General features: G+C 38.7%; 1 protein-coding gene and 1 non-coding gene across 2 annotated transcripts; one reads left to right on the top strand and one right to left on the bottom strand.

The window, feature by feature from the left end:
- The first annotated feature begins 45555 nt into the window (after positions 1-45555).
- LOC127131114 (uncharacterized) lies at positions 45556-120072 on the top strand. The gene is made up of 13 exons (XM_051060048.1): positions 45556-45858; positions 45953-46270; positions 46354-46470; positions 46572-46889; positions 46983-47240; positions 47333-47404; positions 47485-47780; positions 47873-48055; positions 48144-48254; positions 48329-48410; positions 48500-48595; positions 119652-119891; positions 120049-120072. The coding sequence occupies exons 1-13, from the start codon at positions 45571-45573 to the stop codon at positions 120070-120072; spliced, it is 2403 nt and encodes an 800-aa protein (XP_050916005.1). The 5' UTR covers positions 45556-45570.
- Positions 105480-105586, bottom strand: LOC127133365 (small nucleolar RNA R71). Its single transcript, XR_007807345.1, has one exon. It is a non-coding gene; the product is annotated as a small nucleolar RNA R71 (small nucleolar RNA).
- Positions 120073-144179: the final 24107 nt, after the last annotated feature.

Raw genomic sequence — 144179 nt, 5'->3', positions numbered from 1 at the left:
TGTTTCAATTTTTCAATTGGCATTTTCGAAGAGGTGAAGCTTTATGACCAATTATGCATAACATGTTAAATTTCCATGCACAAGCTAATGTATTGCCATCTGTACGTCCAAATCCATTTGTTTGATGCTCATCACTCAAATGCAATTGCTTTTGGGCCTCACATGCGCCTGTACAGGCCCATGCATGGAGGACCCAACTTCACATGCACACAAGTTTTCTACTTCCTTGCATCAGCTGTGGCTATAAATAGAATGCCTTGCCTTGCTCATTTCTCAACCTAAAGGCGCCTGAAGCTCTACTAAAATGAATCCCTAACCTGTCACTCAAAAGGAATTCTGAAATTTCACTTCACTTTTCAAGCTTGAATTTCAACTTCTCTGGTTGATCTTCAGCTTCTAATTCCTTAGCCTTGCTTCATTGTTACTTCAAGATCAAGCTGCACTCGAGGATTGGATTGGATCAAGCTCTTAAAAGCTGCACTTCAAAGGTTTTCACCATAACTGTTTTGATTCGAATCTCTCTTATTATTGTGCATTGCTTGGTTTGGTTGACATCTCTGAAATCCTCATGTGAGAGGCAATTGATTTGTGGTTTTAGACTTTAAGAATTGGTTAAGTTCAGATTGAACACCTCATTTTTCAAGCTCAGATTTCTTCCTCTATAGGGATCTTGAGAGAAAACTAAGGTCACAGGGGTGATGTACATCACCCCAACTTTCGAATGGTATATGGATCGCGTGCTATGGTTGAGGTTTGAAAACCTGCAACTGGTGGCCGGATTATGGATTCTCACCGGAGAAGACAGTGGTTTCCACCACCGTCCCCACACGTCCAAACCTTGGCCCTTGGATCTTGTCTTACAGATCTAGTCCTAGCCCCACGTTGTTATGACTTTATTTAAATCATTGTACCACGCTGTTGACTAGTGTTTACCATGCGCGCGCCTTTCCTGGCCATGTGATCAGCCACGTCAATTAATGAAGTGAGATCTGACGCCTGTGGTTTTTTCCTATTTTATGAATTTTTGTTTTAATTTGTGTTATTCCATTTTATTTTAAAAATTCATAACTTCTTTATTTTGAATCACAAAAATATGGGACCAATTGCAAAAAAAAAATTCTTAAATTCTAGTTTCTAAAAATGATTTTTAATTATTTTTGTGATTCCATTTAATATTTTTTGTGAATTATTTCTTTTCTGGTTGTTTTTAATTCATTTAAAATACTTTTTGATATTCAAAAATGCCAAAAATATTTTCTTAACATCTTTGGATGATGACGAATCTATGAAAAATATTCTCATCAATTTCTTGATTGATTTGAGATTTATTTGAGATTTTAGTCCAATTATGTTATTTTTCTTCATTTTTAATTATTTAAAATTAGTTTCTGTTTTCAAAAAATGTTGAGAAATTTTGTCAAACCTTGTTTGACCATGTTAGACTTATGATGATCCAATTGGACTTATCCAAGTAGATTTGAATTGGATTTGAAGTTTGACCTTTTTTTGTTCATTTTATTTCATGTATTATTTTAATTCCAAAAAATACCAAAAATATGTTTGACCTTTCTTGAATTCTCATCTTCATTTCACTTCTGTTTACCATTGATTGATGTTGATTCTATTCATGTTTGATCAATGTGTGTTGGTTATGTTATTTGACTTTTCATTTTGTACATTCCATTTCCATCTTCATCTTCTTCTTTTTCTTTTGACCAATGAGTTAATGATTTGTGGTTAGCCTAGACATATGAGAGGCTTAACCTTCTTTGATCCAAATCAAATTCATCTTGATCAAAGATCAAGTGAATTGCTTTGTGTCAAAGATAGGTTGCTTCTTGGTCAAGAAAAGAACCTCAAATCTATACAAGGTCATTCTTCTTTTCTTTTGGCATGGCAAGTTGTAGGAGCTTGGCTTACTAGTCATGATCTCTAACTTGTAATTATTTGCCTATAGTTTTATTGACCGGCCTCAGATAGGTGTGACTACTACATTAGTCCACTTACGATTGTTTAACCTAGCGCTAAATTGCCTTATGGCATACTAACACTAACTACTAATTACTAACTTTTAATTCAAGCATTTAATTCTTGCAATTTACTTTAATGCAATTTAATTTCTTGCTCATTTATTCATATTGTCTTTTTCCCCTTTGCTCATTTGAGCTCATGTTTATGTTTATACCATTTGCCTTTTGCTCACTTGAGCACATTATTGTGTAAATATACAATTGCCTTGTGCTTGTTTTGTTTTGTTTGTGTGAACCCAATGCAAAATGGAGAAAGGACTTAGATTTAAGACCTTACCTATGCTTATTGGAGTTTCAAGAGCAACTAGGCCTCATGCCTTTAGAATGCTAAATATGTTGAAGAGCAACTAGGCCTCATGCCTTTAGAATGCTTAATCTTGAAAGATGAATTGAAAGGACCCCTATTCAAAACTCACTCTTGTCCATTCTTTCTATTGCATTGTGGAACATTTTGATTTGTGTGTTCTTGTGTGATAGGGATACCAAAACTTGAGCTATTAGAAGGACCATTGTCATGAGCATACAAGATTTAGAAGAGACAAATCCAAATTGGAGGATCCTAGGAGCTTGATTGAACATTTGCTTGATTGTTTGAGTTAATTGCTTATTGCTTGCTAAGTCCAAAGGAAAGGAGCAACTTGGATCATCTTTATGATCTCAAGAAAGGAACTCCAAGGGTTTTATTTCTCTTCCATCCTCTTTGCATGTTTAGGACCTAGCCCTTATCTTCTTCTCTCCACTCTAACCCAAACCAAACTTACTTTGTACAAACATTAACATTGTTTTCAAAATTAGAAACCTAGGCACCATGCCTTTGATTTTTCAAACTCTTTTCATAATACTTATTTTGAATTGAACTTTAAGTCAACTTTGACTTTATTTTTTGAATACTTTTCATTTGTAAATACAACTCACTCAAATTGTTTTTTTGTGGTTCCAATGGCCACTTTTGCCAAAGATTTTCATAAACATCAGCTATTAGGTTTGAGTTATCATAGTGGTTGATATAAACCTCACCTGTATCCTTAGTGATTGGACTATAAGTCTTCCATACTAATTATAGGGTGGATCCCTGACTAGTATGTTGAAGCTCTCCTCACATGGTAGATTTGTGGTTTAGGTTGAGTTTTCTCTCTTTGATAACAAAAGACCTTAAGGCTTTTGACCAATCAACTCACCAACTTATTTTGAGATTTTTACCCCGAACTACGAGGTTTTGATCCTACCTTTGTGATGGTACGTAGGCAACGGGTTTATCCATTCAAACAACAAAATTGTAAATAATTTGTATATTCTTTTCTCATCTCCCCAATCATGTTTGCACAAATATTTTTACAAATACCAACCTACCATACAACATTTGCAAAAAGGGCTCCCTTAGAGTACTAAGGATGTTTTGGGTGCTTAAAACCTTCCCATTGCATAACCAACCCCCTTACCCAGATCTCTGACATTTTTATTAGTTTTTGATTTGATAAAACTTCTCGGTTTTTGTTCGCTTTCTAACCTTTCCTTTGGATAAATAGAAGTGCGGTGGCAACTCGAATTGTATGATTTAGTTTTGATTTAGTCAATAAATCTAAAGGTATCGAATACCCCGCTACAGTATTTTTTAGGAGTTTGGTTCTTTGTACCAAATCTCTAATATGCACTAACACCTATATTTTTATTTCCCGGCCTCAGATAGTTTTAACTTCTACATAAGTCCAATTACGATTGCTTAACATAGAGCTAAATTTGACCCTCAAGGCATAACATTCTAGTAAGTGAGATTGTAAGTCTCCCATTCTTCATGCCATTGTGTGGAGACTTAACCTTTTTTCCTTTTATGAGAGCTAGTGACATACTTGTTGAATTATCCAAGTTGGACCCTTTCTCATGGAAGATGCCTTGGTTCAAGGATTCATACATGTGAATGAATGGTTGAGTGTTCTCCAAAGAATGACTTAACAAAGATAAAACTCATCACTAACATTTGACTAACCATTTACTAACTCTTATTCATTATGCTTTTACTTCCAAGTCATTTACTTTATGCAATTTAAATTTCAGTCATTTATCATTCATTGCCCTTTACATTCCATATAACTTTTTTATGTTTCAGTCCTTTTCACTTTGCTTATTTGGGCCATATCTTGTGATCGTATATATTTGTTTGTGTGTTTTAATTTTGTTTGTGGTCTTAGAACCTTAAAACACCTAATAACAACAAAAAGCCTAAAAAACATTTGGTGGACTGTTGGGACTTGATATGATCTTTTGGACTAAGAACTAGGAAACATTCCTTGTGCTAAAGGACTTAGCCAATTCCAACATCTGAGACTGAGTCATCCTAGATTGTGCCTTTCATCTGATGCAAACCTTTTGTGCTTTTGGCTCAGTTGTCACCTTGACTTTGTGCTTACTTATTATACCATTATTATTGTTGATGCCTGATGTTTTGTTCTGAGTTGATCAAGAAATATTTCATTTGCTACATTGGAAGATACTAAAGACTGCTAGCTATTGGAATGCTCGCTTGGATATGGCTATCTTTATTTTATGCCTTGTATTTATGATGTCTAGATATTGCTCATTGCTCATTGCTTATTGCTTGATCAAAGTCCAAAGGAAAATAGGTTTCTATATTACACTCTTGTCTGTTGGATTGCATCCCATTGGACAGATCTTTTCAACTCTTAACTTTTAAATTTTTGCTTAGGGTAGCCTCTTCATCTCCTCCCACCTCTTTAATTTCAAAATCTCTCCGTATTTTCAAAAACTTTATTTCTTTGTGTTATTTAACTTAGACATGTTTTAATGATTAGAAGCTTTAGCGTTATGCCAATGAATTATCAAACTTTTTCTTAATCAAACTTGTGAATGAATTTAACCATATTGACTTAAATTTCAAAAGATAAAAAAGAAATAACAACCCCATTCAAATCTTTGTCCTTTTTGTGCCTTTTCATTTAAACCATTGTTAAAATCAATTCACCAACTTTTTTGAAATTTTTACCACGAACTACAAGGTTTTGATCCCTCATTTTTTATGTTGGTACGTAGGCACAAGATCGAAGGTCTTGTCAAACACAAAAATATAATCAATGAATTATTTTCTCATCCCCACACTCTATATTTTTACCAAATATCATTTATATCCAAAAAGATATGAACATAAAAAAGGACTCCCTAGGAGTACCTAGGATACTTTGGATGCTAATGAAGAAGAAGAGCGATCCAAAATGCAGCGGAATTTAAAACTTCTCCTTTAGTGATCCTTACGAATGGGCATGATCAGTGATAGAATCATTACCTCTTGTGGCAATTGTAATCTTTGATGCAGATCTACGGAGTGATCACGAACGTTGAACGATGACAATGCCTCTACTCAGTCCACACGAACAGATTCCTTCAATCTCAATGCTAGCTGCTACGAATGAAGGCTTTGAGTGAGAGAGAGAGAGAGAGAGAGAGAGAGAAACAAAATTGCAACTGTGCAAATGCTTCTACACAAGGGTTCTATTTTTATAGAACCACTTATGTGGGCTGCAAGCTAAAAAGCCCACTCAAACCTATGCGGCCCATATCTTATAATATGCCAAAATCACTTAAGCGCATGGTACCTTATCATATTTCGTATTCTACTTAAGTACATTGTACCTTATGATGTTCTACAATTCACTTAAGGGCACCGTACATTACGGTATTCCTTAGTTACTCTATCTCTCATCAATCCGTCCTTTTTGTGTGTGACCTTGTAGGTTTTCGTAGCATTGGCAATTATATTAAATCACATACTTAACATAATAAATAGTGAGCGGTATATAGAAACACATCACTGCTACCCAAGACACGAAAATTTCATGTGATATGACAAATCCTTTTGTGATAATACTTATGTGTACAATTACCTTTTTGCCCTTATGTCCATATTGAACACAAGGCATAGACCGTGTCATCCTTGTCCAGTTCAATATTAGGCCCATAAACATTTATCCTGTTACGCAAGATGATCAAATTCCATCTAGGTCACTCATGTCCCTTAGCATGCTTCGTGGAGTACCCATCAACTGTCTTTATGGTCATCCAGTTACGGACAATGTTTGATCAACACTAAGGCACCCGACTCTACATCTAGGGTTCATAGTGGTTTCAGGTCGAAGGGTGGTATACACCATTATCACCATGAGAATAACTTATGACACTTTGCATAACATTCTATATAGTATTCTCACAGCGGGTCAATCCAGTATAAATATTACTCTTAATATTCATACCTATGTTTAAGACTTGATAACTCCTTATCCATGATCCATGAGATGTGATCATCAGTCTATATACATAATAGTCTTAATGCTTTAATGTTATCCCACTTCACAATAAAGCTCGACTACGGATACTTTAAGAATAGTGTCCTTATGTTTAATGTGATCTCATGATTAAGTCACACTTGATACATTAAACGGACAATCTATTCTAGGGACTTTATTAGACAAACATAATAAAGAAAAATCCTTTTATTATTAATAAATAATTCGATACAAGTACCAAAAGTATTGGCCTCTAGGGCTTACACCAACAATCTTCCACTAGCACTAGAGCCAATCAGGCATACCCCTAATGCCCATAGATCTAGTATGGCCATCACGCTTCTATTGCGCAAGAGGCTTTGTCAGTGGGTCAACAATATTATCAAGTGTAGGTACTCTGCATATTTTCACATCTTCTCTATCTATTATGTCTCAAATGAGGTGATAATGCCTAAGTCTGTGTTTGGGTCGTTGGTGAGATCTAGGCTCCTTATCTTGTGCGATAGCACCATTGTTATCACAATAGAGACCAATGGGATCCACAATGCTAGGAACTATTCCAAGTTCACTAATGAACTTTTTGATCCAAACAACTTCCTTTGCTGCACTTGAGGCAGCAACATACTCGGCCTCGATTGTAGAATCAGCAACTGTATCTTGCTTTGAACTTTTCCAGCTCACAACGCCACCATTTAAGCAAAACACATAACCAGATTGCAATCTAAAGTCATCCTTATCTGTCTGGAAGCTAGCATCGGTGTATCCAATTACAGCCAGCTCTTCCTGACCTCCATATATCAAGAATGAGTCCTTAGTCCTTCTCAAATACTTAAGGATATTCTTGACAGCTACCCAATGAGCATCACCAGGATCAGATTGGTACCTACTCGTTGCACTTAAAGCATACAAGACATCTGGTCGAGTACATAACATGGCATACATGATAGATCCTATTGCAGATGCATATGGAATCTTATTCATGTGATCCCTTTCTTCCTTAGTTGAAGGGGATTGTGTTTTTAATAGACACATGCCATTTTGCATAGGTATGAATCCTTTCTTAGAATCATGCATATTAAAGCGTCTCAGCACTTTGTCTATGTACGTACTCTGACTTAGGCCAAGCAGTTTTTATGATCTATCTCTATAGATTCTGATTCCTAATATATAGGCTGCTTCACCTAAGTCCTTCATAGAAAAGCATTTCCCCAACCAAGACTTTACTTGTTGCAGGGTAGGGACATCGTTTCCAATGGGTAATATGTCATCTACATATAATACCAGGAAAACGATCATGCTCCCACTAACCTTCTTGTAGACACAAGGCCCATCTTCGTTCTTGATGAATCCATATTGTTTTACTGTTTAATCAATACGAAGATTCCAGCTTCTGGAAGCTTGCTTCAATCCATATATTGATCTTTATAACTTACATATCTTTTGGGATTCTTCTGGTATGTCAAATCCTTTAGGTTGTGTCATGTACACATCCTCAAGAAGATTCCCATTAAGGAAAGTAGTTTTGATATCCATCTGCCATATTTCATAATCAGGATATGCAGCGATAGCAAGTAAAATCTGAACAGATTTAAGCATTGCAATTGGCGAAGAGGTTTCATCATAGTCAACCCCATGAATTTGTTTATATCCTTTTGCAACCAGTCTTGCCTTATAGGTATGTACCTTACCATCCATGTCAGTCTTATTTTTGAAGATCCACTTGCATCCTATAGGGTTAACTCCTACAAGAGGCTCTACCAAGGTCCAAACTTGGTTTGTGTACATGGAATCCATTTCAGATTTCATGGCTTCTAGCCACTTCTCAGACTCGGGACCAGTTATGGCCTCTTGGTAGGTCACAGGCTCATCTTGATCCATGAGTAATACATCACCTTGATCAGTTATGAGATATCCATATCTCTCAGGTAGGTGACGTATCCTGCTTGACCTACGCTGGTCTTGTTCTATTGAGCAGGTTGCTCTTCCACAACTACTTGTGTTTCCTGCTCTAATTCTTCCATAGGTGTATCAATGCTTTGTGATTCTTGAATTTCTTCAAGCTCTACTTTCCTCTCACTGATTCCTTTGGAAATAAAATCCTTTTCTAAGAAAACTCTAGTTCGAGCGACAAACACTTTGCCCTCAGAAGGATTGTAGAAGTAATACCCTATTATTTCTTTAGGATACCCCACAAATAAGCATTTGTTAGATGTGGGCTCAAGCTTAGTTCAAATTTGTCGTTTCACATATTCTTCGCAACCCCAAATCTTCATATAAGACATATGTGGTTTCTTACCAATTCATATCTCATATGTTGTCTTCTCAACCTTTTTGGATGGAACACGATTAAGTGTGTAAGCTGCTGTCAATAGTGCATGTCCCCAAAAGGAGTTTGAAAGATTAGCGTGACTCATCATGGATCGGACCATGTCTAACATGTTCGATTTCTTCTCTCAGATACACCATTCCATTGGGATGTTCCAGGAGGAGTAAGTTGAGATAGGATCCCACACTCTTTCAGATAGTCATCAAACTCTAGGCTTAAATACTCACCACCTCGATCTGATCGAAGAGTTTTAATATTCTTACCTAGTTGGTTTTGTACTTCATTCTTGAATTCCTTGAACTTTTCAAAGGACTCTGATTTGTGTTTCATTAAATACACATAACCATATCTACTGAAATCTTCAGTAAATATGATGAAGTACTGAAAACCTCCTTTGGACTTTGTCATATAAATCAGTATGTATGAGGGCCAAAAGATCATTAGCTCTTTCACCTTTTCCTGTGAATGGAGACTTTGTCATCTTTCCAATTAAACAAGACCTGCATGTCTCATATGATTCAGAATCAAAAGAGTCCAAGAGTCCATCTTTATGGAGTTCGGAAATACATTTCTCATTTATGTGGCCTAATCGACAATTCCAAAGGTAAGTTGGATTTAACTCATTAGGTTTCATCCTTTTAGTATTAATGTTATAAATAGGCATTTCAAGATCAAGGACATATAGTCCATTGTTCATTTGTGCAGTAGCATATAATATATCATTCAAATAAATTGAGCAACAATTGTTCTTTATTATAAATGAAAAACCAAACTTGTCCAAACAAGAAACGAAAATAATATTCCTGCTAATTGCAGGTACATAATAACAGTTCTCTAACTGAATTATTAAACCACTAGGTAAAGTCAATACATAAGTTCCTACGACTAAAGCAACAACCTTTGTTCCATTGCCAACTCGTAGGTCAACTTCACCTTTTGCCAAATCTCTACTCCTTTTTAGCCCCTGCACATTGGTAAAAATGTGAGAACCGCATCCAGTATCTAATACCCATGATGCAGAAGTAGATAAATTAATTTCAATAACAAAAATACCTGAAGTTGAAGTCTCTACTCCATTCTTCTTATCTTCCAGGTACTTTGGGCAGTTTCTCTTCCAGTGTCCGGTCTTACCGCAATGGAAGCAGGTGCCTTCCTTTGCTATGCCTCCACTAGGCTTCAAAGCAGCAAATGTGGGTTTAGGTTTGGCAACTTCCTTGCCTTTCCCTTTGTCACCCTGCTTGGTGGGTCTTTTGTTCTGTCTCTTTCCATTTCCGATCATCAAAATGGACTTCCCTTATGACTTTAGATTCTGCTTAGCAGTTCTTAACATGGCTAGCAGTTCAGGAAGAGATTTTTCCATATCATTCATATTGAAATTTAGGACAAATTGACTGAATCTATCTGACAACGATTGCATGATCAAATCAGTCGCAAGTGTCTTTTCGATGGGAAAATCCAACCTCTCAAGGTTTTCCACATACCCAATCATCTTGAGCACATGGGGACTTACAGGGGCTCCCTCAGCTAACTTTCCTTAAAAAAGGGCTTTTGAAACTTCAAACCTTTCATGCCTTGCTTGCTCTTGATAGAGCATCTTCAGGTGTTCGATCATATCGAATGCTGCCATATTCTCATGTTTCTTTTGCAACTCTGAGTTCATGGTATCTAGCATGAGGCAAGCAGTTTCATTGGCATCATCGACATGCTTCTTATAAGCATCTCTTTCTGCCTTAGGTGCAGAACTAGGAGGTTCCTCTTCAGGAACAGGTTTCTCCAAGACATACAGCTTTCTATCATGTTTGAGGACAATCCTCAGATTTCGGTGCCAATCCAGAAAATTTGTCCTAGACAATTTTTCCTTGTCAAGGATTGATCGCAAAATGTTGTTAGAGGTGTTTGTTGTCATGGTAATCTACATGAAAATGATGAAAATATAAGTATCAATAACATATTTAATTAGGCCTTTAATTAAATATGCTCCCACTATTTTACTCAAAACAAATGACCCTCACCATTTGATTCGAAAAATCCCGTTGGAAGATTTTCTAGTGGGTCGAGATCCACATTTCACTTTGTTTTAAGTCCGCGTAGGCAGATTACACAAAACTAGGTTATTTAGGTAGGAACTCCTTCCAATTGTACCTAATACAACTCTCGAATATTTTAGTTGGGTGAATAACTCCTTATTCCAATCCATCACATGGATCATTTCCAACTCTTGTTTCTAAACATATATAATCTTATTATAATTTGTTTAGTTAAGTTTGACCCATTGTTTTAGCAATTAGATATTATAATTATCCCATCGCACCTTACTAATATAGAACATGCACCTCGAGTAGGCGAAACCTACATTATCCGATACTAGTCTTGATGAGTGCTAAAACTTGGAAAGCATAAACTTAATATTTAATTTGAGGGAATTTGCAATTATTCTGATCTCACCGGCTTATTTATCATATAAATCGTCTCTCACATGCATCAACATACATTCACATGCATCAACATACATAATGAAACAGTTATGGCCCCTAGCGCAATTGTTCTCCCAAGCCAATAAGAGAACCTAAGTTAACCTAATAACGATCTAAGCTTCTCCAAGAAAGATCTTCAAGGTTGTCCTCCTTTGATATTGAATTCTTCTCTTTCTTCGTAACATTACATTACATAAAATAAACTCATTTTACATACGAGGGAGTGAGATGAGAAAAGAAGTTACATTAAGAGATTAAAAGAGAGGCATAACACACATGTCATAATTTAAAAACCCAAAACAAAATAAAGGAAAACTTAGGCCATAACAGATCACCACAAGACAATAATAATAAACACATTATTATTAATTTTAATTCTTTTAATTAATTAAAACCAAATTAAATTTCGGCGACCGATCACACTACGCAGAGTTAGCCGGGGGTCCGCTGCCCGGTCAGCGGGACGGAGGTCAAGGGGGAAGCGCCCCCTTGCGGGTTTGAAGGGGCAGCGCCCCTAGCCGAAAATTTTAATGAACAATTCGTTTGAAATCGAATACATTTTTCGCATCAACACTTGATACTTTAAAGCACAACTCTTGCGCAGTCACAACCCTAATCGCATAACTCTTTGACAACACAACCCTTGTGCCGTCATTAACCCTAATGCACCAATTTTAGACCGTCAAACACACCTCGATTGTTGATTCAGTATGATTGATCAACACATCATTGCCTCACCATACTAAAGTCGGATTAAGAAGCAAACGACCATTTATCGCTCAAAGGAAAACAACCATTAAGTGTTTGAATGAACGAAACAGAAATAATATATCATATATACCGTATTTTGCATCAGGATTACTTATATCATATATATAACTTGATTGATCTCAATTGCATAACCTATGGACGATCGATGTATCGCTGCTTCACCATACTAATGTCGGATTCCGAAGCATAGTCAACGTCAATCATCCAAATCATACACACATGATGCCAAATTTAATTACTCGTTTATTCTTTGATTCATTATGTCTTTTAATCGTATTAATACAGAAAATACAGAAAATAAACAGCTATCAGATGCATGGTTTTGTAAGTGGCTTTGATACCACTGAAGGAGAAGAGCGATCCAAAACGCAGCGGAATTTGAAATTTCTCCTTTAGTGATCCTTACGAATGGGCATGATCAGTGATAGAATCGTTACCTCTTGTGGCGATTGTAACCTTTGATGCAGATCTATGGAGCGATCACGAACGTTGGACGATGAAGACGCCTCTACTCAGTCCACACGAACAGATTCCTTCAATCTCAGTGCTAGCTGCTACGAATGAAGGCTTTAAGTGAGAGAGAGAGAGAGAGAGAGAGAGAGAGAGAGAGAAACGAAATTGCAACTGCACAAATGCTTATACACAAGGGTTCTATTTTTATAGAATCATTTGTGTGGGCTGCAAGCTAAAAAGCCCACTCAAGTGTATGTGGCCCATATCTTATAATATGCCAAAATCACTTAAGCGCGTGGTACCTTACCATATTTCGTATTCTACTTAAGTACAATGTACCTTACGATGTTCTACAATTCACTTAAGGGCACCGTACATTACGGTATTCCTTAGTTACTCTATCTCTCATCAACCCGTCCTTTTTGTGTGTGACCCTGTAGGTTTTCGCGGCATTGGCAATTATATTAAATCACATATTTAACATAATAAATAATAAGCGGTATCTAGCAACACATCACTGCTACCCAAGACATGAAAATGTCATGTGATCTGAAAAATCCTTTTGTGATAATACTTATGTGTACAATTACCCTTTTGCCCTTATGTCCATATTGAAAACAAGGCATATACCGTGTCATCCTTGTCCAGTTCAATATTGAGCCCATAGACATTTATCTTGTTATGCAGGATGGGAAAATTCCATCTAGGTCACTCATGTCCCTTAGCATGCTTCGTGGAGTACCCACCAATTGTCTTTATGGTCATCCATTTATGGACAATGTTTGATCAACAATAAGGTACTCGACTCTACATCTAGGGTCCATAGTGGTTTCAGGTCGAAGGGTGGTATACACCATTATCACCATGAGAATAACTTATGACACTTTGCATAACATTCTATATAGTATTCTCATAGCGGGTCAATCCAGTATAAATATTACTCTTAATATTCATACCTATGTTTAAGACTTGATAACTCCTTATCCATGATCCATGAGATGTGATCATCAGTCTATATACATAATAGTCTTAATGCTTTAATGTTATCCCACTTCACAATAAAGCTCGACTATAGATACTTTAAGAATAGTGTCCTTATGTTTAATGTGATCTCATGATTAAGTCACACTTGATACATTAAACGGACTATCTATTCTAGGGACTTTATCAGACAAACATAATAAAGAAAAGGCCTTTTATTATAAATAAATAATTCGATACAAGTATCAAAATTATTGGCCTCTAGGGCTTACACCAACAGCTAACACCTTCCCTCTGTGTAACCAACCCCCTTACCTGTAATCTATGGCATTTTATTAGTTTTGATTTGAAAACTTCTTATCCTTGGGTTTTGTTCATACTTTTCCCTTTTCATTTGGAAACAATAAAAGCATGGTGGCGACTCTAGTTTTATTGACGTCAAATTTATCCATAGCTTGATGGTCATGAATTTACCGCTACACCTGCCTTCATACTCTGGATTTTCTCATAGGCTCTTTCCAACGGAAACTCCTCATGAAGGTAGGCTTGATGTATCTTCTCTTTTTCCAATTTTTCATGGGAGGCGTGATATTGATACTCCTTGATGGTCTTCCTTAATTCACTGATCTGAGCTTCATAGTCCTCTCTTGCACTCTTTTTGTCCAAGTTGGACAACTTTAGTATCTTCTCCAAGTCTCAGACTACACGCCAGGCCCGATCCAGTTCATTATTACGACCATTGAGTTCTAAATTTGCTCCTAGGAGAGCACCACCGACCCACTCTTTCTTCCCTTTCTCTTCTATGGCTCTCTTTTTGCTGCTTTCATACATGGTTTTTACTTCTTTGCCCTCATCTTCCAAAGCCTCACTCTTTTGCTTCTCCTTGATGAGCTGGAGTCGTAGTATAGTGTTCTCTAATTCGAGCTCACTAATCTTATTGGTAAGTTTATCAACATCCTCTTATAAGATTGGCTCAGGCTCCGGTACTCGAGGGAAAGATGAGGACTCAAAGTAGAAATGGATCTTAGCTATTCAGGATCTTCCTTTCGCCCACTACACATATGGCTCTTTGGCAATGACCTCCTTCTTCTTAAGTTCTGCACCACTTCTGACAATCTTCATCCAAGCTTTTCTCACTTTCTTTACAACAGGGTTAAGTGGATCAACACTATTGATGACAAACGGCACCAGGTCTTTATCTTCAGGAGGGTCATTCATTTCATGTCCAAATTGCCTCATGCCCAACACATGATTATAATTAATACAACAATTGAATGACATCGACAGAGAGTGAAGCAAACTTCTGAGGCCATGAGAGATCTTTGGAGATAAAAGGACCCTTTAAAGGCATATGGGTTTTCATCCACATATGCAACAATGGAGAATAACACAGGAAAGTCCCACCTTTCTTATCGTGGCGAGTGTGGAAAGTGTGGTAGAAGTTTGCCAAGATGAATGACATTAGTTTTCCAGATAAGAAAACCTCTACTGTTGAGCGATCTACGAAATTGTCAATGTTTAGGAATAAAACAATACCATAAATCAACAACGCCAGTAATGCAATACAAGATTCCCATTTTTCTTCGTTAGCAAATTTCCAAGTGTGGCTCTCCAAATACTTCCTTGTTAACCTAACTTGGCCTATTTAGGACGTAGTGTGGAGATTGTTCAAGTGTAGACTTGATAACAGTTGTTACGTGATACTACATTCAGACGAGTTTCTCTTGAGAATATTATGGGTTGATGAGTCAATCATCGTTACCTATAATATCTGATAGATGAGATTAAGACTCTGGGCACTTTTATAGAACATGATCTACATGTTTTTACCATTAGTACACTCCTTTGGGATAGTTCTTAACCCAACTCCATGCTCGTGACTCACAACAAACCCTTTGATTATCGGTTGATCCGAGCAAGTCTTGTTAATATCAATGGAACTTGGTTGTCGATAAGGTGAAAACCATAATCCACCAAAATGGATGATTGATATTGATGATGACTTGATCCATCTCTTGACCTTTGTTTGTGTTTGCCTTGTGTGTAGTCCTTTGTTTGTGATTGTTGCATTCATGGATACATGCGCATCATGACATTCATCATAGAAGGAACACTAAGAAGTAAAATTTTAGATGTCCTGATTCGAAAGAGCTAAGGAAGTTGTCATACTTTGTACTAGATCCTTTGGAATTCAAGCAACATCATGGGAAGCTTTTGTCTGTGTTATCTACTGAGGTGGTTGAAGGACTTCTGAGTGTTTTGGTTCAGTTCTATGACCCTCTTTAGCGCTGCTTCACTTTTCCCGACTACCATCTTGTGCCCACGTTGGAGGAGTATGCCCATCTCTTGGGTATACCCGTATCTGACAAGGTACCTTTCAGTGGATTGAAGTTTATCCCGAGATCTCATGTTATAGCTGAAGCCCTTCATCTGAAGAAATCCGAGATTGATTGTCATTTGGTGATGAAGGAAGGAATTCTTGGGTTGACTTCTGAGTTTCTCATTGGTAGAGCTACTATTTTTGCTCAAGCCGATATCATCGATGCTTTTGAAGCTCTCTTGGTATTTCTCATCTATGGTTTAGCCTTTCTCCCTAACATTGATAGTTTTGTTGATGTTAACGCTTGTAAGACCCCAATTTTGACCCAAAGATCCCTCATGCTATCTCATCATATGCATTGGCTTTGGGATCACACCTTGGAATCCTCGTTACCCCTCATTCATTGGGTTAGCATTGGGAGAGATCACCAAGAACATTTGATTGTATCATACTTTTGTTTTCCTTTGTCTACTAACCGAAATACCAAAAATATGTCTATGTATAGCTTTGTTTCTTTTGTAGGTAGTGTGTGCATCCACCAATGCCTCATCAAGCTCGCAACTAGGTCTTGAGACCCTCTGTGCAAGGAGATCAATAAAGAGATGGTTCATAATGGTTATAGATATAATATATGGATCCCCATGTTCTTCATTTATCATTTGGATCAAGAAATCATCAAGAGTTTGAAGCTTGTTTTCCTGGGAAACCCTAATTCATCTAGGTATCTTGTGTAACTTCCTCAGCAAGTTTCTTCAACAATTGGTACAATATATCAAGGGATAATTAATTTCACATCATCTTATGCATATATGATCCTCCGTTATCCCAAGAAATCAAGATAACTTTAAGTTTGCAAGTTGGTTCAACGAGGTTGACCAGAGAAAGTTAACTAGTCAAAACTGTGGTTCCCTAGACCCTATCTCCTACAGTTTTTGTTATGTGAAAATTATTCCAAGATAAACATTACTACTTATTACATTCCAAACAACTTTCATGTTGACATCAAGAGCTAGTTTTGCTTGGAAAGGCATTTTCTACGGTGAAAGATTATAGGTCATTTTGTTTGTGCCCTAGTTAAGAGGTTAACTTCCAAGGACCATAACTTGCTCAATTTTTATGAGATGAAGGCCATAAAAGTTCCATGATCGATTTAAATATTTCCTATCAAACTTTTATTCTTTTAGAAATTTCAAATTCAACTTACAAGGACATGTTCCAAGAGGAAACATTATAGGTCATTTTGGGACATTACCATTGAACAAACAATTTTCCTCAACTTCTAAAATGCACAACTCCCTCATTCCAAATCCAAATGAGGTCAAATGTGTGACCAAATCTAATACGGATGAAAGATTTACAACTTTTATGAAGGAACCATTTCCATTTGAAGTTCATAGCAAAAGTTATTCAAGGTGGATAAAATGGTCATTTGACTTGGTACTTAGAAAAATTTCAATTATGTTTGGTTTCTTCAACTTCCACCTCAAAATTCATCATGATCCAAGTTTCAAATGGAAACGTGTTCAACATAAAAGTTGTTCCCCTTGATGCAACCTTTCCAAAAAGTCCAAGATCACCTTATTTGGACAGGATTTGGAGGACTTGCACATGGGTTCTTTACAAGGCTTCATTTGGTAAGATCTATGTTCAAAATTCATTTCCATAATGCATGGCCATGTGATATCATTTTAGGTTGATTAACACAGAATGTTGGATCATTTGGCATCATGAATTGGGCCTTGTACATGCTCATGCATCCATGCAAGCAAACTTACTAATTTTAGCAAAAATTTCAAATGGTGTAGAAAGTATTTCCCTTGCCTATTTAAACAATTGCATTGCATCAGAACTTCACAGACACCTTGCTCAAGCTTTGCCAAGTGATCTCAGAACCTCACACCATAGAATACCTTGAGGATTTCTTAGAAATCGAGTTTGAATTTCACCTTCTGTTAGGATTCATTGCCTTTTTCATCTCAATTGGTAACTGCAAGCAAGAGGAGGAAGAATCAAGCAAATTCAGATCAAGATCAAGCCAGATTTAAGCTACCTGAAGGTGATTTTTTAGGAACTTTGAGCTTTTGATTCTCTCTTATTTCTTTACTATTCTCTTAGATTTTTGGTTAGCTGAAGTCCTACCAATGTAGGCAACAAGATTGAGTTGCTTTGAGGTCAAATCGAAGCAACTCAGATCATGAACCTCGATTTTCAAATCCATGTATTTTTCAATATACTTGGAACTGGATAAAATGGAGGTCAGATTCGAGCTCCTGGGCATTTTTACTTTAAAACCATGTCCTTACTTTCAGTTTTTGAGGTAGTTTGTGGTGGACCAGTCTGGTGAGGTCCACCGGAGAAGATGACTGGAGCTAGGGCTCCGGTGGTTTGTTGGCATTGCCCAGACCATCTGATCATGTATCCACGTCCTAATCCTGACCCTTGCTTTTGAATACCACGTGTGTGATGCTTTGACTGAGGTGTATCGTGGATAGGGCACGCTTGGTCATCAGATCTGCCACCTCAATTAATGAGGGATATCTGATGGCCCTTGATTTTTCATATTTTCCGATTTTTCATTTAATTATCTTATTTTGTTTAATTCATAATAAATCCATTTTTAATCCAAAAAATATGGGACTTTCACCAAAAATCTTTAAATATTTGTCTCTTCCATATTCTGAATTAAAATCATTTTTGGATTGATTTTGGTCTTTTTCATGAATTAAATGTTTTTATGCATATTTTTAATTGTTTAAAAATACTTCTGACTTTTTAAAAATCATGAAACTTTTTGTCTAAGGTCCTTTGACCTTGTTTGACCTAGGATAAATCCCTTGGCCATTTATTTGGTGTTTTTAAGGGATTTGAGGTTTTGTCCAAATTAAAATGTATTTTAATTCATTTTTAAATTAATTTTTAATTGATTAAATGTTTAAAAATTATGTTGAGCCATTTTTATGGTCTTGTGATGTTTGACTTTCTGTTTGGGCCTTGGTCATGGTTGATTTGACTTTTGTTGAATTAAAACCATTGGATTTAGGGGATTGATAAAATATCCAATTCATCTCCCAAAATGAATCGATAGTTTTGTTTAGATGAAACTTCTCTCATGCTTATTTTATGTTTCTATTTCCCCCTCCCTCTTCATATTCATCCCTATTCTTCCTTATTCCCTCATTTGACCAATGAAATCTCTAATGTCTAAATGCTAATTGGTTCATCAATGACCTTGTGTCAGATGAATCAATACAAGTCTGACTGAGATAAATCCTTCACATTTTTCTTTTAGTGTCTGGTATGTTTTAGTAGTTTGGTTCTTTGTACCAAATCTCTAATATGCATTAATACCTATATTTTTATTGCCCGGCCTTAGATAGTTGTGTCTTCTACATAAGTCCAATTACAATTGCTTAACATAGAGCTAAATTTGACCCTCAAGGCATAACATTCTAGTAAGTAAGATTGTAAGTCTCCCATTCTTCATGGCATTGTATGGAGACTTAACCTTTTTTCCTTTCATGGAAGCTAGTGGCATACTTGTTAAATTATCCAAGTTGGAGCCTTTCTCATGGAAGATGTCTTAGTTTAAGGATTCACACTTGTGAATGAATGGTTGAGTATTCTCCAAAGAATGACTTAATCAATTAAAACTCAACACTAACATTTGACTAACCATTGACTAACTCTTATTCATTTTTGCTTTTACTTTCAAGTCATTTACTTTATGCAATTTAAATTTCAGTCATTTATCATTCATTTCCATTTACATTTCATATAACTTGTTTATGTTTAAGTTCTTTTTCACTTTGATCACTTGAGCCATATCTTGTGATTGTATATATTTGTTTGTGTATTTTGATTTTATTTATGGTCTTAGGACCTTAAAAGACCTAATAACAACAAAAACTCTAAAAAACATTTGGTGGACTGTTGGGACTTGATCTGAATGTTGGACTTAGAATTAGGTAACATTCCCTGTGCTAAAGGACCTGGCCAATGCCAACATTTTGAGCCTGAGCTATCTTTGATAGTGACTTTCATCTGATGCAAGACTTGAGGATTTCTTTGATACATCTGCTACTTTGTCTTTGTGGTTAATTGTTATTTTGTATTTGCCTATGTCTGATGTTTTGTTCTGAGTTGATCAAGGAATATTTCATCTGATACATTAGAAGGGAATGAAGACTTCTAGCTATTGGAATGCTTGCTTGGATGTATTTATCTTTATTTGATACCTTGATCTTCATGATGTATGGATATTGATCATTGCTTATTGCTTATTTCTTGATCAAAGTCCAAAGGAAAATGGGTTTCTATATGACATTCTTGTCAGTTGGATAGCATCCCATTGGTCAGATCTTTTCAAGTCTTAACTTTTAAATTTATGCTTAGGATAACCTCTTCATCTCCTCCCAATTCTTAAATTTTAAAACTTGTCCCTCTTTTCAAAAACTTTCTTTGCTTGAGATTTTAAACTTAGACATGTTTTAATGATTAGAAACTTTGGCCTTATGCCATTGAGTTTTTAAACTTCTTTTCTTAAATCAAATTTGTAAATAAACTTAACCATGTTGACTTAAATTTCAAAAGACAAAAAGAGTTAACAACCCCATTCAAAACTTTGGCCTTTTTTGCCCTCTTCTTAAACTTTTGTTAAAATCAATTCACCAACTTCTTTGAAATGTTTACCGCGAACTACGAGGTTTTGATCCCTCATTTTATGTTGGTACGTAGGCACAACACCGAAGGTCTCGTTAAACAAAAAAATATAATCAATGAATTCTTTTCTCATCCCCAAACTCTTTATCAAACATCATTTATACCTAAAAACATATTACCATAAAAAAGGGCTCTCTAGGAGTATCTAGGACACTTTGAGTGCTAACATATTCCCTCTGTGTAACCAACCCCCTTACCTGTAATCTTTGTCATTTTATTAGTTTTGATTTGAAAACTTCTTATTCTTGGGTTTTGTTCGTACTTTTCCCTTTTCCTTTGGAAACAATAAAAGCGCGGTGGCGACTCTGGTTATATTGACGTCAAGTTTATCCATAGCTTGATGGTCATGAATATACCACTACATAAATTAAGTGGCAACTCTGTTGGGGAGTAGTCCTCAGTGGGTTTAGCTTACTTTTTTATGTGTATATATTTGTATATTTGATGTTTGTATATTGTTTGTGTGATATAATCTGTTTGTTGTGCTTGGTGGTTTCTGAGTGGTGAGATAAGTTCTAACCAGAACTTAAGTGCAATTAAGATAGGAGGATGGTATAGTCATGTTCAACTTGTGTGGAGTAGTCCTTAACAAGTTGGCTTGAGACCCATCTACTTAGTGGATACCTTTTTGAAGTTACTGATTACACACAAGTTAGTTGTGGATAGGCATTACTTTCTCTAAATCTGGGGTCCGAGAAGCTGAGGACCGTAGAACATTTAACCCAACTTGGCCCATTTAGGACGTAGTGCGGAGACTGTTCAAGTGTAGAGTTGATAACAGTTGTTACGCGATATTACACTCAAACGATTTTCTCTTGAGAATATTATGGGTTGATGAGTCAGTCATCCTAACCTATAATATCCGATAGATGAGATTAAGACTTTGGGAACTTTTTATAACAGGATCTACAGGTTTTTATCCTTAATACACTCCTTTGGGATGGCATTTAACCTGACTCCAGGCTCGTGACTCACAACAAACCCTTTGATTCTTGGTTGATCTGATCAAGTCTTGTCAATATCAACGGAACTTGGTGTCGCATCACGAAAAACAACCTGCGGGTAAACACACAGAGCCGCCACCGTGCGTTATTTATCCCAAAGGAGGGAAAGGAAACTCTCGAAGTAAACCTAAGAAAAGGGAAAGGAACGGTCTTACGACCAGAGGTTGCAAGGTACGGGAGTCGGTTACACAAGGGGAAGGTATTAGCACCCCTCACGTCCGCCGTACTCGACGGGATCCACGCTCAAAAGAATAGAAAAAGGTTACTAATAAACTACTCAAAGAATGCACACACACTAGAATGAACAAGTGAAAGAAGACGGAGGAAGGGGACTCGGCAGGATGTCGCATCCTGGGCCTACGTAGTTTGTCAGAAACAAACATCAGAGTCGACGTAGTTCGGGGAAATGGGGAACGGGCTCGCTAGGATATCGCATCCTATGCCTACGTATCTCATCTGGAATGAGAATCAGAGTTGTCGTAGTTCGGCTAACGCACGCCGAAACAAAACATAACACAGAGACGCTGAGACGTCAAAAGAAAAACTCAACAAGGAAACGGAATGCCAATAGCTGGACTTATATCTAACTCCTCAAAGAAAACACAAACCAGGAAACGGAATGCCAATAGATGGACTTACATCCGACTCCAAACACCCACACAAGGAACCAGAATGCCAAACCTGGACTTACATCCGACTCCAAACAAGCACACGCTAACCAGCGAACACCAAAGCAAAAGGGTATCAGATCAACAAGCTAATAAGGAGTCTGGAACTCGAGCTTAATAGTTGTCACCAAAACACCAAGAAGACGCTGAGACGTCAAAGGAAACAAAAGGTTGAACACCCAAACTAATAGGGAGTCTGGAACTCGGACCTAATAGTTGTCAAGCAAAACACACACAAAAAGAAAAAGGGTGCCCGGAGAGATCTCGCTCGATCTCCTGCCTACGTACCTCATCTGGTATGAGGATCAGGGCGATGTAGTTCCCCTTAACAGGGGAGAAACTCTCCTAACCAGAGACCAAGGGAATAATGAACTAAAAGGGAGACTGACTCGAGCCTAATAGTCGTCATGCAAATTATAACCCTAGGTTGAGGTATCTAATCAAGAGTTTGACTCACACAGGAAGCGAGTCAACTCAAGTCCTAACTCTACATACGTTCAACTTCCTTGAAAGTTAAACATACGACTCCTACAGAAAAGGAGATGAGAAGTGGAAAGCAGATAAACATCAAAAGAAATCATCACACTCTATATGCAAACAAGAGGCTCAAATAAAATGGTTGGGCTTTAGTCAAGGGGTCATATCAACCTCGACAAACAAGCCAAAACTGTAGGGGTGTCCTGAAGCTCTTAACCACTGACATTGACCGTCAGGGTGATCAGATGAAAGGTAATGAGGGTTAGACCTCATGGCTCTTAACCCTGGCCTGGGTGAGCTCAAATTAATGAAAACATGGGGGTCCAGAATGAGGTACCTGTAGCGGTGTATTCGTCACCATTGGAAATATTAACTAGATCCAAGGTAAATCATACAAAGATAGAGTCGCCACCGCACTTCTATTTATCCAAAGGAATGGCTAGAAAGCGAACAAAAGCCTATAAAGTTTTACAAACAAAACTAGAAAAAGAAGGTCAGAGATCTGGGTAAGGGGGTTGGTTATGTCATGGGAAGGTGTTAGGCACCCACAACATCCTAGGTACTCCTAGGGAGCCCTTTTCACAACTTGTTGTAAAATATTATTATTTATGACATTTTTATTGTGCAAACATGATTGAAGAGATGAGAAAAGAATGTACAAGTTATTTACATTTTTGTGTTTGGATGGATGAAACCCATTTCCTACGTACCTTTCATGAAAGATAAGGATCAAAACGCCGTAGTTCGGCTAAAAGATTTCCAAAAAGGATGAGTGGGTTAATTTTAAACAAAAGCCTTAAGGTCTTTCATTATCAAAGGGAGAAAACTCGACCTATACCAACAATCCACCATGTGAGAATAGCTTCGACATACTAGAGGGGTTAACCCTGTTATCAGTATGGAAGACTTACAATTCGATCACTAAGGATTCGGTGAGATTTACATCAACCACTAAGATAATTCAGATCTATGGCTAATGCATGAAAACTTGATTAAGAAGTGGACAAGGGCCACAAAAGAAATTGAGTGAGTGGAATTAACCAATTAGAAGTATTCACAAAGATAGTCAAAGTTGACATTAAAGTTCAATTCAGAAAAAGTATTATGAAAATGAAGTTTGAAAATCAAAGGCCTAAAGCCTAGGTTTCTAGTTTTGAAAACAGGTGAGAATGTTTGCACAAAAGTTTTCTGGTTTGGGTTAAAAGATGAAAATAAGGGTCAAGGTTAAGCATGCAAGAGAGGGTGAAGGTTAAGGGACAAAGCCACACACAGGAGTTGCTTTCTCAAAATCATAAAAATGATTCAAGGAAGTTCCTTTGGAATCAGGCAACACAAGGCAAAAGCAAATAAGCAAGCTCAAAGGAGCAACAAAATTGGAAATGGAAGGCCAATAAATGGTCTTACGTCCAACTCCGAAAACAAATGGGAAACGGAGTGCCAATAAATGGTCTTACGTCCAACTCCACAAGGCAACATGGGAAACAGATAGCCAATTAATGGTCTTACATCTAACTCCACAAAAGAAACAAAATAGGAAACAGATAGCCAATCAATAGTCTTACATCTAGCTCCACAAAACAACATACGAAAGGAAATGGAGTGCTAATCAATGGTCTTATATCCAGCTCCCCAAAAGGAACAGGAAACAGATAGCCAATCAATGGTCTTACATCTGACTCCTCAAAAGAAAACACATAACAAATGCAAAACAAACATATGAATGATGCACAAATAAGCCAACAAGCAATCAATTATCACGCGTTATATACAACCAAGAGGCTCATACAAGGTTGGGCTTTAGTCAAGGGGTCATATCGACCTTGACAAACAAGCCAAATACTGGAAGGGGTGTCTAAGGCTCTTAACCACTGACATTGACCGTCAGGGTGAGCAGATGAAATGGGAGATGAAGGTTAGACCTCATAGCTCTTAACCCGGCCTGGGTGAGCTTTAATCAAAGAAGGTGTGGGGGTCCAGAATGAGGAACCCTATTCCACAATGACTGACTCTATATACAAGATTTTGGGTGTTTATTCAAAATGCGTCAGCACTTAGTGCAAGCAAAGTGAAAGACTCAACTGAATAGCAGGGGATGGATTGCACATCCCTTCTATTTGCCAATTGCCTCTTCACTTAGGAGGACTTGAAGTACATGGCACAAATATAAACAATCACAGACATTGCCTCTTAAGGAGGACTTCAGCCAAATGTCTGCCAAACATAAACAACAGGGCTTCCAGACTACATGGAGTTAAAGAGATTACCTAAGTGGTATGCCAACCACAAGCAAAGCAAAGCTCAAATAATGAGCTAAAGTGGCTAAGGTACCTGTATGAAAAGCTAAAGAAGTCAATATGGTATTCAGACAAACAACCAAACAGTCAACAACAGTGTTACAACCAATGTGCACAAAGCAAGTCCTAAAAGGCAATCAATCAAGTGAGTTCACCACCAAAGGACCTATAACACAACAAAGGTTAGTTAAACAAAGTGAATTGCATCTCAAGCAAGGAGATCACATCATCCTTTAGAACTAATTGCTTGAACCTGAAAGGCAAAGCTTAAAAGGTGAGTATAAACCACTAGTGCAAAGACTAGGGTCAAAGGCAAAGCAAAAAGTCAAGACAGCAACCAATATTCAACATGAAGCTCATTTAATCAAGCAAGAACATGTCCTAAAAAGGACCAAGTCTAAAGCATCAAGCAAAGCTATGTAATGAGCAAGAGAAGGCAAAGGCAATTACAAAGCACACAATTGGTCATCAAGAATGGAAATTCCATATTAAAACAGAAATGAATCAAACAATTATGAAAATTTTAATGTGCACACAACATTTCAAATACAATCATCATTCCAAAAATTAGAATCAACAGAGTTCAATTGACCTAGAAATGAAAATGAACAAGTAGGACATCAAATTGTGTGACACACATTGTCACACCCTACATTCATGTGTCTAAAACAGAGATGAAAAATGCTAAAAATGCACAACCAATCCTCAAAAATCATGCAACATGTTGGGAATCAGCATACCAAATTTCAAGTCAATTGGCCAATGTATGAGCATTTCACAATAGAATGAATGAAGCATGTCACATTTTGCATACATGTCCAAAGAATCAATCACATTTAAATTTCCAGAAATGATAAAATCATGAAATCAGCATCACAAAATAATAGACATCCATATGAACATGTAGCAAAAAATTGGAAGTGACTTGGATTAAATTTCGATTTATTATGATTTTTTAAAGTTGGAGAAAATATTGAAATAAAATGGAGAAAGCATATGATAATATGGAGGGAAATGATAAATGGATTGATTAATTTGAAAAATGCTGGAGGCTGGAATCGAATGGTGGATGAGTGCATAACATCAAAACGATTGCGTTTTGGATTACTGAAGTGAATAATTGAAAAATCCAAATGCCAAGGCACGGTATCGAACTGGCGAAGCGAAAGCTAATAGCGCGCAAATAGTGAATTCAAAGGACTGAACCAGAAAACCCTAGCCACAGTACATGCACGGCGGTCAGTGGTGGTTTCCACCGTCTTCTCCGCAAAGATGGTGGTGCTACAGTAGCAAGCTCCAATTTTTTTTCCAGAAAACAGGCAAATTTATATCAAACGAAAGCTCATGACATGAGGAACACAAATCCAGCATCAATTCACAATAATTCTTCCTAATCAATGCAAATCGAAGAGAAAACAAAATGATCATACAAACTTTAATTTGCCATAACTCAACCAATACTTCACCATTTTTCATGAAATTTATATCAACGCGATCAACATGCAAAGATCTACCTAAACATGTGCATAAAAAGGAGAATTAAGAGGTTCGAAATCCCTACCTCATGAAGAGCAGAATGAGGAAACAAGCGATTCAAGCTCCTAAAGTGTCCAGATCCAACCCTGAGATGATGTCTTGAAGTTTGATGTATGAATTGAAGCTTGGCACGACCTAGATCTAGCTCAAATGGCAGTTTCCATCTTCATGTTCTTGAGCTTGCACAACTTGATTTCTGCTCGAATTCTTCAAATCAAAGCTTGATCTGCACTCAATTACACTCCATAATCCAAAATATGCAAGAAAAATGCTATGTTATGTGGAGAATTTTCAAGTTTGAGATGAGAGAAATTTTGGATCTAGAATGTTCAAAAAACCCCAGAATTTTGTTATGATTTGTCATTTATACTTTGTCCTAATCACATTGCTAATCCAGATTTGCATTGGTTAATTGAGATTAAGAAAACTAAGGTGTATAACAAAAATTGGAAAATGTGAGGTGTCATGCAAATTTGGACGTGAACAGTGTTGTATGGATGCTCAAAATCATTCAAAATCATCTCATGCACATGTTGGAAGTGGAATTTTGTTCATATGATGCACCAATTTTGAATTTCCGAATGGTCATGTGATGAAATTTCATGCAATGTAGTGATAGATTTGGAAAATATATGTCATGAGAAGCAATATGCAAAAAGAGGGACTCATTTTGGAGCTTTGGTTCAAAAGTTATGGCTTGTTGAAGTTCCATGCACACTTGGCAATCATTTGACCATATCTTCTCAACCATTCATCCGATGCCCATGATCTTGGACTTTTTGGAAATGGGAGAGAGAGATCTTCAACTTTCATGTTGGACAAAAATTCATTTGAAGCTTCTTTGATGCAATAAAGTTGACTTGAATTTGATCCAAAAACTTGCCATTTTTGGAAACTTGAAATTACAGGTCACTTTCCATTTTGGGAAACTTTTGCACTGGCTTCAAATTCTTCAATAGAGATGTTTGACATGATGAATAGGACTTGTACGAACATGAATGGGATGTCTCAGATCATTTCCCACACTTCAGAGCCTTCAATTGATTGTATAGTTGATTGTATTGAGCCTCAGATGACCTGAAAATGTTCTGATGAATTTGAACCTCAACCACTTATGGAATTTGTTCCAAAATGAACCATTGCTGATGTAAGCTCAATATAATGATGACATGATCCATATCTCAATGGAAACCTCATCTCTTGCACAAAGGATTCACTTGAATTGCCTTGACCTGTTGACTGCTTAAGCTGCAAGACAAATGTTAGATGACATATTTTTTGGTACTTTTGGTTAGTGATTAAACAAGAAAAGCAATGATATACAATGCAAGCAATGTCTGGTGATCCAAAACCACTCACAAGGATATCCCACCCACAGGGAAGGAAGCAAGGTGTCCAATGATCCTTGAGGCTATGCAATGCTATGATATGATGCCATGAGGGATCTTAGGGTCAAAATTTGGGGTCTTACAGAACCCTATTCCACTTGACCGACTCTATACAACGATCTTGGGTTATGTTCAAGAGCATCAGCACGTAGTGCGAGCATAATGAACGACTCAACGACTAACAGGGGACTATTTGCTAGTCCCTTCTATCTGTCAATTGCCTCTTCACTTAGGAGGACTTAACAAGTAACATGCCTCGACAAGGAGGTCTTTGGCACAAATATAAACAATCACAAACATTGCCTCTTAAGGAGGACTTCAGCCAAACGCCTGCCAAAAAAAACGACAGGGCTTCCAGACTACATGGAGTTAGAAGGCTAAACTACCTCAGTGGTGTACCAACCACACTCCAAAGCAAAAGCAAAGCAAGCTAGAAGCGACTAATGTACCTGTACAAAAGCCAAACAGTCAATATCTCAGACAGAAAAAACCAACAGACAACACACAGTGGAACCAATGCAACTGTTCACAATTCAAGTTACAAATACAAGCACTCAAGTGAGTTCATCACATCCATTGACCTACAACACAAAAAGAGTTAGTGATCAAAGCAAATGGCATCTCATGTAATGAGATCACATCAACCATTAGTGTTAAGTGCTCAATACCTGAAATACAAAACACAATCGGTGAGTACAAACCACTAGTACAAAGACTAGGGTCAAAGGCAAATCAAAAGACCAAAACAGAAGTCAATATTCCACATGAAACACATTTAATCAAACAAGAAGAAGGCCTCAAAAGGACCAAAGCCAAATCATAAGGCAAAGCCCTCACATGAACAAGATAAGGCAAAGGCAAACAATGTGATCATATTTGGACATCAAACATAGAAAATCCACATTAAAACAGAAATGAATCCAATGATCATGAAAATTTTCATACAAGCTTGTCATGTTTAGAATGAACATCATACAAAAATTCAAATCCAGAAGAGATCAAATGGCATGTGAATGAAAATGTACAAATGCACCATACAAATTGTGACAAAAATTGTCACACCAAATGTCCATGTATCCAAAACAGTGGTAGAACAAGATAAAAATGCCAAACCAAAGCCAAAAAATCAAGTCACATGTTAGGAACAAGCATGTAAAATTTCAAGTCAATTGGATCAAGAATGAGCATTTTATAAGCAAATGAATGCAACATGTCAATATAACATAATGTACAATCAAAAATCAACAAATAAAAATCCGGAACTCAAAAAATCATAAAAATCATATGAAACAAAACTAGACATTTAAACAAATGTGTGAAAAAAAACTAGAATCAATTTGCATTATTTTGCTATTTTTTGTGATTTTTCAAATTGAAGAAATAAAATGGAATAAAGTGAAAATAATATGGAAAATGAAATTGAATTGAAAATGGTAATTGCAAACGCCAGGTATTGAACTCAGGTTCACAAGGTAACAAAAGGCGCTCAGAAATAAATTAACCAAAACAACACCAGGAGGATTCGAACAGAGGAATAACAGGTTGTCAAAAGCTAAAAAATAAAATTAACAAAAGTGTAAAATCCTGGAATCGAACCTACGCGCGCTCGGACCAAATGAAAATCAAATAAAATGCACAAAACGCACCAGCCAGGATTCGAACCCGCTCGACCAAGGTTCATACACAACACAAAATGCCGCGTTTAAATGAAACCCTAAGCCACTACACCAGATGCCGGAACAGTAGTTCTGGTCGTCTTCTCCGACCGTGTACACGGCGAAGCTGCAACTTTTTTTTCCCAGAATTTTACAAACTATATACCGTTGCAAAGGTCTTTCGACGAGGATCATGAATATCCTAAAATCTAAGCCTAATTCTCCATATATTTTCTGGATCGATCAAAAACATTTCTAACACTCAAACTTTAATTCATCATAACTTGATCAATACTTAACCAAAATTAAATCTAAGCATATCAGAATCATCACCACAATAAGATCTTCCTAATCATGTACATGAAACAGCAAATAACGAAGGTCGAATTTCAAGCTTACTTGGAATGGTAGTGTTCAAAGTCACGTATTCAAGGCTCCAAAAGCTCCAATTCTTCTCCTATGATCTCCTTGTGAAGCTTTGTGCACAAATGAATAGCTGAAACCTTCTGAATTCGCCTTAATTCCAAACTTCCATTAACATGTGAGTGCTTGAATCTACACGAAATCTTGCTCAAATGCCATGAATTATAGATGATTCCTGCTTAGAATTCCATGAGGATGAAGGATCTACGAAGAAATCTTGTGGTTGTGTGAAGAAAATTTGAAATCCAAGGAGAGAGAGTTTTGGAGGGAAAGATGAATTCTAGATCTAGAATTGTGATTATGAGCAAATTCTGTTATGATTATCTATTTATACCATGTACTAATCACTTTGTTAATCCAAATTAGGCTTGGTTAAATGAGATTAAGGAAATGAGGTGAAATGCAAAATTGGCAAATACACCTATGCATGGCAAAAGTGCACGTGAACAGTGCCATGTGAGGGTTCAATTCCACTTAAAATCCGCTCATGAACATGATTGGATTGGTATTTGGCTCATATGATCAACCAATTTTGAATTATGCATTCTCCCTCCAAAATGTACTTGAATGAGAAAATGGTCATGTAAACTATTTTCATGCAATGCAATGGTTGATTTGGAATCTCTTGGTCATAACAAGCATTTTGCAAAAAGAGTGGTTCAATTTGGAGTTTTGGATCAAAAGTTATGGCATGTTGAACTTCCATGTACACTTGGCAATCATTGGACCATAATTTCTCAACCATTCATCAGATGATCATGATCTTGGACTCTTTGGAAAGAGGATAGAAAGATCTTCAACTTTCATGTTCACCAAAAATCCATTTGAAGCTTCTTTGATGTTGGAAAGTCAAGTTGAATGTGAACCAAAAACTTGCCATTTTTGGAAACTTGAAATTATAGGTCGCTTTCCATTTTTGGAAACTTTTGATTTGACTTCAAAATCTTCAAGATAGATGTTTGACATGATGAATAGGCCTTGTTTGAACATGATTGAGGATGTTAAGATCAATTCTCCCACCTCAAAGCCTTCAATTGACTGCACAGTTGATTCTATGGGCCTCAGATGACCTGAAAATGCCTGATGAACTCGGGCCTTTGCCACTTGGTAAGTTTGCTTCAAAATGAAATCATAGCTCATATAAGCTCAAAATAATAACCACATGGTCTCATCTCAAAAGAATACCTCATCTCCTTGAGAAACCCTAGCTGGAAGAATGCCATTAATTAGGGTTGACCAGAGGTCAAAACCCTAATCCACAGGAACCTGAGCATGAACAATGAAGCCCTTGAGGATGACATAACCATGATGATGGTGATATATTCTTGCAAACAATATAATTCTCAAGACCTTTGAAGGATTAGGAAACCCTAATTGACGTGCACACCCTCAGATGGTTGATCATCAATTCATGGAAACCCTCAGGCTTGAACCATATAACTTCTCCATCTCTGAAAAGACTTTGGAGGATAACTCTCTTATTTTTGTTTCCATGTGATATGCAAAATGCAATGTCTAATGTCCTAAAAAATGAAATGCAATGCTAAACTAGTCCCAAGAAGAGGAGGGCAAATTTTGAGGTGTTACACTTGGGTGTTGATAAGGTGAAAGCTATAATCCACCAACATGGATGATTGATCTTGATGATGACTTGACCCATCCCTTGAACTTTGCTTGTGTTTGCCTTGTGTGTGATCCCTTGTGTATGATTGTTGCATTCATGCATACATGCGCATCATGACATTCATCACAAAAAGTAAATTTCAAGGAAACTAAGGTCTTATTTGCAAATATTTTCAGACCATGGATTATGGACAAAGGAACACTAAGAAGTACAGTTTCAGATGTCCTGATTTGAAAAAGCTAAGGAAGTTGTCATCCTTTGTACTAGATCCCTCGGACTTCACGCAACATCATGGGAAGCTCTTATCTGTGTTATCTGCTGACGTGGTTGAAGAACTTCTGAGTGTTTTGGTTTAGTTCTATGATCCTCTCTATCGGTGCTTCACTTTTCCAGATTATCAGCTTGTACCCATGTTGGAAGAGTATGCCCATCTCTTGGGTATACCCGTATATGACAAGGTACCTTTTAGTGGATTAGAGGAGATCCTGAGATCTCATGTTATAGTCGAAGCTCTTCATCTGAAGAAATATGAGATTGATGCTCATTTAGTGAAGAAGGGAGGAATTATTGGGTTGACTTATGAGTTTCTCATTGGTAGGGCTAATGTTTTTTCTCAAGCCGATAACATGGATGCTTTTGAAGCTATCTTGGCGTTGCTCATCTATGACTTGGCTTTGTTCCCTAATATTAACGGTTTTGTTGATGTTAACACCATTAGAATTTTCTTGATTGGAAATCCTGTTCCTACTCTGTTGGGTGACATGTATTTCTCTTTGAATTTGAGGAATTCTAAAGGTGGTGGGACTATTGTGTGATGTGTTCCTCTTCTATACAAGTGATTTATTTTGCACTTGCCTCAGATGCCTGCTTTTGTGGAGAACTGAGAATGTTTACGGTGGTCCCGGAGACTTATGTCTCTCACTAATGATGATATTGTTTGGTATGATTCTGCATTTGGTAGTTTGGATATTATTGGCAGTTGTGGAGAGTTCTCTAATGTGCCTCTCATTGGTACATAATGAGGAATCAACTACAGCTCAACATTGGCCCTTTGTCAACTTGGGTTCCCCTTGAGAGATAAACCTAATAACACTCAATTAGAAGGTCTATTTTATCAAGAGGGTAAAGATCCCCAACTTTTGAAAAGAAGGATGATACATGCTTGGCATAATGTGCATAGGAAAGGAAGATTCGAGCTTGGTCCATGCAACTGTGTAGCTTTGGAAGCTTACACCATTTGGGTGAAGAAGAGAGCTTTGGAGCTTAAGATTCCATACGCTTGTGAAAGACCTATGTCTATGGTTGTGGATGAGCCATCAACTCTCCCTAACCAAGATGTAGAGGAGTTGGAAGACGCACTTGCCAATATGAAGCAAGAGAAAGAGATGTGGGAAGAGCGGTTCCATGCTTTGAGCCGAAAGCATGAAGAGTTGCAGCTTGAGTCTAAGGACAATGATGCACTTATTGAGATTCTTGAGGACCATGCAGTGAAGAGATAGAGAGAGCCAGAAGGTTTATCTTCCTCTAGCATGCCTTAACCTTTCGGTGCTTGGAAGAAGATTGTTGATCAGTTAGTTCTTGAGAAGGCTCGGATGAAGACATCCTTTAAGTCCGAGATTCGACGCATTCGAAGGAAGTATGCACCCATAGCCAGATCATCTAATGCAGTTGCTAGGGATCCTTAGGATGATAGTTTCCTTTTCTCTTGTATTTGTATTTTGGTTTCTAAAATTGTACTTAGTGTAATCCTTCCAATTTTTATGAATAAAAATAGATTTTATGGTCAATCGAATTGTTATTATTAATTGTTATTATTTAAATATATATATATATATTTGAAAATAAGACTTCATATATTCCTTGAAATTAAAAACAATAAAAAGGCATTGCATTTCATGTATCATTTGCATAGCAGGTTTTCTTCCACCAGATGTCTTATCAGTTCTTCTTTTGTGCATCAACCAAGCTGACTCACCGCTATAACACTCGTGCTAATCAACCAAAGAGAATGGATCATTCAAAGCAATAGAACAGAGAGATGAAATATGAAATCACCAAACTTACGGTGCTAATGGAATTCGTGATTGTTGCTCAAAATCAGCCGTCACCATCTCCTACAACTCCTCCTCCTTAGAGGACTGTCATTTCTGAGATTGTTTCATCAATTGTTCCTGATGCTGCTGCCAGCCAACCCATTCCTGCTATGCCTGCTGGATTCCCTTGGGCAATTCCACCAAACTTCGTGCCAGAGGGGTATGCACCCACATTTATTTCTCTGTCGGCATCTAGCCCGATCATGTCAGTGCCTCCTCCCATCGTTCATACTCTGCCTCGTGTTGAGGAAACTATTTACCACTCTAAGCCGTCTGAAGGCCCAGATGTTTACGAGAAGATGGATGAGATGAAAGATCAATTCCTCGAGTTACGTAAAGAATTGAAAACTTTGAGAGGGAAAGATTTATTTGGAAAGAGTACTGTTGAACTCTGTTTGGTTCCCAACGTTAAGATTCCGGTGAAATTCAAGGTCCTAGACTTTGAAAAGTACAAAGGGAATACTTGCCCGCTGAGCTATCTTGTTATGTATGCCAAGAAAATGTCTACTCAACCTGATAATGATCAGCTGTTGATTCACTATTTCCAAGACAGTTTAACTAGAGTCGCCCTGAGATGGTATATGGGCTTGGACAGTGCAAGCGTACATACTTTCAATGACTTAGGCAGGCCTTTGTCAAGCAGTATAAGTATAATATTGATATCGCGCCTGATAGAGATTAGTTGAGGTTGATGTCTCAGAAGGACAAAGAGACATTCAAAGAATATGCTCAAAGATGGAGAGAATTAGCTGCTCAGATAAGTCCGCCTCTTGAAGAGAATGAGATGACTAAGATTTTCCTGAAGACGATGAGTTCATTTTACTACGAACGCATGATTGCAAGTGCCCCCAATGATTTTACCGAAATGGTAAACATGGGGATGAGACTAGAGGAAGGAGTCCGTGAAGGACGTTTGGCTAAGGAAGAGGTGTCAGCTAGCAATGAGTATGGTGGAAGTTTCTCTAAGAGGAAGGAGGGAGAAACTAATTCAGTGTCAGTGGGGAGGCAGAGGAGGCCTCATGTCAGGAAAAGTTCTCAACCCTGTCAACATCAACACCAAGTTTCTTCAGTAATTCTAGTTTTTTCCAACAATTCCAACAATCAATCAATTCTAATTCAGCAACAACAACATCAATAACAACTGCAACAAAGAACCAACTACAACAACAACAATCATCACCAACAAAATTTTGAGAGGAAGAAGGTCTCCTTTGACCCTATTCCTATGACGTATGCAGAGTTGTACCCGTCTTTGGTACTCAAGAATCTAATTCATACGAGAAACCCTCCGTAAATTCCTGAGCCACTACCATGGTGGTTCAAGCCTGATCTTCGTTGTGCTTTTCACCAGGGAGCCCCTGGTCATGATATAGAGAATTGTTACCCTTTGAAGTATGAAAATCAGAAGCTTGTGAAGACTGGTATGGTATCCTTTGAGGACATAGCGGCTAATGTGAAAGCCAATCTGTTTCCTGCTCATGGTAGCGCTTCTGTCAACATGGTGGACGGTTGTCCATGAAATTTCAGATTTTTTGATGTGAGACGTATTCGGAGGTCTCTTGTGGAAATGCATAGAACTCTGTGTTTAATCAGTGACTGTGAACATTACCATGATGGTTGTGTCATTTGCAGTGTGAACCCCCGTGGGTGTATGGTTTTCAAGAGAGATATCCAGAAGTTGATGGATGAGAATGTAATCCAAATTCAACAGTCGAGGGATATGGGAGATGATGTGAACGTCATTGTACCAGTGTTCAAAACCCCTGAGCGGGTAGTCATTCAATTTGATAGCAGTAACAACAATAATGTTTATAGATCGGTATCGTCGTTGGTTATACGGTTAGAAGGCCTTGTCCCTTATGCATCCGATAAAGCTATGTCATACCAGTATAATGCCACTATGATAGAAAATGGTCAAGAGGTTCCTCCACCAGTTGTAGACTCAGTGGTAAATATTGCAGATATAGCAAAGGTGACCCGTAGTGGTCGTGTGTTCAGTCTGATGTTTCCGAAGGTTGTAGAAGATGTTTATGTAGGGAAGAAGGCAAAGACTCCTGTAGTGAATCCAGTTAGTGCTCCAATGTGTAAGTCTGGTGAATCCAGCAAATTGAAGACTAACGATGATGATGAGGTGTTAAGATTAATCAAAAGAAGTCAATTTAATATTGTAGAGCAGTTGCTCTAAACGCCGTCAAAAATCTCTATGCTATCATTGCTAATGAATTCTGAAGTGAATATATAAGCATTGTAGAGAGTGTTGGAACAGGCCTATGTTGAGCATGATGTAACTGTGGATCAGTTCGACCATATAGTTGCCAACATCACTTCTTGTAATAATCTGAGTTTTTATGACGAAGAGCTTCCCGAGGAAGGAAGAAATCACAATTTAGCGCTGCACATTTCGATGAATTTCAAGGAGGACGCTTTGTCCAATGTGTTGGTTGATACAGGGTCATCGCTGAACGTGTTTACGAAGTCAACTTTTTCAAGACTCTCCTATCAAGGCGCCCCGATGAGGTACAACGATGTGGTTGTTAAAGCGTTTGACAGTTCTCGTAAAACTGTCATTGGAGAAGTGGACCTTTCAGTAAAGATAGGTATGAGTGTTTTCCAAATTACTTTCCAGGTAATGGATATCCACCCGACCTCTAGCTGCTTGTTGGGAAGGCCAAGGATTCATGAAGCTGGAGTTGTGACGTCTACTCTAAACCAAAAGCTGAAATTTGTGAAGAACGACATGCTTGTCGTTGTTGGTGGAGAGAAGGCACTATTGGTGAGCCATTTGTCATCTTTCACTTACGTTGATGCTGAGGAGGAAGTTGGAACATTGTTCCAAGCTTTGTCCATTGCTGATGAATTGAAGAAAACTAGGGCACCCATGTCTTCCTTAAAAGATGCGCAAGAGGCTATTCAAGCTGGAAATATTGATAAGTGGGGCCGTGTTGTGGAGGTCGTTGTAAATAAGAATAGGACAGGGCTAGGATTTCAACCAGGGCCATTCAACGCCAAGACTATGCAACCAGTATTCCGTAGTGGAGGGTTCATTCATGAGAATGATCAATACTTAACTGTCGGTATAGAAGACAATGGTGATGAAGACAAAGTGTGCGCCAACTTTGTGATGCATGGTCAAACTTGCAAGAATTTGGTTGATGTTGATGTTCCTACTATTATTCATCGTTCTAAGTAATTTTTTCCATTTATTTTAAGAAAAATCCTTCTCCTATTCCTAAGGGAGAAGTGAACATTATTGGGTATTTTCCTTATTATCATCATTGAAATACAATTTTATTCATCTACATCTATGATGTTTTATTTTTACTTTTTGCTTTTTCTGAAAATGGTAATCACAAAAAACATAAATAAATAATAATCTTCCATCTGCATAATATTTGTTCGTACTCCACTTCTTTAAAATCAAAATATCAAATCATTATGCAGGTTAGTTCTCAAACCCATTGAATATAATGATCCTGCTCCCTCTCCAAACTTTGATTTCCCTGTGTTTGAAGCTGAGGAAGAGAATGATGACGAAGAAGTATCTGATGAGTTATCATGTTTGCTTGAGCATGAGGAAAAAGCCATTTATCCGTTCGAAGAGAAAATTGAATTAGTCAACTTAGGTTCTGAGGATGATGTGAAGGAATTCAAGATTGGGTCTCAACTATGTCCAGAGGCCAAGAAGGGGTTGGTTGATCTTCTTAGAGAATATTTAGATATGTTTGCTTGGTCTTATCAAGACATGCCTGGGTTGAATTATGAGATTGTGGAGCACAAATTACCGTTGAAGCCAGAATGCCCGCTGGTCATGCAGAAGTCGAGAATAACTCATCCTGATATGGCAGTGAAAATCAAGGAGGAAGTGCAGAAGCAGGTTGATGTTGGTTTCCTTATTAGCTCTGAGTATCCACAATGGGTGGCCAATATCGTGCCAGTTCTGAAGAAGGATGTAAAAGTCCGTATGTGTGTTGATTACAGAGATTTGAATAAAGCTAGTCCAAAAGATGATTTTCCTCTACCACACATTGATATGTTGGTAGACAATACAACTAAATTCAAAGTCTTTTCATTTATGGATGGATTTTTCGGCTATAATCAAATCAAGATGAAACCTGAAGATATGGAGAAGGCCAAATTCATTACACCCTGGGGAATATTCTGTTATAGAGTGATACCTTTCGGTTTAAAGAATGTTGGTGCAACGTACCAGAGAGCTATGACTACGCTTTTTCATAATATGATGCATAAAGAGATTGAGGTCTATGTTGATGATATGATTGCTAAATCAAGTGATGCAGAAGAGCATGTTGAGCATTTGTTGAAGTTGTTCCAGCGTTTGAGGAAATATAAACTCCGCTTGAATCCCAATAAATATACTTCTGGTGTTCGTTCAGGTAAGTTGTTGGGCTTTATTATCAGTGAGAAGGGTATTGAAGTTTATCCTGCTAAGGTCAAAGCAATACAAGAGATGTCTGCGCCTAAAATCGAGAAGCAAGTCAGAGGTTTTCTCGGCCGCTTGAATTATATCTCAAGATTTATATCACATATGACTGCCACATGTGCACCTATATTCAAGCTTCTTCGGAAAGATTAGTCTTGTGATTGGACCGGGGATTTCCAGAAAGCTTTTGATAATATCAAGGAATATCTACTTTAGCCTTCGATTCTGTCTTCGCCTATTAAAGGAATACCGTTGATCATATATTTGATTGTTCTTGAAGAGAGTATGGGTTGTGTTCTCAGTCAGCAAGATGAATCTGGAAAGAAAGAATATGCAATTTACTACCTCAGTAAGAAGTTCACCGACTGTGAGACTCGGTATTCTATGCTTGAGAAGACACGATGCGCATTGGCTTGGGCTGTTAAGCGTCTGTGCCTGTATTTGTTAAATCATACTACTTGGTTGATATCTTAAATGGATCCAATCAATTACATCTTTGAGAAACCTTCTTTAACTGGGAGGATTGCCCGTTGGCAGATGTTGTTATCTGAGTATGATATTGAATACCGGTCTCAGAAAGCTATTAAAGGTAGTGTCTTGGCTGACCATTTGGCTCACCAACCTATTGAATATTATCAGTCAGTGCAATATGATTTTCTAGACGAAGAGATTTTGTACTTGAAAATGAAAGATTGTGATGAACCATTACTTGAAGAAGGGCCAGAACCTGGTTCTCGTTGGGGCATGGTATTTGATGGAGCTGTTAATTCGTATGGTAATGGAATTTGGGCAGTAATTATTACTCCTCATGACACTCATTTTCCTTTTACAGCTAGATTGACCTTCAAGTGTACAAACAATATGGATGAGTATGAAGCTTGCATTATTGGGCTTGAAGAGGCCATTGATCTCAGAATTAAATATCTTGACATCTATGCGAGGAGGATTTCAAATTTATTTACAAAGGTTGGGTTTCATCATATCCCTCGAGATGAAAACCGAATGGCAGATGCTCTTGCAGCGTTGACTTCTATGATTGTGGTGAATTTTTTGAATGAAATTCCTAATTTAACTGTGATGCATCTTGATAGGCCAGCTCATGTATTTTCTATTGAAGAGGTCAAAGATGGAAAGCCATGGTATTATGATATCCAATGTTTCCTCCTGTAAGACCCTAATATTTACCCTAAGATCCCTCATGCTATCTCACCATATGCATTAGCTTTGGGATCACACATTGACATCCTCCTTACCCCTCAGTCATTGGGAGATATCACCAAGCATATTTGATTGTATCATACTTTGTTTTTCATTATTTACTAACCAAAATACCAAAAATATGTCAATATATAGTTTGTTGTTTTTGAAGGTAGTGTCACTACGCCAAAAAGTGCTTTTGGCAGCACCAAAAAGAAAGCGCTTTTTAAAAAAAGCGCTGTAATAGCTTGAAAAAAAATTCGCCTATGCGTGTAAAGCGCTTTTAAGGTAAAAGCGCTCTTATAGGTCTCCACTTATGAAAGCGCTTTTAAGGTAAAAGCGCTCTTATAGGTCTCAGTCTCACATCTATGAGTTTCACACTTATGAAAGCGCTTTTAAGGTAAAAGCGCTCTTATAGGTCTCATGGGTTTCACACTTATGAAAGCGCTTTTAAGGTAAAAGCGCTCTTATAGGTCTCAGTCTCACATCTATGAGTTTCACACTTATGAAAGCGCTTTTAAGGTAAAAGCGCTCTTATAGGTCTCATGGGTTTCACACTTATGAAAGCGCTTTTAAGGTAAAAGCGCTCTTATAGGTCTCAGTCTCACACACTTATGAAAGTGCTTTTAAGGTAAAAGCGCTCTTATAGGTCTCATGGGTTTCACACTTATGAAAGCGCTTTTGAGGTAAAAGCGCTCTTATAGGTCTCATGGGTTTCAGACTTATGAAAACGCTTTTAAGGTAAAAGCGCTCTTATAGGTCTCAGTCTCACATCTATGAAAGCGCTTTCATGGTAAAAGCGCTCTCATAGGTCATTTATAAAAATTATAATAAATCTAATATTACAAAATCCCTGACTTTCAGAAATCCCTCTTTCACTCTCTCTCGTTCGAAGCTCTCGCTGCCCTGGAAAAAATTCCACAGAGTACCTGGAAATCTCAATGATAAACACTGCAAATTTGAAAGAGACTGCATTCGAAAGAGAAGGATTCAATACCTGGAAATCTCATTGCGTTTTAAGGTTAGGTTTTCGTGTCTTTCTGTTTTGCCCTAGAAGTCAAAGAATAGGTGGTCGATTTTGGTTTGAATGGACTTGCATTGCTACATTATGGGTTATTTATTTGTCAGTATCGATTATTAGAGTTTGTGACTATGTTTGCTTAATATTCTGTAACTTACCGAAAGTTTCATCTTGTTCTGATATAAATGATATTCTGTAACTTGCATCGCCATTGACTTAGAAATAATGTTGGGAGTTCTAATAGAATCAGTGCCTTTTCAACATTTGTTTAAATTTGCTGAGAAAGTAGGAAGGAATGAACTGATATGTTTGCACCATTGTATCCTCATATTCTAACTATTACTGAAATTTCAGAAAGTGATTTTGATGTTAAATGTTGGATACTCAAATGGAATAACTTTGTCTGCTACAGTGATATATGTGATATGGTTTCAAGAACTTAGAGCAGTGTCTCATATTTTGGCAATCCTATTACATGTTGGTTTGAATGAACAGTTAAACTTCAAAATGTACATTCATATTTTGGCATAACTTTGTCTGCTACAGTCATATTTTGGCAATCCTATTTAATGTTGTAAAATGATGTTTTAATATTATGTGAATTTTTAAGATGGTCACTGTAGTGTAAAATGAACCCTGATGGACTATATGTACATTTTTCATGTGCTTGTCTGCAGGCTGTTGAGTATCGTGGTGAGCAAATAGGAGGTCTTGAGGATCTGAGGGAACCATATATGTTGTTTTCTTCCTTTATAGATAAATTCTTGCTTAGCTTTTATTACATGGTTTGCGTCTAATTGAAAACTTCACGTCTTTGCCCATTTCAGGTTCTTACAAAATCGGTACTGCGTCTGAATCTGTTAATGCAGCTTACATATTTTCTAGAAAAGATCTTTCTCGGTATGTCTTTTAGCTTAGATATTATACAAACCCAAAGCATGTGTTTAATCATTTAGTATCTAGAATGAATCATTATGTTCAATTATTCATGTTAAGCTAATGAATCAAGTTACCAAAATATGTTAGTTATGTATGTTGCTTTATTATTTGACCTTGATATGCAGGCCTGCTATACAGATTCCCTGCGCAAGCAAAGCTGTTGTAGCTGTCCGGTTCTGTCCTATATTTTTTAATCTCAAAGCGACAAACTCAGGTACTTGTGCACTTAGTATAGTTCTGTTTACAACCAGTAACTATGTACAACCAGTTATATGTGGTACTGTTCCAATTAAACTGCCTGTGTGGGATGTATTCCGTCTTAAATCTATATGACCTCTTACTAGTAAAGATCATGAGTGGTGGCCTAGAGGTTCAAAGTGATTGGTCTGAGCTAATTAGACAGTTTTATATTATTTAGCTCTAGTTATGCATTAGGAAGCAGTTATGATATTTGGAACTGTGTTTTGGTCGCAACAAGCTCTTGAGTTCTTGGAAAGGAGACAGACAAAAGACTCAAAATAGTGGGACTTAGACGAGTTTCACCCAATAAAAGAGTGTTAGAGTTGGTATTGTTAGCACTCCTTTTATTAATATTAGTCCACGTAGTTTAACTATTGATATACCGGTTCGTCCATTGACACACTAACCTTATATCCCCATCGAGTTGATAATTTAATAAAATTGATAATGTGAATTGAATTTCTTGGTTCTTGAATTTCTTGGTTCTTACTTGTGAATTGAATTTCTTGAATGATCGATTACTTGGTTCTTGAATTGTTCATGTGCATCATATAAGTTTCTTGAATTGTTTTATACGTTATGACTTATCCTTGATGTTGTTTTATATGTACAGCGCTCATTCCCTGTGTTTCCGTGAGTTTGACCTTCTCGACGTTGCTGTTCGGTAAATCCGAGGTAAATTTCTTCCTCAAATTACTGGTACACTGTGATGAATTTGTCTGAAATTGCGTGAATATGTTGTGTTTTCTTGCTCCGTATTCATTCCGTGTATACTTTGGGTTTTGACAGAAACGCGTTATACCGTTTTGTACCCTAATTACTTTGCGTTAAAACCATGGATAAGACATGGATGTATTCCAATCGATTGTCGAAAGAATACGAGAATGGGGTATCGAAATTTGTTAAGTTTGCTATTGCGCACGCCAAAGACCCCAATCGAATGACATGTCCTTGCTTGAGTTGCTGTTATGGGAGTCAGGTTGACGCGGTTCAGTTGGCATCGCATTTACTACGGTATGGAATTGATAGAAGTTATACATGTTGGAATTTGCATGGTGAGAAAAGTAACGAGAATGTTGAATCGGGGTATAATACGACCTATGCTTCAAACGACGATTGCACAAATACATATGATTATGATCGAGTCGAAGAGATTGCAGAAGCGCTTGAAGAAGATCTTAAGGACTGTCCCAAAATGTTCGAGAGGTTGGTAAGCGATTCAGAGAAACCGTTGTATAATGGTTGTACAAAATTCACAAGATTGTCTGCGTTATTAAAGTTGTACAACTTAAAGGCGGGCAATGGATGGTCGGATAAAAGTTTCACAGAGTTATTAGCTCTTATGAAAGATATACTACCAGAGGATAATGTTCTTCCCAATCGAACGTATGAGGCCAAAAAGATGTTGTGCTCTATTGGCATGAGCTATGATAAGATACATGCCTGTTCAAACGATTGCGTTTTGTTTCGAAACGAGTATGCATCGTTAAATGAGTGTCCTAAATGTGGTGCCCCTCGATATAAGAAAAAGTTGTCTCCAGCAAAAGTCTTATGGTATTTTCCTATAATTCCGAGATTTAGACGCATGTATCGTAGTGAAACCGATTCAAGACACTTGACTTGGCATGCAGATGAAAGAATTATTGATGGAAAGTTTCGACATCCGGCAGATTCACCCCAGTGGATGAAAATTGATAATGATTATCCTGAATTTGGAAAAGAAGCAAGAAACCTTCGCTTGGCATTGTCTACTGATGGAATGAACCCACATGGTATTCAAAGTATCTCGCATAGCACATGGCCTGTGATTCTTATGATTTATAACCTACCTCCATGGCTATGTATGAAGCGTAAGTACATGATGTTATCTATGTTAATTTCTGGGCCTAAACAACCAGGGAATGACATAGACGTATACTTGACACCCTTAATCGAAGATTTAAAGTTTTTGTGGGAGAACGGTGTGGAGGTTTATGATGGGTATAGGAAAGAAAGTTTCAACTTGAGGGCGATGTTGTTTGGAACAATTAATGATTTTCCAGCATACGGAAATCTATCAGGGTACAACATTAAAGGTGAAAAAGCGTGTCCTGTTTGTGAAGACGGAACCGATACGATGCGATTGGACCTTTGTCATAAGAATGTCTTTCTCGGTCATCGTAGATTCTTAAATTCTAATCATCACTACCGTGGGTGGAGAAAAGCATTCAATGGAAATACAGAAGAAGGTAGAGCTCCAACAATGTTGACAGGTGATCAAATTTTTGAAAAGGTGAAGGACGTAAGTACTAAGTTTGGCAAGCCTTTTGCACATACACTTGTCAAGAGTGGGTGGAAGAAAAGGTCAATTTTTTTTGAACTACCATATTGGAAGTCTTTGTATGTAAGACATTTCCTCGATGTTATGCATATTGAAAAAAATGTATTTGACAGTGTTATTGGTACGTTACTCAATATACAAGGAAAGTCTAAGGATGGCCTTAATGTAAGGAAGGACATGGTAAACATGGGAATGAGAACTGAATTGGGACCCGTGAAGAAAGGAAAACGAACATATCTACCACCTGCTGTTTACACTCTATCTAGAAAGGAGAAAAAAATATTGTGTAAGTTCCTAAGTGAAGTTAAAGTTCCAGAAGGCTACTCATCAGATATTAGAAGACTTGTGTCTATGAAAGACCTCAAGTTAAAGAGTTTAAAGACGCATGATTGCCATGTTATAATGGAACATTTTCTACCGATAAGTATACGTTCTATTCTGCCAGAAAAAGTAAGAAGCGCAATAACTAAATTGTGTTTTTTCTTCAAGTCAATTTGCAGTAAGATGATCGATCCTGCGATCTTACCAACATTGCAAAAAGAAATAGTTGTTACTTTGTGTGATCTTGAAATGTATTTTCCTCCCTCGTTTTTTGACATAATGGTCCATCTAGTCGTTCATCTTGTGAAAGAGACACAATTGTGCGGACCAGCTTATATGAGATGGATGTACCCTGCTGAACGTTATATGAAAATATTAAAAGGGTATGTGAAAAACCGAAGTCGACCAGAGGGTTGTATTGCCGAACGATACATTGTTGAAGAAGCGGTTGAGTTTTGTACAGAATATTTGTCAAATGTTCAATCAATTGGACTCCCCAAATCTCATATTGTTGAAAAAAAAGAAGGTAAACAGCTAATTGGAAATAAAGTTGTGACAGTATCAAGGGTCGAACGAGATCAAGTGCATTTGTATGTTCTGCACAATGAGATTGAGGTTGAGCCGTATGTTGAAATGCACAAGGGTGTTCTTCGAGGTTTAAATCCGAATAGAAATGAGAATTGGATAGTACGAGAGCACAATCGAAGTTTCATACCATGGTTTAAGGAACATATTTATTCAAAGTATCGTTCAGATCCCGCTTCAATAACAGAAAGGTTGAGATGTTTAGCATATGGTCCAAGTTTGGTTGTGTTTTCTTATAGCGCATACGCAATTAATGGATACACATTTTATACCAAAGAACAAGATGATAAAAGTACTATGCAAAATAGTGGTGTCACCTTGGTAGCTGAAGCAATGCACATATCAAGTGTGAAGGACTTAAACCCAAAATTTGCAAATCTGTCATATTTTGGGGTTATCGAGCGCATTTTGGTGTTTGATTATGAGAAGTTTCAGATTCGTATATTTGGTTGCAAGTGGGTTGAAAATAATAATGGCATACGAGTGGATAAGTCAGGATTTTTGCAAGTTGATCTTAATAGGGTGGGTTACACAGATGAGCCTTTCATTCTAGCCTCTCAAGCTAAACAAGTATTCTATGTCACTGATCCGACAAGTACGAAATGGTCTATAGTGCTTTTATCTAACAAAGTAATTGATGAAAGAATTGGAGATCAAGGTGATATTGATGTTGAGATTGAATCTTTTACCATAAATGATCAAAATGAGAATGAATCATGTATTAGAAATGATCATAATGAGGGTATTTGGATCAATCCAACCGTCCGCGTTGTTAAAAGAAAAGTAGAACATATTCCTACCAAGAAAAGAAAGAGACGTTACTGAAAAAGGTAATAGTATAATTATAGCCTATGTCATTCAAGAAAATTTAATTATAGCCTATGTCATTTTATATTATTCAATATATATATGGATTATTGATTATGGATTTTTATATTTTTCATTTCATTTTTATATTTTTTCTTTATTACAGGTTAAATGGCTAGTGATCAAGAAAACTCACAAGATGCAAATGCTCCTGATGATACTTCAGAAAAAGAAATTACACGAGGCATCACTATTATGAAGAGTATCATTCGTGATAGAGATAAAGCAGTAACATATAATGTAAATTGGAATGCTGATAACCAACTAATTGGGTCTAATGCTGCAAAGTTGGCAAGCTACATTGGTACACTTGTTCGTATGCACATTCCAATCACTGCTACAAGATGGAGTAATAAAGAGTTGGGTAGCGCTAAAGATAAGATTTGGACTGAGATACTGGTACAATATATGATTGTTTATATTTTCTTTATATTGACGATAATGTGTTTAAATTACTTATACTAACACACTCTATTCCAATATTTTTTCGTAGAGGTCTTTTAACATTGAAGATACAACTATCCGAAAAAAGTATATACTTCAATTGGCCGGAAAAAGACACAGAGGGTGGAGAACGTTTTTAACAAACAAGTATCTTAAGGACAAAGAAAAAAAATTTGTTGAATATGATCCGGAATATCCAGTGAAGTATGCGATCTTCATTACAGAAGAAGAATGGGTTGCTTTTGTAGACCAAAGAAGAGACGAAAATTTCAAGAAAGTGAGTGCCACAAATCGCGAGAGAGCGTCAAATCCCACGTATGCATACAAAAAAGGGCGTTTGGGATATGCACGCTTAGAGGAAAAAATTGTAAGTATACAAAAATGCTACGATCTTATTAATTGTCTCAATGTGTTATAATTGATTATCTTATTATTTGTGTCAATGCGTAGTTAGACGAGACGAAAAGTGACGCAACATCACTTCCGCCACATGTTTTGTGGAAAGAAGCTCGTGTGGGAAAGGATGGAACTGTTAGGGATGACGTTCAACATATTTATGATGAATGTGTAAGTAGAACATTGTGTCTTTAATTAAATCAAAAGTTTAATAATACATAATTAATTTTTTTATCTCCACTAATAATTTCCGATATGTAAATGAATTTCAGGAGACCCTATCTCAATCGATAAGCACAGCTGAGGACCAGGAGAACAGGAGCGTACTTAGTAGAGCACTAAATGTTCCTGAGTATCCCGGTCGGGTGAGGGGTAAAGGGCATGGTTGTACTCCAACTTCCTTGTATAAGAATCCAAGGAGAAGAAATCCTAGCAATCAAGAAGTGATGGAGACGTTGCAGGCATTACAAGCGCAAGTTCTTCAATTGCAAAAGGATAATGAGAGATATAGGTGTATGGAAAAGTGCAGTTCACAGTTGAAAGAAACTAGTGAGAAAGCCAGTATCAATTGTCAAAATAAATTTCCCGAGGTAATTATATATGTTATTTTGAAATTAAAATAGCACATTTATGTTAATTGAAATATATACACATTAAAAGTAACATATTTATTATTGGTTTAGGGCATTTCATCTTGTCAGCTATACTTATCGTCACCGACTTATCGCCTAGTTGGCAAGGGAAAAGTGCACAACACTTCGGGAGATTTACTTCACCATAGACCGCTCCCGGATGGACACCTTAAAGTATCGGTTGATGTTGTATTAGATAAGGATGCGTTGCTACCGATACCTGACATTGTTTCAGAGACAACATTGCTGCGAGATGCAATAGGATCATTTGTTGCATGGCCCTTGGATCTCATTTTCATTGATGATGAGGTATGTTGAATTCAAAAACCACTATGAATCTTTTAGTATTCAAATGTCAATTCTGAACCGTTAAGTTAATTTTTTTTACATGGTAATTTTAGACGCCTACAAAACCCGCATCTAAGGATAATGGGATTTTGCGGCACAACGAGTCTGTTGCATCACAAAAAGAGGTATATTGAAAGTGTTAATTATATGATCCGAATCAAAAAATGCATGATTTTATAATTTACCTATGTTATATGATTTATAGGTATTTGCTCAAGGGTCACAACAACTGAGCCAGAAAATTGGTAGTCGACAGAAAAACAAAAGGGATCTTCCAGTGACTTCTTTGCCAAAAAAAGGTGCTTTTGTGCCTCGATACCAGATATCTCTTGAAACACTTGTTGACTCATCAGATATGGCAACAGCTGGTGCTATTCGCTTACTGGATATGGAGGAAGATATCTTTGGTTATTCATGCACTGAAACAATCGGAAAAGAAGATCTGGAACATATTTTTCGGCATCAAGAATTAGGCGTCGGTGTTATACACACATACATCCGGTAATCCGATCTATATATTATTTAATTACTTGAACAATTTATTTACACATTTCAATAAAAATAGTCTAATGTTTATTATGTTTTTATTGAAGGTTCTTGTATGACAATTTCATGCGCGGGAATGATCAATTGTCAAACAGATTCCGTTTCGTGTCTTCCTCCCTGGTCAACAAAGCATTAATTTGTAGGGAACCGGATTCATGTAGAGAGTACTTAGTCAAGAGATTCATGGCCAGCAGTACAAACAACTTGTATCTTTGGCCGTATAATTCAGGGTTAGATTTTAATTCCAAGTTTATTCTAATCTTTAATTGTTTCTTTTACGTAAAAAATTTCCATATAAACTTTTGTTTTAATTTATAGGTGTCACTGGTTGTTGCTTGCTATTGATCCTTTAAAAGAAGTGGTATATTTTCTGAATTCGATAGATGGTGAATGGACAAATTATCCGGATATGAAGCAATTAGTTGATACGTAAGTGAGACTGTTCTAAATATTCGTGTATATTTATGTGAGATTGTTCTAAATATATGTTTTTATTTTGTTAGATCAATAAAAGTGTTCCGATCTCAAAGACAAGCTCGAGTACCACGTACTAAATCCAGCAACATTACGTGGATAAAAGTGCAGGTACTTTAATTTTCACAATTTTGCTTATAATAGTGATGCTACTTGATAAGAAAAGATAACTATACATTCTTATTTATTTTTCTATGTAGTGTCCTCTACAGCGCAACGGTATCGATTGCGGATACTTTGTAATGAGGTTTATGAGGGAAATCATTAATATGAATCAAATAGAGATTCCAATCACGGTATGGATTTATAACTTAGGATTTGTTTTAATATTTATCGAATATTTCATATTATTTATTACTTTTAACTAAATCATGCATATTATGTTTTGTTATGTAGTACTTTGATGAATACAAGTGTGCTCATTACACGAGACTGCAGTTGGAACAAATCAAGGAGGAATTGTGTCAATATTTTATTGAGAAAAGATTAATTAGTATATAATGGTTTCAAAATAACATGAATACTTTGATGAAGAATGGTTTCTGGTTGGCAAGTGTATAGTTCTTTATATTTTTAACAGATTAGTTATGACTCCAAATAGGCCGTATAACATATTAGTTTTGACTTGTGTATAGTTCTTTATAATTTTAGTGATATCTTTAATTTCATGGATAGATTAATGTGTTCGTTCTTGTGTTGGTTTGCTTTAAAAAATTACAAATGCTTGAATTATGACTCCAAATGTGTTCAGTGCCTACCTATCCTTGTGTTGGTTTGCTTGAATTATGACTCCAAATGTGTTCATTCTTGTGTTGGTTTAAAAAATTACAAATGCTTGAATTATGACTCCAAATGCTTGAATTAGAGAGGCTTGATTTACAGGTTTATGGGATTATTCCCAAAAAATATTACAGGTTGAAATGGTAGGCTTAAACTGAAGGCAGCGTTTTGTTATTTTACTAGAGGAAAAGACAGCGCTTTTTAGTAAAAAGCGCTGCTAAAGGTTGTCAATAGAGAGCGCTTTTTACTAAAAAGCGCTGCTAAAGGTTGTCAATAGAGAGCGCTTTTTAGTAAAAAGCGCTGCTATAGGTTGTCAATAGAGAGCGCTTTTTACTAAAAAGCGCTGCTATAGGTTGTCAATAGAGAGCGCTTTTTAGTAAAAAGCGCTGCTATAGGTGGTATATAGACAACCTTTAAGAGCGCTTTTTACTCAAAAGCGCTGCTAAAGGTTGTCAATAGAGAGCGCTTTTTAGTAAAAAGCGCTCTTAAAGGTTGTCTATATACCACCTTTAGCAGCGCTTTTTACTAAAAAGCGCTCTCTATTGACAACCTTTAGCAGCGCTTTTTAGTAAACAAAAAGCGCTGCTAAAACCTATAGCAGCGCCACCTACGGCAGCGCTTTTAAGCGCTTTTAAAGGCCAAAAAAAGCGCTCTCATAGGTCTTTTTTGGCATAGTGTGTGTACATCCACCAATGCCTCATCAAGCTCATATCTAGGGTTTGAGACCCTCAATGGAAGGAGATTAATCAAGAGATGGTTCACATTGACTCTAGACATCATATATATATATATATATATATATATATATATATATATATATATATATATATATATACACACACATGGTCTGCACATATCATTTTGATCAAGAATTCATCAAGAGTTTGAAGCTTGTTTGCCTTGGAAACCTTAATTCATCTGGGTACCTTGTATGACTTCCTCAGCAAGTTTCTTCAACATTTGATCAAATATTTCAAGGGGTACTTCATATTACATCATATTACACATATATTATCCTCCATGAGTCCCAAAGATCAAGAGAATGTCAAGTTTACAAGTTGGTTCATGGTGGTTGACCAGAGAAAGTCAACTGGTCAAAACTGGGGTTCCCTAGACCCTATATCCTACAATTTTTGTCATATAAAAATGATTCCAAGAGAAACATTACTCCTCATTTTTTATGGTGAAAGATTATAGGTCATTTTGTCTAAACCCTAGTTAGGAGGTCAACTTCCAAGAACCATAACTTGCTCATTCTTTATGAGATGAAAGTCATTCAACTTCCATGATCAAATTCATGATGTCCCTTTCAACTTTTATGTTTGAAAGAATTTCAAGTTCAACTTGCAAATGCATGTGCCAAGAAGAAACATTATTGGTCATTTTGGGCCATTACCATTGAACAAGTGATTTTCCTCAACTTTTAAAATGCATAACTCCTTCATGCCAAATCCAAATGAGGTCAAATTTATAACCAAGTTGAAGAGGTTTGAAAGAGGTATAACGTTTATCAAGGAACCGTTTCCATTTTAAGACCATAGCAAAAGTTATTCAAGGTGGAAGAAGTGAACATTTGACTTAGTATTTAGAAAATTTTCAAATATGTTTGATTTTCCAAACTTCCACATCAAAATTCATCATGATCCAAGTTTCAAATGGAAAAGTGTCCAACATGAAAGTTGTTCCCCTTGATTGCACCTTTCAAAAAAGTCCAAGATCATCTCATTTGGATAGGAATTAAGGACTTGCGCATGGTTTCTTTTCAAAGGACCATTTGGATGGATTTCACCTTCACATTTCAAATTCAAATGCATGGCCACCTGACATGATTTTATCATTGTACACAAGCAATTTTGGACCTGAATAGATCACTTGATGGGCCTATCACACGTCCACGCAGACATGCAATGCAAATTGCTAAATTTGGCAAAATTTGGAAGTGTGTGGAAATGAATCACATTGGCTATAAATACAACCCTCACCCCCAAGCTTTGAACCTGCAATCCAAACCCTCACCATTAAAGGATAATCTTAAAGATTTTCATTTGAAAATCGAGCTTCAAATTTCAATCTGTTTTGAGATTAAAACTCCAAGAGTCCAAGCCTTTCTTTGATCCTAATCACCTCCTACAAGCTTCTGAAACCAAGCCAAGGACAATTGGAATCAAGATCAAGCAAGGTTGAAGCTCCTTCGAAGGTAATTTTTCAGAATTTTCATCTCTTCAATTCTTTCTCAATTCTTCACTATTCTTTGTGATTTTTGGTTGGATGAAGTCCTACCAATGTAGGCAACAAAATTGAGTTGCTTTGAGGTCAAATCGAAGCAACTCATTTCATGATCCTCAAAATTCAAATCCCTTTATCTCTTGATATACTTGGAATTGGAGAAAAATGAGGTCAAATTCGAGCTCCTGAGCATTTTTTCTTTAAATCCATGTCCTTGTTTTTTGTTTTTATGGTGATTGGTGGTGGACCAATCCGGTGAGGTCCACTAGAGAAGACAACCGGAGCCCTAGCTCCTGTGGTGTGGTGGCTTGCTCCTATCCATCAGATCTTCCCTCCACGTTCTAATCCCGATCATCGAATGTGATTACCAACCATGTCACGCATTTGACTCAAGTGTTGGTGGAATGCGCGCTTCTGGCCATCAAATTTGCCACCTCAATTAATAAGCGAGATCTGATGGCCCTTGTTTTTTTTATTTCCTTTTTAATTTCTGATTTTATGTTTAATTGCTTTATTTTGTTTATTCATAATAATTTTATTTTTAATCCAAAAAATATGGGACTTTCACCAAAAATCTTTAAATATTTTTCTTTTTCATTTTTTGGATTAATTTTGATATTTTTTAAGAATTAAATGTTTTTGTGCATATTTTTAATTGTTTAAAAATACTCCTGACTTTTCAAAAATGATGAAGTTTTATGTCTAAGGTCCTTTGACCTTGTTTGACCTAGGATAAATCTCTTGGCTATTTATTTGGTGTTTTGAAGAGATTTTAGATTTTGACCAAATTAAATTGAATTTTAATGCATTTTTAATTTGATTTTTAATTGATTAAGTGTGTAAAAATTATGTTGAGCCATTTATATGGTCTTGTGATGTTTGATTATTTGTTTGGGCCTTGGTCAAGGTTGAGTTGACTTTTGTTGGATTAAAATCATTGGATTTAGGGGATTGATGAAATATACATTTCATCTCCCAAAATGAATGAATGATTTTAATTTGAAAAAATTCCTCCCACGACCAATTTGTGTTTCTCTCACTTCCCCTCCCTCTTCATCTTCATTCCTATTCTTTCCCATTCCTTTCATTGACCAATAAAATCTCAAATGTCTTAAGGCTAATTGGTTCATCAATGACCTTGTGTCAGATGAACCGATACAAGTATGGATGAGATAGGTCCATCCCTCTTGATCTTTTCTTTTAGTTTGGTTCATCATACCAAATCTCTAACATGCATTAACACCTAAATATCTATTACCCGACCTCAGATAGTTGTGAGTTCTACATAAGTCCAATTATGATTGCTTAACATAGAGCTAAATTTGACCCTAAAGGCATAACATTCTAGTAAGTGAGATTGTAAGTCTCCCATCCTTCATGGTATTGTATGGAAACTTGGTTTTTTTTCCTTCATATGGAAGATGTATTGGTTCAAGGATTTATGCTTGTTAATGGATGGTTGAGTGTTTTCCAAAGAATGACTTAATCAATAAAAAAACAAAACATCACTAACACTTGACTAACATTTGACTAACTCTTATTAATATTTCTTTACTTTCAAATCATTTACTTTATGCAATTTAATTTTTAGTCATTTATCATTCATTGTCATTTACATTTCATTTAATTTGTTTATGTTTATGCCATTTTCACTTTGGTCATTTGAGCTATATCTTGTGATTGTATGTATGTTGTTTGTGTTTTGATTTTGATTGTGGTCTTAGGACCCTAAAATACTCAATAAACAACAAAAACCCTAAAAAATGTTTGGCGGACTGTTGATCTTGATCTAAACTTTTGGACTTAGGATTAGGCAACATTCCCTATGCAAAAAGGACTTGGTCAATGCCAACATTTTGAGACCAAGTTATTGTGAACTGAGCCTTCATATTATGCAAGTCTTGGGATTTATTTGAATTCATCTGCTACTTTGTCTTGGTGATAATTGTTATTTTAATCTTGTGTCTGATGCTTTGTTCTTAGGTGATCAAGAAATATGTCATCTGGTACATGAGAAGACAAATAAGACTACTAGCTATGGGATTTGATTGCTTGGATGTGGCTATCTTTATTTGATGCCTTGATATTCATGATGTCTGGATACTGCTAATTGCTTGTTGATTGTTGGTTGATTCAAAGTCTAAATGAAAAGTGGGTTTTCTATATGACATTCTTATCTATTGGATTGCATCCCATTGGTCGTATCTTTTCAACTCTTAACTTTTAATTTTATGCTTAGGATAGCCTCTTCATCTCCTCCCACTTCTTAAATTTCAAAATCTCCCCCCCCCCTTTTCAAAAGCTTTTCTTTGCCTGTGATTTCAAACTTAGACTTTGTTTAAATGCTTAGAAACTTTGGCCTTATGCCAATGAATTTTCAAAATCTTTCTTAAATCAATTTTGTAAATAAACTTAATCATATTAACTTAAATTTCAAAAGACAAAAAGAATTAACAACTTCATTCAAACCTTTGGCCCTTAGTGCCCTTCTCAATTAAATTTTTGTTAAAAGCAATTCACCAAGTTTGAAATTGTTACCATGAACTACGAGGTTTTGATCCCTCATTTTTATGTTTTAACGTAGGCACAATTCTGAAGGTCTTGTCAAACACAAAAATAATCAATGAATTCTTTTCTCATCCTGACACTCTATTTTTCTAAAACATCTTTTATACCAAAAACACATACACACATAAAAAAGGGTTCCCTAAGAGTACCTAGGACACTTTGGATGGTAATACCTTTCATCTGTGTAACCAACCCCCTTACCTATAATCTCTGCCATTTTATTAGTTTTAATTTGAAAACTTCTTATCTTTGGGTTTTGTTCGTACTTTTCCCTTTTCCTTTGGAAGCAATAAAAGCGTGGTGGACACTCTGGTTTTATAGACGTTAAGCTTATCCATAGCTTGATGGTAATGAATTTACCGCTACAGAAATTAAGTGGCAACTCTGTTGGGGGTTTAGCCTACTTTTTTATGTGTATATAATTGTATATTTGATTTTTGTATATTTGTTTATGTGATATAATCTATCTGTTGTACTTGGTGATCTCTGAGTGGTGAGATAAGTTCTAACTCGAACTTGAGTGCAATTAAGATAGGAGGATGGTATAGTCATGTTCAACTTGTGTGGAGTAGTCCTTAACAAGTTGGCCTGAGACCCATATACTCAGTGGAGACCCTTTTGGAGTTACTAATGTCACACAAGTCATTTGTGGTTAGACATTACTTTCTTTGATTTAGGGTCCGAGAAGCTGAGGACCGTAGAACATTTAAACCAAACATGGCCTATTTAGGACGTAGTGCGAAGACTGTTCAGGTGTAGACCTGATAACAGTTGTTACGCGATACTACACTCAAACGAGTTTCATTTGAGAATATTATGGGTTGATGAGTCAGTCATCCTAATCTGTAATATCCGATAGATGGGATTAAGATTCCGGGAACTTTCATTGAACATGATCTACAGGTTTTTATCCTTAGTACACTCCTTTGGGATGGTTCTTAACCTATCTCCATGCTCGTGACTCATAACAAACCCTTTGATTCTCGGTTGATCCTATCAAGTCTCATCAATACCAATGGAACTTGGGTGTTGAGAAGGTGAAAACCATAATCCACCAAAATGGATGATTGATCTTGATGATGACTTGACCCATCCCTTGACCTTAGTTTGTGTTTGCCTTGTGTGTGATCCCTTGTTTGTGATTGTTGCATTCATGCTTACATAAGCATCATGACATTCATCACAAAAAAATAAATTTCAAGGAACTGAGGTCTTATTTGCAAATATTTTCAGACCATGGATTGTGGACGAAGGAACACTAAGAAGTACAGTTTTAGATGTCCTGATTTGAAAGAGCTAAGGAATTTGTCATCCTTTATACTAGATCCCTTGGACTTCAAGCAACACCATGGGAAGCTTTAGTCTGTATTATCTTCTGATATAGTTGAAGACCTTTTGAGTGTTTTGGTTCAGTTCTATGATCCTCTTTACCGGTGCTTCACTTTTCCTGATTATCAGCTTCTCCCTACACTAGAGGAGTATGCCCATATCTTGGGAATACCCGTATCTGACAAAGTACCTTTTAGTGGATTGGAGGAGACTCCCAGATCTCATATCATAGTTGAAGCTCTTCATCTGAAGAAATATGAGGTTGATGCTCATTTGGTGAAGAAAGGAGGTATTCTTGGGTTGACTTCTGAGTTCCTAATTGGATGCTTTTAAAGCCATCTTTGTATTACTCATCTATGGTCTAGCTTTGTTCCCTAACATTGATGATTTTGTTGATGTTAACTCCATTAGAATCTTCTTGATTGGGAATCATCTTCCTACTCTGTTTGGTGACATGTATTTCTTTTTGAATTTAAGGAATTCTAAATGCGGTGGGACTATTGTGTGATGTGTTCCTCTTCTGTACAAATGGTTTATTTTGCACTTGCCTCAGACACCTACTTTCTTGGAGAACAAACAATGTCTACGGTGGTCTCAGAGACTTATGTCTCTCACTAATGATGATATTGTTTGGTATGATTCTGCATTGGGTAGCTTGGATATTATTGATAGTTGTGGTGAATTCTCTAATGTGCCTCTCATTGGTACATAAGAAGGAATCAACTACAACCCTTCTTTGGCTCGTCGTCAACTTGGGTTCCCCTTGAGAGATAAACCCAATAATACTTAGTTAGAAGGTTTGTTTTATCAAAAGGGTAAAAATCCCCAACATTTGAAGCAGAGGATGATACATGCTTGGAATAAGGTGCGTAGGAAAGGAAGATCCGAGCTTGGTCCGTGCAACTGTGTAGCTTTGGATGCTTACACTATTTGGGTGAAGAAGAGAGCTTCGGAGCTGAAGATGTCGTATGCTTGTGAAAGACCTATGTCTTTGGTTGTGGCTGAGCCATCAACTCTCCCTAACCAAGATGTAGAGGAGTTGTAAGATGCACTCACCAAGATGAAGCAAGAGAAAAATATGTGGGAAGAGCGATTCCATGTTTTGAGTCGAAAGCATGAAGAGGTGCAACTTGAGTTGAAAGACAAGGATGCACTTATTGAGATTCTGGAAGACCGAGCAGTGAAGAGACAAAGTGAACCAGAGAGTCTATCTTCCTATAGTATGCCTCATCATTCCGGTGCTTGGAAGAAGATTGTTGATCAGCTTGTCCTTGAGAAGGCTCGGATGAAGACATATTTTGAGTCCGAGATTAGACGCATCCGAAGGAAGTACACGCCCACATCTAGATCATCTGATACCGTTGCTAAGGGATCCTTAAGATTATTAGTTTCTTTTTCTCTTGTATTTGTACTTTGGTTTCTGAAATTGTACTCAGTATAATCTTTCCAAACTTATGAATAAAAATAGATTTTATGGTTAATTAAATTGTATTATTGTTATTATTTGAATATATTTGCAAACGAGACTTCATATATTCCTTGAAATTAAAAACAATCAAACACATTGCATTTCATGCATCATTTGCATAGCAGGTTTTCTTCTGCCAGATGTATTATTGTTTATTCTTATGTGCTTCAGCCAAGCTGACTCACCGATACAACACTCGCGCTAATCAACCAAAGATAATGGATCATCTAGAGAAAGAGAACAAAGAGCTGAAGGATGAGATTTCCAGGTTAACAGTATTGATGGAATCTGTCATTGCTGCGCAGAACCAGTCTCCACTAACACCTGCAACTCCTCCCCAAAGGAATCTCATTTTTGAGGTTTCTGCCTCAACCATTCTTGTTGCTTCCAGCCAATCCGTTCCTTCCATGCCTGCTGGATTCCTTTGGGGGATGCCATCCAACTTTATGCCAGAAGGGTATGCCTCATCATTCCGGTGCTTGGAAGAAGATTGTTGATCAGCTTGTCCTTGAGAAGGCTCGGATGAAGACATATTTTGAGTCCGAGATTAGACGCATCCGAAGGAAGTACACGCCCACATCTAGATCATCTGATACCGTTGCTAAGGGATCCTTAAGATTATTAGTTTCTTTTTCTCTTGTATTTGTACTTTGGTTTCTGAAATTGTACTCAGTATAATCTTTCCAAACTTATGAATAAAAATAGATTTTATGGTTAATTAAATTGTATTATTGTTATTATTTGAATATATTTGCAAACGAGACTTCATATATTCCTTGAAATTAAAAAAAATCAAACACATTGCATTTCATGCATCATTTGCATAGCAGGTTTTCTTCTGCCAGATGTCTTATTGTTTATTCTTATGTGCTTCAGCCAAGCTGACTCACCGATACAACACTCGCGCTAATCAACCAAAGATAATGGATCATCTAGAGAAAGAGAACAAAGAGCTGAAGGATGAGATTTCCAGGTTAACAGTATTGATGGAATCTGTCATTACTGCGCAGAACCAGTCTCCACTAACACCTGCAACTCCTCCCCAAAGGAATCTCATTTTTGAGGTTTCTGCCTAAACCATTCTTGTTGCTTCCAGCCAATCCGTTCCTTCCATGCCTGCTGGATTCCTTTGGGGGATGCCATCCAACTTTATGCCAGAAGGGTATGCACCCACTTTTGTTTCTCTGCCGATATCTAGCCCGATCATGTCAGTGCCTTCTCCAGTTATTCACACTCTGCCTCGTGTTAAGGACATTATCTACCATTCCGAGCCATCTGAGGGCCCATACGTATATGAGAAAATAGACGAGATGAAGGATCAGTTCCTCGAGCTGCGTAAAGAGTTGAAGACTTTAAGAGGAAAAGACTTATTTGGGAAGAGTGTTGTTGAGCTCTGCCTAGTGCCTAATGTGAAAATCCCGATGAAATTTAAGGTGCCTGACTTTGAAAAGTATAAGGGAAACACTTCTCCGCTAAGCCACATTGTGATGTACGCCAGAAAGATGTCTACTCAAACTGTAATGATCAGTTACTGATTCACTACTTCCAAGACAGTTTAATTGGTGCCGCTTTGAGATGGTATATGGGTTTAGACAATTCAAACGTTCGTACTTTCAATGACTTAGGTGAGGCCTTTGTCAAGCAGTACAAGTACAACATTTATATGGCGCCTGATAGAGACCAGCTGAGGTCTATGTCTCAGAAAGATAAGGAGACATTCAAAGAGTATGCCCCGAGATGGAGGGAGTTGGCTGCCCAGATTAGTCCACCATTAGAAGAGAAGGAGATGACGAAGATCTTCCTGAAGACGTTGAGTTCATTTTACTATAATCATATGATTTCCAGTGCCCCCAATGACTTTATCGAAATGGTAAATATGGGGATGAGGTTAGAAGAAGGAGTCCGTGAAGGACGTCTCTCTAAAGAAGAAGCATCGTCTAGCAAGAAATATGGAGGTAGTTTCTCTAAGAGGAAGGAGGGAGAAACTAATTCAGTATCAGTGGGGAGGCAGGGGAGGCGTCATGTTAGAAAGAGTTATCAACCTCGTCAACATCAACATCAAGTTTCATCAGTGATTCCTGTATTTTCCAACAATTCCAACAATCAATCAGTTCTGATTCAACAACAACAACGTCAACAACAACCACAACAAAGAACCAACAACAACAACAACAATAATAACCAACAAAGCTTTGAGAAGAATAAGGTCTCCTTTGACCCTATTCCTATGCCATATGCAGAATTATACCCATCCTTGGTTCTCAAGAACCTCATTCAACACAGAAATCCTCCATAGATTCCTTAGCCACTTCCATGGTGGTTCAAACTTGACCTTTGTTGTAATTTTCACCAGGGAGCCCCTGGACATGACATAGAGAATTGCTATCCGTTAAAGTATGAAGTACAAAAGCTTGTGAAAAGTGGGATGGTGTCTTTGAGGACCGAGCGCCTAATGCGAAAGCTAATTCATTGCCCGCTCATGGTAATGCTTCAGTCAACATGGTGGACGACTGTCCAGGGAATTTCTGAGTATTTGATGTACAACATATTCGTAGGTCGTTGGTGGAAATGCATAGAACCTTGTGTCTAATCAGTGATTGTGAACATGACCATGACGGTTATGCAATCTGCAGTGTGAACTCCCGTGGGTGTATGATTGTCAAGATAGATATCCAGAAGTTGATGGATGAGAATGTAATCCAGATTCAACTATCAAGGGATATAGATAATGTGAATGTGATCGTGCCAGTATTCAAAACCCCTGAATGGGTAGTTATCCAGTTTGATAGCAGCAGCAACAACAATGTCAATAGATCGGTATCACCATTGGTAATACGGTTAGCGGGCCTTGTTCCGTATGCATCCGATAAAGTTGTGCCTTATCAGTACAACGCCACAATGATAGAAAATGGTCAAGAAGTTCCTCTACCAGTCGCAGATTCTATGGTAAATAGTGTTGATATCGTAAAGGTGACCCGTAGTGGTCGTGTGTTCAGTCCGGTTTTTCCGAGAGAGGTAGAAAATGATGCCGCCAGTAAGAAGGCAGATATTCCAGTAATGAATCCGGTTAGTACTTCAGTGTGTTAGTCTGGTGAATCCAGCAAGTTCAATATGGTGGAAAAGCTGCTCCAAACCCCGTCAAAGATCTCTGTGATGTCTGTAAGACCCCAATTTTGACCCTAAGATCCCTCATGTTATCTCATCATTTGCATTGGCTTTGGGATCACGCCTTGGCATCCTCCTTACCCCTAATTCAATGGGTTTGCATTGGGAGAGATCACCAAGCACTTTTGATTGTATCATACTTTGTTTTTCATTATTTACTAACGAAAATACCAAAAATATGTCAATGTATAGTTTAACTCCTTTATAGGTAGTAGGTGTGCTCATCTATGCTTCATCAAGCTCATATCTAGGGTTTAAGGCCCTCAATGCAAGGATACTAATCAAGGGATGGTTCTCATTGACTCTATATATCATATATGGATCCCCATTATCTTGACATATCATTTTGATCAAGAATTCATCAAGAGTTTGAAGCTTGGTTGCCTTGGAAGCCCTATTTCATCTAGGTATATTGTGTGACTTCTTCAACAAGTTTATTCAACATTTGATCAAATATTTCAAGGGATACTTCATATTACACATATATGATCCTCCATGAGTCTCAAATATCAAGAGAATGTCAAGTTAACAAGATGGTTCATGGTGGTTGACCAGACAAAGTCAACTGGTCAAAACTGGGGTTCCCTAGACCCTATCTCTTACAACTGTTGTCATATGAAAATTATTACAAGAGAAATGTTACTCATAATGACATTCCAAACAAATTTCATGTTGAAGTAAAGAGCTCGTTTTTCTTGGAAAGTCATTTTGTATGGTGAAAGATTATAGATCATTTTGTCTAAACCCTAGTTAGGAGGTCAACTTCCAAGGACCATAACTTGCTCAATTTTTATAATATGAAAGCCATTAAAGTTTCATGATCAAATTAAAGATGTCCTCTTTAACTTTTACATTTCTAGGAAGTTCAAATTTAACTTTCAAATACATGTTCCAAGAGGAAACATTATAGATCATTTTGGGCCATTACCATTGAACAAGTGATTTTCCTCAACTTCTAAAATGCATAACTCCTTCATGAAAAATAAAAATGAGGTCAAATTGGTGACCAAATTAAATAGGTTTGAAAGAGCTACAACTTTTATGAAGAAACGTTTTCCATTTGGAGTCCATAGCAAACGTTATTCAAGGTGGAAGAAGTGAACATTTGACTTGGTACTTAGAAAAGTTTCAAACATGTTTGATTTTCCAAACTTCCACCTAAAATTTTATCATGATCCAAGCTTCAAATGGAAAAGGGTTCAACATGAAAGTTGTTCCCCTTGATCTCAAATTTCCAAAAGGTCCAATATCATCTCATTTGGATCAAAATTGGGGGACTTGCACATGGGTGTAATGCATGGCCCCATTTGGAAAGATTTGTGACCAATTTTCATTTCAACATTGCATGGTCCCTTGATTTCATTTCAGCATCATTTGGAATTAAGTTTGGACCTTTTGACATCATTGATTGGGCTCTGTACACGGCCATGCAAGCATGCATGAGATCATTGCTATTTTTGGATTTTTGAATTGAAAAGTGCAAAAAGGATTGAGTAAGCCTATAAATACAAGTGCCCTGAGCTCAGAAATGCATTAACACCTTGCCCAAGCTTTGCTAAGAGAACTCAGACCCCTTACTCCATAGAATTTCTTGAGGATTTCATTGAAATCGAGTTTGAATTTCACCTTCTATTTTGAAGTTCAAACTCCAAGAATCCATTTCCCTTTTCATCTCAATTGATCACTGTAAGCAAGAGGAGGAAGAATTAAGCAAATCCATATCAAGATCAAACTGAATTGAAGTTACTCGAAGGTTAAATTCTAGAAACTTCATCTCTTCGATTCTCTCTTAATTCTTCACTATTCTTTGTGATTTTTGGTTGGCTAAAGTCCTACCAATGTAGGCAACAAGATTGAGTTACTTTGAGATCAAATCGAAGCAACTTAGTTCATGATCCTCAAAATTCAAATCCCTGTATCTTTTCATATACTTGGAATTGGAGAAATTTGAGGCCATATTCGCGATCCTGAGCATTTTCTCTTCAAAATAGTGTCCTTGTTTTTCATTTTTCATGAAGTTTAGGTTGGACCAGTCCGGTTATCATCATCGGAGAAGATGACTGGAGCTAGGGCTCCGGTGGTGTGTTGGCAAGGTTCCAACCATCTGATCTTGGTCCAACGTTCTAATCTTGGCCCTTGGTTTTGATTACCACGCGTGTCGCGCATTATCTCAAGTCCACCATGGATAGCGCGCGCGTGACCATAAGATCTGTCACCTTAATTAATGAGGGAGATCTGATGGCCCTTGTTTTTTTGTATTTTCTAATTTTTTATTTAATTGCTTTATTTTGTTTAATTCATATTAATTTCATTTTTAATCCAAAAAATATGGGACTTTAACTAAAAATCTTTAAATATTTTTCTCTTTCATTTTCTTAATTAAAATTATTTTTTGGAATTATTTTGATATTTTTCATGAATTAAATGTTTTTGTGCATATTTTTAATTGTTTAAAAATACTTCTCACTTTTCAAAAATGATGCAATTTTTTGTCTAAGGTCATTTGACCTTGTTTGACCTAGGATAAATCTCTTGGCCATTTATTTGGTGTTTTGAAGAGATTTTAGGTTTTGACCAAATTAAATTAAATTTTATTTCATTTTTAAATTGATTTTTAACTGATTAATTGTGTAAAAATAATGTTGAGCCATTTTTATGGTCTTGTGATCTTTAACTATTTGTTTGGGCCTTGGTCACGGTTGATTTGACTTTTGTTGATTAAAATCACTGGATTTAGGGGATTGATGAAATGTACATTTCATCTCCCAAAATGAATGAATGATTTTAATTTGATAAAATTCCTCCCATGACCAATTTGTGTTTCTCTCACTCCTCTCCCCACTTCATCTTCATCCCTATTATTTCCCATTCCTTTCATTGACCAATGAAGTCTCAATATTCTAAGGGTAATAGGTTCATCAATGACTTTGTGTCAGATGAACCAATACAAGTATGGATGAGATATGTCCATCTCTTTTGATATTTTCTTTTAGTGTGTGGTATGTTTTAGGAGTTTGGTTCATTATACAAAATCTATAACATGCATTAACACCTAAATTTTTATTGCCTGACCTCAGATAGTTGTGACTTCTACATAAGTCCAATTACGATTGCTTAACATAGAGCTAAATTTGACCGTAAAGGCATATCATTATAGTAAGTGAGATTGTAAGTCTCCCATATTTCATGGTATTGTGTGGAAACTTTGTCTTTTTTCCTTCCTATGGAAGATGTCTTGGTTCAAGGATCCATGCTAGTGAACAGATGGTTGAACGTTCTCCAAAGAATGACTTAATCAATTAAAAAAGCAAAACATCACTAACATTCAATTAACTTTGACTAACATTTGACTAAATCTTATTAATATTGCTTTACTTTCAAGTCATTTACTTTATGCAATTTAATTTCTAGTCATTTATCATTTATCGCCATTTACATTTCATTTAACTTGTTTATGTTTATGCCATTTTCACTTTGCTCATTTGAGCCATATATTGTGATTGTGTATATTTTGTTTGTGTATTTTGATTGTGTTTGTGGTCTTAGGACCTTAAAATACTTAATAAACAACAAGAAAACCCTAAAAAATGTTTGATGGACTGTTGATCTTGATCTGAACTCTTGGACTTAGAACTAGGCAACATCCTTTGTGCAAAAAGGACTTGGCCAATGCCAACATTCTGAGACCAAGTTGTCATGTACTGAGCCTTTATCTGATGCAAGTTTTGGGATTCATTTGAGCTTATCTGCTACATGGTCTTGATGTAAACTGTTTTTTTATCTTGCGTCTGATGTTTATTTTGAATAGATCAAAGAGTATTCCATCTGATACATAAGAAGACAAAGAAGACTGCTAGCTGTGGGATTTGCTTGCTTGGATGTGGTCATCTTTATTTGATGCCTTGATCTTCATATTGCTAATTTCTTTCTGATTATTGCTTAGTTCAAAGTCCAAAGGGAAAGTGGGTTTTCTATATGACATTCTTGTCTGTTGGATTGCATCCCATTGGTCAGATCTTTTCAACTCTTAACTTTTAATTTTATGCTTAGGATAACCTCTTCATCTTCTCCCACTTCTTAAATTTCAAAGTCTCTCCCCCTTTCCAAAAACTTTCTTTGCTTGTGTTTTCAAACTTAGACTCTGTTTAAATGATTAGAAACTTTGGCCTTATGCTAAGGAATTTTCAAACTTCTTTTCGTAAATCAAATTTGCAAATGAACTTAAACATATTGACTTAAAATTTCAAAAGACAAAAAGAACTAACACTCATTCAAACTTTTGGGCCATTTGTGCCTCTTTCCACTTAACTTTTGATTAAAAGCAATCCACTTATTTTTTACCACGAACTACGAGGTTTTGATTCCTCATTTTTATGTTGGTACGTAGGCACAATTTCGAAGGTCTTGTCAAACACAAAATTAATCAATGAATTCTTTTCTCATCTCGACACTCTATTTTTCTAAAACATCTTTTATACCAAAAACACATACACACATAAAAAAGGGCTCCCTAGGAGTACCCAGGACACTTTGGGTGCTAACATCTTCCCTCTGTGTAACCAACCCCCTTACCTGTAATCTCTGGCATTTTATTAGTTTTGATTTGAAAAATTCTTATCTTTGGGTTTTGTTCGTACTTTTCCCTTTTCCTTTGGAAATAATAAAAGAAAGGTGGCGACTCTGGTTTTATTAACGTTAAGCTTATTCATAGCTTAATGGTCATGAATTAACCGCTACAGAAATTAAGTGGCGACTTTGTTGGGGAGTAGTCCTCAGTGGGTTTATCCTACTTTTTTATGTGTATATAATTGTATATTTTATGTTTGTATATTTGTATGTGTCATATAATCTTCTTGTTGTGCTTGGTGATCTCTGAGTGGTGAGATAAGTTCTAACCCGAACTTGAGTGCAATTAAGATAGGAGGATGGTATAGTCATGTTCGACTTGTGTGAAGTAGTCCTTAACAAGTTGGCTTGAGACCCATCTACTCAGTGGAGACCCTTTTGGAGTTATTAATGTCACACAAGTTATTTGTGGTTAGGCATTACTTTCTCTGATTTGGGGTCCGAGAAGCTGAGGACCGTAGAACATTTAACCCATCTTGGCCTATTTAGGACGTAGTGCGGAGAGTGTTCAGGAGTAGACTTGATAACAGTTGTTACGCGATACTACATGCATACGAGTTTTTCTTGAGAATATTATGGGTTGATGAGTCATTCATCCTAACCTGTAATATCCTATAGATGGGATTAAGACTCTGGGAACTTTTTAGAACATGGTCTACAGGTTTTTATCCTTAGTACACTCCTTTGGGATGGTTCTTAACCTGACTCCATGCTCGTGACTCACAACAAACCCTTTGATTCTTGGTTGATCCGATCAAGTCTCCTCAATATAAATGGAACTTGGGTGTTGAGAAGGTGAAAAACCATAATCCACCATAATGGATGATTGATCTTGATGATGACTTGATCCATCCCTTGACCTTTGTTGTGTTTGCCTTGTGTGTGATCCATTGTTTGTGATTGTTGCATTCATGCATACATGCGCATCATAACATTAATCACAGAAAAATAAATTTCAAGGAACAAAGGTCTTATTTGCAAATATTTTCAGACCATGGATTGCGGACGAAGGAACACTAAAAAGTACAGTTTCAGATGTCCTGATTTGAAAGAGCTAAGGAAGTTGTCTTCCTTTGTATTAGATCCCTTGGACTTCAAGCAACGTCATGGGAAGCTTTTGTCCATGCTATCTGCTGATGTGGTTGATGGATTCTTGAGTGTTTTGGTCCAGTTCTATGACCCCCTCTACCGTTGCTTCACTTTTCCTGATTATCAGCTTGTGCCTACGTTAGAGGAGTATGCACATCTATTGGGAATACCCATTTCTGACAAGGTACCTTTTAGTGGATTAGAGGAGATTCCCAGATCTCATATCATAGGTGAAGCTCCTCATCTGAAGAAATTTGAGATTGAGACTCGTTGGGTGAAGAAAGGAGGTGTTTTTGGGTTGAACTCTGAGTTCCTCATTGGAAAAGCTACTGTCTTTGCTCAAGCCGGTAGTGTGGATGCTTTCGAAGCCATCTTTTTATTACTCATTGTAAGACCCCAATTTTGACCCTAAGATCCCTCATGCTATCTCATCATATGCGTTGGCTTTGGGATCACACCTTCACATCGTCCTTACCCCTCACTCATTGGGTTTGCATTGGGAGAGATCACCAAACACATTTGATTGTATCATACTTTATTTTTCATTTTTTATTAACAAAAATACCAAAAATATGTCAATATATAGTTTGTTACTCTTGTAGGTAGTGTGTGCATCCACCAATGCCTCATAAAGCTCATATCTAGGGTGTAAGACCCTCAATGTAAGGAGACTAGTCAAGATATGGTTCACATTGACTCTAGACATAATATATGCATCCCAATGGTCTTCACATGTCATTTTGATAAATAATTCATCAAAAGTTTGAAGCTTATTTTCCTTGGAAGCCCTAATACATCTGGGTATCTTGTGTGACTTCCTCAGCAAGTTTCTTCATTATTTGATCAAATATTTTAAGGGATACTTCATATTACATCATCTTATACATATATGATCTTCCATGAGTCCTAAAGATCAATATAACTTCAAGTTTGCAAGTTAGTTCAAGGTGGTTTACCAGACAAAGTCAACAGGTCAAAACTGGGGTTCCCTATACCCTATCTCCTACAATATTTGTCATATGAAAATGATTACAAGAGAAAGGTTACTCATAATGACATTCCAAACAACTTTCATGTTTAAGTCAAGAGCTAGTTTTTCTTGGAAAGTCATTTTTTATGGTGAAAGATTATAGGTCATTTTGTTTGAACCCTAGTTAGGAGGTCAACTTCCCAAGACCATAACTCTTCAACATATTTGGAGGAAGTTCAAATTCAACTTGAAAATGCATGTGCCAAGAGGAAACATTATAAGTCATTTTGGGCCATTACCATTGAACAAGTGATTTCCTCAACTTCTAAAATGCATAACTCCTTCATGCCAAATCCAAATAAGGTCAAATTAGTGGCCAAATTTAAGAGGTTTGAAATAGCTACAACTTTGATGAAGGAAGTTATTCAAGGTGGAAGAAGTTTACATTTGACTTGGTACTTAGAAAATTTTCATTTATGTTTGATTTTTCAAACTTCCACCTCAAAATTCATCATGATCCAAACTTCAAATGGAAACGTGTTCAACATGAAAGTTGTTCCCCTTGATCTCAACTTTACAAAAAGTCCAAAATCATCTAATTTGGATCAATATTGAAGGACTTGCACATGGGTGTAATGCATGGTACCATTTGGAAGATTCTCATGACCAATTTCCATTCCACATTGCATGGCTTAATGAATTGCTTTCAGCATCACATGTGCATGATTTTGGACCTATTCCAATCATTCTTTGGGCTTTACACACGCCCATACAAGTTTGCATGATGCAATTTCTATTTTTGGATTTCAAAAGAAAGTGTGTGGAAAGCATTTGAATTGGCTATAAATACAAGTGCTATGTGCTCAGAACTTCATCAATACCTTGCCCAAGCTTTGTCAAGACAACTCAAACCCCTCACTCCATAGAATTGCTTGAAGATTTCTTTGAAATCGAGTTTGAATTTCACCTTCTGTTTTGAAATTAAAACTCCAAGAATTCATTGCCATTTCCATCTCAATTGATCACTACAAGCAAGAGGAAAAGGAATCAAGCAATTCCAGATCAAGATCAAGCAAATTTGAAGAAACTCGAAGGTGAAAATTCAGAAACGTCATCTCTCCGATTCTCTCTCAATTCTTCACCATTCTTTGTGATTTTTGGTTGGCTAAAGTCCTATCAATATAGGCAACAAGATTGAGTTGCTTTGAGGTCAAATCGAAACAACTCAGATCATGAACCTCAAATTTCAAATCCATGTATCTTTCAATAAACTTGGAATTGGAAGAAATGGAGATCAGATTCGTGCTTTGAGCATTTTCTCTTTAAATTAGTGTACTCACTTTTAATTTTTCATGAAGTTTTGGTTGGACCAGTCCGGTGGTCCTCACCAGAGAAGATGACCGGAGCTAGGGCTCCGGTGGTGTATTGACATTGCCCAGACCATCTGATCTTGGTTTCACATTTTAATCAGGACCCTTGCTTTTGCATATCACGCGTGTACACGCGTTGATTGAGGTGTTGGATGGAAGCGTGAGCTTGGCTATCAGATCTGCCACCTCAAATAATGAGGGAGATCTGATGTCCCTTGTTTTTCTGAATTTCTTTTTATTTTCTGATTTTTCATTTAATCCCTTTATTTTGTTTAATTCATATTAATTTCATTTTTAATCCAAAAATTATGGGACTTTCACCAAAAATCTTTGAATATTTTTCTCTTTCATTTTCTGAATTAAATTTTTTTTTTGGATTAACTTTGATATTTTTTATGAATTAAATGTTTTTGTGCATATTTTTAATTGTTTAAAAATACTTTTGACTTTTCAAAAATCATGAAATTTTTTGTCTAAGGTCCTTTGACATTGTTTGACCTAGGATAAATCTCTTGGCCATTTATTTGGTGTTTTGAAGAGGTTTTAGGTTTTGACCAAACTAATTTGTATTTTAATGCATTTTTAATTTGATTTTTAATTGATTAATTTTGTGTAAAAATCATGTTGAGCCATTTTTATGGACTTGTGATGTTTGACTATTTGCTTGGGCCTTGGTTAAGGTTGATTTGACTTTTTTGGAGTAAAATCATTGGACTTAAGGGATTGATGAAATGTACATTTCATCTCCCAAAATGAATGAATGATTTTAATTTGATAAAATTCCTCTCATGACCAATTTGTGTTTCTCTATCTCCCCTCCTTTTTCATCTTCATCCTCATTATTTCCCATCCTTTTCATTGACCAATGAAGTCTCAATACCCTAAGGCTAATTGGTTCATCAATGACCTTGTGTCAGATGAACCAATACAAGTATGGATGAGATAGGTTCATCTCTTGTGATATTTTCTTTTAGTGTGTGGTATGTTTTAGGAGTTTGGTTCATTATACAAAATCTCTAACATGCATTATCACCTAAATTTTTATTGTCCGACCTCAAATAGTTGTGACTTCTACATAAGTCCAATTATGATTGCTTAACATAGAGCTAAATTTGACCCTAAAGGCATAAGATCCTAGTAAGTGAAATTATAAGTCTCCCATCTTTCATGGTATTGTGTGGAAACTTGGCCTTTTTTCCTTCCTATGGAAGATATCTTGGTTCAAGGATCTATGCTTGTGAATAGATGGTTGAGTGTTCTCCAAAGAATGACTTAATCAACTGAAAAGCAAAACACTACTAGCATCCAATTAACTTTGGCTAATATTTGACTAACTCTTATTAATATTGCTTTACTTTCAAGCCATTTACTTTATGCAATTTAATTTCTAGTCATTTACCATTCATTGCCATTTACATATCATTTAACTTGTTTATGTTTATGCAATTTTCACTTTTCTCATTTGAGCCATATATTGTGATTGTATATATTTGTTTGTGTTTGTGGTTTTAGGACCTTAAAATACCTAATAAACAACAAAAACCCTAAAAATGTTTGGTGGACTGTTGCGCTTGATATGAACTTTTGGACTTAGGATTAGGCAACATTCCATATGCAAAAGGACTTGGCCAATGCCAACATTTTAAGACCAAGTTATTGTAATTTGTGCCTTCATCTGATGCAAGTATTGGGATCTATTTGAACTTATCTGCTACATGGCCTTGATGCAACTGTTATTTTGATTATATATTTGATGCATTATTCTGAGTTAATCAAGGAGTATTTCATCTGATACATGAGAAGACAAAGAATATTATTAGCTGGGGGATTTGATTGCTTAGATGTGGCTATCTTTATTTGATGCCTTGATCTTCATGATGCTTAATATTGCGAATTGCTTGTGGATAATTTCTTGATTCAAAGTCCAAAGGGAAAGTGGGTTTTCTGTATGACATTCTTGTCTGTTGGATTGCATCCCATTGGTAAGATCTTTTCAAATCTTAACTTTTAATTTTATGCTTAGGATTAGTCTCTTCATCTCCTCCCACTTCTTAAATTTCAAAATCTCTACATCTTTTCAAATATCCTCTTTGCTTGTGATTTCAAACTTAGAATCTGTTTAAATGATTAGAAACTTTGGCCTTATGTCGATGAATTTTCACACCTTTTTCTTAAAACAAACTTCTAAATAAATCTAATCATATTGACTTAAAATTTCAAGAGACAAAAAGAATTAACACCCATTCAAACTTTTGGGTCCTTTGTGCCTCTTTTAACTTAAATTTTGACTAAAAGTAATCCACTCATTTTGAAATTGATACCACGAACTACGAGGTTTTGATCCCTCATTTTTATGGTGGTACGCAGGCACAAGTCCGAAGGTCTTGTTAAACACAAAAACATAATCAATGAATTCTTTTCTCATCCACACACTGTAAGACCCCAAATTTTACCCTAAGATCCCTCATGCAAATTCATCATAAGCATTAGCATTGGGATCATACCTTGGCATCCTCCTTACCCCTCTTTCATTGGGTTTGTTTTTGGAGAGATCACCAAGCACTTTGTGATTGTATCATACTTGTATTTTATCATTTCACTAACCAAAATACCAAAAATATGTCTTTGCATTTGCCTAACTCTTTTGCAGGTAGGGCATGATCTCCATTGATCTATCAAGCTCATATTTAGGGTTTGAGACCCTCATGACAAAGAGCACAACCATGAATTGATACAAGAATGGTTATGAGCGTCATATATGAATCCCAAGGATCTCTACATGTTATATTGATCAAGTTTTCTTCAAGAGTTTGAGGGTGATTTGCATTGGAAACCCTAGTTTGACTGGGTATCTTGAGTAACTTCTCCAACAAGCTATCTCACAAATTAATCAAATTTCTCAAGGAACACTTCAAATTTCATCATCTTATGCATATATGATCTACCATGAGCCTAGAAAGTCAAGAGAATTTAAGGTTAGCAAGTTGGTTGATGGTGGTTGGCCAGATGAATTCATCTGATCAAAACTGGGTCTCCCTAGACCCTATCTCCTAGAACTTTCACCATATGAAAATGATTCCAAGAGAAAACTTACTATAAATGACATTACAAACAACTTTCATGTTGATACCTAGATCTAGTTTTTCTTGGAAAATCATTTTCTATGTTGAAACATTATAGGTCATTTTGTCTAAACCCTAATTTGAAAGTAAACTTCCCAAGGCCATAACTTGCTTAATTTTTATGAGATGAAATATTTCCTAGTTGCACAATCAAATTAAATATGTCTACTTCAACTTTGATGTTTGGAGTTAGAGCTAAATCAACTTTTATGAGGATGTGATATGGGGATACATTATAGGTCACTTTTGACCTATACCTTTGAACAAGTGATTTTTCCAAACTTCAAAAATGCATAACTCTATCAGTTCAAATCCAAATGACATGAAATTGGTGACCATTTTGAAGGTATTTGAAAGATATACAACTTTGAGGAAGACACTTTTCTCATTTGAAGCTCACATAAAAAGTTAAGCAATGTGGAATATTGAGACATATGGCTTGACACTTAGAAAAATTTTCAACATGTTGAAATTTCCAAACTTCCACCTCAAAATTCATCATGCTCCAAGATCCAAATGGAAAAGTGTTGAACATGAAAGTTGTTCCTCTTGACCTCACCTTTCCAAAGAGCCCAAATTCATTCATTTTGGACAAGGAATGCATAGGCTGCATATGGCATGAACATGGTATCATTACTTGGCAAAGATCAAACTTCAAATCTTCACACACACTTGCCTTGCAATCCAAGTCGCTTTCAGACCTTCTCACACTCATTTGTGGACTTAAGGCAATGATTTCATGGGCCTGTATGCGCCCATGCACCCATGCATCATCAATGACCAAATTTGGAAAGTGATTTCAAGTGTGCAAATATCAATGGTTTCAGCTATAAATAGAGCCTTATATGCTCAACATTGAGAACACATTCGCGCCAGCTTTGATCCCCAACCTCTAACCCTCATTTTCCAAAGGATAATCCTGATAAATTCACATGAATTTGAGTTTGAATTTGCACTATTTTGAAATTCAAAACTCCAAGGATCCAAGATCTCTTGTGTGTTTAATTCTTCTTTTGCAAGCATTTGGAGTGAGATCAAGCACGAGCCAAGGCAAGAACAGTTGGATCCAGACCTACATTGAAGGTATTTTCCAGAAATTTTGATCTCTTCGATCATCTCTCAATCTTGTTCAATTCTATTGATTCTTTGGTTGTCTGAAGTCCTACCAATGTAGGCAAGAAGATTGAGTTGCTTTGAGGCCAAATCGAAGCAACTCAGTTCATGTACCTCAAATTTCAACTCCATGTATCTCTCAATATACTTGGAGTTAGGATAAATTGAGGTCAAATTTATGATTAGTGCCATTTTTACTTTGGAACCATGTCCTTCTTTTTAATTCTGGTGATGGTTATGACTGAACCAATTCGGCCAGGGTCGCCAGAGAAGACGACTGGCCCATGGACGCCGGTGGTGAGCTTGATGGTTCTGAGCCACAGGATCCTTTTGAAATGAAATAATCTTGTGCGTTGGTTTGAATTACCAAGGTTATGGCGCGCTGACTAGAGTTCATCGTGGATAACGCGTTTGTGACCACTTGATCTGCCACCTCAATTAATGAGGGAGATCAAGTGGTCCACGTTTTTTCTGATATTTTAATTGCATTATTTTCACTAATTCATATTAAATTTAATATTGATCCAAAAAATATGAGAGTTTCACCAAAAAATTCAAATATTTTACTCTTTCATATTCTAAATTAAAATTATTTTTTGGATCATTATTAATATTTTTCATGATTTAATTAATTTTGCATTTGTTTTTAATGGTTTAAAAATATTTTTAAATGTCCAAAAATTATGGAATTTTTTCTCCAAGGTCCTTTGACCCTGTTTGACCTATGATAAATCTCATGGCCATTTCTTTGGTGTTTTGATGAGGTTTTAGGAATTGGACAAAAATATAATTAATGGATTCTTTTCTCATCCCCCCATTCTATTTGTTTGTAAACATCATTTTATACCAAGTACATATGCACACAAAAAGGGCTCCCTAGGAGTACCTTGGACACTTTGGGTGCTAACACCTTCCCTCTGTATAACCAACCCCCTTACCTGTAATCTCTGACATTTTATTAGTTTTGATTTGAAAACTTCTTACTTTTGGGTTTTGTTCGTACTTTTTCCCTTTTCCCTTGGAAACAATAAAAGCGCGGCGGCGACTCTTGTTATTTGATGTCTAGCTTATCCATAGCTTGATGATCATGAATTTACCGCTACAGAAATTAAGTGGCGAGTCTGCTGGGGAGTAGTCTCCAGTGGGTTTAGCCTACTTTTTATGTGAATATATTTGTATATATGTGATGTTTGTATATATATGTATGTGTGATATAATTTGCTTGTTGTGCTTGGTGATCTCTGAGTGGTGAGATAAGTTCTAACCCGAACTTGAGTGCAATTAAGATAGGAGGATGGTATAGTCATGTTCGACTTGAATGAAGTAGTGTAACACCCCAAAATTTGCCCTTCTTATTCATGCATTCATTTTTAGGTCATTTAACATTTCATATTGCATTTCATCATGTCAATCAGAATCAGATCCAAGAAACTTTATTTTAAAAAAAAAAAAACAGAAAAAAACGAAAACGAAAAAAATAAAAATAAATAAAATAAAATATAACAGAATTTTTTTTGGACTTGGGTCTCTCTCATTTGAGCCCACAAAGCCATGAAATTCAGTCTATAAATACTAGAGTTTCATTGAAACAAAACAGACAGAAAAAGGAAGAGAAGCAAAATACTTTGAGGTTTCCTTGAAACAAAACGCTAGACAAAACCTGGAGAGAAACCTGACAGAGAACTCAGAGCAACCTCCAGACCCTGAAGGGAACTCAACTGCACAGAATCACCTTTGCCTCACATAAACCCTAAAGATTGTTTTGTAAACCTCACGGGTGCAACTCAATTTCAATCAAGCTCTCCAATCAGGTTTGCCCTTATTCCCATTACCTTTGTGCTTTGAAGTTGAATACTCTGAATGTTTGAGGTATGATGGATGAATTTCATTAGGTTTTTGCCCACGGGTTCATAATTATGTATGAATGTATAAATAATGCCTTGAATGCCTAATCGTTTAATTTCTGAAGTGTATGCCACAAGGTTTGAGGTTTCTGAAACCATACTGTTATCCATGAAAAAAATGCTTATCGTGTTTCACTAACCCTTTTGTTGAGTTTTTGTGAAGACTCACATGACTTTTGCAGGGATAGCTTGCCTGGTGTTCCACTTTATTTGTGGGATACCGCCTGGAGGTTTCATTCTGATTACCTGTACTGACTCACTTTCTTTGATGGTGTTAGCTTGGGAGGATCTCAGGGTTTCCTTGTTCCGTTAATTACTGTTACTACGGATTTTTATCCGCGTGGTACTTTTACACTTTTCCCGCATTTTACTGCTTTCCGAGCTAGAAGACCTCGATAGGAGGCAATGTTTTTGTGTGTTTATTTTTGTTTTACAGGTTCCTTCGTCCAGGACCCTTTTTGCATGAGCATCCCAAACCCTGACCCTTCATTGATTTTTCTTCTCCTAAACACACATTTACTCCTTCTACTACAGGCGAGTAAGTCTCCAAAGGTCGAGCATCCGGTAGATTGCGTAGTAACGTTGTTCGTCCAAAACCCAATCCATAACCCCGTAGTTAGCCGAACTACAGCATGCTCTGATTCTCATTCCAGATGAGATACGTAGGCATAAGACGCAATGTCTTAGTGAGCACAATTACCCTTAACCCCTAGGTAGCCGAGCTACGAAGACTCTGATTCTCATATTCAGATGAGATACGTATGCAGTGGATGCGACATCCGTGCAAGTCATTTTCTTTTGACCCCATTTTTAGTAAATAACACATTAAGATAAACCCACACCCTTTAGACAAGAACTACAAAAGTGGATCCCGTAGAGTACTACGGATGCGTAGGGGTGCTAATACCTTCCCTTCGCATAATCGACTCCCGAACCCAAGATTTGGTTGCGAGACCCTGTCTTGTCCTTTCCTTTTTCCAGGTTTACTTCGAGCGTTTCCTTTCCCTCCTTTGGGATAAATAACGCACGGTGGCGACTCTCCTGTCTTTCTTCGCCGGTTGTTTTTTTTCGCATTCCATTTTTCAGGTTGCGACAGCTGGCGACACTACTGGGGACCCGGTTTCCCTAAGCGAGTCCCTCCTAGCTTTTGTAGGTTGTTTGTTTATTGGGTGTTTATTCTTTTGTAATGTTATTTATCTTTCAGCATTTACCCGCTTTATTGCATTGTGTACATATGACTGTCGTATCTACTGGTTCTGTTTGTGAGATGAGTTCTATACACGAACTCGAGTGCACTTAGGATAGGAGAATGGCATAGTCTTGTTGACTTGTGTGGAGTTATTCCTTAGCAAGTTGACTTGCAAGCCCATTCACTTGGTGGAGGTCTTGTTGGATCAATAATGTCACACAAGTAAGTTGTGGTTAGACATTACTTTTTCCAATATAGACCTTAGAAGCCGAGGACCTTAGTTTACCAAATCCATCTTGGCCTACTCGTATGACGTAGTGCGAAATTCGTTCAAGTGTAAGATTTGATACGATTGTTACGCGATACTACACTCATAAGAGTCTCTCTTGAGATGATTTTTGGAATACGAGTAGTCGTTCCTCCGATAATATCCGAAAGATGGGATTATGACTATGGGAACCTTTTGTAGAACATGTTTGCCATGTTTAAAGCTTAGTACACTCCCTTTGGGTGGTTCTTAACCTAAACTCCATGCTCGTGACTTGTAACAAACCCTTGATTCATGGTTGATCCGTTTAGGTATCCTTAATATCAATGAAACTTGGGTGTTGATAAGGTGTAAACCATAATCCACCAAAAATGAATGGTTGATATTAAGGATAACATGATCCATCCCATGACCTTTGTTTGGTGTGCTTTGCTTGATCCTCTTAATTTCTCTCCAGGCAGTGCAACCTGACAGATGTTCAAGCGGATCCAGCAATTCTGATTGACATGCCATTGCATTTCATAACATCATCTGCATATTTGCATCCAACATCTCATGCTTATTCATTTTTAGGGTATTCCCTTTTTAAGGGGGGGCCTTAAAATCGAATAAGCAGTGCATCGCATACCATACATACTAACCCTTGTTTGTTTTGCAGGTGTCACCGCAGTGTCTAATGTTTGTTCCCTGTATCAGGCAGTTATTGGTCCCAAGCGAGTTCACAGGTACCCGACAAAGGAAAACCATCCACTACTAGCAATGGACCAGATACAAAAAGAACTGGCTGATATGCGTGAAAGGATGGATCCGTTCATGACATTGATGACCGGTATGGCAGAAGGCCAGGCGAAGCTGAAGGAATTGGTTGAGCAACTGAGGCCCGATCCAGAGGTGGAAATACCAAGTACTGAGGGGAACCCTGGTAACCCTGGGAACCCTGGTGACCCTGGGAACGCTGATAACCCTGTGAACACTAGAAATGCGGGTAACGCAAATGTTGATGGAAACTCGGGTAATGTTGGCAACACGGGAAATGTTGGGAATGGTATTGGCGGAAGGTACAATGTGAATCAAGGGATTCGGATTAACGGGCGCCCCGTTAGTGAAGATTGTCAGTATGATCAATTTTCTTTGCACGACGAGGCCCTCGAGACCACTCGCCGTATGGATGAGGTTGCTGAGAAGCTCAAATATGTAGAGTCTCAAAACTCCTTAGGTTTTTATGTCACCAATCTTGGTCTGGTTCAGGGAGTAAGGATCCCTCACAAGTTCAAACCCCCTACTTTTGAGAAATACAACGGGGCTTCTTGCCTACGCACTCATCTCCAATCTTATCTGGGAAGGTTGGGAGCTCACGCTGAAGATGAAAAGCTGTGGATGTACTATTTTGAAGACAGTTTAACTGGAGCTTCTCGTGAATGGTATTCCCATTTGTCTCGTACTACCATCAAGAGCTGGAAAGACTTGGCAGAGGATTTTGTCAAGCAATATCAATACAACTTCGACATGGCTCCGAATCGGACCTTGTTGCAAGGAATGTCTCAGACTGCCAAGGAAACCTTTAGAGAATATGCTCAGCGTTGGAGACAGATTGTTGCATCCATCCAACCCCCTATGTCTGAAAGGGAGATGGCGGACATGTTCATGAACATTCTTCAAGGCAATTATATCGAGAGATTGGCTGCTTTCCCGTCAATCAGCTTTGTAAAGATAGTGATTGCTGGAGAAAGGATCGAAAGTCTGTTGAAGATAGGCCGAATTCAAGACAACAGTGCTTCCAACTCATCAGTTCCCAAGAAACTGTTTGCTAGTAACGGTCAGCGAAGAAGAGAAGGTGAGACGAGCGTTGTATATGCCGGCAGAGGCAGGGGCAGAGGACGCCCTAATTATTATCAAGATCAAGTGACCGCAATCACTATTCCAAAACCTGTTCCTCAACCGCAGTATCATCCGCAACAGCAACCCAGGTACAACAATCAACAACAAGGAGGTAATCCGGGTCAGCAGAGACCCTATCAACAACGTCCAAGGCAGGCGGACCGGGTCATTGAGCCAATCCCAATGCCTTATTCTGTATTACTTCCCAAGCTGATTGACATGAATCTGGTTACGTTGAGAACTCTGGCCCCACCGGTCGATCCCAACAATCTGCCTAGAGGTTATGATGTCAACGCCAGATGTGCTTTTCACTCCAACGCACCTGGCCATACTACAGATAATTGCAAGGCTCTCCAGCTAAAGGTACAAGATTTGAGAGATGCCCAGGCCATCCCTTTTTCTCAGGTGCCTAATGTTATCCAAAACCCGATGCCAGCTCACGGCGGGCAGAGGATTAATGCTGTTGATAGTGGGGAAACTTTGAATTTGGTTTCTGATGTGACTAAAGTGAAGACTATCGGTGGTCAAAGACCGACTCTTGAAAGGACGGATTTTCCCGGGCTGTGGGGAAGAGTGCAGAAATTGTCAAGACGCCGAGAACGGACGTGATAGTTTGAGAAGGGGTATTCAGCAACTGATAGATGAAGGTTGTCTTCAGTTCGATCAGACTCGTCCAGTGAAGAATGATGTGTCGACAGTAACGTTTTATTTCACTCCTGAAGAAATATATGTTCCCGAGAGACCCGCTCCGACAATAATATATTTCCCAGAAAGTCCAGCACCAATTTACTCTAACAACCCTCAACCGACTTTGATTGGTCTGGTCACCATCACGGTACCAGGACCTGTTCCGTATGAGAAAGACAGTGCTATCCCGTGGCACTATGGGGCTGATATCTACTGTCAGGGGCAGAAAGTTAACGAAGAAGACATTGACATTGGTAGCTCCGCTGTAGACAATGTTGGAGGAATTGGTGGCTTCACTCGCAGTGGACGCCTATTTGCACCATCAACATTACGCATAAATGTTGAAGCTGAGGCAGCTGCCAAGGCTAAAGGAAAACAGGTATCCACCGAAGAGGTTACTACCGAGGAAGCTCCTCCTAAGACCGCATTCGAGAAGGAAGTGGATGAGTTTATGAGGATTATCAACAAAAGTGACTACAAGGTAGTCGACCAGCTAAATCAGACACCCTCAAAGATCTCCATTCTCTCATTGTTGATGTGCTCTGAGGCGCATAGAGCAGCCTTGTTGAAAGTACTGAATATGGCTTATGTTCCCCCAGAGATAACTGTTAACCAGCTGGAGTCGGTAGTTTCGAATGTACACACTAGCCATGCGCTAGGTTTCACCGATTATGACCTGACGTCTGAGGGCAGGAATCACAACAAAGCCTTGCATATCACAATGGAATGCAAAGGGACGGTGCTTTCCCATGTTTTGGTTGATACAGGCTATTCTCTGAATGTTCTTCCAAAGAAAGCCTTGATGAAGTTGGATTGCGACGACGCCACCCTGAGGCCGAGTAATTTGGTTGTGAGGGCTTTTGATGGCTCTAAGCGAGCTGTTTGTGGCGAAGTTGAGTTGCCAGTTAAGATTGGACCGCAGGTATTCAAGAGTACCTTTTATGTGATGGATATCCAGCCTGCCTATAGCTGTCTGCTAGGTCGACCCTGGATTCATGCTGCCGGTGCTGTTACTTCTACTCTCCACCAGAAGCTCAAATATGGACTAGAAGGTCAGATCGTCACCGTCTGTGGTGAAGAGGATATTTTTGTTAGCCAACTGTCTACATTTAAGTATGTGGAGATGGATGGCGAGATGCATGAGATGCTGTGTCAGGGCTTCAAAGCCATAAACATCAGTGAGGTCGCGCCCGAAACTGTCTTTTCACCTGAGTCTGAGAAGGTCGGGACTTCTATCTCTTCATACAAGTAAGTTGTTGAAGTGGTTAAGGCTGGTAATGCCCAAGGCTGGGGCAAATTTGTGGAGCCAATCATAAAAGAAGACAAGTTTGGATTGGGGTATACTCCGGGGTCTCAGAAGAATGAAGTCGGTACTTTCTCCAGCGGGGGTTTGGTTTCTCCCCACACCGTCAATGCTGCAGATGAAGACAATGCTGACAGCGACTGTGACTTAGATAGTTGGATTTGCCCGTGTGTCCCAGGAGAAAAGCTCGACAATTGGTCGTCTGGAAAAGTCGTCCAGTTTACTCTACTGAAGGAGTAATTTTTATTGTTTTCCTTTTATCACATGCATAACAAAGTCTTACACTTTGACCAAGGTGTAATGACTCACCTGTAGGGCCATCCATTTAGTTACATTTCGCAATTATTTTCATCATCAATAAAGGACAGCTTTTGCAAACAATTTTGTGTTCTCTTTCTTTCAATTATTTTTACTTTTGCAAAAACGGCAATGTTTCTTTTTCATGTTTCTTTTTCATGTTTCTTTTTCATTTTTCTTTCCAAAAAACACCTCGTAAAACTGATCGCCCGAATCTCACTGCTAACGACACTGCTATGGCCAAGTATGACTTCGACAATCCTATCTATTAAGCTGAAGAAGGGGTTGAGGAAGATTGTGAATTGCCTAAGGAGTTAGCCAGGTTGTTGAAACAGGAGGACCGAGCTATCACACCTTATCAGGAGGTGGTTGAGACCATCAACATTGGTACCGAAGACGACAAGAAAGAGATCAAGATCGGGGCCAGTCTACAGGCCGAGAGGAAAAGACCGTTGATCATGTACTTGACTGTGTTAGAAAGGTCAATGGGTTGTGTGCTCGGTCAGCATGACGAGTCAGGTCGAAAAGAGCATGCAATATACTACCTTAGCAAAAAGTTTACCGACTGTGAACAAAGATACTCACTGCTCGAGAAAACTTGTCGCGCTTTGGCATGGGCTGCTCGCCGACTAAGACAGTATATGTTGACTCACACGACTCTATTGATATCAAAGATGGATCAAGTCAAGTATATTTTTGAAAAGCCAGCAGGGTTGCTAGGTGGCAAATGATGCTGACAGAGTATGACATCTAATACACTTCACAAAAAGCCATCAAAGGAAGTGTCTTGTCAAACTATCTTGCCGCGCAACCGATTGATGATTACCAACGTATGAGGTTCGACTTTCCTGATGAGGACATCATGTTTCTCAAATCGAAAGATTGCGAGGAACCACTTCCGGAGGAGGGGCCTGACCCTGAATCCAAATGGATTATGATGTTTGATGGGACGGTCAACGTCAATGGTCGCGGAGTTGGTGCAGTGTTGATCACACCGAAGGGGGTTCATATGCCATTTTGTGCCATAATAACTTTTCCCTGCACCAACAATGAAGTCGGACGAAGCAGAATGGGTCCGTTCTCGATACAATCAGCTAAGCCTAGTTGAGGAAAAGAGACTAGCAGCTATATGCCATGGCCAGCTATATCAGAGACGGACGAAGAAAGCGTTTGATCAGAAAGTGCGCCCTCGGGAGTATCGAGTCGGTGAATTGGTACTCAAAAGAATTCTTCCTCCCAACACAGATCACAGGGGCAAATGGACACCGAACAACGAGGGTCCATACGTGGTTAAAAGAGTTTTCTCTGGCGGAGCTCTGATGCTAACAACCATGGATGGCGAAGACTTCCCGTCCCCTATCAACTCAGACGCAGTTAAAAAATACTTCGCATAAAATAGACCCGCTGGACAGTAAAAAGAATAGTCCAGGCAAAAAAGGGGCATCCCGACGAACCAAAAAAAAGAATGAAGAGGTTCGGGCAAAAATTAGGGATATAAAAATAAAAATAAATGTACACCCGGTGAGTCGAAAACCCGAAAGGGCGGCTCAGGCAAAAAAGGGTATCCCGATGGATTGAAAACCCAAAAGGGCGGTCCACGCAAAAGTTAGGGAATAAGCGAATAACTGCGATCTGAGTTCATCCGTGTTATATCACCGTTTCATTCAATCCGGCAATCTTCGAAGGTAAAAGATCGACTAATCATCCACTTCGGAAAGCAAGATGAGCAGAGCGTCTTGAGGACATACGAGCCATAGCAGAGTCGAAACTCGGTGGGACCCCGTTTCCACATTGCCATTAGGATAGTTTCTCTTGTTCAATTTATAGCGATCGCCTCTTTCCAGGGATCAGTTTCCTGATGTACTCGCCTATTCCTGGCACAAATTTTTCAACCAACAAAAGTCGAATAATTCAGTTAAAAAGCCTCTTTACTTTTCATTTATCAGTTTGTTTGCAAAAGATGTCTGAATTCTTGAGGAAACATATTGCATCTGAATGTAATGGTGGCTTTTGCAGATGACATGCGCAGGAAAACAGTCAAAATTGCTTTGAATGTGCTTAATCCCGGACGGTGAATTCAAACCGAGTAATTCCCCGGGGCATATGTGTATTTTTTGGTTACAGGTCACAGGAACCGGATGCCGGATGCCAAGTCATGAATCCTCACCCCCAAGCGGTTGACAAAGCCTCTCCTCTGTAAAGCAGGTTCCCTAGTAGAGTTGACAGTATCCAGACTGTATATCCCCAGTAGACTTGACAGTATCCAGACTGTATATCCCCAGCGGAGTCGACAGTGCCAGACTGTATCTTCCCAGCAACAACGGAGTAGTCGCATACCCAACAGACAAGAGGGTGGTGTTCCCAGTGTTCACCTAGTCCCCAGCAGATTATTTTTTTTAACAGATTTGTTTTAATCCCCAGCCTGAGGATGATTAGCAAGTTCATATCCCCAGCAAAGGTCAATTCCTACGACATTTCCCCAGGAAGTGCTTTCCTCACAGACTCTCCTCGCAGAGCCCCGCCAAGCAAAGTTTCCATAGTTGATACTTCCCCAGCAAGGTCAACTTTTCAAAAAAAGGTCGATTTATTTTCGATGGCTCCCCGGTCCCCGGCAGACGGATCGTTCCCCACATAGCATTCAAGGATTGATACAACGATCCGCTCCCTGCCAGAGTTGCTTCCCCAAGCAGATTTCTTTTTTCTTTTGCACCATGCATAACATTTGCATTTGCATTTGCACGCATATCAAACATACACATAAGCTGATAAACAGGTTCTTCAAAGCAGACTGAAAAATTACTTTACAACCAAAGTCTTGATATTCGGCCAGAGGATCAAGTGTGTGTGTGACCCAGCATGACGGTCATTTCAAAGATTCAGCCTGAGAATCGTTTTCCAGAGATCCAGCCTGAGGGTCATTTCGAAGATTCAGCCAGAGAGTCGACTACGAGCGTTATTTCCCCAGCAAGCCAGCTGGAGGAATAGATTGACAGCTCAACAAAAAATCAACCTACAAGAGGATCCAGCCCGCGGATCACATTTAAAAAACAAAGTCTAATCGAAGAGTCGTTATAATATGTTCTAGCCTGAAGAATATGTACGAAGCCCAAAAGTGGGATATTCTCGAAGCTGCATATCTAACATGAAGACTGTAGATTTCGAAAGAGGGTCTACCAGTGCATGCCCCGGATGCGAGATCCTGATGATGGGAATTTATCATCAAAATAATCCAGATCTAGCCAGAAGATCAAAGTCAGGTCTAGCCCGAAGACCGAAAAATAGATAGATTCAGCTAGAGAATCAAAGAAAATAGATTCAACCAGAGAATCGAAACAATTCAGATCTAGCTAGAAGATCGAAATAGATTCAGCCAGAGAATTAAAACAATTCAGATCTAGCCAGAAGATCGAAGAAGATCTAGCTAGAAGATCGAAGTCAGGTCTAGCCCGAAGATCGGAAATAGATTCAGCCAGAGAATCGAAACAATTCAGATCTAGCCAGAAGATCGAAGTAGATTCAGCCAGAGAATCAAAGAAAATAGATTCAGCCAGAGAATCGAAACAATTCAGATCTAGCCAGAAGATCGAAGTAGATCTAGCCAGAAGATCGAAGTCAGGTCTAGCCCGAAGACCGGAAATAGATTCAGCCAGAGAATCGAAACAATTCAGATCTAGCCAGAAGATCGGAGTAGATTCAGCCAGAGAATCAAAGAAAATAGATTCAGCCAGAGAATCAAAACAAAGGAGATCTAGCCAGAAGATCGAAGAAGATCTAGCCAGAAGATCGAAGAAGATCTAGCCAGAAGATCAAAGAAGATCTAGCCAGAAGATTGAAACCGTATCCAGCCCGAGGATCAAAATTAACATCCAACCAGAGGGCTAAATTGAGTATAGATTCAGCCAGAGGATCGAAACTCCAGATTAAGTCAGAAGACTGATTCAGATTCAGCCAGAGGATCGGAAGAAAAATAAACAGCGCGGTGTATTTCAGCATTTTTGTGGTGTTCTCGGAGCGTAAATTTTCGGTCTGTCTTTGGTATTCAATCACAGCTCACCCTGTTTGTCTGATAAGCTGTTCGCTTTCATCCTGCTTGGGTTAGCTGATGACTGAATAGGGGCAGCTGTAACACCCCAAAATTTGCCCTTCTCATTCATGCATTCATTTTTAGGTCATTTAACATTTCATATTGCATTTCATCATGTCAATCAGAATCAGATCCAAGAAACTTTATTTAAAAAAAATATAAAAAAAAAACGGAAAGAAACGAAAAAGGAAAAAAAAAACGAAAACGAAAAAAAAAATTTAAATTAAATAAATAAATAAATAAAATAAAATATAACAGAAAAAAATTTGGACTTGGGTCTCTCTCATTTGAGCCCACAAAGCCATGAAATTCAGTCTATAAATACTAGAGTTTCATTGAAACAAAACAGACAGAAAAAGGAAGAGAAGCAAAATACTCTGAGGCTTCCTTGAAACAAAATCCTAGACAAAACCTGGAGAGAAACCTGACAGAGAACTCAGAGCAACCTCCAGACCCTGAAGGGAACTTAACTGCACAGAATCACCTCTGCCTCACATAAACCCTAAAGATTGTTTTGTAAACCTCACGGGTGCAACTCAATTTCAATCAAGCTCTCCAATCAGGTTTGCCCTTATTCCCATTACCTTTGTGCTTTGAAGTTGAATACTCTGAATGTTTGAGGTATGATGGATGAATTTCATTAGGTTTTTGCCCACAGGTTCATAATTATGTATGAATGTATAAATAATTCCTTGAATGCCTAATCGTTTAATTTCTGAAGTGTATGCCACAGGGTTTGAGGTTTCTGAAACCATACTGTTATCCATGAAAAAAATGCTTATCTTGTTTCACTAACCCTTTTGTTGAGTTTTTGTGAAGGCTCACATGACTTTTGCAGGGATAGCTTGCCTGGTGTTCCACTTTATTTGTGGGATACCGCCTGGAGGTTTCATTCTGATTACCTGTCCTGACTCACTTTCTTTGATGGTGTTAGCTTGGGAGGATCTCAAGGTTTCCTTGTTCCGTTAATTACTGTTACTTCGGATTTTTATCCGCGTTGTACTTTTACATTTTTCCCGCATTTTACTGCATTCCTAGCTGGAAGACCTCGATAGGAGGCAATGTTTTTGTGTGTTTATTTTTGTTTTACAGGTTCCTTCGTCCATGACCCTTTATTCATGAGCATCCCAAACCCTAACCCTTCATTGATTTTTCTTCTCCTAAACACACGTTTACTCCTTCTACTACAGGCGAGTAAGTCTCTAAAGGTCGATCATCCGGTAGATTGCGTAGTAACGTTGTTAGTCCAAAACCCAATCAATAACCCCGTAGTTAGCCGAACTACGACATGCTCTGATTCTCATTCCATATGAGATACGTAGGCATAAGACACGATGTCTTAGCGAACACAATTACCCTTAACCCCTAGGTAGCCGAGCTACGAAGACTCTGATTCTCATATTCAGATGAGATACGTATGCAGTGGATGCGACATCCGTGCGAGTCATTTTCTTTTGACCCCTTTTTTAGTAAATAACACATTAAGATAAACCCACACCCTTTAGACAAGAACTACAAAAGTGGATCCCGTAGAGTACTACGGATGCGTAGGGGTGCTAATACCTTCCCTTCGCATAATCGACTCCCGAACCCAAGATTTGGTTGCGAGACCCTATCTTGTCCTTTCCTTTTTCCAGGTTTACTTCGAGCGTTTCCTTTCCCTCCTTTGGGATAAATAACGCACGGTGGCGACTCTCCTATCTTTCTTCGCCGGTTGTTTTTTTTCGCATTCCATTTTTTAGGTTGCGACAAGTAGTCCTTAACAAGTTGGCTTGAGATCCATCCTCTTAGTGGAGATTCTTTTGGATTTGGAAATGTCACACAAGTATTTATGGTTAGGCATTGCTATCTCTAATTGGGTCCGAGAAGTTGAAGACCTTAGAACATTTAACCCATCTTGGCTTGTTTAGGACGTAGTGCGGAAACTGTTCAAGTGTAGACTTGATAACAGTTGTTACGCAATACTACACTCAGACGAGTTTCTCTTGAGAATGTTATGGGTTGATGAGTCAGTCATCTTAACCTGTAATATCCGATAGATGGAATTAAGACTCTGGGAACTTTTTAGAACATGACCTACAAGTTTTTATCCTTAGTCCACTCCTTTGGGATGGTTCTTACCCGGACTCCATGCTCGTGACTTGCAACAAACCCTTGATTCTTGGTTGATCCAATCAAGTCTTGTCAATATCAATGACCTTTATTTGTCTTGTGTGTGATCCCTTATTTGTGATTGTTGCATTCATGCATTCATGCGCATCATGACATTCATCACACGAAAATTTCAAGGAACTAAGGTATCATTTGAAAATATTTTCAGACCATGGATTGTGGATGAAGGAACACTAAGCAGTACAGTTTCAGATGTCCCGACTTGAAAGAGTTAAGGAAGCTAGCATATTTTGTATTAGATCCCTTGGACTTCAAACAACGTCATGGGAAGCTTTTGTCCATCTTGTCTGCTGATGTGGTCGAAAGACTTTTGAGTGTATTGGTGCAGTTCTATGATCCTCTCTACCGTTATTTCACTTTCCCAGATTTTCAGCTTGTGCCTACCTTGGAGGAGTATTCTCATCTTTTGGGGATACGTGTTTCTAGTAGAGTGCCTTTTAGTGGATTGGAGGAGATTCCCCGATCTAATCTTATTGCTGAAGCTCTTCACTTGAAGAAGTCTGAGATAGAGAATCATTGGGTGAAGAAAGGAGGGTTATTTGGGTTGTCATTTGATTTCCTCATCAAGGAAGCTACTGCTTTTTCTCAAGCCAATAGTGTGGACGCTTTTGAAGCTATCTTTGTGTTGCTCATTTATGGATTAGCTTTGTTCCCTAGCATTGACGGTTTTGTTGATGTTAACACCATTAGACTTTTCTTGATTGGGAATCCTGTGCCTACTTTGTTGGGTGATATGTATTTTTCTTTGCATCTAAGGAATTCTAAAGGTGGTGGAACTATTGTCTGTTGTATTCCTCTTCTGTACAAGTGGTTTATTTCGCACTTGCCTCAGACGCCTACTTTTGTGGAGAACAAACAATGTCTAAGGTGGTCTCAGAGACTTATGTCTCTCACTAATGATGATATAGTTTGGTATGACCCATCTTTAAGCAGTTTGGAGATTATTTATAATTATGGTGAATTCTCTAATGTGCCTCTCATTGGTACACAAGGAGGAATTAACTACAACCCTGCTTTGGCTCATCATCAACTTGGGTTCCCCTTGAGAGACAACCCTAATAACACTTCGTTAGAAGGTCTTTTCTATCAAGAGGGTAAATATCCCCAACATTTGAAGCAGAAGATTGTGCATGCTTGGCATAATGTGCATAGAAAAGGAAGATCTAAGCTTGGCCCGCGCAATTGTGTAGCTTTGGAAGCTTACACTCTTTGGGTGAAGAAGAGAGGTTTGGAGTTGAAGATTCCTTATCCTTGTGAAAGACCTATGTCTATGGTTGTGGTTGAGCCATTAACTCTCCCTAACCAAGATGTAGAGGAGTTGGAAGACGTGCTTGTCAAGATGAAGCAAGAGAAAGATATGTGGGAAGAGTGTTTCCATGCTTTGAGAAAGAAGCATGAAGAGTTGCAGTTGGAGTCTAAGGACAAAGATGCACTTATTGAGCTACTTGAAGACCGGGTGACGAAGAGACAGAGGGAGCCAAAGGTTCCATCTTCTAGCATGCCTCAGCCTTCCGTTGCTTGGAAGAAGATTGTTGATCAGTTTGTCCTCGAGAAGACTCAGATGAAGGCTTTTTTTGAAACCGAGATCTGTCGCATTCAAAGAAAGTATGCGCCTTCAACTAGGTCTTCTAACATTGTTGTTAGGGATCCTTAGGATGACTAGTCTCCTTTTCTCTTGTATTTTTCATTTGGTTTCTGAAATTGTACTCAGTGTAATCCTTCCAATTTATATAAATAAAAAGAGATTTTTGGTCATATCAAATTATTGCATATGCCATTCAAATATGTATATTTGCAAATAATATAGTAAGTTCCTTGAAAACAAAAATAAAAACAATTAAGCATTGCATTTCATGCATCATTTGCATAAACAGGTTTTTGCCAGGTGTCTGATTAGTGTTTCTTCTGTGCTTTAGCCAAGCTGACTCACCAGTACAATACCCGAGCCAATCGTCTGAAAATCATGGAGCACTTAGAGCAAGAGAACAAAGAGTTGAAGGACGAAATCGCCCGCCTGACTGCCATGATGGAGTCAGTTCTTGCTGCCCAAAGTCAAGCTTCTCCAACGCCTGCAACTCCTCCCGCGAGGACTATTATTTCAGAAGTGACTACCTCCATCGTTCCTGTTGCTGCCGCCCACTTTACACCAACTATGCATGCCGGATTCCCGTGGGGAATGCCGTCCAATTTTGTGCCAGAAGGCTTTGCGCCTACTTTTGCTTCCATGTCGGCATCTAGCTCGGTCATGTCTGTGCCACCTCCCGTTGTGCACACTTTGTCTCGCATAGAGGACACCATCTATCATTCCGAGCCGTTTGAGGGTCCGGATGTTTATGAGAAAATGGATGAAATGAAAGATCAGTTTCTTGAGCTACGCAAGGAATTGAAGACGCTGAGAGGTAAAGACCTGTTTGGAAAGAGTGTTTCTGAGTTGTGCTTAGTGCCCAACGTCAAGATCTCGGTGAAGTTCAAAGTGCCTGACTTTGAAAAGTATAAGGGGAACTCTTGTTCGCTCAGTCATCTTGTGATGTATGCCCGCAAGATGTCTACTCAGACTAACAATGATCAATTGCTTATTCATTATTTCCAAGATAGTCTGACATGTGTTGCGCTTTGTTGGTACATGGGATTGGACAGTGTCAGCATTCGCACTTTCAATGACTTGGGAGAGGCTTTTGTCAAGTAATATAAGTATAACATGTATATGGCACCTGATAGAGACCAGTTGAGGTCTATGTCTCAGAAAGATAAGGAGACATTTAAAGAGTATGTGCAGCGATTGAGGGAGTTGGCTGCCCAGATCACTCCTCCTTTGGAGGAAAAAGAGATGACAAAGATCTTCTTGAAAACTCTGAGTTCATTTTACTATGAACAAATGATTGCTAGTGCCCCCAGTGACTTTACCGGAATGGTAAACATGGGGATGAGGCTTGATGAAGGAGTCTGAGAGGGACGTTTGTCAAAAGATGAGGCATCAACAAGCAAGAGGTATGGTAGTAGTTTCAGCAAGAAGAAAGACAGTGAGGCGAATGCAGTAATCAATGGGAGGCAGAGGAGGCCTCAGATTAGAAGGAATCCAACATCCCGTCATCATCATCATCAAGTATCCTCAGTAATTCTGGTATTTCTAATCAACAAACAACACCAATTCAACAACAACAACGTCAACAACAACAACCGCAACAACGAACAAACACCTACAACAAAAATAATACCAACAACAATCATCATCAACAAAACTTTGAAAAGAAGAAGGTCTCTTTTGACCCGATTCCTATGTCCTACACAGAGTTGTATCCATCGTTAGTTATCAAGAAATTAATTCAACCAAGGAACCTACCGCAGATCCCAGAACCACTTCCTTGGTGGTATAAACCTGAGCTCCGCTGTGCTTTTCACCAAGGAGCACCCGGAGACGACATTGAAAACTGTTATCCATTGAAGTATGAGGTTCAGAAGCTTATGAAGAGTGGTATGGTGTCCTTTGAGGACCGTGCGCCAAATGTGAAAGCAAACTCTTTGCCCGCTCATGGGAACTCTTCTGTGAATATGGTGGACGATTGTCCTGGAGAATTCAAAGTTTTTGATGTGCGTTTTATCAGGCGGTCCTTAGTGCAGATGCATAAGGATATCTGTTTGGTAAGTAAATGCGAGCACGACCATGATGGTTGTGTTGTTTGTAGTGTTAACCCGAGGGGTTGTGAAATTGTGAAAAGGGAAATCCAACGTCTGATGGATGACGGCATGATCCAAATCGTTCAATCCCGTCATATAGATAACGATGTTAATGTCATTGTGCTTGTTTTCAAGCAGCCTGAAAAGTTGGTGATTCAGTATGACTCCAGTAATAACAACAGTCAAAGATCAGTATCGTCGTTGGTAATACGGTTAGCGGGCTCAGTCCCGTATTCATCTGATAAAGTTATGCCGTATCAGTATAATGCTATAATGATGAAGGATGGTCAAAAGGTCTCGTTACCTACGACTAGTTCAGTGGTGAGCATTGTTGATGTTACAAAGGTGACCCACAGTGGTCGAGTGTTTGGGTCGGTTTTCCCAATGGATAAAGAGGAAGAAGTTGTTGGTAAGAAAGTGGAGGTGCCTAATGTAGATCCGATTGGTGTTTCAAAAGATAAGTCTGGTGAATCCAGCAACTTGAAACCCAATGATGATGATGAGGTACTCTGACTAATCAAAAGGAGTGAGTTTAATGTGGTAGAGCAGCTGCTCCAAACCCCCTCAAAAATTTCAGTGTTGTCTCTACTGATGAATTCTGAAGCGCACAGAGAAGCACTGCAAAGAGTTCTTGAACAAGCGTTCATAGAACATGATGTTACTGTGGATCAGTTTGATCACACTGTGGCTAACATCACTTCTTGCAACAATCTCAGCTTTCGCGATGAAGAACTCCCTGAGGAGGGAAGAAATCATAATTTTGCTTTGCACATCTCGGTGAATTGCAAAGAAGATGCTTTGTCAAACGTGCTTGTTGACACCGGTTCATCACTAAATATGCTTCCAAAGTAAACTTTGTCAAAGCTATCTTATCAAGGAGCACCCATGAGGTATAGTGGGGTAATTGTCAAGGCTTTTAATGGTTCGCGAAAGACAGTAATTGGTGAAGTGGACCTTCCAGTCAAGATAGGTCCGAGTGATTTTCAGATTACTTTTAAAGTAATGGATATCTACCCGGCCTACAGTTGCTTATTGGGAAGGCCATGGATTCATGAGGCGGGAGTTGTTACTTCCACTTTGCACCAGAAGCTCAAATTTGTCAAGAATGGCAAGCTAGTGATTGTTGGAGGAGAGAAGGCGTTGTTGGTTAGCCATTTGTCATCATTCTCTTATGTTGAAGTTGAGGATGAGGTTGGAAATTCGTTCCAAGCCTTATCTATTGTTGCTGAGAAGAGAGTTGGGGCACCCATGTCCTCATTAAAAGATGCTCAGAAGATTGTGGAAGAAGGTATTGTTGATCAATGGGGGCGCATGGTAGAGGTCTCCGACAACAAAGGCAGAACCGATTTGGGGTTCCAGAAAGGCTCATCAACCATTAGATCTGAAGATATGCAACTTAGCTTCCGTAGCGGAGGGTTCATTCATGACAATGAACAACACTTAATTGTTGTGCTAGAGGATGACGAAGAGGAAGACTGCACCATTTTTGTGACGCATGGAAAGACGTGCAACAATTGGACTGTTGTTGATATTCCTGTTATTTTGCATCGATCTAAGTAATTGCTTTTATATGTTTTAAAATCCTTCTCCTATGCCTAAGGGAGAAGTGAACATTGTTTGGGCATTTTCAAATTGATCATTAATAAAATTAATTCTATTCATCCAGATCTATGATGTTTGTTTTTACTTTTCGCTTTATTCTGAAAATGGTAATCATAAAAAATACAAATAAATAATATAATTGTCCATCTGCATAATATTTGGTCACAAATTCACTTCTCTAAAGTCAAAATATCAAATCATTATGCAGGTTGGTTCCTAACCCCATTAAATACAATGATCCTTCTCCTTCTCCAAAATTTGAATTCCTTGTGTTTGAGGCCGAGGAGGAATGTGATGTAGAAGTGAGTGATGAATTATCTCGTCTTCTTGAGCAAGATGAAAAGACCATTCAGCCGTTCGAAGAGCAGATTGAGCTAGTCAACTTGGGTTCCGAGGATGATGTGAAGGAAGTCAAGATTGGGTCTCGACTGTGTCCAGATGTTAAGAAGGGGTTGATTGATCTTCTTCGAGAGTATTCAAATGTGTTTGCTAGGTCCTATCAAGACATGCCTGGGTTGGATTCTGAGATTGTGGAGCATAGATTGTCGTTGAATCCAGAATGCCCGCCAGTCAAGCAGAAGTTGAGAAGAACTCATCCTGATATGGCTATGAAGATCAAAGAGGAAGTGCAGAAGCAGATTGATGTCGGTTTCCTTGTGACTGCTGAGTATCCGCAATGGGTGGCCAATATTATGCATGTGCCGAAGAAGGGTGGAAAAGTCTGCATGTGCGTCGACTATAGAGATTTGAATAAAGCCAGTCCGAAAGATGATTTCCCTCTGCCACACATTGATATGTTGGTAGACAATATTGCTAAACTCAAAATCTTTTCGTTTATGGATGGATTTTCCGGATATAATCAAATCAAAATGGCACCCGAAGATATGGAGAAAACCACATTCGTTACACCTTGGGGAACATTCTGTTATAGAATGATGCCTTTCGGTCTAAAGAATGCTGGTGCAACTTACCAGAGAGCAATGACTACTCTTTTTCATGATATGATGAATAAAGAGATTGAAGTTTATGTCGACGACATGATTGCTAAATCGATTGATGAAGAGGAACATGTTGAGCATTTGTTGAAGCTATTCCAGCGTTTAAGGAAGTATAAACTCCCCTTGAATCCCAATAAGTGTACTTATGGTGTTCGTTCTGGTAAGTTGTTGGGCTTTATTGTCAGCGAGAAGGGTATTGAAGTTGATCCTGCCAAGGTCAAAGCAATACAAGAGTTGCTTGCGCCCAAAACTGAGAAGCAAGTCAGAGGTTTTCTCGGCCGCTTGAATTATATTTCCAGATTTATTTGACACATGGTTGCCACATGTGCGCCTATATTCAAGCTTCTTCGGAAAGATCAGTCTTGTGATTGGACCGAAGACTGCCAAAAAGCTTTTGACAGTATCAAAGAATATTTGCTTGAACCTCCTATTTTGTCTCCGCCTGTTGAAGGAAGACCGTTGATCATGTATTTGACTGTGCTCGAAGATAGTATGGGATGTGTTCTTGGTCAACAAGATGAGACTGAAAAGAAAGAGTTTGCAATTTACCACCTCAGTAAGAAGTTCACCGACTGTGAGACTCGGTATTCTATGCTTTAGAAGACTTGTTGTGCATTGGCTTGGGCTGCTAAGTGTCTGTGTCAGTATATGTTGAATCATACCACTTGGTTGATATCCAAAATGGATCCAATCAAGTATATATTTGAGAAACCTGCTTTAACTGGGAGGATTGCCCGTTGGAAGATGTTGTTATCAGAGTATGATATTGAATACCGATCTCAGAAAACGATCAAAGGTAGTATCTTGGCTGACCATTTGGCTCACCAACCAATTGAAGATTATCAATCAGTGCAATATGATTTTCCTGATGAAGAGATTTTGTACTTGAAAATGAAAGATTATGATGAACCATTGCTTGAAGAAGGGCCAGAACCTGGTTCCCGTTGGGGCATGGCATTTAATGGAGCTATTAATCAATATGGAAATGGCATTGGGGCAGTGATTATTACTCCTCAAGGTACGCATCTACCATTTACAGCTAGATTGACTTTCAAGTGTACAAACAATATGGCAGAATATGAAGCTTGCATTATGGGGCTTGAAGAGGCCATGAATCTCAGAATCAAGTATTTAGATGTCTTCGGTGATTCGACTTTGGTTGTGAATCAAACCAAAGGAGAATGGGAGACAAATCAACCCAGTTTAATACCATATAGAGATTATGCGAGGAGAATTTCAACATTCTTTACAAAGGTGGAGTTTCATCATATCCCTCGAGATGAGAACCGGATGGAAGATGCTCTTGCAACATTGGTGTCAATGATTGTAGTGAAGTATTGGAATGAAGTTCCCAATTTATATGTGATGCGTCTTGATAGGCCAGCTCATGTGTTTGGTGTTGAAGAGATTAAAGACGAGAAGCCATGGTATTATGACATCAAATGTTTCCTCCAAAGTCAGATTTACCCACCTGGGGAATCTTTAAAAGCAAAGAAGACTTTGAGAAGATTAGCTGGCAATTTCTACTTGAATGGTGATATACTGTACAAAAGAAACTTCGACATGGTGTTGCTCAGATGCCTGGATAAACAAGAAGCAGACTTGTTGATGACCGAAGTGCACGAAGGTTCCTTTGGTACTCATTCCAATGGACATGCAATGGAGAAGAAGATGTTGCGAGCAGGTTACTATTGGCTGACAATGGAATCTGACTGTTGCAAATATATGAAGAAGTGCCACAAGTGTCAAATATATACTGATAAGATTCATGTTCCTCCGACACTATTGAACATTATTTCTTCCCCATGGCCCTTCTCCATGTGGGGAATTGATATGATTGAGATGATTGAACCCAAAGCTTCGAATGGACATTGTTTCATTTTGGTGGCAATTGACTACTTCATAAAATGGGTTGAAGCAGCATCTTATGCAAACGTAACCAAGCAAGTTGTTGTAAGGTTTATCAAGAATTAGATCATATGTCGTTATGATGTGCCAAGCAAGATCATTATTGACAATGGATCGAACTTGAATAATAATATGGTGGAAGCTCTTTGTAAAGACTTCAAGATTGTGCATCATAATTCTTCTCCCTACAGACCCAAGATGAATGGGGTTGTTGAAGTTGCGAACAAGAACATCAAGGATTGGCATGAGATGCTCCCATTTGCTTTGCATGGGTATCGTACATATGTCTGCACTTCAACAGGGGCAACCCCTTTCTCTCTTGTTTATGGTATAGAAGCAGTACTACCCGTAGAGGTTGAGATTCCTTCATTTTGTGTGCTTATGGAAGCCAAGTTGACTGAGGTTGAATGGTGTCAGACCAGGTTTGATCAGCTGAATTTGATAGAAGAGAAAAGATTGACTGCCATGTGTCATGGTCGGTTATATCAGCAGAGGATGAAGAAAGCTTTTGATAAGAAGGTCAGACCTCGTGTGTTCAGAGAAGGTGATCTTGTGCTCAAGAAGATTTTGACGTTTAAACCAGATTCTAGAGGAAAATGGACTCCTAATTATCAAGGCCCATATGTTGTTAAGAGAGCCTTTTCAGGCGGCGCATTGATTCTTACAACTATGGATGGTGAAGAGTTCACTCGTCCTGTGAACGCAGGTGCAGTCAAGAAATACTTCGCCTAAAAAAAAGGAAAAGAACAACTCACTAAGTTGAAAACCCGAAAGGGCGACTTAGGCAAAAATAGGCGCCTCGGTGGATTGAAAACCCGAAAGGGCGATCCAGGAAAAAATTAGAGACATAAAAACAGAAAAAAAAAATCCCGATAAGTTGAGCACCCCACCTTGGGGCAACTTATGCAAAAATTAGGGATCATGGCAAGTAACTGCATTCTGTTGATCTTCAAGGTTTTTTTTTTTTAGATTTGATTGAGCACAAGGGTTGACATCAATTCATCACCCCAGTAGCGGTCAAGAGCATAATGGATATTAAGAGTTGGTAGAAGGATTAAGGATCATTTGTATTCAATGTAACCCTTTTCCATTGTAAATTACCATTTTCAGCTTTGTAAAAGTCTATGAAGTCTTGCCATTTATAGACTACCATTCTATCAAATAAAGTTGAGCTTTTATCCAATTGTTTCTACTCTTATTTACTTCAGCCAATAGTTTTAAATTTTACTATGATCATTTTGAAAATTAAATTTTTAATCAAAATCAGTTTTTCTTAAATATATAAAAGCAAGAATTTTTCAAAGCAATTAAAAGAAATATCAACAGCATTCTGATGGATAACAAGTCCTTAAGTGCGAAACATCGAAGGTTCCCCAAGCAGTTAACCCTTCGGGTATCCCTGGACATTGGTGTTGATTTAGTTCCTCGACGGAGTATTTGATTCCTAGTGGAGCTTTGTTTCTTGTCCTCAGCCGAGTTGGTTGATTCAAATACCCTGCGGCGTGTTGTTGTCCCCGACAGAGTTTCTGCCTTCCCCAGCGGAGTGTGTGTTTCCTCAGCAGTGGTTGATTTTCAGCAGATACGGTTGATTTTCCCCAATAGATTGCATTGGTTTCCCCGCCGATCGCCAGTCGACTTGCTCCCAGTCAGAGTTTCCTCCTGGTTTTTGAGCAATTTGTTGTTTCCTGTAGGGTTGTCTCCCATTTTTATGGTGTTGACCTAAAATTCCCCACAGGCTTGGTGATATTTTCTCTTTCCTCAGCAGATCTCCTCCTTCCCCAGTTAGAGTTGAGCCTTTTTGAATTGTTGATCTCTCTGTTCTCCCGCAGTTGTCTCCATATTTTATGGATTGACCGAGGATTGTACCGATGATTCAATTTCTTCGCGACACCTTCGTATCCTTTGTGATCGTGTTTTTCAGCATAATTATCATATATACATATATTCATACAATTTCATATGTGCATATTCGCATATCTAATTAAATTGTTGGTTTGAAATTCTCATTCCATGTATGGCGGTACTTTATCCCCGTACAAATCTCGGTGTCTATCCTCCCTCAATTGTAGAGTGTCAGCCCCTTAGGCCGAAAGACTTTAACCTTTCTCCTCTTCCCCACTGAGTTTGTTTCCTCGTGGATGATTATTACTTCAGTTGCCTCCCCAGTTAATTATCTCGATGGAATCACTCCCCTTAGCTTATGTCTTCAATGGGTTGAGTCTTGATTGATCGTTTCTTTCTAGTTCTTACCTAGATAGATACTTTGAGTTCCCTAAGAGTTTATTGCATAGTAACTGGTAATATTCTTCTTAGATTGCAGTTTGTTACTTCTTGCCCAATACCCGGCAAAAGTACCCCTGTTTTTCCTAGCAGTAGAGTCCCTAGTGGATCTGATTCCCCAGGAAGTATATCCTTGATATGTTCACCCTAACCGGTGACGTATATCTTTCTCTCCCCTGCTTGAGTCTACCCTTGATATATTCATCCTAACCGATGACAAATATTCTCTTTTTGGTATTCTACCCAGTAAAAAGGTAGTTGTAATCCCTATTCTTGTTTCCAGAGAGTTAATCCTTGATATGTTCATCCTAACAGATGACAGGTTTCCTTCTCTTTGCGGTCTTCTACCCAGTAACTGGTAGTTGTAAATCCTGCTTTTTGTTCCCTCTACAGAGTTGATCCTTAATATGTTCACTTTAATTAATGACGGATTCTATCTCTTGGTATTCTATCCAGTAACTGATAGATGTAATTCCTATTTTTATCTCCTCATAAAGTATATCCTTGATATGTCCATCTTAACCGGTGACGGATTTTCTCTTTGACGGTATTCTATCCAGCATTCGACAGATGTAATTCCTACTTTTTGTTCAGTTGGTTTATCCTTGATATGCTCATCTTAACCAATGACAGATATCCTCCTTGACAATCCCAGGCAAGTCAAACCTTGATATGTTCATCCTAACCGATGATGGATTTTCTTCCCTGTTGAGTTTATCCTTGATATGTTCATCCTAACCGACAACGGATACTCTCACCCTTGGTCTTCTGCCCAGTAACTGGTAGTTGTAAATCCTATTTTTCTGCAGTTTTCCCCAGTAAGGCTATTCTTACCCAGTAACTGGTAATGAATATTCCCTTCTATTGGTTCCCAGCGAGTCATCCTTGATATGTTCGTCCTAACCGATGGCGAGTGTTCTCTCTGTCAGATTTTTATTACCTTCTTACCCAGTAGCAGGTAGTGGATAATATATTTCTGCTCCTCCTGTGTTGAAGTCTTTCTCCCTAGTTGAGTTGAGTGTGCATTTCCTTAGTGAAATCGCTTTTCCCTGCATGATTCAAGTATTTTAGTTTTATCCTGACTTACTCGTATCCCTTGCGGATGTTGTTAGTTCCCCGACTGAGTCTTTCCATTTCACATGGAATTCCCCTAGTCTCCCAGCAAATTTTAAGTCGTGGCCTGGCTTACGCATAACCTCTTTTACCCCCCAAAGTCTCGGTCTCCCCAGTGAGTTTTCCTTACGGAATGCATTTTACTCCTGCGGACTTTTGGTCTCTCTCTGATTTCTTTTCCTTTGTGGCAATATTTCCCCACAAAGAATATACTTTTGCAATCATACCATATGCATCATGAGGTCTCTTAGGGACCAAAATTTGCTTATGTGTTGTTATTTAAGCCCATTCTACTAAGTCGACATGAAGATTTTAACCTTCGCCTCCTCAGTTAGAATGTCCTTAAGTAGGGGCAGCTGTAAGACCTCAATTTTGACCCTAAGATCCCTCATGCAAATTCATCATAAGCATTAGCATTGGGATCATACCTTGGCATCCTCCTTACCCCTATTTCATTGGGTTTGTTTTTGGAGAGATCACCAAGCACTTTGTGATTGTATCATACTTGTATTTTATCATTTCACTAACCAAAATACCAAAAAATATGTCTTTGCATTTGCCTAACTCTTTTGCAGGTAGGGCATGATCTCCATTGATCTATCAAGCTCATATCTAGGGTTTGAGACCCTCATGACAAAGAGCACAACCATGAATTGATACAAGAATGGTTATGAGCATCATATATGAATCCCAAGGATCTCTACATGTTATATTGATCGATTTTTCTTCAAGAGTTTGAGGGTGATTTGCATTGGAAACCCTAGTTTGACTAGGTATCTTGAGTAACTTCTCCAACAAGCTATCTCACCAATTGATCAAATTTCTCAAGGGACACTTCAAATTTAATCATCTTATGCATATATGATCTACCATGAGCCTAAAAAGTCAAGATAATTGAAGGTTAGCAAGTTGGTTGATGGTGGTTGGCCATATGAATTCATCTAATCAAGACTGGGTCTCCCTAGACCCTATCTCCTACAATTTTCACCATATGAAAATAATTCCAAGAGAAACCTTAATCTAAATGACATTCCAAACAACTTTCATGTTGAGACCTAGATCTACTTTTGCTTGTAAAATCATTTTCTATGTTGAAACATTATAGGTCATTTTGTCTAAACCCTAATTTGAAAGTCAACTTCCCAAGGCCATAACTTGCTCAATTTTTATGAGATGAAAGATTTACTAGTTGCACAATCAAATTCAATATGTCTAATTCAACTTTTATGTTTGTAGTGAGAGCTAAATCAACTTTTATGAGCATGTGATATGGGGATACATTATAGGTCACTTTTGACCTATACCTTTGAACAAGTGATTTTTCCAAACTTCAAAAATGCATAACTCTATCAGTTCAAATCCAAATTACATGAAATTGGTGACAATTTTAGAGGTATTTGAAAGAGATACAACTTTTATGAAGACAACTTTCTCATTTGAAGCTCACATAAAAAGTTAAGCAAGGTGGAATATTGAGACATATGGCTTGACACTTAGAAAAAATTTCAAGATGTTGAAATTTCCAAACTTCCACCTCAAAATTCATCATGTTCCAAGCTCCAAATGGAAAAGTGTTGAACATGAAAGTTGTTCCTCTTGATCTCACCTTTCCAAAGAGCCCAAATTCATTCATTTTGGACAAGGAATGCATAGGCTCCACATGGCATGAACATAGTATCATCACTTGGCAAAGCTCAAACTTCAAATCATCACACACACTTGCCTTGCAATCCAAGTTGCTTTCAGACCTTCTCACACTCATTTATGGACCTAAGGCAATGATTTCATGGGCCTGTATGCGCCCATGCACCCATGCATATTCAATGACCAAATTTGGAAAGTGATTTCAAGTGTGCAAATATCAATGGTTTCAGCTATAAATAGAGCCTCATATGCTCATCATTGAGAACACATTCGTGCCATCTTTGACCCCTAACCTCTAACCCTCACATTCCAAAGGATAATCCTGATAAATTCACTTGAATTTGAGTTTGAATTTTCACTGTTTTGAAATTCAAAACTCCAGGGATCCAAGTCCTCTTGTGTGTTCAATTATTCTTCTGCAAGCATTTGGAGTGAGATCAAGCACGAGCCAAGGCAAGAACAGTTGGATCTAGACCTACATTGAAGGTATTTTCCATAAATTTTGATCTCTTCGATTCTCTCTCAATCTTGCACAATTCTATTAATTCTTTGGTTGTCTGAAGTCCTACCAATATAGGCAAGAAGATTGAGTTGCTTTGAGGCCAAATCGAAGTAACTCAGTTCATGTACCTCAAATTTCAACTCCATGTATCTCTCAATATACTTGGAGTTAGAATAAATTGAGGTCAGATTCGTGATCAGTGCCATTTTTACTTTGGAACCATGTCCTTCTTTTTAATTTTAGTGACGGTTATGACTGAACCAGTCTGGCCAGGGTCGCCGGAGAAGACGACCGGCCCTTGGACGCCGGTGGTGAGCTTGATGGTTCTGAGCCACATGATCCTTTTGAAATGAAATAATCTCGTGCGTTGGTTTGAATTACCAAGGTTATGGCACGCTGACTAGAGTTCATCGTGGATAGCGCATTTGTGACCATTTGATCTACCACCTCAATTAATGAGGAAGATCAAGTGGTCCACGTTTTTTCTGATATTTTAATTTTCATTTTAATTGCATTATTTTCATTAATTCATATTAAATTTAATATTGATCCAAAAAAATATGAGAGTTTCACCAAAAAAATTCAAATATTTTCCTCTTTCATATTCTGAATTAAAATTATTTTTTGGATCTTTATTAATATTATTCATGATTTAATTGATTTTGCATTTGTTTTTAATGGTTTAAAAATATTTTTAAATGTCCAAAAATTATGAAATTTTTTCTCCAAGGTCCTTTGACCTTGTTTGACCTATGATAAATCTCATGGCCATTTCTTTGGTGTTTTGATGAGGTTTTAGGAATTGGACAAACCATATTTAATTTAAATGCCTTATTTTAGTATTTTTAATTTGATTAAATGCCAAATAATTTTGTTGACCAAATGTGATGACTTGTTTGTGTTTGACTATTGTTGTTGGGCCTTGGTCAAGGTTGATTTGACTTCGTCAAATTAATATCATTGAATTTAGGGGATTAATGGAATGTACATTCCATCTCCCAAAATGAATGAATGATATTAATCTGGTAAAAGTCCTCCTTTGATCAATTTGAGTTTTGATCCATTCCCCTCCCTCTTCATCTCATTCTCATTCTTTATGCATTCATCTCATTTGGCCTATGATATCTCAAAGTCCTAAAGCTAGTTGATTGAAAAATTGACATGAGTATGGATGAGATTAGGCCACACCTTTTGTATATTTTTTGTGTGTGTGGTATGTTTCATGAGCATAGTCCATAATACTATGTCTCTAACATGCATTAACATCAAGAGTCTATTGGCCGACCTCAAATAGTTGTGACTTCTACATAAGTCCAATTACGATTTCTTAACATAGCGCTAAATTTGTGACACAAAAGGCTTAGAATTCTAATTAGTGAGATTGTAAGTCTCCCCTCTTTCATGGTATTGTGTGGCAACTTGGCCTTCTTTCCTTCCTTTGGAAGATGTTTTGGCTTAAGGATTCATGGTTGTGATAAGTGGGTTGAGTGTTCTCCAAAGAATGTCTAAGAATAAAAAGCAAAAGCAAAACAATACTAACTTCTAACCTATTAACTACTAACTTTTAATTTCAAGCCATTTACTTTAATGTCATTTAATTCTAGCTTTATTTCATTTGTCATTGTTCATATCATTCTAATTATTTATGTTAAAGCAATTTTCACTTTGTCCATTTGGACCATATTGTGTGATATATTTTGTTTGTGTATACTTTGTTTGTTTGTGTAGTCTTTGACCATTAATGTACATAATAACAACAAAAACCCTAAAAAACTTTTGTGTGGAATGTTGGCTTGATCTTGGACAAATGGACTTAGAACTTAGGCAACTTTCCTATGCTAAAGGACTTGGCCAATGCCAACTTGTTGAGAAATCAAATGCTTGCAATTTGAAACTTCATCAGATACATCATTCAAGATCTCTCTAAGTTCATATGCAACATGATCATTGTGAAGCTGTTATTTTGAACATGTGACTTATAGAATTTATCTGTTACATGAGCTACCTTGAAGAAGATCATGGAATGGAATGGCTTGGATGGGGCCATCTTTATTTGATGCCTTGCTCTTCAAGATAATATAATTTTGCATTTGTGTGTTGCTTGATTCTAAAAGTCCAAGAGAATTCTGGGTTTCTATTGACATTCTTGTCTATTGAATTGCTACCCACTTGGTCAGATCTTTTCAACTCTAAACTTTTAATTTTGTACATAGGATAGTCTCTTCATCTTCTCCCCATTTCTTTAATTTCAAAACCTCTCCCTCCTTTTTCAAAATCTTCTTTGTGTGAACTATTTTTGTTCTAAACTTTGACCATTTTGCAAAAAGATAGAAACTTTGGCCTTATGCCATTGCATTTTCAAACTTATTTTCTTAAATCAAACTTGTAAATAAACTTAACTATACTTGACTTAAACTTTCAAAAAGCCAAAAAAAGCTAACTCATTCAAACCATTTTTAGGCCTTTGTGTCTCTCAAACTTAATTTTTGTTAAAAGCAATGCATCCACCTTTGAAATTTGTATCATGAACTACGAGGTTTTGATCCCTTATTTTTATGTTGGTACGTAGGCACAAGACCGAAGGTTTTGTCAAACACAAAAAATATAATTAATGGATTCTTTTCTCATCCCCCCATTCTATTTGTTTGTAAACATCACTTTATACCAAGTATATATGCACACAAAAAGGGCTCCCTAGGAGTACCTAGGAACTTTGGGTGCTAACACTTTCCCTCTATGTAACCAACCCCCTTACCTGTAATCTCTGACATTTTATTAGTTTTGATTTGAAAACTTCTTACTTTTGGGTTTTGTTCGTACTTTTTCCCTTTTCCCTTGGAAACAATAAAAGCGCGGTGGCGACTCTTGTTATTTAATGTCTAGCTTTTCCATAGCTTGATGATCATGATATTACCGCTACACACACTCTATTTTTCCTCAAATATCTTTTATATCAAAACACATACACACATAAAAAGGGTTCCCTGTAATCTTTGGCATTTTATTAGTTTTTATTTGAAAGCTTCTTATCTTTGGGTTTTGTTCATACTTTTCCCTTTTCCTTTGGAAACAATAAAAGAATGGTGGCGACTCTGGTTTTATTGACGTTAAGCTTATCCATTGTTTGATGGTCATGAATTTACCGCTACACTCATCTATGGTTTAGCTCTGTTCCCTAACATTGACGGTTTTGTTGATGTTAACGCCATTAGAATTTTCTTGATTGGGAATCTTGTGCCTACTCTATTGGGTGATATATATTTCTCTTTGCATTTGAGGAATTCTAAAGGTGGTGGGACTATTGTGTGTTGTGTTCCTCTTCTGTACAAGTGTTATATTTCGCACTTGCCTCAAACGCCTGCTTTCTTGGAGAACAAACAATGTCTACGATGGTCTCAGAGACTTATGTCTATCACTAATAATGATATTGTTTGGTATGATTCTGCATTGAGTGGTGTGGATATTTGATAACATGAAATAGTATCACATTCTAGGACTCAATTTAATTAAATTATATTATTATTTACTTCAATTTATTTCATTTTATTAGATATTACGCGGTATTTTCTTTCTATTTATCTCAGGTGGTTTATTTGAAGCACAAGTATAAAAAAGGAAGAAAAGGAGGTGCAAAAAGGAATGAAAAGAAGCAAATATCAAAAGCCAAAGCCCAGCCCAAAAAGCACAGGCGTTGTGCCTGTGACGAGCGTCACAAAGGCTGTGACGAGCGTCACGCTTTACACAATTGTGTGACGAGCGTCACACATGGTGTGACGGACGTCACACCATCCCCTTATATTTTTGGCACCAGGAACGCAACAGACCACGTTGAAGCTACTTTCATGCTTGACCCTTGGAACGTGAAGACCATTTACACGGAAAACCCTTGGAAGCAGTTACAAAAAGTAGCAGTATAAATAGTAGCTTTTTGGAAAGCTCTCGGTTCCACGCTTCTTCGCCGTTTTCTATTTTTCGCATTTTTTTCTCTTCCAGCAGTACAAGCACATTTTTACAGCATTACTTTTACGATTTTTATATTGTTTCCTTTGCAATTTCTATTTTCTTTTTCAGCACTTAGTTAATTCTTTTTCGCACAATAGTTTCTACACTGGAAACTATTGTGTACCTTTCACCGGATCTAACCTTACGTTAGAATCTAGTTTTTTATTCCTTCGCTTTTATTTTTCTGTTTGATTGAAGAATTCAAGAACAAATCCAACCGGCCTGTGGTGGAGTGTTCAAGACTGCTATTTAATTTCTCAGGTTCTTTAATTATTGTTTGAATTTATATATGCCCTGCTTTACTGTTTATTTATATTATTTGCCTGAGATGATTCTGTTTATGCATGATAATTATTTAAGTCTGTTTAGCATGTCTGGCTAATTTATTTAGGTATCGGTATGTAGAGTAAGCGGAATGAAGGAATCAAAACCAAGTTGGTTTAATTAAGTTTAAAATTAAAATCACTCCTTTTTACGGTCTCAATTTACAGGTTTAATAACAAGGTTTTTGTACGAAATTAAAAGACATAAAGAAGTTAAAAGCAATAGAACGAGAGTTTGAGTTTTTGACTGGACAATGTAAATTGGACATTAATTCTAGATCAGGGCGAGAGCAATTTTTAGAGTTAATTAAATTCTAATCTTTTTCAAAAAGTATTTTTAAAGATTGAATGTGAGGACGAGAGTTAAGCATTTGAATTTAATTATATAACCTAAGTCAACAGAGCGAGAGTTTGAGATAAGGGTGTTTAAACGATTAGTGTTTTCTTAAAAAGAGTTTCTACGGATTCTATTGTTTTCAAAAAGTGGTTTTTGACTTAACTAATAAGTGACAGCTACGTTAATATAAAATCATAGTTTATTCAACAGAGCGAGAGTTTGAGATAAAACTTTTAATCAATAGTGTCAACTGAAAGGATTTATTTTAAAACCAAGAAACCAACAAAGAATTGAGTCCCTAATTACGACGAACTACATACCGATATCCGCTTATTAGATATTTATTTTAGATCTTATTTTAGTTTTAGCTTTTCCCCTAAACAATCAAAGTATTACCTGCCTTAGCTTTACGAAGTAACCTTAGATAACGGTATATCAATTCAGAAGTCCCTGTGGGATCGATATCTTTTAAAACTACGCGATAGAACTGTGCACTTGCAGTTTGTACCCCAAATTCGACTCATAAAGTCGCGATCAAGTTTTTGGCGCCGTTGTCGGGGACTTTTATTTAGTCGATATCGTAACTCTTCTGTTACGCTGTAGAGACTAAGGCTTTTCTTTTTGTTTTCTTTCTTTCGTTGATTTGTATGCCACACACTCGCTCACAAGGCGAGCCGTTCTACTTACGAATCAACGATATCGAACTATATCTCCGAGTCGTACGACGAATTCGGGAATATCGTGCTGTAAACAATCTCCCTCCTGTTGAACTCCCCGACTTCAAAAATATTTTTCCCTTCGATACCCGAGATGGCAGAACCAGCTCGTGCTCTTCGAGATTACGCCGCTCCATCGCAAGATGAGCCGCATTCGAGTATTGCTCCACCCACAATCGAAGCAAACAACTTTGAACTTAAACCTTCACTGTTGCAAGCTGTGCAACAGAACCAATTCTCTGGAAATCCTACCGAGGATCCAAACCTTCATTTATCCGTATTTGTCCAATACGCTGATACTGTTAAAGCTAACGGTGTCACTTCAGAGGCAATTCGACTTCGTCTTTTTCCTTTCTCGTTAAGAGATAACGCTAGAAGATGGCTTCAATCTCTTCCTTCCAACTCAGTCACCACATGGAACGAGTTGAAGAAAGTTTTTCTTGCTCGATATTTTCCGCCAAGCAAAACAGCTATGTTAAGAGCCCAGATAAATGGGTTTAAACAGAAAGATAACGAGTCTCTTTTCGAAGCATGGGAAAGATACAAAGACATGATGAGACTTTGTCCACACCATGGTTTAGAGGACTGGTTAGTAATTCATACCTTCTATAATGGTCTCCTGTACAACACGAGGTTAACAATAGACGCCGCCGCAGGTGGTGCACTAATGAACGAACCTTATGCTGATGCTTACCAACTTATCGAAAGCATGGCTCAAAACCACTATCAGTGGGGAAGCGAACGAACAATGGTAGAAAAACCTCAAACGAAAACTGGCATGTACGAGATAAGTAACCTTGATCATGTTAATGCAAAAGTGGATGCTCTGGTCCAGAAAATTGAAAGTTTAAATGTATCACCTCCAGCCACCGTGGTTGCCATAACTCAGAATTGCGAAGTCTGTGGAATCCAAGGTCACACTCCTGCAGATTGTCAACTTCTAATAGGAATCCAAGCGGAGCAAGTAAACTATGCTCAAGGAAGCCCCTACTCGCACACCTATAACTCAAATTGGAAGAATCATCCCAATTTTTCATATAAGAGTAATAATGCTTTATACGCACCTGGACAATCTCCAAATCAAGCCACAGCTATACCTCCGGGATATCAGAAGCCGATCCCATCTACACCTAACAATAACGCCCCTAGGAAATCCAACTTGGAAATCATGATGGAAAACTTTATAGCTTCTCAACAGCAAACCAATAAAGATTTCCTAAACCAGAATGTACACACTGGCGAACAAATTAAACAACTAGCAAGTAAAGTAGATGCCCTGGCTACTCATAACAAAATGCTGGAAACGCAAATATCACAAGTAGCTCAACAACAAGCGCCTACTGCTGCCCCAACTGGTACATTTCCTGGCCAACCCCAACCTAACCCAAGAAGCCACGCTCATGCAATTATACTGAGAAGTGGAACAGAAGTGGAAGGACCGTCTGACCCAAGGATAGAAAACCAAAACTCTAAAAAGTCAATTGAGGAGGAAAGTGAACCTAAGGAAAAGGAAGAGAGTAATAAGGAAACCGTAGAAAAGAAGGAACCTTATGTACCTCCACCACCTTACAAACCACCTATCCCTTACCCTCAAAGGCTTATTAAAACCAAAGATGCAGGCCAATTCAAAAAATTTGTTGACCTACTAAAACAATTAAACGTCACAATTCCGTTTACAGAAGCTATTACGCAGATGCCCTCATATGCCAAGTTTTTAAAAGAAATTCTTTCTAATAAAAGGAAACTTGAAGATAGCGAAACTGTTACACTCACCGCTGAATGTAGCGCTATAATCCAGAATATGCCTCCTAAACTTAAAGACCCAGGTAGTTTCTCTATACCCTGTCACATAGGAAAATTTGTCATTGACAAAGCCTTATGCGATTTAGGAGCCGGTATTAGTGTTATGCCTTTATCCATATGTAAGCGACTTGAAGTGGGAGAATTAAGACCAACTAAAATGTCTGTGCAACTAGCAGATCGTTCCGTCAAATATCCTGTAGGAATTCTTGAAAACGTTCCAGTGCGCATAGGTCAATTCTACATTCCAACTGATTTTATAATTATGGATATTAGAGAAGATGAAGTTACACCCATTATATTGGGAAGACCGTTCTTAGCAACTGCCGGTGCGATCATAGACGTAAAACGAGGACGACTCACTTTCGAGGTAGGAGAAGAGAAAATTGAGTTCATTCTTTCCCAATTTTTGAAAGCACCTGCAATAGAAGATACATGTTACTTCATGGATATCATCGATGAATGCATAAAAGAAACAGAGTTAGAAAAAGACAAATCATCTGACTATCTTGTAGAAGACAAACTTAACCAATGTTTAGCAATAACACCGGATCCTACGCAATGCCTTAAGAAACCAACCCTAGACCTGAAAACACTTCCCAAAAATCTGAGATATGAATTCCTAGACTTAGAACTTGAACGACCAGTGATAGTTAATGCTGACCTAGGAAAACTCGAAACAGAAAAACTCCTGCATATCTTAAGAAAATATCCAACCGCACTAGGTTACAACATCACCGATCTTAAAGGAATAAGTCCCTCTATTTGTATGCACCGCATCATGCTAGAAGAAGACTGTAAAACTTCTAGGGAACACCAGAGGAGACTAAACCCGATCCTGAGTGAGGTAGTGAAGAAGGAAATAACCAAGTTATTAGAGGCAGGTATCATATACCCTATATATGATAGCAAATGGGTTAGTCCTGTACACGTAGTACCAAAGAAAGGAGGTGTAACAGTCATTGAAAATGAAAAAGGAGAAACTATAACCAAACGAATCGAATCGGGATGGAGAATGTGCATTGACTATAGGAAACTAAACAAAGCAACCCGAAAAGATCATTTCCCTTTACCATTCATTGACCAGATGTTAGAACGATTAGCAAAACATTCTCATTTCTGCTATCTAGACGGTTACTCAGGTTTCTTTCAAATACCGATTCACCCTGATGACCAAGAAAAGACAACGTTCACGTGTCCTTTTGGTACCTTCGCTTATAGACGAATGCCGTTTGGCTTGTGTAATGCTCCTGCAACCTTCCAACGGTGCATGATGGCAATATTCGCCGATTTTCTAGAAAACATCATGGAAGTATTTATGGATGACTTTTCCGTATGCGGACAAAGCTTTGAAGAATGCCTTGAAAACCTAGAAAGAGTTCTAGAGCGATGTGTGAAAGTAAACCTAGTACTTAATTGGGAAAAATGCCACTTTATGGTACAAGAAGGAATTGTTTTAGGACACATCATCTCGAACAGAGGAATTGAAGTAGACAAAGCCAAAATAGAGGTAATCGAAAATCTTCAACCCCCGAAAATTGTGAGAGAAGTACGAAGCTTCTTAGGACATGCCGGTTTTTATCGACGATTCATTAAAGACTTCTCTAAAATAACTAAACCTTTGACCGGGCTATTAATGAAAGATGATGAATTCATATTCGATAATAGATGTTTAGAAGCATTTCAAACGCTTAAACAAGCACTGATCTCCGCGCCCATAATGCAGACACCAGATTGGAATGAACCATTCGAAATAATGTGTGATGCCAGTGATTACGTTGTAGGTGCTGTTTTAGGACAACGAAAGGATAAAAAGCTTCACGTTATATATTACGCAAGTAGAACTCTAGATGAAGCACAAATGAATTACGCCACAACCGAGAAATAACTTCTAGCAGTAGTGTTTGCGCTAGATAAATTTCGTTCTTACTTGGTCGGAGCCAAAATAATCATCTACACTGACCACGCTGCTATCAAATACCTCTTAACAAAAAAGGATGCTAAACCTAGACTCCTAAGGTGGATCCTGTTGCTACAAGAGTTCGATTTGGAAATCAAAGACAAGAAAGGAACTGAAAACGTAGTAGCAGATCACCTCTCTAGACTTGAGAACCTTGAACCGGAAAGAACATCGATCAACGATGATTTCTCGTACGATAAACTTATAGCTACTTTGGAAGAAAATAAAGTTGATAAACAGGTAGAAACCACCTTAGCTATATCTGTTACACCGTGGTACGCTGACCTCGTCAATTATTTAGCCGCCGGAATAGTTCCACCTACCTTATCCTACCAGCAGAAGAAACGATTCTTCTATGACATAAAACACTATTACTGGGATGACCCCTTACTTTTTAAAAGAGGCCCCGATGGTATTTTCCGTCGGTGTATACCCGAAGAAGAGGTAGAAAATATAATCCAACACTGTCACTCCGCTCCTTATGGTGGACATGCAAGTACATCCAAGACCTGCTCTAAAATCCTACAAGCCGGTTTCTATTGGCCAAATATATGGAAGGATGTACATGCAGCTATTAAGAAATGTGACAGATGTCAACGCACAGGAAACATATCTAGACGTGACGAGATGCCACAAAAGGGCGTTTTGGAAGTAGAGATTTTCGACGTGTGGGAATAGACTTCATGGGACCGTTTCCATCCTCTTTCGGTAACAAATACATACTCGTGGCAGTTGACTACGTATCAAAATGGATTGAAGCTATAACTTCTCCAACAAACGACACACGAGTAGTAACTAGACTCTTTAAGAATATAATATTTCCAAGGTTTGGTGTCCCAAGAATAGTAGTTAGTGATGGTGGATCGCATTTCATATCCAAGGTACTCGAAAAACTACTACTTAAGTATGGCGTAAGACATAGAGTAGCGACACCTTACCACCCTCAAACCAATGGGCAAGTGGAAGTGTCTAACAGAGAAATCAAACAGATATTAGAGAAAACAGTCGCCACTTCAAGGAAAGATTGGTCATTGAAATTACCAGAAGCTTTATGAGCTTATCGAACTGCTTATAAAACTCCCATAGGGACAACCCCATTTAAGCTCATTTATGGAAAATCCTGTCACCTCCCGGTAGAATTAGAAAATAAAGCCTATTGGGCTATTAAAAATCTAAATTTAAACTATAAAGCCGCCGGTGAAAAGAGAATCCTTGATATAAGAGAATTAGAGGAACTCAGAAGAGACGCTTACGAAAATGCCAGAATCTACAAAGAAAGAACAAAACAATGGCATGACAAGCGCATATCAAGGAAAATCTTCAAACAAGGCGATACAGTCCTTTTATTTAACTCTAGGCTAAAGTTATTCCCGGGAAAACTATGATCTAGATGGTCAGGTCCTTTTCAAATCACCAATGTTTTTCCCAGTGGAGCAGTAGAAATTAAAGGCAAATCTATGGAACCATTTACCGTAAACAGGAAACGTCTAAAACATTATCACTATGCAGAAAACAATGAAGATTCGCAAGTCTTGCACTTAGACGAAATACCTCCAGAACTTATAAATTATAATTGATAGTTTTTATGTCGAGCTTGCGACATTAAACAAAGCGCTTAGTGGGAGACAACCCACAAATATTTTATTTTTTTCTATTATTATTTTTCTATTTCTTCCTTAATTATTCTTTTAATTTTTGTTTAGTATTCATTCTTAATTTATTTTTATTTATTAAAAACTTTTCTCTTCTTCTTTCGGCATTTGGCCAAATCCTGACTAAAGCTCTTGTTTTTCTTTTCTCTAGCTAACATTAACCTGATGGGACAAATTGATCGTATGGGTATCAAATTCAGAGGAACAGCTCAGAAACAAAAGTTTGAGGAACTAGCCACGAGAGAGATGCTACCTAGTCTGTATGCTGATGACTGGGCAATGACTGCCCTTGGACTAAGACAAAGTGTCCTGTATTTGCTGAGTCAGATAGGGTGGGAAACCGCTCCTATCCATAGAAAATTTGTCACTTACCGGAGACTAACTCTAGAATTCCTTAGTTCTCTGATCTATCTACCCAGCCATGGGAAAGGAATAAGCAGAGGTTTCATCCAGTTCAGAATGTTTAACATGGAGTACCAATTTAATATTCAAGACTTTACCAACCTTTTAGGTTTTCCTACATCCTTTGACACATTCACAGTGAGCCAAGAAGAACTTTTTGAATATAGAGAACTTGAACACTTTTGGGGAAGCTTGACTGGAAATGACGATCCCGAGGAACATGAGTTTCTCTCTGGAAACATACATAACCCGGCCTTCCGTTATTTCCATAAGATCCTGACCCACACCTTATTTGGGAAGAAGCCAAACAGTACCACAGTTTCACGTGATGAACTCTTCATCATATTTTGTGCTTCCCCGAACCGTCCAGTAAACGGTGCCACTTTTATGTTGGCAAATTTAGACCACCTTATCCAAGATGAACGAGCACCAATTCGAATAGGCGGCTTGATAACCATGATCGGTAATGCTATCGGATTACGTCAGCCTATGCTTGACCTAAGCCCTTTTTGTGGCATTACTACTATGAGTATACCCTTCCTCTTCAACACTATGTTTATAGCAAACCTAGGATCTGACGAGTTTGAGCTTATAATTAATAACCAAGTTCTTTGCCTATTCACCATGCCCGATCCTAGGACTAGTGTTCATAACCGCAATAACTGGCTCTACAATCTGAACGAAACCCCCTCTCCTGCTAGATCCACTGAATCCATCCAGGACTATGAGATTTGTGATGACCAGATTCCTTGTGCTGAATCAGACCCTCAGACACCATCTGGTTATTATGATATTGATCCTCCTCCTCAACCTGTTCAGACCGAAGAATCGGCAATACCCGACCTTAGACATCATATGCCCGGAACTGATTATAACATCGCCATTGAAGCTTTGATGTCAGAACAAGAAGCCCTCAGAGAAGAGTTCTCTAACATGAGACACGAATTTCTGGGACACATGAACAGTATGACAAATCAGTTTCACGAGTTGCTATACCGTGTTAACTCCTTTGCTCCTCCGGCCAGAGATCGTGCAGATGGATAGAAGTCGTTTTTCTTAGTTATCTAGTTTTAGTTAGTTTTATTATTTAATGTTATTTCAAATTATGTTCGTATTTGTTTCTCTTTCGCATTTTTGTTTTTTCTCCATTATTACATTATGATTATTTTATGAAGCTATTGAATTATCCTATTTTATTATGAATTATGCAATATCTATCAAAAAATGCTCTCTACTGTTGCTGCCTACATAAATTATTAACAATATAATATATTTATGCACTATTATACAAAGTAGAATAGCATGCAGGGAAATTTAATTAGCAAAATAAAATAATCTGAAGCAAAACAAAATAAATAATAAAAATAAATTACCAAAATCATTATGAAGAACGCAAGCAGAAACCATGCCAAAAAGACTGTGTGACGAGCGTCACACAACCTATCACGGACGTCACGCCAAGTGCCTGTGACGCCCGTCATGCCCCTGTAACGAGCATAACGCCTTCTGAACATGTTAACGTTACAAAGCCGTTGGAGACGAACGTTACATCCCTACACCTTTTTACCTTCCCCATTTATTCACATTTACCCACATTTATTTACTTTTCAACCACTCCCTTTCCAACTTCAAATTTTTTCCTATAAATACCCACCATACCTTTCTTCCTACATCACAACTATTCTATACAATCAAATATATTTTCTTTTCTTTCCTAATTACTTCTTCCAACTCATTCATCAGTATGGCGGGAAATCAAAATTTTGGAAACATCATCTTCCGATCTGAAGATGATAACTATCAAAGGGAGCAGTTCGAGCGTTTCCAACAACGAGGTGTCACCTCTACCAGGTATCCTGATTCAACTTGTTTACAACAATTAGGATTACTTCAAGGTATCGAGTGGATGCTCCGCCTTGCCGATCTAACCTTTCTATGCACGCATAATCAACCCGCCTACCCATCCCTAACCTTAGAATTTTTAAGTTCCTATGCGTACAACACTCCCACCGGTGAGGACGAATTCTTAACCGGTACCGCGACCTTCCGTATGTTCAACACCGAGTACTCCCTATCCCAAAACCAATTGAGTACCATGCTACAATTCCCCATAGAAGGTCAAGTCTACCCCAGAATCCCTCCAAACCTAAACTGGAACACAGTTGCCGCTTTCGACCTCTTTAGGAAAATATCTGGTGTAGACGCCAACAACTGGGAAGAGCTCCTTGATTCCCATATACATAACCCAACTATCCGGTACTTTATCCGCATCCTACAAAACACAGTTTTTGGAAGACCGAACAATAGCAAGGTCAACGCAAAGGAACTATTCTTCCTCGAATGCGTCTTCGAACCGAATGCTAAGGTAAACGCCGCCTCCTTCCTATTTCATCATATCCGCACCTTATATGCTAGAGGCCGTCAACCTTTTGTAATTGGTGGATTAATCACCACCATAGCACTTGGCTTAAACCTAGGGGACCGACTCCAAACTTTAGAATCTTTACCTCCCCTCTTTATGGATATAAGCTACTGTCGGTCCAGCCGCCTAATAAAGAACAGAGTAGGCGGAAAATATTACCTTATGGTGAATAACCAGGCAGTCCCAAGCGTAGTTCTACCCAACATTTCCTTAACCGATGTCACAAATCCCAACCGCCACCTCTATGATCTGAATGCTCCCGAAGCGACCGAGCCTTCACATACAAACCCGTCTACCGACGAGTTCGAAGAAATGGAGCAAGGTGATAACGCTCCTGCACAACAATCAGTCCCGCTCAACCCTTCCGATAATGCAGCTGGCCCATCCTCACGACGTCGTCGACGAAGAAGGCCTGCAACCAACGACGACATCATGGATGCTATTGACAGTATGCAAGCACAGAATCTCGAAATGATGCAAATGATGCGCCAAATGCAACAACAACAGGAAGAGAGGAATGCCATAACCGACCAGCGGTTCACTGATTTGCTTAGCAGGTTCGACAACTTAGAAGTACATCAACGATCACCAGGTCCAAGAACAAGAGGCGACAGGCAACCTTAACTTTAGTTTTTTTCCTTTCTTTTTGTAATTCATTTCTTTTCCTTAAAACATTGGGGACAATGTTTCATTCAAGTATGGGGGGGAAACCGTGTTCTTTCTATCCTCCTTTTTCTTTTTCAAGTATGTATCTTTCTTTTCATTGTTATTTCCCTTATAAAAAAAACAAAAAAAAATATAATAAAATAATATTTCTTATAATATAGATTTATTTTAAGTTAAGTCCCAAGTGTGAAAATTTTCTATTATCTATTCCCTCAATTTTCTTGAGCCATAACAAAAATTCAACACACCCAATAAGTATAAAGGTCGCTTATTTTATAAAACTTGAGTGAAATCAAGACAAAAATTATTACCATAACAACGCTCTAAGAACCTCAACATGTTAGATCAGGATAAGTACCTATTATATCAATCCCTTGAACTTTTAGTTTTATAGTAACCCCGAGTAGTTTATACGAGAAGTCAGCACCATCTTAATAGCAAACTACGTGGAGAGCCGATGAATATAAGTGAATGATTCCCAAAGTAACATAAAAAATATATATATATCAGGAAATGCACTAATTAAGTTAGGTGATCCTTACCGGATCATTTAATCTAAAGGTTGCAGATCATACAAAAGCATAATATGAAAGATCCATTATGAGTTGGTTCAGCAGGTATCTGGTACTGAACTTGGTAGGGAGGACTACGGTCCGATCCCCCGCAATTTGCAATGGACTGAATAACGAAGTTATCCGACTTATGTACCAGAACTTCTAGCTAAAAGGGGATCAGAATCACTAACCGGTTACTCCATTATGTGCGCGAAAAGATAAAGGGCTTAATGTGATTTCGCTAGAATGAAAACGGGTGAAATAAGAGTAAAGGAACTAGGATAGCTATAATGGCATTACTCGAACTGGTTTGCATAAGGTGGGGTTGTCTGAGATTGTGACGGTGGTTGTTGATGTCAAGATTAAACTCAAGTTACTTCTAAACAAGGTTTACATGCAACCTAGTACGAATTGATGTGTGTTTTGAAATTTCATCTGGCTAAAATTTTTAAAACAAGTTCTATACTGTATTTTGCTTGAGGACAAACAAAGATCTAAGTATGGGGGAGTTTGATAACATGAAATAGTATCACATTCTAGGACTCAATTTAATTAAATTATATTATTATTTACTTCAATTTATTTCATTTTATTAGATATTACGCGGTATTTTCTTTCTATTTATCTCAGGTGGTTTATTTGAAGCACAAGTAAAAAAAAGGAAGAAAAGGAGGTGCAAAAAGGAAAGAAAAGAAGCAAATATCAAAAGCCAAAGCCCAGCCCAAAAAGCACAGGCGCTGTGCCTGTGACGAGCGTCACAAAGGCTGTGATGAGCGTCACGCTTTACACAATTGTGTGACGAGCGTCACACATGGTGTGACGGACGTCACACCATCCCCCTATATTTTTGGCACCAGGAACGCAACAGACCACGTTGAAGCTACTTTCACGCTTGACCCTTGGAACGTGAAGACCATTTACACGGAAAACCCTTGGAAGCAGTTACAAAAAGTAGCAGTATAAATAGTAGCTTTTTGGAAAGCTCTCGGTTCCACGCTTCTTCGCCGTTTTCTATTTTTCGCATTTTTTTCTCTTCCAGCAGTACAAGCACATTTTTACAGCATTACTTTTACGATTTTTATATTGTTTCCTTTGCAATTTCTATTTTCTTTTTCAGCACTTAGTTAATTCTTTTTCGCACAATAGTTTCTACACCGGAAACTATTGTGTACCTTTCACCGGATCTAACCTTACGTTAGAATCTAGTTTTTTATTCCTTCGCTTTTATTTTTCTGTTTGATTGAAGAATTCAAGAACAAATCCAACCGGCCTGTGGTGGAGTGTTCAAGACTGCTATTTAATTTCTCAGGTTCTTTAATTATTATTTGAATTTATATATGCCCTGCTTTACTGTTTATTTATATTATTTGCCTGAGATGAATCTGTTTATGCATGATAATTATTTAAGTCTGTTTAGCATGTTTGGCTAATTTATTTAGGTATCGGTATGTAGAGTAAGCGGAATGAAGGAATCAAAACCAAGTTGGTTTAATTAAGTTTAAAATTAAAATCACTCCTTTTTACGGTCTCAATTTACAGGTTTAATAACAAGGTTTTTGTACGAAAGTAAAAGACATAAAGAAGTTAAAAGCAATAGAACGAGAGTTTGAGTTTTTGACTGGACAGTGTAAATTGGACATTAATTCTAGATCAGGGCGAGAGCAATTTTTAGAGTTAATTAAATTCTAATCTTTTTCAAAAAGTATTTTTAAAGATTGAATGTGAGGACGAGAGTTAAGCATTTGAATTTAATTATATAACCTAAGTCAACAGAGCGAGAGTTTGAGATAAGGGTGTTTAAACGATTAGTGTTTTCTTAAAAAGAGTTTCTACGGATTCTATTGTTTTCAAAAAGTGGTTTTTGACTTAACTAATAAGTGACAGCTACGTTAATATAAAATCATAGTTTATTCAACAGAGCGAGAGTTTGAGATAAAACTTTTAATCAATAGTGTCAACTGAAAGGATTTATTTTAAAACCAAGAAACCAACAAAGAATTGAGTCCCTAATTACGACGAACTACATACCGATATCCGCTTATTAGATATTTATTTTAGATCTTATTTTAGTTTTAGCTTTTCCCCCAAACAATAAAAGTATTACCTGCCTTAGCTTTACGAAGTAACCTTAGATAACGGTATATCGATTCATAAGTCCCTGTGGGATCGATATCTTTTAAAACTACGCGATAGAACTGTGCACTTGCAGTTTGTACCCCAAATTCGACTCATAAAGTCGCGATCAATATTATCGACAATTATGGTGAATTCTCTAATGTGCCCCTCATTGGTACACTAGGAGGAATCAACTACAATTCTGCTTTGGATCATCATCAACTTGGGTTCCCCTTGAGAGACAAACCTAATAACACTCAGTTAGAAGGTATTTTCTATCAAGAGGATAAAGATCCCCAACATTCGAAGCAGAAGATAACGTACGCTTGGCATAAGGTGCACATGAAAGGAAGATCTGAGCTTGGACTGCGCAACTGTGTATCTTTGGAAGCTTACACTATTTGGGTGAAGAAGAGAGCTTTGGAGTTGAAGATGTTGTATGCTTGTGAAAGACCTATGTCTTTGGTTGTGGCTGAGCCATCAACTTTCCCTAACCAAGATATAGAGGAGTTGGAAGATGCACTCACTAAGATGAAATAAGAAAGAGATATGTGGGAATAGCGGTTTCATGCTTTAAGCTGAAAGCATGAGGAGTTGCAGCTTGAGTCAAAGGACCAGGATTCGCTTATTGAACTTCTTGAAGACCGAGCAGTGAAGAGACAGAGAGAGCTAGAGGACTTACCTTCCTCTAGCATGCCTCAGCCTTCTGGTGCTTGGAAGAAGATTGTTGATCAAGTTGTCCTTGAGAAAGCTCAAATGAAGACATCTTTTGAGATCGAGATCTGACGCATCTGAAGGAAGTACGCACCCACAGCCAGATTATCTGATGTCGTTGCTAAAGGGTCCTTAGGATGATTAGTTTCCTTTTCTCTTGTATTTATATTTTGGTTTCTGAAATTGTACTTAGTGTAATCCTTCCAAATTTTATGAATAAAAAGAGATTTTATGGTCAATCAAATTGTTACTATTGTTATTATTTAATATTTGCAAATAGAACTTCGTATGTTCCTTAAAATTAAATAAACAAAAACTATGCATTTCATGCATCATTTGCATAGCAGGTTTTCGTCCGCCAGATGTCTTATCGGTTATTCTTCTGTGCTTCAGCCAAGCTGACTCATCGATACAATACTCGTGATAATCAACTGAAGATCATGGAGCACTTAGATCAAGAGAATAGAGAGCTGAAGGATGAAATTGCATGGTTAACTGCTATGATGGAGTCTGTTCTTGCTGCACAGAATCAGTCTTCACCAACTCCTGCAACTCCTCCCCAGAGGACTGTTACTTCTGAGGTTGCTACCTCGATTGTTCCTATTGCTGCCAGCCAATCCGGTCCTTCCTTGCCTACTGGATTCCCTTGGGGAATCTCGTCCAACTTTATGCCTGAAGGGTATGCACCCACCTTTGTCTCTCTGCCGGCATCTAGCCCAGTCATGTCAGTGCCACATCTAGTTATTCATACTCTGCCTCGTGTTGAGGACACCATCTACCATTCTGAGCCATCTGAGGGACCAAATGTATATGAGAAAATGGACGAAATGAAGGATCAGTTCCTCGATTTGCGAAAAGAGTTGAAAACTCCAAGAGGAAAGGATTTGTTTGGGAAGAGTGTTATTGACCTCTATCTAGTGCCTAATGTGAAAATCTCGATGAAGTTCAAAGTCCATGACTTTGAAAAGTATAAGGGAAACACTTCTCCACTAAGCCACCTTGTGATGTACGCCATAAAGATGTCAACTCAAACTGATAATGATTAGTTACTGATTCACTACTTCTAAGACAGCCTGGCTGGTGCTGCTTTGAGATGGTATATGGGGTTGTACAGTGCAAGTGTCTGTACTTTCAATGATTTGGGTGAAGCCTTTGTCAAGCAGTACAAGTATGATGTGGATATGGCGCCTGATAGAGACCAGCTGAGGTTTATGTCTCAGAAGGATAAGGAGTCATTCAAGGAGTATGCTCAAAGGTGGAGAGAACTTGTTGCCCAGATTAGTCCACCATTGGAAGAAAAAGAGATGACAAAGATTTTCTTGAAGACCCTAAGTTTATTTTATTACGAACGTATGATTGCCAGTGCCCCCAATGACTTTACCGAAATGATAAATATAGGGATGAGGTTAAAAGAAGGAGTCATTGAAGGACGTCTTTCCAAGGAAGAAGCATCGTCCAGTAAGAAGTATGGGAGTAGTTTCTCCAAAGGAAGGATGGGGACACTAATTCAGTATCTGTAGGGAGGCAGAGGATGCCTGATGTCATAAAAAGTTCTCGACCTCGTCAACATCAACATCAAGTTTCTTCAGTAATTCCAGTTTTTTCCAACAATTCCAACAATCAATTTGTTCCGATTCAACAAGAACAACGTCAACAACAACCGCAACAAAGAACCAACTTCAACAACAACAAAAATAATAACCAACAAAATTTTGAGAGGAAGAAGGTCTTATTTGACCCTATTCTTATGTCCTATGCAGAATTATACCCATCTTTGGTTCTCAAGAACCTCATCCAACCAAGAAATCCTCCGCAAATTTTCGAGCCACTTCCATGGTGGTTCAAACCTAAACTTCGATGTGCCTTTCACCAGGGAGCCCTTGGCCATGACATAGAAAACTGCTACCCGTTGAAGTATGAAGTACAAAATCTTGTGAAGAGTGGGATGGTGTCCTTTTAGGATCGAGCACCTAATGTGAAAGCTAATATGTTGCCTGCTCATGGTAATGCTTCAGTCAATATGGTAGATGGTTGTCCTGGGGAGTATAAAGTGTATGATGTTCGCCATATTAGACAATCTTTGGTGGAAATCCATAAAGATATTTGTTTGATCAGTGACTGTGAGCATTACCATGATGGTTGTGTGATATGCAACATGAACCCTCGAGGATGTGTTATTATCAAGAGGGATATTCAGAGGTTGATGGATGAAGGTCTTATCCAGATTTGTCAGTCAAGAGAGGTAAATGATGCGAATGTAATTGTGTCGGTGTTTAAGACCCCTGAGCGGGTAGTTATATAGTTCGACAGCAACAACAACAACAGTGTTAATGGATCGGTATCGCTGTTGGTAATACAGATAGAGGGCCTTGTTCCATATGCATCCGATAAAGCTGTGCCTTATCAGTATAACGCCACAATGGTGAAGAATGGTCAAAAAGTTCCTTTACCAGTAGCAGATTTTGTGATAAATATAGCTGATATTGCAAAGGTGATCCGTAATGGTGGTGTTTTTGGTCTGGTCTTTCCGAAAGAGATAGAGGACGCTGTAGCTAGTAAGAGGGTGGAGATGCTAGTGGTAAATCTAGTTAATGCTCCAGTATGTCAGTCTGGTGAATCCAGCAAACTGAAGTTAATGATGATGATGAGGTATTGCGTTTGATAAAGAGAAGTGAGTTTAATATGGTGGAGCAGCTGCTCCAAAGCCCGTCAAAGATCTCCGTGTTGTCCCTATTGATGAATTCTGAAGCACATAGGGAGGCGTTGAAGAAATTGCTTGAACAAGCCCATGTTAAGCACGATGTTACTGTGGATCAGTTTGACCAGATTGTTGCTAACATCACTTCTTGCAATAATTTGAGTTTTTATGATGAAGAGCTTCCCGAGGAAGGCAAAAATCACAATCTAGCGCTCCATATTTCTATGAACTGCAAGGAGGACGCGCTATCGAATGTGTTGGTCGATACTGGTTCATCTCTGAATGTTCTTCAAAAGTCAACTTTGTCCAGACTTTCTTATAAAGGCGCCCCGATGAGGTACAATGGCGTGATTGTCAAAGCGTTTGATGGTTCTCGTAAAAACCGTCATTAGTGAAGTGAACCTTCTAGTTAATATAGGTTCGAGTGACTTCCAAATTATTTTTCAAGTGATGGATATCCACCCAGCCTATAACTGCTTGTTGGGAAGGCCATGAATTCATGAAGCTGGAGTTGTGACGTCTACTCTGCACTAGAAGTTGAAATTTGTGAAGAACGGCAAGCTTGTCGTTGTTGGTGGAGAAAAGGCATTATTAGTGAGCCATTTGTCATCCTTTTTGTATGTTGAAGCTGAGGAGGAGGTTGGAACGTTGTTCCAAGCCTTGTCTATTGCTGAAGTAAAGAAAACCAGGGCACCTATGTCCTCTCTCAAGGATGATCAGAAGGCTATTGAGGCTAGAAGGGTTGATCAGTGGGGCCAAATGATAAAGATTGTTGAGAACAAGAATAGGGCCGGATTGAGATTTAAACCAGGGCCGTTCAACGTCAAAGCTGAAGATGTGCAACCGAGTTTTCGTAGTGGAGGGTTCATTCATGGGAATGATCAACACTCAGCTGCTATTATCGAAGACAGTGATGATGAAGGCGAAGCTTGTGCCAACTTTGTGACGCATGGCCATATTTGCACCAATTGGGTTATTGTTGATATTCCTACTGTCGCATTACGCGAAAAACCGGCGGGAAACAAGAACAACAGAGCCGCCACCGTGCGTTATTTATCCCAAAAGAGGGAAAGGAAACGCTCGAAGTAAACCTGGAAAAAGCATGGTCTCGCGACCAAAGAGAATGGGATCGGGAGTCGGTTATGCGAAGGGAAGGTATTAGCACCCCTACGCATCCGTCGTACTCGACGGGATCCACGCACAAAAGGAAGGAAAATGGTTGCTAAAACACTGCTCAAACACACATCAAACACTGGCTGAAAGAGACACAAGAAAACAAACAAGACTGACTCGGCAGAATATCGCATCCTGGGCCTACTTAGTCTATCAAGCATAAACATCAGAGTCAAAGTAGTTCGGACTGGGGGAAAGCACATGCTCGCTAGGATGTCGCATCCTATGCATGCGAAGAATCAGAGCATTCGTAGCTCGGCTCACGCACGCCAAACAAAACCACACAGGCAAACGTGGAACCCGAATGCCAATTGCTGGGCTTACATCAGCTTCCGAACCAAACACACTCACATTGGAACCCGAACGCCAATCGTTGGACTTATATCAGCTTCCAAGCACACAACAAGAGGATACGGAATGCCAATCGCTGGGCTTACATCCATCTCCTGACACACGCAAAGACAAAACAAAAAGAGCGCCCGGAGAGATCAGCTCATCTCCTGCCTACGTACCTCATCTGGTATGAGGATCAGGGCGACGTAGTTCCCCTACGAAGGGACACAGGACTAGCCTAACCAGATAACAGAGGGAGACACAACTAGGGAGACTACGACTCGAGCCTAGATGTTATCATGCAAAATCATCCCTAAGTTAAGGTTTCTAGCTAACTTGCACAGGAAGCAAGCTATCCTAAACATGACTGCACAGGAAGCAAGCCAAACTAAACCTAACTTGCACAGGAAGCAGGCTAAAACAAACACACAAGCACAAATAGCACACACTATATGCAATCAGTTGGCTCAATCAAGGTTAGGTTTTAGTCGAGGGGTCATGTCAACCTCGACAAACAAACCACTGTAACAGGGCGAGGTTAGCTCTTAACCTTGACATTGAGAGTCAAGGTGAAGCAGATGAAAGGTGAGTGAAGATGAGACTTCACAGCTCTTATCCCTGGCCTGGGAGAGCTTAAGACATGAATGTGTGGGTTCAGAAGGTGGGAACCCTTCTACACATATGACTGACACAATGTACAATGATCTTGGGCTAGTATCTGCAATGCATCAACACAGTAGTGTGAGCAAAGCAGATGACACACAGAATAGCAGGGGATGGATTGCACATCCCTGGTATCTGCCAATGCCTCTTCACTTAGGAGGTCTTTGGATATGTACAAGGACAAATGTAAACAAACACAAACATTGCCTCTTAAGGAGGACTTCAGACAGGTGCCTGGCCAAGTAACAGGCCAGGTCTTCCAGACTACATGGAGTTAGGATATTATACCTCAATGCAAATGCTCTTAAGAAAAGCAAAGCAAGTTCTCAATGGAACTAAAGCAACTAATGTACCTGAAATCAATCAAATACAATCAGTACTCAGACAAACCAAAACCAAACAGCAAAGATCAACAGTTAATCTGTACAGGCAAACAATAATCACAATGCACAAAGGGTGCAAGCCATATGGCACAAACTCAAGTTTTAAAACCTACAAAACAAAGTCAAAGTTAGTCATGAACAAGCAACAAGTCAACTCCAATTGAGTAAGCATCATCAAGCATAGGCCATTGTGCTATTAACCTGAAACACAACTCAAATGTGAGAGCACAAACCACTAGTACAAGACTAGGGTCAAAATGATATCAAAAGGTCAAAACAGAACATGAGACTTATCCCAAAATCAATATCAAACAATTAGGAAACAAATCCAAGTGGTTTCACATTCATATCATTCATCATTATCATTTCATGAAGTAAAAGGCACAACACATGCAATTTGCAACCTCAAAGGACCAAACAGAATGATCACAATCAAATCAATACCAAAGCATTTCAATAAATCTTCAAAAAATTCATGATTAAACAGCATCCATAACATGTCAATCATACCAAATTTCAGCTCATTTGGGTTAAGGGAAGCAAGTCAATGAAATTCATAAAGTCAACACAAGTTCAAGCAAGCTCATTCATGGCATCAAAACAAGCATCAACTTCAATTAATCATAAAACAGAAACAAAACATGATAAATGAATGGGATTAAAACCATGGCAAACTTCAAGATGTCTATAATACTCATGCAAAATTTCAATTCCATCCAATTAATAACCAGAATTTCACAAATCAAATGAAAACATGTCTTACAAGAAGTCAACAATTGGTCAAACAGGGGAGAAATTATCCAACAAATAGGAAATGCACTCAAAAATTCCAGAAAAATTCATAAGCATTCTCAACATTCACAAGTATCCTCATGCAAAAATCCAGCTCAATTCATATTCAATAAGCATTGCAAATAAAATCAAAAAGATTCACAAGGAATGGTATGGCACAAAATGTAACACCTACAAAGATCATGTCATAACTCTCAATCCAGGAACTCAAAAATTACAAACCACATATCAAAATGACCAGGAGTGATTCTAGTTTATGCACAAAAAATTTCATTAATTTCTAATGAAGCATCATCATTTTATGAGCAAAAGAGTGAGCATGGTGCACAAGATGACATGTCAAAGCAAACCCTAGGCATTTATTTTTCCAGCCGTGCACAATATTATTAAAAATCATCAAAAAATTCAGGACATCACAAGGATCATGGCATAAAAAACTTCATGTAATTTGGATAAAAATTAGATGAGTTATGAATTTTCTAAAGTCAGCATACCAAAATGAAATGAAAATGGAAAACCAAATGAAATAATTGATTTAATATGTGACGCAGTGGCAGTTTTGTAATTACGAAGCTCACTAAGTGAAACGCCGCGTTTCACTTAGTGAGGTGGCGCGCTGTAATTCGCTTCATGGAGCAAAAACGCGAAACGCATGCAAGACATGGAGAGAACAGATCTACCACGAATTATGGGCAATATATTTAGGGTTTATGCAACATTCAATGTGTTCTTCATCAAATTTTCCAGCAAGAACATTTTGTAACCAAAATCAACAAACGATATACCATTATGTTCATCTCCTAATGCTCATCAATAATCCAACAATGATTTAGCCTAATCCAAACTATCATGAAAGAAACGAACAGAATAACATTCACATATGAAACTTAGATTCAATATAACTTTCACAATACTTGATGAAATTTCACGATTTAAAGTTCATTACAACCAGCATGGCAAGATCTATCCAAAGCATATCATGATTTCAACATTAGCAAGGTTCGAATTCCTACCTGATTTGAAGAACAGAGATGGATTCGTGATTTCCAGGACTTGTAAGCACGAAACAGCAGTTCCTTCAAGCTCCAATATGTGTATGGATGATGAATCGTGGCTCAAAGATGCTGGATGTAGCTCAAACAAATAGCTGCCATGGGAGGTGCTTGGATGTAACAGTCATGATTCAGCTGAAACAGTGATGAATCCTTGCTCCAGAAGCTACCACTACACTTGCAGATGATGAACCAAAGGAGAAAATGGCAAAGGAATGGGAGAAAATTCGCAGAAAGAGTGAAGAGCAAAATGGAGAGAAAATGCAATTTCTAGATCTAGATCTGTATGAATGAATCCTAATCCCATTTTCTGTTTTGATTATGTATATATATCCTCTGTTAATGAATTTTTCTAATCAAACTTAAACCAAACCAAAAGGATTAATGAATGCAAGTGTTATGTGCAAATGCTAAAATCACCTCCATGTGCATGGAGTGCATGCTACAGTGCACGAAAATGGGCCTAAGCAAACTCCAAATATCATTTTCAGTCAAATGCAATTAGTAGAAAGTGTAGAAAATGCTTAATTTGAAAGTCACTTTTTTAACCCTCCTTTTTTAATTCAAGTCACTTGAAAAAATGCCATTTTGATTGGATGATTCTTGATGAAATGTGATGAAGGATTTGGATAGAGCATGTCAAATTTGACTTGTAGCAAAAAACCTCACTCAATTTGGCCAAATGGTTCAAGAGTTATGCCACTTTGAAGTTCAAAAATTCTTGACAATGATTTGATCATAACTTGCCAACCACAAATGAGAAATGAGTGTTATTGGACTTTTTGGAAATGGGAGAACAAGATCTTCAACTTTCATGTTGAACAAAATTTCATTTGAAGCTTGTATGATGATGTAAATTTGAGGAGAAGAACTTTCCATTTTTGGCAATTTCCAATTACAGGTCACTTACTTTTTTTGGAAACTTTTCATCTGACCTCAAATTCTTCAATCTTGATCTTTGAAATGTCAAGTGAGACTTGTATGGACATGAATGAAGCCTTTCAAACCATCTCCCACCTTCAAATCCTTGATTTCAGGCACAGTTGACCACAGTTGACCACAGTTGAATTTCTAGGGTTTCTGGTGGATTGAACAATGACTGATGACTTCTGAGCACCCAATCTTTGACCAAACCACTTCAAAAGGACACCTAGGTCATGTGAACATGTTGGACCGACCCTAGGGCTTTGCTTCCTTGAGAAATTCACCTGCTTGCTTTGTTTGACTGATCCCCCTAACCAGTTGACCTAATTTGTCTGATGGCTTGCACTTGGGCAAAGGACAATGTAATGCTATGCAGTGGACTATGTTATGTTAATGACCTAATATGAAAATGAATGTACAAAAGGTAGGTGCAAATTTGAGGTGCTACAGCTGCCCCTATTCAATCAACTGGGAACCCGAATGGATGAGAGCAACGGCTGTCAGACTTTCAGGGTAAACAGGGATTGAATACCGAAGAACCGTAGAAATTTGCACTCTGCTGGATATGATACAAGAAAATCCAAGTCATTTACCGATGACGGTTGCACGACAACTTCAGAAAAGCGAACTCATTTACCGATGGCTAAATACTGGAAACTTGATATTTACCGATATCCACTTCAGCGAAACCATTTACGTATGGCTGCTGGGAAACAATCTTGATATTAAAAGGAAGCAGGACCATTTACCGATGGTGGCTTCAAAGATACTTGATATTTACCGATATCAATCTTGAGGATTCGATATTTACCGATATCGAAGAAAGCGGGGCCATTTACCGATGGCGGCTAAACTGGGCATTCGATATTTACCGATATCGAAGCAAACAGGGCCATTTACCGATGGCGTCTCCACCCGGGGAGGAAAAAGATATTTGCAAATGGAATTAGACAAGACGTTTACCGACGACTCTTGGGGATTTTTGATTTTATCAACAGGGGAATACACACGATCAGACATTACCGATGACTGGGATGAGACTCGATGTTTACCGACATCGAACGATGATGTTTACCGACATCCAAAAACGACCAGACATTTACTGATGACTGGGGAAACACTCGACCAGACGTCAACGGACGACAGGGAGAGGCTTGACGTTTATCAACACCAACGGAGAGGTGAGCACTTCACTGGGGAAGGAAAAACAAATACTTGCAACTGGAAACCAGACAGGACGTTTACTGACGACTCTACTGGGGATCTCTAGCTGGGGAATTATCAGACATTTACCGATGACTGGAAAAAATTCGACGTTTACCGACATCGAAAGATGATGTTTACTGACATCAAACAAAGGCGACCAGACATTTACCGATGACTGGGATGAGACCTGATGTTTACCGACACTGACAGGATGGTATTTACCGACACCAAAGAAAGAACACACGCGGGTGCCGACATGACACTTACTGGCATCACGAGAAAGACATCTTCAATACGTCAAGGCAAGGCTGACCACTTGCTGGGGATCGCATTAGGGAGAAACAAGCTTTCCGTTCTCGGACGGGTGAGGAAATAAACCTCTCTGGGGAATATCAATCCTGAATGCTGTCAGGAGCACTGTAGCAACTGTGCTATACAGATGTTGAACAACGATCCGCTTCTGCCGGGGAATACGGTCTAATTGGGTTAACACATGAATGCATATGTTTGAATTTTTCTATGGCGTGATGCTCCATATTGAATGGAAATGCTACGCAGTTTGAGGATGCAATGATCACTACATGCAAAATGCAAAGGATGAACAGCTCCGGCTTGGGAGCCAAAACTGATCAGATACTCCAACTCTGTGGGGAGACTCTGCTGAGGAGTACTCTGCGGGGAGAGCACCGACTTCTCACTCATGCTGAAGAAAAGCACTGCTGCTGGGGAAAGGATAAACTCCGCTGGGGACATTCTTCAAAGGACCTAATCCACTCGGGGACTCAACTTGGGGGAACAACCAATACAACTCGTTGGGGACGAACCAAGGCGAATGCGCTGAGGAGTAAACAAAACAACTCGCTGGGGAGTAATAAGGCGACTTGCTAGGGACAACCTGGTGACTTCACTGGGGAGAGCCAACCAGTCCACAAGTAGGAAAAACTCTGCTTTGGGGAATAAATGCTACTCCGCTGGGGACGACCCATCCAGTCCATAGATAGGATAACTGCTGGAGATAAATTTCATTGAACCCGCTCCACTCGGGGGCTCGCTGAGGAAAATCATCAATACCAATCTCTGCTCAAGTGCTAGGGAAAGCAACCCTGTTGGGAATAACACACCACTCTGCTGAGGAAAAGCACAACTCTGGTGGGGAATAAACTACTGACACCTCCGCTGGGTATAGGCAATCCTTTAGACTTGCTGGGGGGGTAGAATAGCCTATCCACAAACGTTTCCGCAGGGGAACATAGCTCTGATAGCTTCCATACTTGCCTAGGGAAATACCTGCTGGGGAAATGTCCTCACATATGCCAATCTACAAAACAGCACAACAAAATGCCCCCAGGGGATACATGGACAAGATACGCTCAAGTGTCCTCAACATTCAAAATGATTTTCAAGTGTTTTGTCTTTCTTCACGTTATTGTTTAGCCTTCATGTTCTTATATGCAATGCTTATCAAAAATTCGGACGTTTTTGCAAACAAAACAGTAAAAATAAAAACAAGAGAGCTATTTATCTAAATAACGACTTTTATTGATTGAAAATGTGCCTGAAAAGGCAAATACATTGGGAAGCAATTCCTAGAAAGAGGCAATTGCGCACAAAAGGAAAATAAACTATCCTAATGGCAATGTGAACACGGCATCCACTATTTCCCAATTCTGTTATAACTCACAGATCATCAGTTTTTCTCCCAACTCCTTGCTTTCTGAGAAGAATGACTGGACCAATCACATCTTTCGAGATGGCAGACGACGAAGCGCGATGAAGTACAGATAACTCAGACTGTAGTCTTCGCTCTAATCCCTCTTTTGCCTGGATCGCCCTTTCGGGTTTTCAATCCACCGGGATACCCATTTTTGCTTAAGCACCCCTTGCGGGTTTTCGACTTACCGGGTGTACCAATTCTTTTCATTTTTATCCCTAATTTTTTCCCGAACCTTTTCTTTCTGTTTTTTTGGTTCGCCGGGATGCCCTTTTTTGCCTGGACTCTTTTATTCTTTTTGTCCAGCGGGTCAATTTATGTGAAGTATTTTTTGACTACATCTGAGTTAACAGGGGACGGAAAATCTTCACCATCCATAGTTGTAAGCATCAAGGCTCCACCGGAGAAGACCTTTTTCACAACATATGGACCTTCGTAATTAGGAGTCCACTTGCCCCTGTTATCTGTACCGGGAGGAAGGATCCTCTTCAAAACTAGATCACCAGTTTGATAGCTCCGAGGATGCACTTTCTGATCAAAGGCTCTCTTCATCCTTCTCTGATACAACTGCCCATGGCACACAGCTGCTAGCCGTCGCTCTTCGATAAGGCTCAACTCATTAAACCTTGTCCGAATCCACTCGGCTTCGTCCAGCTTGACATCCAACAAAACCCTCAGAGAAGGGATCTCCACTTCAACTGGTAGGACTGCTTCCATACCATACACAAGGGAGTACGGGGTTGCCCCGGTCGACGTACGTACTGAGGTACGGTACCCATGCAAAGCGAAAGGCAGCATTTCATGCCAATCCTTGTACGTAACGACCATCTTCTGCACAATCTTCTTGATATTCTTGTTTGCCGCCTCTACAGCACCATTCATCTTCGGTCTGTAAGGAGAAGAATTGTGATGTTCAATCTTGAAATATTTGCAAAGCTCTTTCATCATCTTGTTATTGAGATTCGAATCATTGTCAGTGATGATTCTCTCAGGAACTCCATAACGACAGATGATTTCTTTCTTGATGAATCGGGCAACCACTTGTTTGGTAACATTAGCATAGGAAGCTGCTTCCACCCACTTGGTGAAATAGTCAATCGCAACCAAGATGAAGCGATGTTCATTTGAAGCAGTAGGCTCAATCTTCCCAATCATATCAATGCCCCACATGGCGAACGGCCAAGGCGAGTTCATGACATTTAGAGGGCTTGGTGGTACATGCACCTTATCAGCATAAATTTGACACTTATGGCACTTCCGAGCGTATTTGAAACAATCGGATTCCATAGTCATCCAGTAGTAACCGGCTCTCAACAGTTTCTTGGACATTGCATGACCACCAGCATGGGTACCAAACGAACCTTCATGCACTTCTTGCATTAACATGTCTGCTTCGTGTCTATCCACGCATCTGAGCAAGACCATGTCAAAGTTCCTCTTGTACAACACATCATCCTGATTCAAATAAAAGCTTCCAGCTAGCCTTCTCAGGGTTTTCTTATCATTCTTTGACACACCTTCAGGATACTCCTGAGTCTTGAGGAAGTTCTTGATGTCATAATACCACGGCTTCTCATCAATCACAACAGACTCGGCTGCAAACACATACGCAGGCCTCTCGAGTCGATTCACCGCAACATGTGGCACATGATTCCACCAATGAACCTTGATCATAGAGGACAACGTAGCCAAGGCATCAGCCATTTGATTCTCATCCCGGGGGACATGGTACAACTTCACCTTCTTGAAGAACGTCAGTATTCTTCTGGTGTAATCTCTATAAGGAATCAAATACGGCTGGTTCGTATTCCAATCTCCATTGACCTGATTGATCACTAGAGCGGAATCTCCAAATATGTCAAGAGTTTTGATCCTCAGATCAATGGCTTCTTCTATCCCCATGATACAAGCCTCGTACTCAACTTCATTGTTGGTGACGTCAAAAGTCAATCTAGCAGAGAAAGGTATATGTGCACCTTTGGGATTAATCAATACTGCCCCAACACTGTTGCCGTTCATATTCACAGCCCCATCAAACATCAGTGTCCACTTGTCATCAGGATCCGGTCCTTCCTCGACAAGAGGCTCTTCGCAATCTTTCATCTTCAAATACATGATGTCTTCATCAGGGAATTCAAACATCATCGGCTGATAATCATCAATCGGTTGCTCGGCGAGATAGTCTGACAAAACACTACCTTTGATAGCCTTCTGAGACGTGTACTGGATATCGTATTCTGTTAGAATCATCTGCCAACAGGCAACACGTCCAGTGAGAGCCGGCTTCTCAAAGATGTATTTTACTGGATCCATCTTAGAAATCAATAAGGTAGTATGGTTCAACATATACTGCCTCAGTCGGCGAGCAGCCCAGGCCAAAGCACAACAAGTTTTCTCGAGCAGTGAATATCTTGTTTCACAGTCGGTAAACTTTTTGCTAAGGTAGTATATGGCATGCTCTTTTCGACCAGACTCGTCATGCTGTCCCAATACACACCCCATCGAGTTCTCGGTTACTGATAGGTACATTATCAGAGGTCTCCCTGGAACTGGAGGGATCAGGATTGGAGGTTTCTGTAAATACTCTTTTATCTTGTCAAAAGCTTTCTAACAGTCATCATTCCAACTGATTGCTTGATCTTTTCTTAGCAATTTGAAAATTGGTTCACACGTGGCAGTTAGGTGAGATATGAACCTTGTAATGTAGTTCAACCTCCCTAAAAACCCACGGACTTGCTTTTCCGTTTTCGGCTCAGGCATCTCTTGAATAGCTTTGACTTTCGCTGGATCAACCTCAATCCCTTTCTCACTGACAATAAAGCCTAATAGTTTACCGGATCTCACCCCAAACGTACACTTGTTCGGATTCAGCCTCAGCTTGAACTTTACCAGTCTGTCAAACAACTTCTGCAAATTAACCAAGTGCTCCTCTTCTGTCTACGACTTAGCAATCATATCATCCACGTACACGTCAATTTCTTTGTGCATCATGTCATGAAAGAGAGTCGTCATAGCCCTCTGATAGGTAGCACCGGCATTCTTCAGCCCAAATGGCATCACCTTATAGCAGAAAGTGCCCCAAGGCGTAATGAATGTCGTCTTTTCCATGTCCTCTGGCGCCATCTTAATCTGATTATAGCCCGAGAAACCGTCCATGAAAGAGAATACCGAGGATTGAGCCGTATTATCAACCAATACATCGATGTGAGGTAATGGGAAATCATCTTTCGGACTCGCCCTGTTCAAATCCCGGTAATCGACACACATTCTGACTTTGCCATCCTTCTTCGGCACAGGAACGATGTTGGCCACCCACGGGGGATAACTGGTAACAGCCAGAAAACCCGCATCCCACTGCTTCTGAACCTCTTCTTTGATCTTGACAGCCATATTAGGACTCGTTCTGCGAAGCTTCTGCTTGACTGACAGACACTCTTCTCTGAGGGGTAGTCGATGCACCACAATGTCTGTATCCAACCCAGGCATATCTTGATATGACCAAGCGAATATCTCCACATATTCTCTCAGCATCTCAATCAGCCTCCTCTTGACAGAGTCCTCTAAAGCAGCCCCGATCTTGATCTCTCTTCTGGCGTCCTCAGTACCCAGATTAACAATCTCCAACTCCTCCTGATGAGGTTGGATGACCCTTTCCTCTTGCTTCAGCAGTCTGACCAATTCTGCAGGGAGTTCACAGTCTTCCTCACTCTCCTCTTCAGCTTGGTAGATGGGAATATCAAAATCATACTGAGCCATACCAGAATTGTTCATAGTGGATTCCGTGATATCATTTCTGCATGTTTAATGCTTTATTTTAGAAAAAGAGTTCAAGAAAGCCACAAAAAACAAAAAACATTGCCATTTTATTGTTTTGAAAAAAACGAAAACAAAAATAGAAAGACAGGGATCACAAAATTTGATTGCAAAACGTCCTTTATTAATGATAATCATTAAAACATGATGAGGCCCTACAATGAACCGCTACGCCTTGGGCAGGACGTAGGGTTTTCATGCAAAATGAAAAAACAAAAAAAATTTACTCTGTCAGAAGAGTAACTTGGACCACTTCTCCAGCCGTCCAGTTGTTGATAGACTCCCCTGGGGCACACGGGCGAACCCAGTTGTCTAGATCACAGTCGATGTCACAGTCTTCACTACCAGTTGCAAAGACGTCGCCATGATTCATCAGCCCAGCGCTGGTAAAGGTACTTGGACCCGTTTGACCAATCTGCTCTGCTTGGAGAGGCTCATAACCAATGCCGAATTTGTCTTCTTTGACAGGCAAGTCCACCATCTTGCCCCAACGCTCAGCTTTGCCGGAATCAACCACCTCCTTGGCTTGCTTGTACGAAGCAATCGAAGCACCCGGCTTCCTCTGATCAGCGTACGCCACCTTTTCAAGAGCCACAGTCTCAAATGCCTGGCACAAGGTTTCGTGGATCTCGCCATCCACCTCGACATACTTGAACGAGGATAGGTGACTCACCAGAATCTCTTCTTCGCCACACACGGTCACAATCTGACCGTTCCAGACATACTTGAGCTTTTGGTGGAGAGTCGACGAGACTGCCCCTGCTGCGTGAATCCACGGACGCCCCAACAAAAAACTATAGGCGGGCTGAATGTCCATAACATAGAAGATGATATCGAAAACCTCCGGACCTATCTTCATCGGCAAGGTAACTTCACCAAACACAGAACGCTTGGATCCGTCAAATGCGCGCACGATCAGGTCACTAGGAGTGAGCACAACCCCTTCAACATCAATCTTCTTCAGAATCTGCTTAGGCAGCACATTCAGCGACGACCCGGTGTCTACCAATACGTGAGACAGCACTTCCCCCTTGCACTCCATGGTGATGTGCAAGGCCTTGTTATGATTACGACCCTCAGGCGTTAAGTCTAGGTCAGTGAATCCTACACCGTGCCTAGTGCTCACATTGGCCATTACACCTTCCAGTTGATTGACAGAAATCTCTTGAGGTACATACGCCATGTTCAGCATCTTCAACAAGGCATTGCGATGTGCCTCATAGCACAACAGCAAAGAGAGAATAGAGATTTTGGACGGAGTCTGGTTGAGCTGATCTACGATCTTGTAGTCACTCTTCTTTATGATCTTCATAAACTCCTCTGCGTCCTTTTCAAATGAACCCTCAGCCTCCTTCTGAGCTGGTTCCTCTTCAACCACGGCCTGTTTGCCCTTTGATCTAGCAGATGCCTCAGCATTGGCATCCCTCAACGGTTGAGGCGCAAACAGTCGTCCGCTTCTAGTAAAACCACCCGGACCACCAACGTTATCCAAAACTGGATTCACAACTGTCGGAGCTCTACTAGGTGCCACAATAGTTACTGGCGCTTGATTGGTCGGCCTGACCCGATTCTCGGCCCTTCTGTTATTCCGGTAGGCATTGTCGTACCTCCAAGGCACAGCCTTACTATTCTCAACTGGTCTGCTTCCAGACGCAACGACAGTAGTTGGAGCACTGATGGTTACAGACGCGGAAATGGTAACTGGGGTACCACTATTTGCAGGCGCACTAACAACCCTTTGGCCTCGTCCTTCAGACGATTTAAAGTAGATGGTGACAGTTGACACTGTCCCACGATCTTTTACAGCCCTGGTGAATTGCAGACAACCCTCATCCATCATACCCTGGATATTGGCCCTTAACTGGTCACAACCATTATCAGCTTCAGCACAACCAATACAGCCCTCGTCACAGCCCGGGTCTACACCCCCATTCAGCAAACGTCCCTTCACAACCAACAGAGAAGTCTGAACATCGTCAACACTAGCAACCAGATCTTCAGCTTCTTCCCCTTCAATATTTTTCACCCTATGCCCACCATGCTGAGGCATAGGATTATTCACGACGTTAGGTACCGGAGAGAAGTTGATCGCCTTGGCATCGATCAAATCTTGGACTTTGTGCTGGAAAGCCCGGCATTTCTCAGTATGGTGCCCTGGTGCCCCGGAGTGAAAGTCACAACGGACGTTGGCGTCGTACCCCGGAGGCAATACTGTAGGCGGAGCCATTGTACGCAATTCAACAAACCCCAACCTGAGTAGTTCGGGCAGCAGTTCGGCGTATGACATTGGTAGCGGATCAAAACATCGATCAGGCATCCTTTGCCTGGGCTGATACTGACGTTGCTGTTGTTGTTGTTGTTGCGGTTGTTGAACTCTTTGTTGTTGTTGCGGAGGTTGACGTTGTGGAGGTGCAGGAATGGTCACTGCAGCAACCTGCCGGTATTGATTTCTGTTCTGATTTCCTCTGTACACATTCCCTCGGTGTTGTACAGCACTAGTTTCACCTTCTCTACGGCGAGGTGCCCCAGAGAAAAGTTTCTTGGAAGACGAGGAAGAACCCACATCTTGAATTTTGCCGGCCTTGATCAAACTTTCGGTCCTCTCACCACAGATGACCACGTCTGAGAAACTACCGAATGGGCAACTCCCCATCCGGTCCATAAATACACCTTGAAGAGTACCAATGAACATGTCGGTTAACTCCCTCTCCAGCATAGGGGGTTGTACTCTTGCAGCCAGTTCACGCCACCTCTGGGCGTACTCCTTGAAGCTTTCGTTGGATTTTTGGCAAAGACTCTGCAGCTGAGTCCGGCTCGGTGCCATATCCATGTTATGTTTATACTGGCGCAAGAAAGCCTCGCCCAGATCTCTCCAACATCGGATAGAATCTCTCTTCAATTCCATGTACCAGTGCAAAGAAGCCCCAGATAGACTATCTTGGAAAAAGTACATCCACATCTTTTCGTCGTCTGTATACGCAGAGATTTTCCGATAGTATGCCTGCACGTGGGTGCGAGGGCAAGAAGTGTCGTTGTACTTATCAAAAGATGGTGCCTTGAATTTATACGGGATTCTCAAGCCTTCCACTAATCCCATATTAGTAACATCAAAACCGAGAGAGTTCTGACATTCCATAGCCCGGATCTTCTCAGCAAGGGCATCAACTTTACGATCTCTCTCATCAACCCTTCCCAGGACGTCTTCGTCTTCACTGAGCATAGTGAAGATATCCTCTTGTCTGTCCACCATCGGAGCCTGATTACGGGCCGGAGCACGGACTGCTCTAGCATTGGCGGTCTCTGGAGCAATCGGTTGACCGTTGACTCGAATACCTCTTAATTCATCCCCTACAGCATAGTTGTTGATGGGCACAGCCGCAGTAGGGTTGTCATTGATTGGGCCTCCCTCTGGCAGAGCTTGATTGGCCGGTGGAATTACAGCTTCTTGCCTCTGAACTAGAGCTCGGAGTTCTTCTTGACCTTGTGCAACCCCTTGCATCATGTGCATGAACTGGGCCATGTTAGCCCTCATCTCTGCTAACTCAGCTTGCACTTGATCCATGTTCCTTTGATGATTCAGTCTCGTTGAGTAGCGATGCGGTCTTTGATCAGCTATCCTGCCTGAACACGGGAATCAAAGTGAGAAGTCACGAACAAGAACACCTGCTATGCAAAATGATATGAGTATGATGTTAATGATGCGTATGATGCACATGATATGTTCATTTCTCAGGCATTCAAAGAGCCTGACTCATCCTCAAAAGATGGCAACCTGCAGCAACAAGAAAACAACATACAAGATAACTGAGAACAAAATGAAACACCAACAACCTTATCTATAGATAAGAGCAACAGGCTCATACAACAGAGTCAACAAAGATCCATACAAACGGAATACAACAATGAATCCCATCCAACAAGTCTGGAGGTGATTCTCAACATACACATCAAAGATATAATCTAAGACAAACGGTCTTCCGGAATGAGAGTCTTCAGGTACTGGCACTGGTCTATCAACAGGGCGCATTCTGAACATTCTGGTAGAGGGGTGATCTTCTCCTTCAGTTGTCTTCTGAGCTCTACCACTTCTCCTCCAAGATAGTTCTCTAATGCCTGTCTCGAGTCAACCTCCTTCTTCAACTGGTTGTCTCTGTCTCTGAGTTGCTTCTCCAGGTCTCTGATCTTCTTTTGGTAACTGGCTTCAGCTCTCTGCAGCTTCAAGCACTCCCGGTGTTCTGCATCCAACATGGATTCCATCTCCTCGTAGGATCTCTTCTTGCTTCTCAGTCTACTAGCATCTTCTCCCTGCACTCCTCTGAGTTGATGAGCCAAGTTCAACCTATCAGCCTTGGCTTTGTACAGCTCCATCTGGGTATCTTGCTCCTTCTCTCTCAACCGGCGATTCTCCATCAGGGCTTGCTTGTAGTGCTCAGCAGGCACACTCTCAGCAAGGATCAAAGGTGGTTGCTCCTGCAACGGTTCCATCCTATCATAGGGTAACAACAAAGTTTCCACTCTCTTCTTGACCCAATCAGTGTAATCAGGCATAGCAATGGCAAACTTCTTCCCTAAGACGGATCCATCTTTAACACCAATAATCTTCCAAGCTCTTCCTATCTGCTCCAATCTATCCGGGTCACTCTGCTTCTCAAAATACACACTTTCAGCTACCTCAGCCTCAAGTGGTTCTCCCTTCAACACGAACCCCAACTGGCGAAGAGAAAGAACTGGATTGTAATTGATGCAACCCTTAGTCCCTACCAGTGGCACGTTCCGGAACTCTCCACAGCTCATAATAACATTCCGCACATCCATCCGGTATGACTGCCATCTGATGTCATAGGAGGTAAGAGACATAACCCTCTAAGTCCACTTGTGAGTGCTCAGAGCATCCACAAAAGGTCCACTGACTGGCAGGAGAGACATGAACCATCTAAGCAAAAGCGGGAGACAACATCTGATAGCTCCACCCTTACCATGCCTACTGTGGATAGCATAGTAAGTGTCAGCTAACAGAGTAGGAACAGGGTTTCCTCCAATGAAGATGATGACTGCAGCATAGTCAACGAAGTTGGGCATACTCGGGAACAAGACGATCCCATAGATCATAACAGCTAACTGAGCATGAAAAGCTTCCCAATTCCCCTTCTCTGCTTCTTCTCTAGCAACCCTCAACAGAAACTTCAACGGCAATCCTACAACATCCCCACTGGGCTTCCAACTACCACTGATCTCCTTGACATTCAAATGAAGAGCTCTAGCAATAACCCTGAAATCGACCTCCTTGGGCACGTCCAAGAAAGGAACCTGATGCTGAATCGGGACACTCAGCAGAATAGAATACTCCTCGAGAGTAGGCGCCAACTGATAATCTTGAAAGGTGAAACAATGAAGCTCTGGGTCGTAGAACTGTAAAAGAGTCTGCAACGGCACCGGATCGACTACCATCTTCAACAGGGTCAGAATATCTCCATACTGGTCAACAAACCCCTTCTGGTTACCACTGATCATAAGGCTACTCAACTCAATCAGGAACGTCAAAGGCTCACGGTGAAAGTTGTAGGAACAAGTCTTCCGCTTCAACTCTGGGACCGTTGCCATCTCTATCAGTAAACAGACTCTGGAATGTACCTGAGAAATGATATGCATGCAAAGATTAGCTTTTCTTTTTTCTCTTTTCTTTTTTTTCAACTCTTTTTTCTCTTTTTTTTTTATTGCGTATTTTTTTTTGAAAATAAACATGCTATGATGCAAATGATGCACACAAGACTGGCTGGCGGTGCATCTTAGAACGCAGGATCGAAGCTTCGGTTTAAACTCAGAACCCCAAATCCATCTGAAACCCAAAGTCAATTGAGAAACTGTCATCTGAACTCAAAGTCACCAACAGGACCACAAGTCACCAACGGTACCTGTAATAATGATCAATCCCTCCCCACTCACAGGTGTCGTCTAGGCCAGGGTAAGGTCGAGAGAAACGCAGCATAAATAACCTTTCGCAGAATATCATCATATACACACCCGAAGTATGCAATGATAATATCCCACCAGGGTCTGAACTGCTCGTGATATCAATGTTCCGCTAAGTGGCGCAATACCACCCGCTTCCCATGAATCACTCTATTCCTAAGTATCCTAGATTTCACTCATGGCCTGGGTATTGGGCCTTTTACCTCAAGTAACTCCCACCCCAACAGAGATAAACAGACAACCAGCCAGCCAGATGAACAATGAATATGAATGAATGCAAACATAAATGCAAACATAAATGCAAACAATAAATGCATACAATAAATAATGAATGCAATAAATAACAGCAAACAGCAACCAAAACCCTAACCTAGAGAGCGCTAGGAGAGACTCGCTTAGGGAAGATGGACCAGCAGAAGGTCAACTTCTCTTTGTCCCCAGCAGAGTCGCCAGCTGTCGCATTACGCGAAAAACCGGCGGGAAACAAGAACAACAGAGCCGCCACCGTGCGTTATTTATCCCAAAAGAGGGAAAGGAAACGCTCGAAGTAAACCTGGAAAAAGCATGGTCTCGCGACCAAAGAGAATGGGATCGGGAGTCGGTTATGCAAAGGGAAGGTATTAGCACCCCTACGCATCTGTCGTACTCGACGGGATCCACGCACCAAAGGAAGGAAAATGGTTGCTAAAACACTGCTCAAACACACATCAAACACTGGCTGAAAGAGACACAAGAAAACAAACAAGATTGACTCGGCAGAATATCGCATCCTGGGCCTACTTAGTCTATCAAGCATAGACATCAAAGTCAAAGTAGTTCGGACTGGGGGAAAGCACATGCTCGCTAGGATGTCGCATCCTATGCATACGTATCTTCTTGGACTAAGAAGAATCAGAGCATTCGTAGCTCGGCTCACGCACGCCAAACAAAACCACACAGGCAAACATGGAACCCGAATGCCAATCGCTGGGCTTACATCAGCTTCCGAACCAAACACACCCACACTGGAACCCGAACGCCAATCGCTGGACTTATATCAGCTTCCAAGCACACAACAAGAGGATACGGAATGCCAATCGCTGGGCTTACATCCATCTCCTGACACACGCAAAGACAAAACAAAAAGAGCGCCCGGAGAGATCAGCTCATCTCCTGCCTACGTACCTCATCTGGTATGAGGATCAGGGCGACGAAGTTCCCCTACGAAGGGACACAGGACTAGCCTAACCAGATAACAGAGGGAGACATAACTAGGGAGACTACGACTCGAGCCTAGATGTTATCATGCAAAATCATCCCTAAGTTAAGGTTTCTAGCTAACTTGCACAGGAAGCAAGCTATCCTAAACATGACTTGCACAGGAAGCAAGCCAAACTAAACCTAACTTGCACAGGAAGCAAGCTAAAACAAACACACAAGCACAAATAGCACACACTATATGCACACAGTTGGCTCAATCAAGGTTAGGTTTTAGTCGAGGGGTCATGTCAACCTCGACAAATAAACCATTGTAACAGGGCGAGGTTAGCTCTTAACCTTGACATTGAGAGTCAAGGTGAAGCAGATGAAAGGTGAGTGAAGATGAGACTTCACAGCTCTTATCCCTGGCCTGGGAGAGCTTAAGACATGAATGTGTGGGTTCAGAAGGTGGGAACCCTTCTACACATATGACTGACACAATGTACAATGATCTTGGGCTAGTATCTGCAATGCATCAACACAGTAGTGTGAGCAAAGCAAATGACACACAGAATAGCAGGGGATGGATTGCACATCCCTGGTATCTGCCAATGCCTCTTCACTTAGGAGGTCTTTGGATATGTACAAGGACAAATGTAAACAAACACAAACATTGCCTCTTAAGGAGGACTTCAGACAGGTGCCTGGCCAAGTAACAGGCCAGGTCTTCCAGACTACATGGAGTTAGGATATTATACCTCAATGCAAATGCTCTTAAGCAAAGCAAAGCAAGTTCTCAATGGAACTAAAGCAACTAATGTACCTGAAATCAATCAAATACAATCAGTACTCAGACAAACTAAAACCAAACAGCAAAGATCAACAGTTAATCTGTACAGGCAAACAATAATCACAATGCACAAAGGGTGCAAGCCATATGGCACAAACTCAAGTTTTAAAACCTACAAAACAAAGTCAAAGTTAGTCATGAACAAGCAACAAGTCAACTCCAATTGAGTAAGCATCATCAAGCATAGGCCATTGTGCTATTAACCTGAAACACAACTCAAATGTGAGAGCACAAACCACTAGTACAAGACTAGGGTCAAAATGATATCAAAAGGTCAAAACAGAACATGAGACTTATCCCAAAATCAATATCAAACAATTAGGAAACAAATCCAAGTGGTTTCACATTCATATCATTCATCATTATCATTTCATGAAGGAAAAGGCACAACACATGCAATTTGCAACCTCAAAGGACCAAACAGAATGATCACAATCAAATCAATACCAAAGCATTTCAATAAATCTTCAAAAAATTCATGATTAAACAGCATCCATAACATGTCAATCATACCAAATTTCAGCTCATTTGGGTTAAGGGAAGCAAGTCAATGAAATTCATAAAGTCAACACAAGTTCAAGCAAGCTCATTCATGGCATCAAAACAAGCATCAACTTCAATTAATCATAAAACAGAAACAAAACATGATAAATGAATGGGATTAAAACCATGGCAAACTTCAAGATGTCTATAATACTCATGCCAAATTTCAATTCCATCCAATTAATAACCAGAATTTCACAAATCAAATGAAAACATGTCTTACAAGAAGTCAACAATTGGTCAAACAGGGGAGAAATTATCCAACAAATAGGAAATGCACTCAAAAATTCCAGAAAAATTCATAAGCATTCTCAACATTCACAAGTATCCTCATGCAAAAATCCAGCTCAATTCATATTCAATAAGCATTGCAAATAAAATCAAAAAGATGCACAAGGAATGGTATGGCACAAAATGTAACACCTACAAAGATCATGTCATAACTCTCAATCCAGGAACTCAAAAATTACAAACCATATATCAAAATGACCAGGAGTGCTTCTAGTTTATGCACAAAAAATTTCATTAATTTCTAATGAAGCATCATCATTTTATGAGCAAAAGAGTGAGCATGGTGCACAAGATGACATGTCAAAGCAAACCCTAGGCATTTATTTTTCCAGCCGTGCACAATATTATTAAAAATCATCAAAAAATTCAGGACATCACAAGGATCATGGCATAAAAAACTTCATGTAATTTGGATAAAAATTAGATGAGTTATGAATTTTCTAAAGTCAGCATACCAAAATGAAATGAAAATGGAAAACCAAATGAAATAATTGATTTAATATGTGACGCAGTGGCAGTTTTGTAATTACGAAGCTCACTAAGTGAAACGCCGCGTTTCACTTAGTGAGGTGGCGCGCTGTAATTCGCTTCATGGAGCAAAAACGCGAAACGCATGCAAGACATGGAGAGAACAGATCTACCACGAATTATGGGCAATATATTTAGGGTTTATGCAACATTCAATGTGTTCTTCATCAAATTTTCCAGCAAGAACATTTTGTAACCAAAATCAACAAACGATATACCATTATGTTCATCTCCTAATGCTCATCAATAATCCAACAATGATTTAGCCTAATCCAAACTATCATGAAAGAAACGAACAGAATAACATTCACATATGAAACTTAGATTCAATATAACTTTCACAATACTTGATGAAATTTCACGATTTAAAGTTCATTACAACCAGCATGGCAAGATCTATCCAAAGCATATCATGATTTCAACATTAGCAAGGTTCGAATTCCTACCTGATTTGAAGAACAGAGATGGATTCGTGATTTCCAGGACTTGTAAGCACGAAACAGCAGTTCCTTCAAGCTCCAATATGTGTATGGATGATGAATCGTGGCTCAAAGATGCTGGATGTAGCTCAAACAAATAGCTGCCATGGGAGGTGCTTGGATGTAACAGTCATGATTCAGCTGAAACAGTGATGAATCCTTGCTCCAGAAGCTACCACTACACTTGCAGATGATGAACCAAAGGAGAAAATGGCAAAGGAATGGGAGAAAATTCGCAGAAAGAGTGAAGAGCAAAATGGAGAGAAAATGCAATTTCTAGATCTAGATCTGTATGAATGAATCCTAATCCCATTTTCTGTTTTGATTATGTATATATATCCTCTGTTAATGAATTTTTCTAATCAAACTTAAACCAAACCAAAAGGATTAATGAATGCAAGTGTTATGTGCAAATGCTAAAATCACCTCCATGTGCATGGAGTGCATGCTACAGTGCACGAAAATGGGCCTAAGCAAACTCCAAATATCATTTTCAGTCAAATGCAATTAGTAGAAAGTGTAGAAAATGCTTAATTTGAAAGTCACTTTTTTAACCCTCCTTTTTTAATTCAAGTCACTTGAAAAAATGCCATTTTGATTGGATGATTCTTGATGAAATGTGATGAAGGATTTGGATAGAGCATGTCAAATTTGACTTGTAGCAAAAAACCTCACTCAATTTGGCCAAATGGTTCAAGAGTTATGCCACTTTGAAGTTCAAAAATTCTTGACAATGATTTGATCATAACTTGCCAACCACAAATGAGAAATGAGTGTTCTTGGACTTTTTGGAAATGGGAGAAAAAGATATTCAACTTTCATGTTGAACAAAATTTCATTTGAAGCTTGTATGATGATGTAAATTTGAGGAGAAGAACTTTCCATTTTTGGCAATTTCCAATTACAGGTCACTTACTATTTTTGGAAACTTTTCATCTGACCTCAAATTCTTCAATCTTGATCTTTGAAATGTCAAGTGAGACTTGTATGGACATGAATGAAGCCTTTCAAACCATCTCCCACCTTCAAATCCTTGATTTCAGGCACAGTTGACCACAGTTGACCACAGTTGAATTTCTAGGGTTTCTGGTGGATTGAACAATGACTGATGACTTCTGAGCACCCAATCTTTGACCAAACCACTTCAAAAGGACACCTAGGTCATGTGAACATGTTGGACCGACCCTAGGGCTTTGCTTCCTTGAGAAATGCACCTGCTTGCTTTGTTTGACTGATCCCCCTAACCAATTGACCTAATTTGTCTGATGGCTTGCACTTGGGCAAAGGACAATGTAATGCTATGCAGTGGACTATGTTATGTTAATGATCTAATATGAAAATGAATGTACAAAAGGTAGGTGAAAATTTGAGGTGCTACAGCTACTATTATTCATCACTCTAAGTAATTTGTTTTCATTAAGAAAAATCCTTCTCCTATGCCTAAGGGAGAAGTGAACATTGTTGGGCATTTCAATTATTATCAATAAAATGAAATTTTATTCATCCACATCTATGATGTTTTATTTTTACTTTTTTCTTTTCTGAAAATGCTAATCACAAAAAACATAAATAAATAATAATACTCCATTTGCATAATATTTTGTCATAATTCACTTCTCTAAAATTAAAATATCAAATCATTATGCAGGTTGGTTCTCAAACCCATTGAATACAATGATCTTACTACCCCTCCAAACTGGGATTTCCCTGTGTTTGAAGTCGACGAAGAGACTGATGATGAAGAAGTATCTGATGAATTATCTCGTTTACTTGAGCATTAGGAAAAATCCATTCAACCGTTCAAAGAGCAGATTGAGCTAGTCAACTTGGGTTCCGAAGATGATGTGAAGGAAGTCAAGATTGGGTCTCAACTGTATTCAATGGCTAAGAAGTGGTTGATTGATCTTCTTCGAGAGTATTCTGATGTCTTTGCTTGGTCCTATCAAGACTTGTCTGGGTTGGATTCTGAGATTGTAGAGCATAGATTGTCGTTGAAGCCAGAATTCCCGTTGGTCAAGCAGAAATTGAGGAGAACTCATCCTGATATGGCAGTTAAGATCAAAGAGAAAGTCTAGAAGCAGATAGATGTTGGTTTTCTTGTTACCGCTGAGTATCCACAATGGGTGGCCAATATTGTACTTGTTCCTAAGAAGGATGGAAAAGTTTGCATGTGTGTGGATTATAGAGATTTGAAGAAAGCTAGTCCGAAAGAGATTTCCCTCTACCACACATTGACATGTTGGTAGACAATATAACTAAATTCAAAGTCTTTTCATATATGTACGAATTTTCTGGTTAT

This window comes from Lathyrus oleraceus, chromosome 3 (genome assembly GCF_024323335.1).
Source record: "Lathyrus oleraceus cultivar Zhongwan6 chromosome 3, CAAS_Psat_ZW6_1.0, whole genome shotgun sequence".
Classification (NCBI taxonomy): Eukaryota; Viridiplantae; Streptophyta; class Magnoliopsida; order Fabales; family Fabaceae; genus Lathyrus; species Lathyrus oleraceus.
Note: the sequence above shows the minus strand (reverse complement) of the source record. Positions and strands in the feature narration are given on the sequence as shown.

Excerpts from the sequence above, each read along its gene's own strand:
- LOC127131114 (XM_051060048.1), top strand. The coding sequence starts at position 45,571 with ATGGCTAGTGATCAAGAAAACTCACAAGATGCAAATGCTCCTGATGAT. Across the intron at positions 48,056-48,143 it reads CTTTGGCCGTATAATTCAGG|GTGTCACTGGTTGTTGCTTG; the intron begins GTTAGATTTTAA and ends TTTAATTTATAG. Across the intron at positions 48,596-119,651 it reads AAATAGAGATTCCAATCACG|ATAGAGGGCCTTGTTCCATA; the intron begins GTATGGATTTAT and ends TTGGTAATACAG.